General features: G+C 40.6%; 3 protein-coding genes across 7 annotated transcripts; 2 read left to right on the top strand and 1 right to left on the bottom strand.

Annotated features, from left to right (window-relative positions):
* The first annotated feature begins 3,577 nt into the window (after positions 1–3,577).
* pdzph1 (PDZ and pleckstrin homology domains 1) lies at positions 3,578–18,691 on the top strand. 2 transcript variants are annotated; one of them, XM_077243305.1, is made up of 14 exons: positions 3,580–3,694; positions 4,320–4,412; positions 5,662–7,971; positions 10,000–10,167; positions 10,563–10,724; positions 10,804–10,905; positions 12,162–12,272; positions 12,716–12,781; positions 13,077–13,255; positions 13,338–13,495; positions 14,324–14,366; positions 14,571–14,757; positions 15,487–15,622; positions 17,258–17,490. In XM_077243305.1, the coding sequence occupies exons 2-14, from the start codon at positions 4,355–4,357 to the stop codon at positions 17,355–17,357; spliced, it is 3,780 nt and encodes a 1,259-aa protein (XP_077099420.1). In that variant the 5' UTR covers positions 3,580–3,694; positions 4,320–4,354; the 3' UTR covers positions 17,358–17,490. The 2 variants fall into 2 exon arrangements, with proteins under 2 accessions (XP_077099421.1, XP_077099420.1); XM_077243306.1 differs by lacking the exon at positions 12,716–12,781 and having other exon boundaries at positions 3,578–3,694; positions 17,258–18,691.
* A 1,520-nt stretch (positions 18,692–20,211) lies between these two features.
* Positions 20,212–35,463, bottom strand: st8sia4 (ST8 alpha-N-acetyl-neuraminide alpha-2,8-sialyltransferase 4). The gene is made up of 5 exons (XM_077243326.1): positions 35,255–35,463; positions 31,924–32,052; positions 31,373–31,630; positions 29,819–30,112; positions 20,212–21,877 (listed from the first exon to the last, which is right to left on the bottom strand). The coding sequence occupies exons 1-5, from the start codon at positions 35,374–35,376 to the stop codon at positions 21,595–21,597; spliced, it is 1,086 nt and encodes a 361-aa protein (XP_077099441.1). The 5' UTR covers positions 35,377–35,463; the 3' UTR covers positions 20,212–21,594.
* Positions 35,464–49,745: 14,282 nt separating this feature from the next.
* Positions 49,746–118,048, top strand: pam (peptidylglycine alpha-amidating monooxygenase). Of its 4 annotated transcripts, none has more exons than XM_077243314.1 (26): positions 49,755–49,829; positions 70,691–71,107; positions 71,575–71,695; positions 73,527–73,584; positions 77,763–77,850; positions 80,508–80,599; positions 80,740–80,823; positions 81,168–81,216; positions 83,419–83,486; positions 83,670–83,750; positions 83,887–83,963; positions 86,213–86,316; positions 91,462–91,658; positions 91,887–91,946; positions 99,168–99,470; positions 105,332–105,461; positions 106,964–107,080; positions 107,262–107,334; positions 110,131–110,341; positions 110,566–110,769; positions 111,698–111,816; positions 113,634–113,733; positions 113,878–113,931; positions 115,943–116,227; positions 116,315–116,374; positions 117,240–118,048. In XM_077243314.1, exons 2-26 carry the CDS (start codon positions 71,016–71,018, stop codon positions 117,416–117,418), a joined length of 3,006 nt encoding a protein of 1,001 aa, XP_077099429.1. In that variant the 5' UTR covers positions 49,755–49,829; positions 70,691–71,015; the 3' UTR covers positions 117,419–118,048. The 4 variants fall into 4 exon arrangements, with proteins under 4 accessions (XP_077099431.1, XP_077099429.1, XP_077099432.1 ...); XM_077243315.1 differs by lacking the exon at positions 49,755–49,829 and adding an exon at positions 67,572–68,062; XM_077243316.1 differs by lacking the exon at positions 99,168–99,470 and having other exon boundaries at positions 49,746–49,829.
* The last annotated feature ends 26,131 nt before the right edge of the window (positions 118,049–144,179 follow it).

Here is a 144,179-nt window from a genome sequence, read left to right on the forward strand (position 1 = left end):
CTTCAATAATCCGGAGGATCCAGCGAAGAAGGTGTTCGCTGAAGGAGATTAAATCTAAAGAACTCTCATGACGGGGCGCCCAATAAATAGCTCTTGGCCACGCCCATCTTGGCGGGCTCTGACGCGCGAGGGCACGAAGCGCGCTCATTGGTCGCGCATTCAGAGTTGCCCCGTCATTGGTTCGAGCAAGTTGCCGCAGCACAGCCAATGACCAAGCTTCCTTCGTTCATTGCTGTCAGCTGTGCAGCTGCAATGCGTTTTACATAAAGACTTCAATATTCTCGAGAAAAGGAGTTTTCCCCATAGCGTAAGCTACTTACGCAATAGGAGAGTCCTCTCGAAAGGGAATCTGGGTTTGATTGTCTGGAAGGGGTGTACAAAAAAAGTGAAAGGGAAAAGCAATATATATATTTTTTTTTTTCACTTGTCAAAAAGCCAAAATAAATAAATAAATTAAGTTCTTGGTACAACCAAACAAAATGTGGAACAAACATGGTCACACTCACACTCTCACACACTCTCTCTCACGCACGCACGCACGCACGCGCACACACACACACACACACACACACACACACACACACACACACACACACACACACATACACACACACACACGTATTCACTCATCACTCCTGTTCATGTCTGCTAATAAAATAAAATAAATAAAAATTGTTGGCCACATCCAGAAAAATGAATGGATCTCCAATTACACATATGCTCTACAACTCTAATTCCTACAGGTTTTTCTCCAATTAGCAGATGGCAGGATTCTGCCCCTATAGCACCTTGATCAAACTCCAGAAACAGGTCATATATAATTGATCTTCATTAAAGTTTTTTCTTTTTTTAAAATGTAATATTTCATAAGCAACCTAATGGTGTAATTGAGCAATTTTGTTATTTTTTGCTATGTAATTAAAAAACAAATCCCCAAAAACAAACCATTAATGTATAGTCGGGAAGTATCTAATACACCATTTTATTATTAAAAATGTATATTTTTATACAATTGCTCCGTAACAGTGTGGGGTCAAAATGGCCTCAAACACCTTTAGGTTAAACAGAGTAGGAGGGCTAAATGAACAGTTTTTGGATATGCGTTACACACAGGTTGAAGCAGGGAAGGATGCAGGATCTACTTGAAGCAGCTTAACTTTATTTTCAAATAACTTAAAAGAAACCAAACACAGAACAACCTAGCATATAGCAACGACAAAAAACAAGGAACAGACTGAACAGAACAGGAAACAATCAGATCAGGGAAACGAGACACAGCTGGGGCAAATTAACTAACAAGTAATTAACAAGACAACAGGTGAAAGGGATCAAACTAACCTAGAAACACACAATCACAGAACGGGGAAATTAGATCAAAAGCAAACTCAAAACATAACATAATTCTGCAGCAGAGTGATGACATCTCAGATCATTATCTAGTCTCGGGTAAACTTTATTTAGCCAAGGCTGCAAAGCCGACTTCGTGTTACAAATATGTTAGACCTATCACTTATGCCACTAAAGATTGCTTTATTAATAACATTCCTGATCAGTTTCATCTCCTCAGCATCCCAGATAGCTTAGAACTCGATATTGCGACAGAAACTTTTGACTCTCTTTTCCAGCACTTTAGACACAGTTGCTCCTTTGTGCTTAAAGAAATGGTATCTACGAGGATTTTCAATCAGGATTTAGACCGTTCCATAGTACTGAGACAGCTCTCATTAGACTCACAAATGATTTGCTCTTATCATCCGATCGTGGTTGTATCTCTCTATTAGTGCTACTCGATCTTAGTGCTGCATTTTATACTACTGACCACAACATTATTTGAAATAGACTCGAAAATTATGTTGGCATAAGTGGAATTGCATTAGCATGGTTTAAATCATACTTATCTGACCGTTATCAGTTTGTAGCAGGAAATGAAGTGATGTATTATCTATCACAACTTCAGTATGGTGTACCACAAGGCTCAGTACTAGGACCGTTGCTGTTCTCTCTGTACATGCTACCCTTGGGAGATATCATTAGGAAGCATGGCATTAGTTTTCACTATTATGCTGATGCTCCTCAGCTCTATATTTCTTCACGCCCTGACGGAATTTACCAATTCACAAGATTAACGGAATGCATAGTTGATATAAAAAACTGGATAACTAGTAATTTCCTACTACTTAATTCAGAAAAAACAGAGATTCTTAATATTGGACAAAAAACCTCCAAACGCAATAACCTAGAATACTGTCTAACACTTAATGGCTGCTCTGTAAGGTCGTCGTCGTCGGTTAGGAACCTGGGTGTGCTCTTTGATACCAATCTTTCATTTGAAAGTCACATTTCTACCTTGGAGAACTTGGAACCCATTTCAAGGTTTGCGTTCTCGAGCATTTTCTCGAACGGTGTCGTGTTAGCGGCCCCCAAGTTAATAACTATCTTTGACTTCCCTGGACGGGAGACAGATTCCTCTCTGACAGAGTCCTCTCTGGAAATCTCCTGGACGGCGACAGGGACAGGAGTCACCTCTTGACTCTGGACTGGGACAGAGACTAGAGGGCTCTGGCGTGGCAGAGGCCATCCTGGGACGAGAGTCTGGAATGGCAGCGGCCATCCTGGGACAAGACTCTGGAACAGTGGCGGCCATCTTGGGACGAGCCTCTGGAACGGCGGCGGCCATCCTGGGACAAGACTCTGGAACGGCGGCGGCCATCCTGGGACGAGACTCTGGAACGGAGGCGGCCATCTTGGGACGAGACTCTGGAATGGTGGCAGCCATCTTGGGACGAGACTCTGGAATGGTGGCAGCCATCTTGGGGCGAGACTCTGGAATGGTGGCCATGATGGGACAGGATTTAGGAATGGCAGGCATCTTGAGACGAAGAATCAGGTGTGGCCACCATCTCGACTGGAGACTCTGACATGGCGGCCATCCTGACTGGAGACTCACTTGGTTGGCTCAGGGATCTCACTTACTGGACGTATTGTGACCACTTTTACTGCTGCTAGATCCAATGTAGGTCTGTAGGTCTGTTGTTCTGTCACACGCAGGATCTACTTGCAGCAGCTTAACTTTATTTTCAAAGAACATAATGGAAACCAAACACTCAGAGAAAATACTCTAGACAAGAAACAGAACAACGACAACAAACAAGGAACAATACACTGAACAGATCAGGGAAATGAGACACAGCTGGGGAAAATGAACTAACGAGTAATTAACAAGACAACAGGTGAAATGGATCAAATTAACCTAGAAACACACAATCACAGAAAGGGGAATCAGATCAAAAGTAAACTCAAAACAGCAAACAAACACTCAATGTGACAGTATGTCCATTCATTGGCCTATTTGATAAATAAATTATTTCAATTTTGATTGATTAATTTGTTAATTTCTTTATGAATAAAGAAATAAATGTTTCCTTGCAACAAAAAAAAGACAATAAAGAAAGAGAGAAGCTATTGGCTATCTATCTTTCTGAAGGGAGTTTCATACACTAATACAGGGTTGGGTCTGAGGAGCTTCTTGGGATTAGTTCAATTAAGCTCCTTCTGGCCTTTATGTCAAGAATAGAACAATAAGAAGTGGAGCAGTGCTCTGATACCAACTAATGCTGCTGTTTGTGCAAATACCCCATTTTCATCATTACTTCTCTAAAGACACCGCTGTGGAAACTTTCCAGACTGCCTTAAGGTAAGAATATATATTTGTTTGGATGTTTCTCTTTCGAGGTATAGTGTTTGTCACGGCAAGGTTAGGACTTTGCTGTCTCTTGCTAAATTTGGTGAGGCAGACACATAACACCTCTCATCGTATTTCCCGTCTTCCACAAAAAACTAATTCAGAACATCAATGAAATGAAATTAAAGAACCTGAATTATGAACTGTTGCATTTATGGAGTGATTTCTGTTCCAAGAGGGAAATGTTTATTGACTGAATTTAATGCATACATATTTTATGATTATATTAATTGAGAGAGCACAAAGAATATTTGGACTTAAAAAAAATAATTTGTAACCGGATCATTTAAAATAAACTACTGAATACAACAACATATTCAAAACAATTTGTTGAAATTATTTAATTTATGAAGTAATCATTTTTAAAGCATTTATTAATCTAGCATTTATTAATGTTGATTTCTACGTATAATAGTACATTTTTACAATTTTACAAATTACCATTAGTTTGGATTAATTAATTAGTTTAGTCATTAGTTTATGACTGAATAAGAATTCAAAATGAACACTAGTATAAATTTATAAATAAACAATAACATAGATGATGAAATTGCACCATGTTTTTTAAATGTTTTAGTTGAAAGGATTGTAGATGTCACATCACACAGCAGAATGAGTAGGAGGAAGAGGAGGAACAGCCGCAAGAGGAAGAGCTCCAGCAGCAGTAAACGTGAGTGTTGATCTATATGTGGCTCCTAGGCCATGTGTGGAGAATAATCCTCTAAACACTGTCTGACTCACGCTTAACCCATGCCTGCAGCACAGCCTGCAAACAGGTGCCGGATTAGGCCTGTTTATATAGCACTCAGCGTCACACAAACACGTGCTTTGGAAAAAATGCTATATACAATTATATAATTATGATAATTTCTGCTGGTTTATAAGTACTTTTAAAAGTACTATGGAAAAAATCTCTAAAATGCAAGTAAATGCACCAACTTATATTTTTACAAAAATAAATTTGAAATGCAGAATTTAGAATATAGCATTTCACAATATTGAAGGCCTGTTACAAGTATAACGGTATTGATAAAGATATAGTTCATACCACAGAGTTCAAACCACAACTATAACGATAATGGCACAGAGAAATTGTAATGTTGGAATCACTTTCAGAGCAATTTTTTTTCCAGCTGATAAATGATAAAAACAATCAGAATCCACAAGAGCTCGAGCATTTGAAGCGACAGATGATAAAACTGCAGCACGTACTTATAATAAACAGAATGATATTGTGCACTGGTGTGGACACTAATATAGTTATCATTATAGTTATCTTTATAATTATCGTTCTTGGTGTGATCGGGCCTTTGGAATGTAAGAGTTATTGGCCCGAAAAGTATTATGACACTAACCCACACATTATAAAAATCATTATACAAAGTAAATTGTAAAAAATATCAAACCTAGAGGCATTTTCAAATAAATATTGCTTGAGCTTTTCGCAATGACATCCAGATATCGAGACCGTTGTGGCTGAAGTGTCCAAATACATTTAGGGCCAGTATGCCTATAAATAATTTCTTTAATAGGTTAAAGTCGGCATGAAATTAATGTTGTGATAGTCTTTTCTTCTCTATCTTTTCTTTACTTTTTGACAACTCTAATCTGAGTGAAACGGCTTCTGGAACAAGAACAAATGTAGGGTGGGGCTTGATTTTGTCCCACCCTTGCGCCAGTAAACACATCATCAGAGAAGATGAGGGATGTGCACGGATAAATCATTTATAATAAATACTGGAATATTCCATACAAATTTAAGAATAGTCCATTTTGATTCCATAGTGATTTTAAGCTACTTTATGATTACTACTGTAAAATGAATGTGACTTTTCCTTTAAAAGGATTGTGTAACAAATAAGATATCAAGAAATGCATGCGCAATGTGATGCATCTAAACCTCTTTTATTTTTGTACAGAATGCATATCTCCATTTAACTTTCAAAAGCACACTATGGTGGACACTGAGGTTCATGGGGAGGAAGTTGCAGAGAAAGGAGAAACTGACTCTTTCTGTAAAGAGCTTATATTGTCAGAGTCTGAAGATGAGAAAGAGACCGAGACTCCAACCACGGAGAAAGAAAACAGACCAGGGAGTTGTGAAGATTTTTTCCAGGAAAAAGAGAAAAAAGACAGACAAAAGTCAAACTTGGAACCAGTGGACAAAGATCCAGGGTTAAAAATAACACATTCTGTGACCTTTGATAATTTTGGACTGACTTCTCCCAGAGTTGTGTTTGAACGATGCCATGAGGCTTCTGTAAGAGCATCAGTTAGTAGTGTGATAGCAGTCACAACCACTAAGGTCAAGGGCATGACACCAAATATGAGGCTTGAGATCAGTGAAGTAGTGACGTCAGATGATTCAAATATCAAGACAACTATTGTTCTTCAAACACGCAAAGACAAAGTGGAAGAGACTCATTTTAGAAGCCAAACTGAAAAACAACAAAATTCAAGAAATCCCACAGTCTATTCATGGAACCAACATGGAGCAGATTACAAACTAAATGTCAATGAGAATGTTATCTATAAGATTAGCATTGCAGAGCTAAATGCTGAGGAAACACATGCTTCTAATAGTCATTGCTCATGGGACGAGCCCGAAGAAGTGGATTGCCGTAAAAGCTGTTGTAAAAATAACCTTGGTTGGGGTAATGCAGGTGGCCAGAATGACACTGATTTCACACTGGTTGATGGATCTTCCTGTTGTTCATCACCCTCTGATTTCTGGCAACGTCAGAGACAGCTGCCGTTGCCTACCAGTCTCAGTAACGACGCATTATGGGATATCCCTCCCCCTGATGAATTTGTTGATACAAAGGTTAGCGCAGTGGATTTTCTTGCAGAAAATGTTGCATCGTGTCAAATCAGTTCCAAAGAACAATTCATTGACCATGACAACACTAATTTCACACAGACAGCATCTAAGGTTACCATGTGTAAAGAGTGTATATGCCAGAATACACTGGATGCGGACAACAGGTGCTGTGAACACCTATCCGACTTGAGTCCTCAGGAACATTTATTCATGAATCCCAGAGTTTCAATGAATAGATCTTCCTTCACTAAAAACTTCATTGACAATCATGAAAGGAAGACTCGTTTGCGCAATAACAGCATTGCTATCCTACAAACCCAAATGCATCCTCCAGGCTACATGGACATACCACCCAAAAGACGTAAGACTTACCCAGGAGTGGCGTATCATATGAGTCAGGCCAGAGAGAGCATTCCCTCATACAGAGAGTCATTTTCTTCTGGCACACTGTCTTCGTTTTTCATGCAGTCCCTTCCCTCTCAAGCAGAGAGGAGGGGGAGATTCTACCTCGAAGACGAAAGACTTCGTCCACTCGAGAGCCGCAAATCTTCCAGTAGCGGCAGCTATAGACCAAGCTCGAGCTCTACAACTGGTCCTGACTCATTTAATCCCAAATGTAAGGCTTACAGCACAATCAAAAACCCGTTCTATCCATTCAGGTCAGATGAGAGTCCAGAAGAAGTCTTCTTTAGAAGTGAACAGCATCATGGGACAGCACAGTTAGATGAGATGATGCAACCGGGTTCGGATGGTGCTGCTGCTGGTTTGATGTTTGTTGATCTAGACAGCACTTTAGCGGGCCAACTTGAGCTGAATGAAGTCAATGAAAGTGGCTTTGAAGACAAGATGGTGGAGCTGGATGAGTCGATTTTGCCAGTTGACACCATGGACAGCCATCAAAGGGAACTTCTTATCCATGTCATCCCACCTTCACTGAGCAACTCTGAAGAAAAAATCAATGAAGGAACACCCAATGGTGTCAATCATATCATGTGCTACAGAGATGAGGCTTACGCCCCAAAGAAACAAAGAGGTTCAGTAATGACAATAATCACTGGGGACTGTGAGCAGAGATTTCTACATGGCAAATATGGCTTCTCACTTGATAAGGACATTTCAGGGGAACATCCAGTAGATACTTTGAGTCCTGTGAGTGAGTCCCCTGCTGGGTCTCCAATAGAGGACCTGGGCAGCATCAGAGAAGCTGTGGAAGAGCTCCAGGGTTTATCCCAAGCACAAAAAACCACAACCTCTACAAACTCTGAGCTGACCTTACAGATGGACACACCCAGTCAGCAGCCTGGAGAAGTGCAAACAAATGAATCCCTGGATAAAATAAGTGCAGATGTCTGTATGACACCCAAACTTTATAAAAATGATTTGTCTGAACGGCAAAGCGCTTCAAAAAGTGAGCACTGAAATATTTTATACTTTCTTAACATTGGTTTTCATCGGGGGGTCACAACCTCATAAGGACTTTCCTCCTAATAGGGTTGTGGAAAGTAGAAAAATAATAATCATAATAATATGTAATAATAATTCTGAATGCTAGAGAGATTGAAAGCTACTGTAACTTGTTCACTCTCTCACAGATGGAGGTTTTGCAATATCATGTCCACCTACTACCACAGCCATGAGCCAGAAGCAAACGTATCCTGCTTCTAAAATAAACACTATTTTATACTTTATCCAATTATATAAATAATAAATTATTTAAAATATGTTATGTTTAACTTAACATTAAATTACTTATACTCACGGGCGCTCGTGACGTGATAGATTGCTATCAGCCAATAATTGGAGTGTTTGGTGCACGTGTTCTGGTCACACCGAAGGCATCCCCCATCATCCACTCCATGATGCCACGTCTCGTTCCCCTTCTCAGGGAACCAGGGTTACTGTCGTAACCTGAGATGTTTTTATCCTAGCTTCACTGAATTATGCAAAGTGTCCTCCTTATTGGGGTAATAGAAATGTCCACCCTAATCACAATGTTCATTAGAGCCGTTTTTAATTCATTCAAGACTTCATGAAAATCATTTCATGTCCAGCAATGAAACAAAACAACACTGCATCAGTCAGTGTCACATCAGACAGAATTAAGAATATGTGCTGTACCGACTCTTAAAGGGATAGTTCACCCAAAAATGAAAATTCTGTCAGTATTTACTCACACTCATGTTGTTCCAACCCCGTAAGACCTTCGTTCATCTTCGGAACACGAATTAAGATATTTTTGATGAAATCTGAGAGCTGGACCTCGGACCTAACCCGGCCTCGAAAAGTTATTAAAGACATTGTTAAAATAGTCCAAGTGACTAGAGTGGCTCAATCTTAAGTTTATCAAACGACGAGAACACTTTTTGTGCGCAAAAAACAAACAAAAATAACGACTTTATTTCAACTATTCATTTCCTTCTCTCTGAGCCTCGAGGCAGTTTACTAGTTTAACAGCGTATGATCTGTTGTTGTACATCACACGCATCACCCACATGACCAGCGTCGGCCAATAGTGAGCCTACGTGTGACGTAGCTCTACACAATTACACTAGTTTAACTGACTAGAGGCCCAAAGAGAAGGAAATGAATAGTTGAAATAAAGTCGTTATTTATGTTTGTTTTTGCAGACAAAAAGTATTCTCGTCGCTTGATAAACTTAATATTGAGCCACTGTAGTCACTTGGACTATTTTAACGATGTCTTTAATTACTTTTCGAGGCCGGCAAGTTTCAATCCCTCAAGAAGCCAATGGACTAGTATGGAGGAGTGATCCAGCTCTCAGATTTCATCAAAATTATCTTAATTCGTGTTCCGAAGATTAACGAAAGTCTTACGGGGTTGGAACAACAACATGAGGGTGAGTAAATACTGACAGAATTTTCATTTTTGGGTAAACTATCCCTTTAAGTATAATTAAGAGTGCATAGTTCAGATTCAATTATCTTATCAAATTGAAAGAGGAAATGCTCCCAATAATGTTAACATCAAAAGCTATGTACCCATATAAATGGCCAGGTTGATTGACACCCTCTCATCCTCAACAACCATTAATAAAACTATGCAACGTACAAAAAAGATTACCCATATTTCATAAAATGCAGGTTCAATTGCAGCAAGGACAATCATGGTTTGTGCTGACCCCAATTTGCTGAAACCAATTTTAAAGACATTTAGACACCAAAATGGTAAATGTTCTTATTAAATCTGTAATTTAAATCATGTGCATAATGTTTGGGCCTATGCAGATCATGCATATAATCATCACTATATTCACAAATATCAAATTTGCCACTGTGTTGGGTCATCACTTAATGTCCAATGCAAAATCTGGGCCTGAATATGACAACCGGATGAAAACCACAAAAACATTGTTTTGTTGGCTTTGGTTTCACACTGTTCCTGCAATGAAGCCTATTCTTTTGTTTATCAATCATAGATTCATTAGAGGTCAAAGAGCACCTCAGGCCTCCAACAGATTCCATTCATAAAGATTCAGAGGAACATTCAGACCACTGGGCAAAGAGACGTAAGCTCTTCAAGGATAGCAAACAACGCAGTTCTGCAGGAGGAAGTTCTATAACTAGCAATATCACAGACGAATCAGGTAATCACTTACATAATGCTCATTTAATTGTGAAAAGTCTGATTGATTTCTAAGGAAGTTTCTGTGCAACCTGCAATGCTCTGCAGGAAATTTAATTATATAAAATGCATTCCACACTATTTATGGTAGGACTGTCAAACTCCTTTTTGGTTGCAAGCTTTACTGGACTAAATATCTCCTTTTGGGTGTCGATTCTTTTATTTGTTAAACCTTAGTGTAACCATTGAGTTCACATTGAACTTAGCTCACAGCCAGAGTGTTTGGTTTCCATGATTTCTGGTATATATTTGGAAGTTCAGCATGTGTATTGAAAAATGTATTGTGACAATAACTATTGACTAACAAAATATTGACCAAAATGTTGATCAAAAATCTGATTTTTTTCTGTCATTAAGACACAATGAATTCTGAGGACACTCGTTCACTGGACATGTCAATGCGAGATATTGAGGACAGAGGATTTTACACAGAAACGTTTCACTCAGTATCATGGATATACCATGGAGATGATGTTAACCAGAATGACAGTCTCACCAGCCGTACCCGACCAGTAGCAAGTGGGTTCTTAGCCAGTTCTAGCCAAAATTCATCATAGAATGAAACTTACAGTGTTTAAAGATGCATTATATATTTCAGTTCGTGAGCGGACAGTCCAAATCGGTAAAGGCATGGGCGAGTATCCCTGGGGCTTCCGAATCCAGTTCTCCAAACCCATTGTTGTTACTGAGGTGGATACAAGTAAGTTATAGTTTTATAAAATATATTTTATAAAAAGGAATAGTTTGAAGGCACTGTTAATCACTGTGAATTAACGTATCAGCCAAATGCATAAGGTAAATGTACTGTAGGGATTCTAGATTTTTGGGATTACTTGGATTACTCTAGATTACTTTGCTAAAAGTATAAAAACAACTTTGTTTGTTGTTCAAATATCATGGTAAATTAGCCTTCCGGGAAGACCCCAAAAATGTCATGATGTAACTATTTCTCATTTTGGCGAATTGAAATATCATTTGTATGTTTTTGTAAGATCTGCTTCTACCCTACTGAGGGTTAGGTTTAGAGGTTGAGCTTCATTCTTGCTTTTTATACAAATTGTGTTTCATGTACAATTGAAAGATTAATTATAATATTCATATGTTTACTTTGTTGTGACGTGGATTGGCAACGGCAGGAATGCTTTGGATAATTTGAGTCATTTTAGAGTCATTTAGACTCTATTTTTACCATTAAATTTAAGTATTAAAAAGTGCTAAAATTAGGAGTGACACATGGCTAAATTTGCTTCAAAATTTTCACACTAAGAGACACTTTTAGCCTTAACCCAGCAGACAAAAATATGTTCTTAGAACTTTTTGCTAATGTTCCCATTAAGTTATGAAAATGTTATTTATGTATGTTCTCTGTATGTTCAAAAAGTCCAGTTTTTTTAAATGTTTATTATTTTTTATTATTATGCAAACATTAGAGAAAACATTAAGGGAATCTTAATTTCATCATTTTGGGAATGTAACTTTTGAATGTTCTCTGAATGCTTTGAAACGTGTAGTAAGTAATAACTACCGAAATGTTTCAGAAAAAAATCTTCCATTAATGATGAATAAATAACGTTTTTGTGCTAACGTTTTGCAAACGTCATTAAAGACCAGGCAACTTTGAACAAACATTCTATTAATGTTACTGAATGCACATTTGCTCATAACTTTGAGAGAACCTTGCCAGAACGTTAGCCTAAGTTCTGAGAACGTTCCCTGTTAGCAGGGAAGATTTTTAGTGAAAACGTCCTCAGGTTGTAACAGCTCTATTATTGTGCCTTCTGTACTCACATTACTCACACTTATGAACTAAAACCCTTATCAACCTTGAGCAGATGGACAGTGCAGGAATTCATCCAGTTTGAATCTGAGTAACAGTGTGCTGTTATGAGCTCTTTTCTTCTAAATGTTGAGACCTGGACTGAAGTAAGATGAAGATGTTGGTGTGCTCTGCTTCAGATGGAGCAGCGGAGGAGGCAGGGCTGCAGGTTGGAGACTATGTGCTGGCAGTAAACGGCACTGATGTCACTAGTGTACCACACTCAGAAGCAGCTGACCTCGCACGGCAAGGTAAGCTGGACACTCAGACAACATTATTAGAGATTGTTATTCATTTTTAAATCCTAGTGGAATATCTGGAGGCACACTCATGCACTGGTAAATAATCTGTTGTTTACAGTTCAAGACTCAGAATTACTCAGACTATTATTATTAAGGAGATATATAATCTCAAACATTAAAAACAAAAATAAACAAAAAATGAACAATATATTTGTTAAATGTATATGACGTGGCTGTAGTGTAGCAACTTAGCAACACAATGAAGCTGAAGCCACAAGCGTTGTATTTCTTCATTTAGAATCTGAGGATGTTGTCTCTTAAACTATGAATTTTATGAAACATTTTCTAAGATCATGTCATGTGAGTTTTTAGAGAAGGCTGATAAGATGCTAACATAAATGATATTTTATTGCCTTGTAAACACCCACTTGCACTCTATTGTCTATGTCTAGTGTGGCGAACTGTCCCATTCACGTTTCTATTGTTCTCACTCGACAAACCTTTCACACCTCTCCCGGGTATGAAAACTAATCTTCATTGTTCTTTTTATATCTAATTATTCTTTTGTTTGTATTCAGCCGTTATTAGCCTTAATTCTGGCATTACATGGCTTGTCCATCTACACCCCTTTGATATCTATTCAGATTTTAAAAGTTGTGTAGTGTATTCCAGCCTTTGAGTCAAATCATGCTCACATCCTTCATGATTTATATGGGAATGCATTGCTCTTGTGAGACTGGAACTCAAAATAGCAGATGCTATTGTATAACTTTATTTTGTGTCACATTTCTTTCTTGTGATTTATGTTTAAAGGCCCAGACATATTAACTCTGACCATTGGCTCGGATATCGGTCGCATGCCGAACACTCCACGGCCAACATGCAGGGGTTACTTGCATAAGCGAACTCAATCCAGTTTGCTGAAGGGCTGGAGAAAGAGGTGGTTTGTGCTCAGACACGACTGCTGCCTCTATTACTACAGAAACAAGCATGTAAGTTCAGTTTTCTGTTTTATCCAGAAGGGTTTAACCTGGAAAATCTGAATGTGCAGTGACTTTTTCTTCTCCTTGGCAGGACGAAGGGAAGAGCCGAGCTCTGTCTGTGGTGAGTCTGGAAGGGGCGCAGGTGGAGGCGGACACCAGTTTAGGGAAGCCGTTTGTGTTCAGATGCTGCCCTGTCTCTGGGAACCGAGTTTACTACTTGTATGCAACATCAAACCAAGAGATGAAAAGGTGAGGACATACATGCTTTCTGAAATTAAGAGATTGTTTTGTTGTTATTTGTTAAAGCTATTAAAGCTAAAACTTTGTAAACATTTTTGATTAATAGAACCTTATATTAATGAGAGTGTGCAAAAAATGATAATTTGCTTTAATCAAATAAGAAACTGCATTAGAAATTCAGACTTGGTATAAAAGACATACTGTAACAAATGGGTATTTTGTGTCACTGCACCAGCAGACTTTTTCACTTAATTGTTTTTAACGTTTTTTCGAATCTGCCAGTGCAGGAAGACAAAATGAACTCATATAAAGATAAAGATTAAAAAAAAAAAAATACTGTAAGTCTTAATATCTTGCGACTGTGACTGTTGCATCAAAGTAAATGTATATTTATTTATATTCTCGTTTATTTCTAAATTCAAGTCCGGTGTATTTGTATAGTGCTTTTCTCAATACTCATTTCTAATGTCGTTTCAAAGCAGCTTTACAGAAAAGCCGTATGTGTAATTTAAGTGGTGTGGTCATTGCAGTCCTACAAAGCATTATCATGGCAGTGATTCATATTAGTTAATCAATATGAGGTTATTACTTATTAGCTATTAGTTGCATGGTTTTTGTTTTTTTGTTTGTTTGTTTGTTTTGCCCTAGTTTAGGATATTTTTTTTCTTGTAATTGCAATGTTAATTCAAATTGTAAATTGAAACTAATTTAAATGCTGTGCTGTCCAATTGATTAAGACGATTAATGTAAGGCGAGTTAATAACGCACGTATGTAAAAGCCATCTGCTAAATAACAAATAACTTGAAATAAGCAGTTTGCACTTGTTTGTTTCTCAGGTGGCTGGAGGCTATGGGTCGAGCTGTTCATCCCATTACTCAGGTAACTTCCTACTCATTTATGTACATATATTTGCTGTGGCATTATTACACATAGTTTTGGTATTTCATTCTTTATGACAGCTCTGTTAATGTAAATGCACATGATCAATTAATTAATCAGTTTCTTGCTAAACAGAATACCATTGGCTGATTGAGACGGATGTTGTTATGGTAGTAATGCTAATGATGGTGATTGTTGAAGCAGAATCACGTGTGGGTGGACGTCACTCGACACAACTCGAATCTGCCCCCGCTGGCAGTCAAGACCCCAGAATGCCTTGGGTTGCTCCACCAGCTGGACAGGAACAAGGACTCATGGGTGCAGCACTACTGTGTGCTGAAAGATGGATGCCTCTATTTCTATGTGAGCCTTCGCTCAACCTGCGCCATCGGTAAGTCTGGGAACTTTCACAGTGCAACTGTTTGAACTGCCATATTGTTGTACGACTGCTAATGAGACGAAATCACAAGTGAATTATCTCTTCATAAAGGAGGGCTCCAGATCAAATAAAATGACTAGGGAGCCAATGGATCCTGAAGTTAAACATTTTACAGTTTAAAATACTGTTTTCTTTTAGTTGCCACATTAGAGAATTGTTCAAGAAGCACGTTTATCCATGCTCATATTCAGTTCTGTGGATCAGTTTTGAAGATCTATCGCAGAGGCTGAAGTTTCACATGGATATAAAAACTGCTTCTAATTTTTTACACATTCCACGTCACCTTCCTTTTGAGTTTTATTTCTCAAACAAAACTTCTCCCTTACGGTCAACTTTTTAAAAATATTCATTGCTTTAATATTCATTGCTACAAAGCTCTGTTGTGAATGTGAATTATTGCATCAATAACCAGTTTGCAATCAAGCACAAATAACACTGATTGTCATAAACATGATTGTCTTTTTTTTTCTTTTCTTTTTTTTTCTCATTTACAACTGCTTTAGTCACAGCCTGGAGACCTGTAAATGATTCTCTTTTGATTAGTATATATTAAACAAACAGTTTTATTTATTTTCATATATATATATATATAATTTCTTGTTAATAGTATGCAAATGTTTGTTATTAGTATTTTAGTAGCTAGCTATGCTATGACTAATGTCTCCATTTGTCTGATTGCAGGAGGAATCTACTTGCATGGTTACACAGTAAGGGATCAGCCGCTGGGGTCCAAAAGATCCACGATTGAACTCAGACCTCCATCTGAAGAGTTCAAAGTGTTCTACCTCTGTGCAGAGAACGCAAATGAGAACAAACGGTAATGAACTAGATTTTAAATATTGTTCGGCAATGCCAATATTTTTAGACAAAATAAATAGTTCAAAAAGATTAAAAAGACTAAAGTTTGCCATTTTCTAAACTTTTTTTAAGCATTTTTTTTCATGAAGTCCACTTTATAATGCTTGTCAATCTTTCTTGCACCAAAATTAGGCAATAATAATTTTTAACAAATAGGGATTTGAATCTAAATTCTTTTTTTAAATAAAAAATCCACAAGCCAGGCAGCACCATGTAATATTGTTTATTGCAAAAAACTAGGATGGCTGTTAGCAAAAGTGCATTCCTTTTGAACTAAAGTGCATAAAATGATCAAATCGAAAGCTTTGAGCCTAAACTCAGTCTTGGGTGTTTTCACTCAAGACAGGCCATAAGCTGCTCTCTCCCCGTTACATTGAAGTCTTTATAGGTGTAGCTCCCCTGCGCTTCCTTGGGATTTTGAGCCTGGGTGAGGAGAGTTATTGGCCAAACTGATTTATGTAATGCTATTGTTTACCTCTGTTTCCTGAGTAAGGGCAAATATGTATTCCCTTGGATGAGTAGCAATACTGAAGGATGTAGACTGTGCAGGAGAATAAGTGGTTACCCATTCTATCTATACTGAGGTGCTAAACCTCAGGGTTTTTAGCACATTGTATGCTCCCTTTGGAAGGCTGCTCAAGTAGGGTAGAGTAAGGTGAACAGAGGTATGATGGGCAATTCATATGAGCTCCTCAACTGTTGTTGGGTCTTGAAGAAGGGATGTATCCTCCCATTTGGTGAGTGCTTCTATAGATGTGGTAATACCGAAGGTTGTAGTTGGGAACCCAGACAGCAACATAGTGTCAGCCCAGATCCGGCCCACATCAAGCCCCTGTGGAAACCAGATGTGGGCCGGATCTGGGAAGACACTGTGTTGCTGTCCCTTCGGTAGGCTGCTCCCTTTGTCAAAATACTGCTAAGATATGCCTGACATAAGCTGATGTTTGTGCATATTGTTTGTGCATATTCACAGCCTAGGGAGGCAGGTCTTCCATTAGCATGGCGTAGTGGGTATTGTTTCCCCATAGTGTCAATGCCATGAGACGAGTTCCACTTCGACTCGTGAACATCTAGGTAACCCTAGTTCCCTGAGAAGAGGAACGAGACGCTGCATCTCATTGCCAAACCTCGGGCTTGCCAAAAGAGTTGATGACGTGTAACTCAGGCACCCTTTTATACTCATGCGCACTCTGCGTGTGACGTCATTGGTGGCCGTCTGCCAATGATTACCACTGTTTGTTTACACGTGCCTCAAACACCGGTCATGCTGATGGCATTCCCCATTGCGTAAATACCAAGATGCAGCGTGTCGTTCCCCTTCTCATGGTACCAGGGTTAAAGTCGTAACCTAGACGTTTTCAGCCCTACTAACCCAGAAAGCAACATAGTGTCGGCCCAGATCCGGCCCACATCTGGGCCGCGTTGAATCCACGTTGTGAAAATCCTGTTGTCCGTGGGAAACAATTGTGTTTAACCAATAATATTTTGTGAAATTTGGATGCATGTCTGTCATCATCATCAGTGATGAATTGGCAGGAATCAAAGAAATCATACTGATGAATTAACATGGTCCTTTTCTCTACGGTTTCCCTAGATGGATTAGTGCAATAAAATCTTCTATAGGAAAATGGCTGCCATTGCATCAAGCAATTCAAGACTACATGAGTCGCCCACCTGAGGAAACGAGAATGTGAACAAGACCGATCTTATCACGAGGCGTTTCGCAACAAGTTTAGCGGTGGAGGGAAGGGAACGTGATGTTGAAGATACTATTCCTTGTAAAGCCTTGCAGACGAACTGCATCACACCACACTGGCATTGAGATCCAAAACCAGAAAGATCAGTTGTAACTAATAAGATGTGATAGGATCTTTACCGTTTTGATAAACATATGTTGACGTGATCTGGAGATTGGCTTTGAAGTGCTGCATTTGTTTAACAAAAATATAGAATTTGATAATAATATTAAAAATTACAATATTAAAAATTACCTAAAAAATGAAGATGAAATTAAGTCATCTGCTGATGTCTTCTCATGATCAAATCTAAAATAAGTGTAACTCCATATATAATATTCAAGTGCTTTTATGACAACAGAGCAGCAGCGAGCGCATGAAGCTGCCATGGCAACCAGATACTGTACATTTCATGCTGCGCTGTGACGGTTGCTAGAAGCACAGAAGTAGAAGCACATACTAAAATGTACATACAGTATTAGGGCATCACCATCAGACATCGGCCATTTAATAGATTGCATACCAAAAACATGAGCTTATGTTATATAGAGCTTCAAGAATGAATTATTTGTTCCCATTAAACTGTTTTCTCTTTCACATTTATACATATTGTAATTTATCATAATCTTGTTTTAGTTCCACTTAAGAATTAATTTGTTATATGTGTCTTTGCATTCAGGTCTGCATTCCTGTAAACTTTTTTGTGTCACATAGCTACTTTCAGATCTGATGATGTTTCAGGATTTGCTAACTATGTGAAGATGCTGCCACTGCTATTGTACATAATACACATTTTCTTGGTTTTTGCTGTCTAGATCAGTTCCATAAAACATTTAGTCATTTTTATATAACCCGCAGTAAAACTTCTTACTGCTTTGTCTTAGCTCATTTGTACTATTTGTATGGCAATGTTATGAATTTTTCCAATTCTTTGTATAAATAAGGATACATTTCTGGCTTTTTGTATTAATATTTTTCACTAGTACCGGGTGTTTTCAGTTCCAGTTTACAGTTGGATAAGAATTATTACAAAATTAAGGGAGTATTTACGCCTGGTCACTTCTTGGATTATTTACCATCTCAAATGCATTAACACTTGGATAGCTGTCTGTCAGTGAAACATTTGAAGTGACCAAGTGTAAATATTCCCTGATGATTAGCTTAGAATTTGATGTAGTATGTTCGTTTAAGAGCTTGTATTGCATGTTAATATCCTATGCTACTAAGAAAGCTTGCCAAAATACAGACTTGCATTATGTTCTACCTCACATAAATTGTTCTTGTAATATAAATTTTTATGATTACAATTCTCTGGAATATTCTGACAGGTCAGTGGTGTCGTGTCATTGAGGGGTGAAATATTTTGTATGAATTATATATATATATATATATATATATATATATATATATATATATATATATATATATATATATATATATATATCTATCTAATCTGCAAAATAAGTTCAATCTCAGGGCGTTGTTTCATTGTACATTTTTAAAGTGATTTTAAAAGACTTGGAGACAGAAACATATGTTTGTAGATGCTTTGCCTGACTTATTGATTTACCTATTTTATTTTTTAAATTTGCCTGTGTGTTTTCTATGTATAGATGTATGTTATTTGTTAAACCTACATGAGTTGTGTGCTGATAATCTTGGCCAGGACGCTCTTGGAAAAGAGATTTTTTCTCAATGTGCTTTTTTTCTTGCAAAAAAGTTTATAATAATAATATCCTAATAATAATAATAATATGTAAACACTGATCAGCCACAACATTAAACCTACCTGTGTAAAATTGTGTAAGAGCTCTGATGTGTCGAGACATGGACTCTGAACACGTTCTGTGGTTTCTGGCACCTATCAGCAGCAGATCCTTTAACTCCTGCGAGGTGGATCCTCCATGGATCGGATTTATGGATTCAGAAAATCCCATAAGATACTACTCAAGCGGATTGAGATCTGAGGAGTTTGGAGGCCAAGGCAACACCTTGAACTCTTTTTCATGTTCCTCAAATCACTCCCGAACCATTTTTATATTTTTATCTTTATCCTGCTAAAAGAGGCAACAGTTATCAGGGAACACCATTGCCATGAAGGGGTGAACGTGGTAGTGGCATAGCCAGTAGGCCTATATTATTTTTGGGGGGGGGGGGGGGGGGGTCCTATCTTAAAATGAGGCGGTCACTCACATTAGGGATGTTCATTTCTTTTTTTCCCCTGACTGACAACCAATGCCGTTGACAGATCATCAACCATTAACTGACAACATTACCTTAAATTAGAATGGATGTGTCTATGACCCATTATCAATAACTAATATTTTTGTTCACTTTTACATGCGCAAATAGCAGCTTAAGCAGCAGAACATAAGGATTTATACGTTGTCACATGACGCACATGCATGCAGCGCTTCTGAATGTAGATAAACTGTATACAAATATATAAAAGGAATAATTCCCTTTCACTTAAATGCAGATTCTATTTTTAAAATAGCTGAATTTTTTTATTTTTTTATTCTTAGACTTTTTTTTTTTTTAAGATGTGCCATGCCACCACCAAAATCCTGTTAAAAAAGAAAAGAATAAGCAGAGTTCCACCTAGTCATCCAATTTCCAAACGGCTGGAGTGTATCAGTGTCTCGGGTCACAGGCAGGGAAACACCATGGATGGACAGCCACAAGTTTTTCATTATTATGACTTTTTACTGTGGTGGAAACGATTGGCATAGGTTAGATTATATTGCAATATTTCAAAATAATTATATGTATATGTGATATGTAGGCCAATTAGAAATCAAGTAATCAGAAATGTCAACAAATTCAAATCAAGTTTATTTTTTGCTTTTGTATAAAACGTATTTCCACATAGAAATTTGGAAAACTGAAATCAACATTTAAACTTTCAAAACATTACAGCAATACAAACAGTATAAAACACTTAGAAATGCATCCAGCATCTGTTTAAAAATAAATTACAACAAATAAAAGATAAAAAAACAACAACACTAAAGTACAAAACAGAACTGTCAGTTTCAAGCATGCAAACACATTATGACATACAGTACATTTAATTGAGAAAGAATGGTTTAAAATGACTTTGACAACATCCATATAATATATTCAGTCAGTTTTAGAAAGTGTTTTTTTAGGTGTAAACATAAGGTTCATGGAAGCAGAACAACGTATAAATTATAAATAATTTATAAAAGAGATAATTTGCAATTATTAGTCACTTAAAAGAAATGGCCCTTTGATTGATCTGCTTTGATTGTAATCCACAGCAAATTCATTACATGTATATTTTACACAAATCGTTTTGTTTTTTGGACATGAATCTTTGGAACTGTATATAAAACATCATTAGATGATAAAAGCTTATCATAACAAACTTGGATGTTGGCTTGAGAAAGCCTGACCAGAAAGTTTGAAGCAGTTTTAAAATTTGAGGGTTTTGAAGGCCATTGTGGCGAACAGGATGAGGCAGAGGGACGTGAGAGAACGGAGCGAGGCCGGTGGTGCGAGTGTTAATGAGCAGCACCTGTGAGCACACCGGTCTCGCATCTCTCACGGAGGAGCGGAAGCATAAAGGAGGAGCGACGACGTTGATGATCGAGAGAGGAACAGGCCTGTGTTTTGTTTGTGTTTTAATTTATTTTGGGTTGCCAGCGGTCGTTCGCGAGAGGCTGCTGGCGGATCCTTTTATGTTTATTTTCGGTAGCCAGCAGTCGTCTGCGAGGGACTGCTGGCAGTACTTCGGGTTTTTGTTTGTTTTATTTTAAATAAAGTATTTTGATAGTTCGCCAGTTCCCGCCACCTTCTTCCCTGAACATTGCTACAGCCATGTATCATACATTCAGAATCTCTAGTCTGTATAAATTAAAACATAATCATGTTTCTACATACTAAAAAAGTACAGTAGGCTATGGAGAAACAGACAACAGTCTCTCGAACAGTATGTTTGGCATCTTCTGTGTAAGACATTTTCAGATGAGATCGTAATATCTCAAAGCACTAAGCAGGGCTGTTTCGCCAGTCATTTTGAAACCAGAGTAGATTATTCACTCTCTAAAACATTGCACATTTTCAATAGTAAACCAATCTAAAGTCTCCTAAGAAAACATGTCACAGTTTCAAGTTGAAGGCACACTTCTCGTCTTCTCATCACAGTGTTCGTCCATGAGCTGCCTGCGAATCAAGAATATGTGCATTTCGACGTTGTGAGTTTCAGTGCACCCTTGTTGTGCAGACTTTTGAGCGCCCTGAACTCCAGTGGCATGCGGTGGGGACCCGCACTGGAAAAATACCGATATTTTAGTGCGTCATAGTAATGATATTTAACAGGATTTCCGTCTGTGTCTTTTGGAAAAGGCCAGAATCCATACAGGTATATTTCATCACAGAAGCGTGTAGCCATCGTGTACATCAACAATCCAGTAGAGGGTCGTTTGATATTTATCTTATTTGTAAGCCAGTACCTAAGAGATAAAAAATACATTAAGTATTAAGTGTAATAACATTTACATTATAATTATTAGGATGGTGGCTTGAAAATTTTTGGTCGAAATGAAAAACATTTAAAATGTGTAATAGATCAGTACATTCAGTTTGTATATTTGTTTCAATCTGTTAAAGTCCCCCTGTAGTCAATAATTGTATCCCTTAAAACTCATCTTTGATCACCAAAATGAAATTATTGCCTCATTTAGTATACGTGGTTCTATGAATATGCAAATGATCCCCGCCTCCACTCACTCACTCAGCTCAGAGATCCACTCGTTGACGATCACACGTTGATCTGATTGGTTACAAGGTAGTTTGTGACGTCAGAAACACCAGCGATTTCAAACCATGTTTTTGAGACTGTCTTTGGTTCACTGCAGTTTTAAGCAGAAAATACTCAGCAATGGTGTTGACTTATGAATTTGCACATGGTTTGTCTTAAAGCATATTAAAAACACCACACAGACATATCAACAATATAAAAAACTTGATTTTTACCACAGGGGGACTTTAACTAAAAATGTTTATACAGTATTGTAAAAAAGTGACATAACGTGCTGCAAAGGAACATACAGTAACAATGAAGCAGATACAGTTAACGAATCGGTTACTAACGTAACATCGGTTCCCTGAGAGGAGGGAACGAGTATTGCGTAAGTAGCTTACGCTATGGGAAAACTCCTTTTCTCGAGAATATTGAAGTCTTTATGTAAATCGCATTGCAGCTGCACAGCAGACAGCAATGAGCGAAGGAGCTGGGTCATTGGCTGTGCGGCGGCAACTTGCTCGAACCAATGACGGGGCGACTCTGAATGCGCGACCAATGAGCGCGCCTCACGCCCGCGCGCGTCAGAGCCCGCCAAGATGGCCGTGGCCAAGAGCTATATATTGGGCGCCCCGTCATGAGAGTTCTTTAGGTTAAAACGACTGAAGCGAACTAACCAAGCACAAGCACGGCAGCTTACGCAATACTCGTTCCCTCCTCTCAGGGAACCGAGGTTACGTTAGTAACCGAGTCGTTCCCTTTCGAGAGGTCTCTCGTATTGCGTAAGTAGCTTACGCTATGGGAACACCATGCAAAACGCCGTGCGTGCTGAACTTCGCCTTATGATAGGCAGAGACAGGTGCCTGAGCTAAAAAGCAAAGTTATCATCCAACTAGCCGGCAGAGGCGAGCTTTATATGTGGGAAAAAAGTAAAGAGCGGCCAGAAGGCGTTCAGTGTGACACAAGCACATACATAATCTAGATACAAACTCATAGTTCTACTAGCATCATGCTGATAGTACATTGGAATGCAATGTCGGGACCTGTTGGTTGTAAAACCTGATAAATGTGGACGGTGAGGCCCAGCCTGCCGCCGCACAAATATCCTCAATCGGTATCCCGCTCGACCACGCCCAGGAAGAAGCCACACTCCTGGTGGAGTGTGCTTTAACTCACCAGGGGCATTGAAGTCCCTTGGCTTCATAAGCCAGAGCTATAGCCTCAACTATCCAGTGAGAGATTCTCTGCTTTGAAACGGCGGAACCCTTCGTACGGCCGCCAAAGCATACAAACAGTTGTTCTGTCTGTCTGAATGGGGCAGAACCCTGCAAATACACTCTGAGAGCCCTAACGGGGCAGAGTAGGTTAGCGTCGTGTTCGTCTGCTGGAGACGATAGCGCAGTTAGGGAGATAACCTGTGCTCTGAAGGGAGTGTTGAGCACTTTAGGAATATACCCATGTTTTGGCCTAAGGACGACCCTGCAGTCGTTAGGTCCGAATTCCAAGCAGGCAGCGCTTGCCGAAAGCGCGTGCAGATCGCCCACTCTCTTGACCGAGGCGAGTGCCAGCAAGAGCGCAGTTTTGAGCGAGACCTGCTTAAGGTGCACGGTTCGGAGTGGTTCAAACGGGGGCCCTTTAAGGGCCTCTAGGACAGTAGCTAGGTCCCAGATCGGCACTGAGGGGGGGCGTGAAGGGTTCATCCTCCTAGCGCCCCTTAGGAAACGAATAATTAGGTCGTTTCTTCCCAATGGACGTTCCATCACAGGGTCGTGTGACGCTGTGATGGCCGCCACATATACTTTGAGCGTGGAGGGGGAGCGGCCCGCCTCCAGAAGCCCTTGTAGAAAAACGAGTAAGTTCGTAATCTCGCATGTTTCAGGGTTCAGCCCTCGGCGTTACACCAGTCACTGAACACTCTCCATTTCTGGGCATATAAGCGTCTCGTGGAGGGCGCCCGCGCCTCAGCGATGGTTTTTAGCGCTCCACTCGTGAGGTTCCTGGGAACCCGTTGAGGGGCTATGCATGAAGGTCCCACAGATCGGGGCGGGGATGAAATATCATCCCGCTGGCCTGACTGAGGAGGTCTGGCCTCAGTGGAATCGGCCGTGGTGCAGATTGCATTTGCATCAATTCTGGAAACCATGTTTGGTTCTTCCAGAGTGGGGCTATCCGGAGCACTGCGTTTTTCTCCTCTCTGACCCGACTGATGACCTGTGGCAGCATCGCGATCGGGGGAAAAGCATATAAGGGGCGGCTCGGCCAGCTCTGGGCGAGCGCGTCCATGCTTTTCGTGAAGAAAAGAGAGCAGTGTGCATTCTCCTTGGAGGCGAAGAGGTCGACCTCCGCCTCGCCAAAGATTTTCCATAACCACTGAATCGTCAGCGGGTTGAGAGCCCATTCTCCTGGGAGAATCTTGTCTCTGGATAGCATGTCTGCCCCTTGGTTCAGCGCGCCTAGCACATGCGCTGCTCTCAGCGAGCGCAAGTTGTGCTGGGACCATAAGATGAGTCTCCTGGCCATTGAATGCATGGAGCTCGACCTGAGTCCACCCTGGCGATTTATGTACGACACTACCGTCATGTTGTCCGTTCGGACCAGGACGTGTTAGTTTTTTAGATGTGGAAGCAGGGCTCTGGGGCCAAAGCGACCGCTTTCATCTCCAGACAGTTTATGTGTAGGCGCTTCTCCGGGTTTGACCAAAAGCCGGAGACAGGCCTGCCCTCGTAAAGGGCCCCCCAACCAATTTTGGAGGCATCTGTTGTGATCATCTTTCTCCTTGTGTTCACACCCAGACTCACGCCTGACTGGTACCAGTCGGCGGCTTTCCAGTGCGTCAGGGCTTTTATACAGCCGTGGTTCGCACTGATTAAAAGGTGGCCCGAACGCCACGCGTGAGCAGGGACGCGGCTCTTGAGCCAGTGTTGGAGAGGACGCATATGCAACAATCCTAGCTTGAGTACGGCCGATACTGAGGCCATGAGACCCAGCATCCTCTGAAAAGCGCTTGACGGGGGGGCACGCGCCCGCCCTGAATGATGTTGCAAGGCGCCGGATGGTGAGCGCGCGCTCTGATGAGAGACGAGCTGTCATTTGCATCGAGTCTAGAACTATTCCCAGGAAAGAAATCTTCTGGCTGGGAGATAGTATACTTTTTGCAAAATTGATTCTTAGACCCAGGCATTCTAGATGGCTGATAATCCAAGATCTGTGTGTTATTAACTGACTCTCTGATTGTGCTAGGACCAGCCAATCATCGAGATAATTCAGTATTCGCACTCCCCTTCGTCTCAGGTGGGAGAGTGCTGCATCCAAACATTTCGTGAATGTACGGGGAGCCAGGGACAGGCCGAACGGAAGTACTGTGTACTGGTAAGACTGTCCCTCGAAAGCGAATCTCAGAAAAGGCCTGTGATGAGGCGCTATTGGAATGTGAAAGTAAGCATCTTTCAGATCCAATGAGAGAAACCAATCTCCTGGGCGTACTTGCGCGAGGATATGTTTGGTTGTCAACATTCTGAACGAGCGAATCATTAGTGCTTTGTTCAGGTGTCTGAGATCTAGGATGGGGTGGAGACCGCCATCCTTTTTCGGGACGAGAAAATAGCGGCTGTAAAAACCTAGCCCGCTCATAGAGGGGGAAACAGTTTCCACAGCGGCCTTTTCTATTAATTTGCGTACCTCTGTGCGTAGAACATGCGAACACTCCTTTCTCACTTTCGTTTCGACCACAGTCGTAAAATGTGGTGGTCTGCGAGCGAACTGGAGCGAGTATCCGTGCTTTATTATATTCAACACCCATTTCGGCATATCTGGAATGTTTTCCCATGCCGCTGCGTGTACAGATATGGGCTGAATACAGGCTAGGGGCGGGCCGCTGTGACGTAGGGACCCGGCCAGCGAATCGCCTGAGCTCGTAGCTCTCAGAGGCGCGGGCGCGCGCTGAGCAGCTGAGTGAATGGGCGCGTGTGTGATTACAACAGCGCGCGCTATGTCTGTAAGACTCGCAGCCTGAGCTGGGGTTGTGTTTGACACTGTAGGGACAGTGTTTATAAGTGGGGGTGCATAGACAGTGGTAGGCACACACGTCACTTTTATAATGTTTCCCGCTTTTACTGGGGATGAATTCATAACTGTGTGAACAGTGCTTGTGTGTAGTGGTGCGTACATGACCGTAGGCACGTGATCTACATTCATGGGGCGTGCAGCCTGAGCTGGCAATGAATTTGGCACTGTTTTGACAGTATCTGGGAATGCACACTTTGTGGACATGTGAACCCTTAGTGACACAGGCAGAAAAAGACTCTTTTTGTGTTTTCTGTGTGTCGCCGTAAAAACGGCGCTTGTTTGCAGGTGAGCGAGCTCTGTGACTGGCCCATTGACTGCTGTATAGACATTTCCAGCCGCCTGTACGGAGACTGGGTAATGTTTGAGATTTTGCAGAGAGAGTGGTCCGGCTTTTGCGAGACACGCACTCTCTCTTCTCATTCCTGTGGCTAGGAAGGCTTTCGAGGCTCAGGGTCCGGCAACAATCTTGGGGCGAGGACCCCGTCGCTCAGGAGGCTCAGTCTGAGGCGCGGGCTGAGAGGCGGTGGGGGCTGCTCTAGCCCGCTGCGGCTGTGGCGGCCTCTGTCTGCTCTGCGATGAGCTGGAGCGTTTAGGCAGGAAATGGCGCATAGCTTGTGAAGCGTTCTGGGCCTCAGTGAAGCGTTCGACGAAACCTTTAACTGCCGGTCCAAACAGCCCACTGGTGGAGATAGGCGCGTCGAGAAACGGGGCCTTATCCGCGTCCTTCATCTCCGTCAGAGTCAGCCACAAATGGCGCTCGAGAACAGTCAAATTAGCCATGGCGCGGCCAATAGACTGGGCGGTGGCCTTCGTGGCTCGCAGGGCTATGTCAGTCGCGCTGCGTAGGTCCTTGAAGGCTCCGGGGCCAGACTCGTCCAGAGAGCGGAGAAGCTTGGCTTGGAACACTTCAAGTACCGACATTGAGTGTGAGTGCCGAAGTGGTGCGGCAGGGCTTCGAGGGGTGGGAAGCCTTGGCTTTCCATCCGGTGGTGGAGGGCGGGCAGAGATGATTGGCCACGGCCTCCTCGAGGGGCGGCGTTCCCTCGTAGCCTCTTTCCTTCGCGCCTTCCACAGAGGAGAGCGACGAAGAAAAAGAAGGCTTCAGACGCGCAGAGTGGGGGGCTTTCCATGATTTGGTGAGTTCGTCGTGAACTTCCGGGAAGAAAGGAGAAGGCCTTTGCCGAGGGGCCTGCTGGCGCCCCTGCAGAAACCACTGATCCAGTCGGCTTCGGGTTGGTTCTTCGGGAGAAGACCAATCGAGCCCGAGGTCCTCCACGGCCTTCGAGAGGATGCGGACAATCTCTGTATCCATAGAGTAGCCCCCACTCGTGCTAGTTAGCGTTGACGGGGCGGGGTCGAAAGTGGAGCCCGGCCAGTCGTCAGATGCAGCGTCGATGGACAAAGAGTCATCTACTCCCCCGTCGTCCTCGGACGCGCCGAAAGTCACAAGGCCCACCGCTCTGCTAGAGGGGTGTGGGTCCGGCTGAGTGAACTGAACCGGCGTGGGGAAGACAAGAGCGGCGGTGAAGCACGCGGAGACTGGCTCGGCGTGACGTCACTGAGCTCAGGTTCAGGAAGCCTCTGTGAGCGGCGCTTTTTCTTAACACGCGGCTCAAACAGAGGGGTGTCGGCGATGGGCTCGCTTGCGGCGAAAGCGGCGAAGCGAGCCCGCAGTGCGGAGAGACCCAGGTCGTCACATTCCGGGCATCCGCCCTTCGTCAAAGCAGCTTCTGCGTGGTCCCGGCCCAGGCAGCGAGCGCAGATGATGTGACGATCCCCGTCCGGAAGAAGGTCTCTGCACGACTCGCAGGAAGGCATTTGAAACAACGCCTCAGAAATTTGCTCTTTTACAAATGTCGCGGGGCGAACAGATGTAAATACTTGCGTGTAGCGTGTAGCGCGCCGGATGGCTCAGTAGGATGGCGTTCGAAGGCGGCTGAAGATGCCGACGTCCTCGTAGCAATCCCGCTGGTATGCTTTTCCACGGCGGCGAAGGCTTTCAATAATCCGGAGGATTCAGCGAAGAAGGTGTTCGCTGAAGGAGATTAAATCTAAAGAACTCTCATGACGGGGCGCCCAATATATAGCTCTTGCCCACGCCCATCTTGGCAGGCTCTGACGCACGCGGGCGCGAGGCGCGCTCATTGGTCGCGCATTCAGAGTCGCCCCGTCATTGGTTCGAGCAAGTTGCCGCAGCACAGCCAATGACCGAGCTCCTTCGCTCATTGCTGTCTGCTGTGCAGCTGCAATGCGTTTTACATAAAGACTTCAATATTCTCGAGAAAAGGAGTTTTCCCATAGCGTAAGCTACTTACGCAATAGGAGAGACCTCTCGAAAGGGAACTGTAAATGTGTAATGTTTATATATTCTTTTCTTTTATATGCAATTGCCCAGGCAAGTTTGAGAGGGGTCATGAAATGCGGAATCAAATTCTTCATGATATTTTGACATTTAGAGGTCATCAGGTCTTTAAAAATTACAACTACTATAGCACTATAAAACATAAATCTCCTTTATATTCACATTATATATTTACGTTAAAATTTAAAAGTAGGCTACATGCACATTATATTTGGAGTCTGCCACATGTGTTTTGCAGTATCAACTTTAATGATTCACAGATTAATTGCTTGATTATTTTGAAGACAAGTCAATAAAGGACAATTATTAATATTCCTAAAAATTTACATTCTTAGTATAAATTCAAGACAACTGCCTTATCAACCAGTGCAATATAAACAGAATAATACCCAGTGCTCATTGAGGCATCTTACGTGAATGAAAGCTAACATTTAGAAATTAGTCTGAAAAATGTTTGACCCCACTGTCATGAAAGTTCAGAATGTGACCACAACTTATATTTGAGAGCAGCGAGAGAAAGTGCATTTCACAGAATGAGTGAATGAGAGAAAGTGAAGTGAATATGAAACTGATTGTAGTGAAGTGAAGTAAAATTAATAGGGACGCACAATATATCGCCCATCATATCAGTATTGGCCGAAATACAGTACGTTCATTTTTAATGTTATCGTTATCAACCCGATAAGAAAATTAGCCTGATAACTTACAGCCGATAAATAATGTATTGTTTCCTTCAACACACACTTCAGATGCGCACTGTTCGACATGATGGTTTTGAATTTCTAGAAATATGATTGAAATCACTTTGAAAAGGAAGATACAGTAAAGTCATATAGACTACATAAAATTATAATGAAAACACTACTGTAAAAGAAAGTTGGGAATTGTTTCCCAATATATCAGCTTTAAAATATAAAGAATATTTATTTTATTAAAAATTATTTATTTACTTATTTATTTATAAACTTAAAAAATATTTTATTAAATTTAAATGAAATATATAAAATAACTACAACAACAAAGGGATTAAAACCTTCAAACATTAAGTCTTTTTACACTTTTAAAATATGTCTTGACAAATTATCCTTTTCTTGTGAAAAATCACATGGATATAAAGTTTTCTGATTTTCAATTTAGAATTACACTTCATTACATATACATTTTAATTACAGTTCTCCACTTCAATTCGAATTGAGTAATTGAGTTTGAAATGTTACAACTCACCCTCGTACAGCATGGATAAAACGGAGCGAAGGATAGGCCATGTGCACTTTCAGGTTGTGTTTGAGAACGAGCTGGTTGACAGTTTCGACGTGCCTCTCGCCACCCTTCACCACGAAGGCAGGGATCCAGAGCACGCTGCTGTTCAGCTGCTGTAAGCGCAGTATGAGCTTCCCCCGCTCCGCTTCATCCCGAAGACCACCGTACACCCGCTGGATCACTGAGGGGTTCATGGTGGTGAAGTCGGACCGCAAACCCACATCATCTGCAAAGTCCTCTAGAGGAGCGAGGTTACATCTGCGCAACAACCAGAGAAAACAGTTCTTCTCTTAGCGAAAACAGGTGGAAAATAAGAATGTAAATATTACAGTTTAAGGAACAAACTTCCAAATACATCCTCACTTTATTTTATAAACACAGATGTCATTGCTTTTTAATAATGTGGACTGAGGCGACGGAGCATCAAAAAATCCCATTCGACCATGTGAAACTTAAAGGGTTATTCATCTAAAAATGAAAATTATCCCATAATTTACTGACCCTCAAGCCATCCTATAATTTACTGACCCTCAAGCCATCCTAGGTGTATATGACTTTTTTCTGTCAGTCGAACACAATCGGAGTTATATTAAAGGGTCCAAATTTACTCCAAATTCTCTAAAGAGACATGATCCCTTTATATTTAATTTATGCTTTTATTCACATATAAACATTTGTCAACACACATATCAGTTGTGGTAAACGGAAGCTCAAGCTGGTTTATGTTTGCTGATCAATGTTTTTATGTGAATAAAAGCCCAAATTAAATCTGTTCATCATATAAAGCGATCGAGTCTCTTCAGAAAATGTGTAATAAACCGCTCGATTCATATGGATTAGTTTTACAATCTCTTTATGAACTTTTTGAAGCGTCAAATTGATAGTTGTGTAGCTGTCAATGGAGGGACAGAAATCTCTCAGATTTCATCAAAAAGATCTTTATTTGTGTTTCGAAGACGAACGAAAGTCTTACGGGTTGGGAAAGACATGAGGGTGAGGGTTTTCATTTTTGGGTGAACTAACTCTAAATGATAACCTGGCTCTTCCCAGCTTTGTAATGGAATTGGATAGTACCCAAGTTTTTGAAGCTCCCAAAAGCACATCCATCATAACAGTAATCAATACAACTCCAGGGGGTTAATAAAGCCCTTCTGAAGCGAAACCATTGGATTTTGTAAGAAAATGTACGTAGGTGAGAAATGGCGAATGTGGAAGCGCAGAGGATAGAGCAAAACAAAATGGCAGTCATGAATGTGAAGTCTAAAATGGGTAGATTTCATAAAAAATGTCAGAGGATTTCGATATAAGAGAAGAGAAGCTGTGTCAGGTCAGAGGCCATTCTTCCGCCTGTTGGAAGAATTTTGTCCCTGGTTCAGGTTTCCAAAAATGTGATTTAAGGTGAAGACAGGGTGAAAACACGGATACAGTGAGAGATAAATGACCATTTAGACCCTAATAGACTCTGCCTTGCCATACGACCGTAATGATTCAATTACTGCAAAGAAGGAAATACATTACCGTATAACAAAATCATGCTTGTCTATCTCCTTCCCACATCCGCTCTTTAGGAGACTGCCCGAGTTTCCCACCACAGCACATGTTTTGAACGACTTGTTCTTCAGAGGAGAGACTTCGGGAAGTAAACTGTATAGAGTCTGAGAAACATTGAAGGTCCTGCGCCTGTCCAGAACGTAGTGGTATGTGTCGCCCGGTTTAAAACTGCTCTTGATAACAGACACATCTTTCTCCGCATCCAAGAAGCGAAGTATGTCCTTCCTTTCCATGTTTTGAAACAGATAAAAAAGTAAAAAGATTACAGACTAATACTGACATTTCTCATTAGTTCATAACCATACCAGCTTGCAAAAGCATACACTAAAAGGTATATCTCATTAAAAGGTAAACAAACTTTATTTTTTCCTGCGCTTATCAAAAAAGTACAGACACAACACTAAGAGGGCCTCATCCCCCTCAACTCAGCCTATGATTAACGTACAGTACAAGTATCAAATTAAGCACATTTTTAGATTAACTTACAAAACCTTTTTTATATAATGCAGGTTCCTCACCTGATCATGGTCACAAGGGTGACATTAAGCCTCCAGTCCACTCCCAGGACACTCAGATCACTGACAGCACTGCCGAGAGGCGTCTCAGAGCCGTTGACTATCAGTCGAGTGCTGCTCGCCCTAGAGCTCCTGTGCAAACAGAAGCAGGGTCTGGTATAGTAACTACAGCATATGCACCAGTACTGAGACTAGCATTGGGTTCAATACTGTGCTCATGTAGTCAAACTCATTCATACAGTCTGATAGCAGAAACATGCAATGTACTAGTACCCGTCCATCAAACTATCAGCAAGTATCCAAAAAAATAAAAAGGCCAGCACTGCCAATACACACAAGACATGCTGCTACTGTACAATATATTAGGGGTTGAACAGACTAGTTGACTTTAATGATCTGGCATGACGCTTTAAGCTTGACGTCGACTAGTCGCTGATCATTCATGGCCTATAGAGGGCGCAACAGGATAAGAAATCTTTGAAGTCCCTTTTTTACGCTCCCTTTCAGTTTAAATGACAAATAAATGCATACTCAGAGAGCGCTCCACAAGATATGTTTGATTATGCCATCTGGATGCTCAACATTGATCGCATGAATGCACGTTTTACACAGCTTATTGTACAGGTAAGTTCATCGACGTTCTAAACTGCTGCTGCATTACACACACACACACACACACACACACACACACACACACACACACACACACACACACACACACACACACACACACACACACACACATACAGTAGTGCGTAAATCAGACGAAGATTGTATGCACATTCAGTAGAGCAGAAATGTATTGTAAATTCTGATCTGAGATTTATCAATAAATTAGCTTAGAAACTGAAATGTTCTAGCATATGTTGTAACTAAAACCCACAGCTTCACTATTAGAATTTAATTTAATTTAATTTATTTATTTATTTATATAGCACATTTAATGCACCAGCTGTTGACCAAAGTGCTTCACAATCACAACCCCCCCCCACAAAATTAGAGGAAGATTTTAAACATCGAGCCACTTCCTGATATCTAGGGCCAAACAAAATGACCTCAGTTTTATCATCATTCAATTTCAAAAAGTTTGCAGCCATCCAGGCTTTGATGTCCTGTAGACAGGCCAATAAATTATCGATAATGTTCATGTTCATGTATGACCGTCTCACTGGAAGAGCTGATTGTCGTCTGCATAACAGTGGAAGGATACATTGTATTTTCGGAAGATGGATCTTAAAGGCACACTGTAAAAAGTGATCAGTTCACTTACTTAAAAAAAATTTAGACAGTTTAAAACTAAACTACTGCTGCCATGGCAACTGGCTGAACTTGCTGAAAATAAATATGTCAGTTTTTCAAATAGTAAAAGTTTTTTTTATGGTTTTAGTTTCAGTTTTAGCTAACGATAAGAACCCTGCACATCGTTTCTTGTTCTCACTATCCAGTATATGTTTAAAGCTCTCAGTTTCAGTTGTCTTGTTTTCATTTGTCTATGTTTTTGTAAGATGCAGTTATATTCTTTGCATTCCCGTGTTCCTGAGTCTTGTTTTAGTTAATAAATTCAGCTTGCGCTTATATCCACACCTCTTTTTCTGCTTCATCCGTTACAGTTACACTGCAAAAAGTGATTTTCTGACTCAGTAGTTTTGAGATTTCAGTACAAATATCAAAACATTTTTGAATCAAGATACTTGAGAAGCAATGGGGTAACAATTTCGGTTGATGGTCAAATCTGCAATTTGCAAATGAGCACACTGTCTCTGCACAAATGGCAAAAAATTTGCATCTCGTGAAATCAAATCGAAACTCATCTTCAGATTCAGTTGACATTTACTGTGGATTTTTTTTCCACTTCTGTTTTTAAATCATGTGCAACAACTCTGCATGAAACAGAAGGAAACCACATCTAAAGAGCAAAAGCTGTCTGCTGTCCTCTCACTTACCTGACAACACACAACTCTCTCTCTCTCGCTCAAACACACACACACACACACACACACACACACACACACACACACACACACACACACACACACACACACACACACACACACACACACACACACACACACACACACACACACACACACACACACACGCGCGCAAACACATGCACGTCAGAGCCAAATCACAAAGTAGCCTCTATTTCGAAATGTGTATGATCTTTTGGCACTGAACTAAAAGCTATCAACTCATGATCGGTTGAGAAAAACTAAAATTGCCCCAATGCAGAGCATGTAAAGCGAAGCATATCAGCAAGTATGAACTTGACCACATTTTTTCAGTTCCTGAAACAAAACGAGAGCAAGTTCTTCAGTGAATAAGACCTTGCTTTTTAAACTTAAAACATTCAACTCAAATTAACGCATTACATAATTTCAAAAGCACCAAAAAAACTCCCTTTGACACACACTTATGTTTGGGTATCAAGATATTTGATCTACTTAAGAAAGGATTTGAAAAGACACATTAGTCAATGACAGGAAAGTGTATATAAAAACATGGTGAATTTTATTTCTAGCAACATAGGCCCTGAAAAAAAGTATGCTTTACTATATACTTTTAAAAAGAGTAGGCCTATTTTTTGCTTAAACAATATACTTTAAATGGCACTTCTTTGAATGAAGTGCAAACTTATTGTAATGTGTGAAGTTTCCACACACGTAATTGCATGTTATTTTTAATTTAATGAAACAGCATTATATTTTAAATTTATAAAAAGTAAGTCTGACCTACTTAAGTTTAAGTACATCTGTAATTTCATAATTACTTCTGTTGTCTTTGAAATAAAGTTCAAGTACTGAATGTACTGAGAATCATTTAATTATAACTATATACTTTATAAAATATACTTTAATGTAATTTCTTTTGAAACTTATGTAATGTTATTAAAACATAATGATTTAAAATGTAATTTGTGATGTGCCTACTTTTAATGTGCCATTATTACAAGTGCACTTTTTAAAACATAGTCATGAAAGTGTACTCTGTTAAGTGACTTTGTTGTATCATTGATATTACATTATCTGCAATTACAGCTATTTTTATATAGGCCTAATTTTCAGATTTGAAGTACAAAGTGCACATTCAGTACAATTAAGTGCACTTCTTTTTCACAAGGGGGTGTAAGAATAAAATGGCCTTTTCAACTCAAACAAAAGACTGTGATTCGATCTTAATTGAATTGAGGGAACAACAGTAGCTATGGCACATGAACTGAAGTTTACGATACAAATGAATAAATAGACATTAACGAATGCCTAGTTCAAAGAGACGCGTATAGACATTAATCGGACGTTCATTAGATACGTAGTAACAGCAGAAGAGCCCTTACCCTGTCAATCCAGTTTTCTGATGCACTTCATTTCTGCCAATATTTGTCGTTTTGTAGAATATCAGCAGAACGCTTATGGTGCATATCGTCCACAGTTTGCGTGTAAACCGCATTTCGCACATCAATATTTCTGAAGATGAGAAGAAAACAGACGAGTCCTCCTGTAGCGACTACACGCCCATCTCTCTCTCTCTCTCTCTCTCTCTCTCTCTCTCTCTCTCTCTCTCTCTCTCTCTCTCTCTCTCTCTGAGTGACGCGTACAGGAGCCAATAACTTCCCCAATATGCTAATAATCATATGCAAAATTCTTTATTCACAAGCAAAATCGACTTAAGTCTATTTTATGCCTTCCTCTTTTACTTAGGCTATATTTCTTATAATTAACAAACAAGTGCTATTGTTTTATGCATTATAATGAATTATTCAAAGATATGATTAAACCATATTATTAGGCTATACGTATATTATTATTTCGTATTTTGATGCAACCATGTTTTTTTTTTTTACAATATTTTTTTAAGAGAATAGAGGTTTAGAATATATAGTGCTAAGTAATCTGTATATAACCATCATCGAGTCAGTCATACATGAATTCTGAAAACAATGTGTCAGACTAAAATGAACGTTGGCATAATCAGGGTTTTTCCTGGCTCAAAATGAGGCGGAGGTGGTAAAATCGTAACACTAGGGGGGTCCGGGGGCATGCCCCCCCTGGAGAAAATTTCGCACATTTTAAAGATATAATGCATTAATCTGGTGCACTCCGCACGTCATTATGGAACGTTTTCTGGCTCAAAATTAGGAGGTAAAAAAAAAATCTAGATCATTTGTACACATGAAAGTGTACCGCGCCTTCAACTGGCTGAAAAAAACAAACACTTTTTACAAGCATGTTTTTTTTTTTAGGTATTTTAAATATCAGATAATTTTATTTAATTTACAGTTCAGAGGCTAACGTGACTCCTAATCACTCTGAGTCAGTGCCTGAGAAAAAACACTTTGTACCTGATTCAGTATCTGCTGTCAGATGAGATGTTGTCAGGCTTTGAGTGTCATTATTCTAACGTTATTTTCGTAACTTATTTCGAAATAAAGTTTCCTCACCTCAGAAAAACTAACTTTCCTTTCCTGTCAGATGTTACTGAGCTGGTAACATCTGACAAGCCCTGTATATCACTTGAATGTAAGTAAAGCGCAAAAAAACTACTATGCAACGTAAATTAGTAAGCCATGAAATTACAAAACAGTAGTAAATTACGTGCCTGCTAAGTTACTTGTGATAGCTTATTTTATAAAAACGCCAGAAAAATGTTGGACTATTGCCTAAGTCAGGCTGGCTCTATGGATATATTTTAAGTAACTAAGTGTTTTAATTTCACAACAAAGCCAAAGCTTAAGAAAAACACTATCGGTACCTGGCTGTGACAAGTGAAGGCACTTCGATCGATGCTGCGGAAGGAAGGTGCTTCTTGACTTGCGTGCATCTGTGGTGGTTGTGATGACTGACAGGAGATGTTGAAAAGGGGGAGGGGCAGCGGCTCGTGCGGTTTCACAGAAATTTACCTTGCTCCGTTCGAGACCAGCAAGTTTAAATGCTTTTTCTGATGCCGTCGAAATGCGCAGAACGGTTTGAGAATGGACACAGGCCGTGAAGCCGCAGCGGAAAAGAGGTATCTAATCATGTGATTCCCTGACTTGAGTTTTGTCGAGAGGTGGAGGCGGCCCGAAATTTGACGGAGGCGGCCGCCTCATGACTTAATTGTCTATGCAGGAAAAACCCTGCATAATGCTTAGAGAAATTTACCATACAAACCTGAAAGCATTATGAAAATTCAGGCACTTGCTGTTAAACAATGCTGTAAAGTGATGTTGTTTTAACAAATAAATCCGCAAATAGATTTATCAATTTATTAACTGAATCAAATCAGTATTTAGCATGGCCACCGTTTGCCTTTATAATAGGAGTTCTCTAACATTTTTATATCAAGAACCCTTTCTTTGATCCCAAAGCCTTTGCAGACTTTTCCATTTCTTGATGTGGTTCGATTCAGATGTTAAATATCATATATTAAGTTGGGTGTCCATCTCAGATGATCACCATATTTATAATGAAACCATCCTATTTAAAAAATATTATATTAATCATTTCATACAAAATATGATTTAATGTTACTGTAAACCTATATTCAATTATTGTGGGATCACCTTCCATACTTTCAAAATATTTACTTTTTTTAAATAATTGTGTTTATGTATTTTTAATATATAGTTATATTAACATATTTTAATGACATTATTGAACAAAAATGTCTTCTTTTATTTATCAAAATAAACAGAAAATAGTGCAAACTTTACTTAACTTATTGTTTTGAAAAAGTACTTAGACATTATTAAAAAATGATTATTTTTGCTGAAGTATTTTTATAGATACAGTCTGTCTTTTGCCCGTGCTGGTTTTACCCCGTGTGTCCGTGGAGTAAAAGACCCCCCTCGCCACCTCATACATTTATTAAACAAAATAAACCACTTTCATGATTTATTTTCACTCAAAATCTGTTGCTCCATCAGTGTTCAATACAAACATACACTGTAAAAAGGTTGCTGTAAATTTTACAGTAACTTATTGGCAGCTGGATGGCAGTAAGTTACTGTAAAAGTGTTTACAGTATCACTACTGTAATTTCATTTACAGTAATACAATCATATACTGTATTTATATTTACAGTATGAGTACTGTATTTTTCATTTACAGTACAAGTACCATATTTTAATTTACAGTAATAATACTGTATATTGTATTCATGAGTACTGTATTTTTATTTACAGTATTATAATTGATTTCCTATTACATAATTAGATTTTTTTTACGATTTAAGTTTAGCTTCATTTACTTTAAACTAAATTTATTTAATTTTAAATCTACATGTCACAGGTAAAGTTGCAATAAAGTTGATGAAACCGATCTAATCGCAGCAGTCAAAGTTTTATTTAACACAACACTCAAAATACACAGAAAACAAAACAACCAAACAAACAGACAAACCAATTAACAACAGGTGTAACTGATGATTTAAGGGTTCGTTCACCCAAAAATGAAAATTCTGTCAGTAATTACTCTCCCTCACGTTGTTCCAACCCCGTAAGACTTTCGTTCATCTTCGGAACACAAATTAAGATATTTGTGATTAAATCTGAGAGCTGGATCACTCCTCCATACTGGTCCATAGGCTTCTTCAGGGATTGAAACTTGACAGCCCCGAAAAGTCATTAAAGACATTGTTAAAATAGTCCAAGTGACTACAGTGGCTCAATCTTAAGTTTATCAAGCGACGAGAATACTTTTTGAGCGCAAAACAAACAAAAATAACGACTTTATTCAAGTATTCATTTCCACCTCTGTCGGCCTCGAGATTTCACTTAGTATAATTTCGTAACGCTTCTGGTTGAACGTCACACGCATCACACACATGACCAGCGTCGGCCAATAGTGAGCCTACCTGTGACGTACAACACAGAAGCGCTGCGCTGTTATACTAAGTGAAATCTCGAGGCCGACAGAGGTGGAAATGAATACTTGAATAAAGTCGTTATTTTTGTTTGTTTTGCGCTCAAAAAGTATTCTCGTCGCTTGATAAACTTAAGATTGAGCCACTGTAGTCACTTGGACTATTTTAACGATGTCTTTAATGACTTTTCGGGGCTGTCAAGTTTCAATCCCTTAGAAGCCTATGGACGAGTGATCCAGCTCTCAGATTTAATCAAAAATATTTAATTTGTGTTCCGAAGATGAACGAAAGTCTTATGGGGTTGGAACAACATGAGGGAGAGTAATTACTGACAGAATTTTCATTTTTGGGTGAACTATCCCTTTAACTAAAGAAAAACCACTACAGCACTGTAAACTGTTTTTTTTTACCCCCAAAAAATGCATAAACTGAAATGCATGAGTTCTCATGAACATTTGTCATTTAAATATGCCGTTTAATTGTTTAACTGTTTAATTGTTTAACATTAACTTTAAAAATTACATTTTACAAATGTGTTTGAATTCATCTTGTCAAACCGTAAAAACATGTTTTTGTATTGTTGTCGTCAGTCGTGTTTAATTTCAATAATTTTGCCAATCGAAGTCCACAAGCTCTCTGATGAACGATGCTACAAGGGGATTCAGGCTAGCGATTTTCCTCTGGACCCTTTTTCCAGATGTCCGGCTTATCTGTGATTTTGATTGGCATTTGGTGCCATCAGGGTTTATTCTCAGAATGAACCTGCAAGCACAAGAAAAAACATTTATCAAACCACTGCTTTCCCAACAGCCATAACATGGTGTTGTATGCACTTTGATGTTAATGAAAGCAATATGTATTATGTACTATATAAATAAATAATTAATAGTACAGTGTAGACAGATTATACACTGATTAGACAGATTATAATGGAATTTTGTGAGATTGCAATTAAAACGAGGGACACATTTTTAGTGATTATAAAGGGACAGCTCTTTGCTTTCTGCCAAGTCAAATCAAACATCCAGAAGCCTATGCTTGATTTTCTGTTAAAATTAACAGTGGTTTGTGAATGTAGATAATTTATCAGGAACGTTGCTGGGATGTGTTGTCTTTAGGCCACTGGTTCTCAAACATTTTAGATTGGCGTACCCCCTGAGGCTTTTAACATCCTTCATTTATAAAATAAATAATGTTTTAAATATAAAAAAAGTTCAATAGAGGAATATGCAATGATGGTTAAAAACAATGCTTTTAAATATTTTAAATTTAAATTTAAAACGCCAGTAGGTGTCGGCAAATCACTGTCTTTATGAATGAGTCATCGAGTCATTCAATCATTCAGAAACAAAGCAAGTGGTTGTAATTATGAATGAATATTAATTAATCATTAAATCATTGACTCTCATTATTTATTCAAAGCCACAGATTCAATCACAAACACTTATGTGAGCTATTTTTTGTGCTAAATCCCCACTTTTACAAAGGTACATTGTCGAGAACGGCAGTAGCCTATAGCACGATTTGCCAACTCAGTGATACCAATACTGCTACTGATGTCTTAAACTATTATTATTTTTCAATTTTAAACATTAATTATCGCCATTCAACACTACATTATAATTGAAAGCTATTAGAGATGCACCGATTGATCGGCTGGTGACCGGAATCGGGCCGATTTTCACGTGATCGGCCATGATCGGCAGCCCCTGGTCAGTCTGATATAATCCGATTTTATGCCAAATGCACTCAGGCGCCGCATGATTAACATTGAGCAAGATCAGCATCACACGTGCACATGCAACACACATGTAGGAAACCTCGTGAATTTCGGCTGTTTCACACCGCAAGCGTGAGCAGCGTTTTTTTTTTCTTCGGCCGTGCATGTTAGTCACTGAGTGCATTCACAACAGGAGCGGGAGCAGCGCGTGAGCATCGAGCAGGAGAGTCGCGTGAGCAAAAGCGCGGGTTTCGGCGCCGAGTCCATTTTTGCTGCGCTCAATTAAAGTGAAAGCACACTTTTGATGGACAAAATAAATATGATTTCACCCAAAAAGTGCTTAAAATGCACAGAATTTGTATGTCTGGTGTGTTTTAACAAGAACTGAAGTAGCTATGTCAGAAAAGAAAATTAAGACTCAAAAATATTTATAGAAAATGTACCCATTTAAACTTGTTTTTATTATTTCCCAATCATTTCTCTGCACATGCTCCACTTGTCCTGTTTAGCTTGGCTGGACATGTGTCAGATGAGAGAAGAACTGTTTGAGAATATATCTTGCCATTGATGTACAAGTGATTGCAATAGTGTGTGTGTCTGTGTTGAGAAATATCTTTATACTGCAAGGGTATATTTATTTAATTTGTTATTTATATATTATTTTATTGCCATTACCCGTTTTCATACAGAAGTTAAGTTTGCTAAATATATCAATTTTTTTTAGTTGGATATTGGATGTGAAAAGAAAGAAATGGTTCTTCCATAACACTGCACTTTAGATGTGTGTGAATTTCCCACACCAGGAGTAATTTATATAGTTCTATTTTATAGCGATTATCTGTTAAAAAATGTTCTATGCAAAATGTTCTATTAAAGAGAAGATAGAAAATAAATATTTGTGTGTGCTCTTAAGTGGTTTAAAAAAAGGAAATCGGAATCGGCTAAAATCGGTATCGGCAGGTCAAACTCAAGAAAAATCGGAAATCGGAATCGGCCTAGAAAATTGTAATCGGTGCATCTCTAAAAGCTATATATTTTTACATTTATTAGGCTCCAAAAAATATAACTATTAACAACTATTAATTTTAGTGAACTTAAACCAATCATCACATAAGGCCATAATAAATGTCCTATTAAGCGCAACAAGCCATGAAAAAGAGGCAGCTTTACCTGTACTCACTGGGAATGAAGCACGGGAATTAAATCATGCGCAACCCGCCCGCAATTCAATATCGAAAACTTACGATTTGTATGTTTAACATAAATTTATGTGCGTAATTTGTTGTTATTAGAGACATCCGAGATTGATGATACATCATGGCACCCCGGTTGGGAAACGCTGCTCTACATCATTGTTAGTCAATGTCATAATGCTTTTAAATTAATTTATGATTACCTCTGAATGAACTCCAGCGTATTCTTTGCCTCTTCCTGGTACTGTACATTGAATACGTAGTAGCAGCTAAACAAGATAGCTAATGCAGATTGAACATCTGTTAGCTCTTGTGCCCCTATGATGACTTTGGCCTCCATTGTCAGCATCCATTTTTTAGCAGTGAAAACAGAATTTCCTGTAACAGACAACATCATAGCAGCTTTTTTAGCAAGGGTGAAAAATCTATTATTAACAAATAATGATTCTTGAGGCAATTTTTTTTTCTAATTGTCTCCATAAAAAAATACACATTTAAATGCTTTAAAATTAAAAATGTCTTTCTTCCACAGTACCAGTCTGTATGGTGTGTTCAATTTAATAGTGATTGCCCTTATTTTATATATGGAACTTTTCACACAGAACATTTTTCATTTCATTTCTTTTCCATTGGTTTTGTGAGAAAACATCTGCTATAAGACATATTTGACCACTGCACTCACGTTCTTTGCAGTGTCTCACATCCATGTGTCAAATTTAATTAAATTATTTCATTTTATATTGATCAAAGGTGACAGTAAAAACAATGTTATAAAAGATTTCTATTTCAAATGCATACTGTTCTTTTGAATCTTAAAAAAAAAACATCACTTTCTCAACGCAAATAAAAAAGCAGCATAACTGTTTTCAACATTGATAATAATCAGAAATGTTTCTTGAGCAGCATGTCATCATATTACAAAGATTTCTGAAGGATCAAATGACACTGAAGACTGGAGTAATGATAACAGGAATACATTACATTTAACAATATATTTAAATAGAAAAAAAGTTAATAAGATCAAATAATTGCCTGCTGCCTATAATAATTAAAGATAATGTACCACTTTATTTACAAAATATTAATCTCCAATGTGCGATCACAAGTGCACCGATAAGCATGCATGTTGTGTTGATGCAAGAGCAGATGTTCAGTCAGCTCTCGTGTGTCCGTCTGCTGGTAGATGTTGGCCAACTTTAATCTCAGCCATAGCATCAATTAAAAAAAGCATTTTAATAGACTTACCAAGTGCAATCAGTCTTGGGGTACTGGGCAGAGAGAGGCTTCCCTCTACATCTGCTGGAGTTGCATTGACCTAAAAGTAGAGCAATTAACATAAGGTTGGGAGAAATTAATGACATAGTATATAGAGAACATACTTGTTTTAAAATACTTCTCAATGTGCTCTCCAAACAAGTTTATGCTTATATGTCACTTTGTGATATATTATGATACAACCCCTTGAACAGCACAAGTATGTCTGCCTATCTTGCAAAATAGAAGTTTGATGATAAATGATGAAGAAAATAAAATTGTACCTCAAATGTATGACATATAAATACAGAAACAGTAATAGTCTTTTAGAAATGTCTTAGAATGTTTAAGAAACTATGACATTAATTACAATCAGTATTCTCTAGAATCAGCCGTTCAAATAACATTAATACTTACATCAGCAAGAAGAAAGAAGGCATCTTCCTTCTCTCTGAAGTAAGCCATTGTGGTAATTATAGATACAACACCATAGTCGACATCTCCTTTACCAGCTTGGTCGATTTCTTTCAGGACTGTCCTGACATCCTTTTTCCACCTTGAAAGTTGGCTTTCAAAAACATGAAGCACCTTTTTTCCTTTTCTGCTAAGAGATTCTGTGAGCCTAGTGTTAACATCAATCCCAGTCAGAGTGCTGAAATGGGCAAACAGAAATCTCTTCATGAACAGGAATGGCCACTGGTCTTTGAGTTCATCAATGCTGGGTGGGGGGTTGTTATTGATGGCATGGCGCTGAGAAGCATATGTTAACTTCATCCATTCTTCCACCTGGCCATGCTCTGCTGCTTGGGGTCCCTCTTGAAAAAACAACTTAACCATTTCCTTTCTTTTTTCCTCCACTGATTCTGGAGTCTCATCTTCAGGGAGGTCAACTGGGTGCCAATTGATGCAGCCATAGCTATCAGTTTTTGCACATTTGGATGAGGCGCTCTCACTGCTGGGTATAGACGCGTTGACGTTGATACGTTTTGGTTTTCTAACTCTCACCAGTGTGTTGTCACGATTGACATGTTAAACCCTTGTTTTTATCTGATTTAGCAAAGATCCATAACCACAGCCAATCTGCTCTCCTTCCATTGTTACATCCGCAAAGCTTTTTGGATATTTTTCCATGATTCTTCTTGCAATTTCTGAACACTAGCTTCTAGTAGGGTTCAAGCATACCTTTCGAATTGATTCTACAATACTTCTCACCATAACTAAAAGCTCCTGCTTCCTGGGTCGCTTGTCTTGTGCAACACATTGTCCCAATTTTGGTGGGATCTTCTTCCACGGTACTTCATATGATAAGACCCAGTCAGATACTTGAACAGGGACATGGGTTGCTTGGCCTGAAGTTGAAGAGCCTTCTGGACAGTTGGATAGCTGGCCAGATGTATAGTCTTCATGGCCTGTGTGATGAATTAAAACATCTATATTGTATTATTGGAGGTATTGTTTGAGCCAAATTGTAAAATACATTCATGAAAAACAAGATAAAAAAACCAAAGGCTATAAACTAGAAAGGCTATTAATAATCTTTCATTGCGCAAAAGTACTATGATATGAAAGGTCAATACAGTGCGGCACAAAGCGATTCCGAGCGCAGAATGATGAACTTGAGTTGCAGCGCGTCAAGTCAGCATTGAAAAGTTCAAAGCACTAAGGAAAGACATATTGATGCATAGTGTACTATACAATATCTATCTTGCAATAGTTTATTCAGCCTTTTCTTTTAACAGTTGTGATCTAACAGACACCCGGGAGAAAGTAACATGATTAAGGTACAGCAATACAGTCCAGCAATATAAAGTTGTTTAGACCTTTATCTACAGATTAAGTATAATAATATTAACTTTGAATAATCTTGGAGTGTCATCGTGTTGACTGTCGTAACTGAACGCGACGTGACGCGCTGTTTGAATGCTGAGTGGATAATGACTGACAGCTGCTGCGGAGGGAAAAGTTTACGTGAAATTGAATTAAACGACTTAAATATTCATTTCTACCTCACATTAAACTATAGAATGGCTTCTGAAGACTTATAATATAATGCACGAAAACTTTATGGTGCTTTACAATAGAGGTCGACCGATAGTGGATTTTACCGATACCGATATTTAGGTTTGACCGTACATGCCGATAGCCGATTATTCAACCGATATTTTTTAAAATGGATACTGGATTAAAAAGAAACATAACACTCCAAGAAAAACACTGCTGAACTGAAATATGCTAAATGAAATAAATATATAAATATGAATATATTAAAATGAGAAGTTGTACAGAACGAACTCTACAGAAAATAATTTAAACATTTAAATATTACAGGTCAAATATGTGGTGTTTTTTTTTTTAGCTATAACCTAGAAACATAGCCTATGTAAATTTCATAGGTAACACTTTGCAAGTCCCATTTGTTAACAATGATGTAGCCTATTAGCTAGCTTTTTCTTAGATGTACCGATGTACCTAATACAAATTAATAAAACATCTACAGTTAACTATCAGAGCATTCATTTAGTTCGCTATTAAATAAGAGATCTAGCGCTTAAATCTGTTGTTTTTTAAATCAAGCTGAGCACTCGTTGCCACTGCGATCAGTGTCATGGATACAGTGTTCTATTGTGGCTCGCGCAGTCTTCACTCGGACAGGCGCTTCAATCTAACACTGTTGCAGATGTTGTGAACTTTTTCTTCTCAAGTGTAGAAAACATAGAGTTGCAGACCAGGAGATTGTTGAGGTATAAGTTTATTTCGTCGCTGTAGTCATCTCAATCAAGTCTAACTTCTTGAGTCAAACATTGTAATATATAAACATTATAAGAGGGAGGGATTACATTGTGATGGTGGAAACTCGTATACCAGTTTAGGAACCTGTATTAAAAGAGAGAGGGAAAAACTTATTCAAACCCTGAGACTCCAGAACAGGAGTGACAGGACTCTCTCTTGCTAAGACAAAAGCTTAGCGAGAGTCTCCAAGAGTTTCATTAACATGTTTCATTTAACTTACAATAGAAAGAAAACCCGTCTGACAGCTGTATATAGAGACACAGAATAAGACAGGACTTTCGTGCTCCACAGCTGAATGCTAAATTCAAGTTACAGAACTTTCTCAGTTTATATATGAAACTAAATTAAACATTTGACAAAGTTGTATTCCTTCACAGAACTCAATTCACTCTGGTGAAATCACAAAATAAAATGCACAGAAACGTTTCCTTGCCTGATATAACTGTAACCACTGATGAACATATTCGGTTTTGATGAGAGAGAGAAAAAACTATACGAGTGCGGATTAGAACTCGTAACTTCTCCCTGGCAAAAGATCTACCACTAGACCATTTAAGAACTCAAGCAATAGTAATGGATCGATGCATTTATTTACGGGTTGAACAGAGAGGCTGCACAGTTTGACCAGCGGGCAGCAGCCGCACACCAGGCCGCCGGATGGTGTTGCTAAGAACTTGCAATGTATAACTATTATCAGACCGTCCCTCGAAACACTACCGAACCACCGGGAAAAGTCCCGACTCTCCCGATTGCCACTCCGCCCCTGCACGCCATTACAAATTGAAAAAAAAAAAAAAAAAAAAAAATATATATATATATATATATATATATATGAATCGATTTTTGGAATTCTATGAATCGATTTTGAATCGGTAAAGCTTGAATCGTGATACAAATGTGAATCGATTTTTTTGCACACCTCTAGTAAATACATTTTTTTTTAAATATAAAATGTTTAAAGCTGGCTAGATCAAAAAAAAAATATATTAATAATGGATGATATAACTACTTGTAATAAATAAAATACACACCTTTTTTATATTTATGTTTGTTTTGTCTTGTCAAATTCAACACGTGCAATATATATATATATATAATACATAAAATACATAAATGTATTTTTTTACTATTTTTTCCAATAGGTGAATGTGATAATATCAGAAATAATAATAATAAAATATTTCAGGATCCAACCTATTGCAAACAAACTATACACAAATATTCACTAATAGACAACATGAATAATTGAACATATATCAGCAAATCAATATAGCAAACATATGAAATTAGTGTATACAAAAAGTCCAACCCATTGCAAACAAACTATGTACAAATATACTCTATATTCACAAACAGAACCACCTCTGTTTTTCATACTAAGGTATCAGATGCAAATCTTAAAGCTTCTACAAGACATGTCAGACACTGTAAGTCACTTAAGTTAACACCTTACTAAATTGACTGTAAAAGAGAGAATGTCATCTGGATGGGCCTTCTAGTCTTCAAGAGTGAAGACAGAGGAAACAACATTCAGCTTTTTTTGTAATGACAGTGGCACAATAATACATCCAAATCTGGGAGTAGCACAGACAAAACACCATCAAGATATGGTTACTAGAATACCTATCATTCAATATAGGAAACAATATCAATTAAAAATATGCAAAAAGGTATGCATAGTGGACCTTGTACATTGAGGAAATGGCATCAGCTTTTAAATGTCCTTTTTTTACCTGAATATTGATGTATATGCCAGGGTCCAACCCACTGCAAACAAACTTTGTACAAATATACCCTATTTAGGCACAAACAGAACCGCCAGGCGCGGACCTCCGTTTTTCCACACCAAGGTGTCAGAAGCAAACCTTAAAACTTCCACAAAAAAACCCCCACGCAGACTGGATGTGAGTCAGACTGAAGTTAATACAGCACTTTTAAATTGACTATAAAAGAGAGAAAAAAATAACCTTCCTGACAGATTTGACGTATTGTTAACATCAATGATTATGGACTATTAGGGAAAAAAAATCTATTGTTTCTAGTATTTAAATAGGACAACGCTCAATGTTGTCCAATATTATAAAAGTAGGAATTATGCATTGTAAACAAGGGGCACCACTAGTTTTTCTTACCTCTGTTATTGAAGTGGTGTATGAGTCTTCGGGCAGCAATGAGAGGAACAATATCTTTTATGTCTTCTAAGGTAACAAACTGGAGATCACAGCCCATCTGCACACCAATACCAGTCAAATGTGTCATGAGATTGTTAAAATCATTCTCCTGAAGCATGGGTAGCACCTTCCGGATGACGTCCTCCACCGAGTAAAAACTACATTACCCATGATGCTGTTAATAAAATTGCACCAATCAGAGAGTCAAAATAGAGCAATACTTAGCCAAAATAGCTCTTTAGCGTCGTCCACTCCCATGAAACACTGCGAATATAGTAAACGAGTCGATCTCCTTAAAGGGATAGTTCACCCAAAAATAAAAATTATCCCATGATTTACTCACCCTTAAGCCATCCTAGAAAAAATGTCCTGGCTCTTCTAAGCTGTAGTAGGCCTATAATGGGAGTGAATGGGCACTATTTATTGAAGTCCATACAAGTGCATCATATCCATCCTTGCCAAACGGCTCTGAGGGGTTAATAGAGACCTAAACAAATGCGTTGGTGTAAAAAACAAAAAAAAAAACAATTTCATATTTAAAACTTTATTGACTAAAATAACTAGCTTCCGGCAGACGGCCGTATGCAAGTCGACTTACCCACACTTGACCCGACGCGTGAACGAAGACCCAGGACATTTTTTAATATAACTCCGATTGTATTCGTCTGAAGGAAGAATGTCATATACACCTGGCTTCAGGGTGAGTAGCTAAATCATGGGCTAATTTTCATTTTTGGGTGAACTATCCCTTTAAGCTCTGAAATTGCATACAAATTTGCAATAAATTTAAAATGTATTGTTTTCATATAATCAACATTTTTTTAAATGAGTACTTTTATGCTTCATGGGATTGTAGTTCTTTCCCTCTCTAAAGCCATTAAGTACACTTGTAGCCTAGTTTTGTCCAATTTTCTAATACTTTTTTTTGATTCAAATCAAAGTTTGTAATGTTTTGATTCACCTCGCTGTTTGGCTTGGTTCATGGCACACTTTAATGAAGATTTTTTAAATAGAAATCACTATGGAAGAACTGAAGGAAAAAAATCCTTCCAGAATCAACGCCTATGAAAAAGTGCACTATTGCACTTTTTTGATTGGATGATTGGGGTTTGCCATTGGTGTATCTCATCATGTGAGTGACAGGTTTCCCCGCTAAACATCATCGGAGAAGAGAAGAGATACAAGAGGGAGAGGAAGTTATTTTGCTTAAAGATTATGAGGGCAGATTAATAATAATAATAATAATAATAATAATGTGCAAGGATAAATCATTACAGATAAATAAATACTGTACATTCCTTAAAACAACAAGAATTGTAGGCTACATTTTGATTTCATTGGGACTTTAAACTGAAATTAAATAACAGGTACTTTGGCTTGTTCATTGTATTAATTTTACAAAAGCAACACAATTTAAATGACATTCTTTTTTTGCAACTGAGCACTTGAGAGTGAATCACGAGATATCTTGACAGCACTTTATTTCACTTTTCTCTTCCTACTCTCGTCTATTTTCAAGGCATGGAGTTTGGATTCTCAAATCTTTTGACCACCACCACCACCACCATCACCAACCAAAAAAAAAACAAAAAAAAAAGATTAATATAGTTTCGCTCAGTGATCTGAAGCTTACATATTCACGCCAGTAGGTGGCGACAAAAGAGCGTGTTATAAAACTTTATTAAAATATGCACACAAATTCAATTAAATTTTTTTTAATTAATTTATTTACATTTAAACACGTCTATTTGTCAATTTAAAAAGTGCCCCCCCCCCCCATTTTTACATTTGAATTATTAAATGTATAGCTTAGTAGTCTAGTTTAATTTTAATGCCACTCTCCAAACACTATCACGTGGTTTTCTCACTCATGAACTCATGTATCGATTACACTGGTCTGACTGAACACTGAATATGACAAAACAAGAACAGAAAATGAAGGTAAATAACCGCCAAGTTTCTTTACAGAGTATGAACATCACATATTCCCCTTTAAGTCTTTCACAAGCCTGTCGTTTTATCAAATGAGTGTTTTCTTAGTTTTAAACCATTTCAGTGAAGTTCACTGAACTTCACACGACGTCATCGGTTAGCAAAGCAACCTAGCCATTTAACGTTACAACTTACTTTCGGATTTCATTCTCAAAACGGAATATGTAAGATTTAATAACTGTTACGAAATTGTACTTTAATGTGAAGACTTTACTTTTATATTAAAGCCGAGCTTTTATTAAATGAGAGCTATAGATGTGACTATAGATACGATAAATATGTTGCTATGTTTATTAAGGTTTTAATTCATTCTCTAAACTATCGTCAGGTTGTAGGCTACATCGTCCACGCTGACGTTAAAAGTGGCTGATATTTTTTCTTGCCTTTTGTCATCGATATTGGGTTATGGTATATTGTGGCATTTATTATTTTTGGATCACGATTTGTTGGATTTAAGAGGTCAGAAGTATATTATATAGCAGTATATTTAAATGTGGGGATGGAGTACTTTTTTATCCCTGTGTGACCCAAACCCAACTGGTGGGTATAAAGCTCTTTTCTGACCACAGAATCCAGTCCCGTTTGTAGTTCCAGTGTCTGACAGCTGAATATGCTGGAGTGTGTTCTTGGAGGAGTGCAGATGATTTTTCAAAAAAATATGTGGAGATATATGTGGTGCTGTTGTTTTTTTTAAATAGGATTTTTGACCCCAAGACTTTAAGAACATATATACACATCCTCTTCCAGGCAGATTCGTAACATCTTTAGTTGGAACTTTTTAGTTATTGCCCTGATGATGGAAATGGGGATTTTGTAATGCTTTAGATATCTTCTTACAGCCACTTTCTATTTTGTGAAGCTCAACTATCTTTAAAGGAGAACTCCGGTGCAAAATGAACCTGGGGTGTAATAACACATTGGTACCGAGTCGACTGTTCTCTGGGATTTGTTTTCGTGATAATCGAGTGTAAAGAGTTTTATCTCTAAAAACTGTTTAGCTTATAACGCGAGAATATGGGGCATATAATAAGTAAAAAGAGATCGCTAGTTAATACCACTAACAAGGCTCAAAATAGCCCCACACTAACACGGTAGGTTAATGAGGGTCTCTACATACAAACCGAAGCACTGAGAACTTTGTAAGTGTACAGACAGTTTAATAATAATATACTTTATAAAGACAGTACCATCGCAGAGCCATCTTTGGAAAACAGTCTCGACCAGTCGAACCACGAACGCCGTGCTACGAGCTGAACTGGGACTTGGAATCTCACAGTTCACCTCACTTAGCACGGCGTTAGTGGTTCGACTGGTCGAGGCTGTTTCCCAAAGATGGCTCTGCGATGGTACTGTCTTTATAAATATTATTATTAAACTGTCTGTTTTGCGACGGATTTCTCCTTTAATAACTTCAATAGCTGGACAATTTCATGTTCATAGTCACCCATATGTGTTAAAAAATGAAAATATGAATCCATTTTTAATACGTTGTTATGCAAACATACCTTGATGATACCAACATTGAGTTGATGGAGCTCTCACCTAATGAGTCAGGTGTGTTAAATAAGATGCAGTGCTGTGGATCCCAGGGCCAGGATTAAACACCACTGATATTGGGTGTTGCCTTTCCATTTCAGGTCTTGTAGTCTCTACTAATGAGCTGATGAGTTGTGTAAGTTTTGGAGTGTGTTAGAGTTGTGTTTTAAGCTGTCGCTGTGCCTCCAGGAACAGGGTTGGGAAACACTGCCCTAAAGTGAGAAGGGGTTATAAGCACCTTATGCCCGGTACACATTGTGTGATTTTGTGCTGTTGTCCCAGACTAAATATGACCAGTCGTGTTGATTTCTGTGATCATGGCTCCTAAACAGCAGTCCTGCATTGTGCAGTGAGAGAGGTTCAGAGACGGCTGTTGTCACAGTTGCGACCACAGATAGCCTGCGATAATTGCATTCATATTCTCCTCTTTCGCTTCCTTTTTTTTCAGTGAACATAACCACAATTGCCAAAGCACAATTCATCTTGCTTTATTTGTTCACCACTAGCTCATGCTGTTGACTGTTTAATCTTCTAAACTTACTTGTGTTGTAGCCTATGATTCAATAGGTGTCATCATCATCGTACAGTCTACATACATGCCATATCCTAGTTTATTAGAGCCATGTTCTACAGTGTGATTTGTAATGATCTTATAGGATTGCCAAAATCGCACAGGTTGTAGCTGGTGTTACACAAAAATGCCTCGCACATTTTTCTATAAATATATAGCCTCTTTGTATCTCAAATCTTCAACTTGTGTGCTTTTACTTTGTGTTCCCTTTGAAAAACAAACCAACATGAAAACAATATTGCCTGCACAGTAAAGTCATAGTAAGGGAGAGAGGTAATCTAGAAAGCGAGGTTCATTTACCGTCAAGAATACCCTGAACTCTCGGTTGATTTACTCAAAGCTTGCTCACTCGAGGTATGCAGGTCTCAAAACCTTGAACTAGTTAACCCTGGGTCATTTTTAAATCCCGGGTTAAAGGGAATCCTGGGTTATCTTTATTCACGTTTCACACTGCTCATAATTTACCCAGGATTAACAGTTAATCCTGGGTATTCATAAACTGCTGTTTCACACTGTATGTTCCTAAATCCTAGGTTTACGTCCTTATTTGCATATTTGATTTGATTTGATTTACTTTATTGATCCCCAGGGGGGAATTTATGTCACAACAGCACAAAAATACAATGAATAAATAAACAACAACATACACAACAACAACAAGTCTTGTTCTCAAATATCAATTTTTTCAAAGCATTATGATTGTATACGACCATCATCTATATCATCTTATATAACATTGATTATAAAATCTAATTGCGGTTGGGAAAAAATATTTTCTAAAACGCTCTTTGTAGCGGCATGGATGAATTAATTTTGAATTGTAGGTACTCACAAAAGCTCGAGATATTTCATTAAGAGGATGACAGTCATGATTAATCATAATATAACGTTTCCCAATCATTTTATCCTGCACTATCTCCTCTAAAGTGGGTAAACACTCCCCACGACAGAGCCTGCCTTTTTTATGAGTTTATTTAACTTATTCTTTTCCTTTTCCAACAGCCCTGCCCAGCATGTGATAGAGTACAAACTCCCAGATGAGACTAGAGTCGTAGAATGTCTTACAGGTCCTTCTCAAAAAATTAGCATATTGTGATAAAGTTCATTATTTTCCATAATGTAATGATAAAAATTAAACTTTCATATATTTTAGATTCATTGCACACCAACTGAAATATTTCAGGTGTTTTATTGTTTTAATACTGATGATTTTGGCATACAGCTCATGAAAACCCAAAATTCCTGTCTCAAAAAATTAGCATATTTCATCCGACCAATAAAAGAAGTGTTTTTAATAAAAAAAAAAAAAAGTCAACCTTCAAATAATTATGTTCAGTTATGCACACAATAGTCAATACTTGGTCGGGAATCCTTTTGCAGAAATGACTGCTTCAATGCGGCGTGGCATGGAGGCAATCAGCCTGTGGCAATGCTGAGGTGTTATGGAGGCCCAGGATGCTTCGATAGCGGCCTTAAGCTCATCCAGAGTGTTGGGTCTTGCGTCTCTCAACTTTCTCTTCACAATATCCCACAGATTCTCTATGGGGTTCAGGTCAGGAGAGTTGGCAGGCCAATTGAGCACAGTAATACCATGGTCAGTAAACCATTTACCAGTGGTTTTGGCACTGTAAGCAGGTGCCAGGTCGTGCTGAAAAATGAAATCTTCATCTCCATAAAGCTTTTCAGCAGATGGAAGCATGAAGTGCTCCAAAATCTCCTGATAGCTAGCTGCATTGACCCTGCCCTTGATAAAACACAGTGGACCAACACCAGCAGCTGACATGGCACCCCAGACCATCACTGACTGTGGGTACTTGACACTGGACTTCAGGCATTTTGGCATTTCCTTCTCCCCAGTCTTCCTCCAGACTCTGGCACCTTGATTTCCGAATGACATGCAAAACTGAGCAACAGTCCAGTGCTGCTTCTCTGTAGCCCAGGTCAGGCGCTTCTGCCGCTGTTTCTGGTTCAAAAGTGGCTTGACCTGGGGAATGCGGCACCTGTAGCCCATTTCCTGCACACGCCTGTGCATGGTGGCTCTGGATGTTTCTACTCCAGACTCAGTCCACTGCTTCCGCAGGTCCCCCAAGGTCTGGAATCGGTCCTTCTCCACAATCTTCCTCAGGGTCCGGTCACCTCTTCTCGTTGTGCAGCGTTTTTTGCCACACTTTTTCCTTCCCACAGACTTCCCACTGAGGTGCCTTGATACAGCACTCTGGGAACAGCCTATTTGTTCAGAAATTTCTTTCTGTGTCTTACCCTCTTGCTTGAGGGTGTCAATGATGGCCTTCTGGACAGCAGTCAGGTCGGCAGTCTTACCCATGATTGCGGTTTTGAGTAATGAAACAGGCTGGGAGTTTTTAAAAGCCTCAGGAATCTTTTGCAGGTGTTTATAATTAATTAGTTGATTCAGATGATTAGGTTAATAGCTTGTTTAGAGACCCTTTTCATGATATGCTAATTTTTTGAGACAGGAATTTTGGGTTTTCATGAGCTGTATGCCAAAATCATCAGTATTAAAACAATAAAAGACCTGAAATATTTCAGTTGGTGTGCAATGAATCTAAAATATATGAAAGTTTAATTTTTAGCATTACATTATGGAAAATAATTAACTTTATCACAATATGCTAATTTTTTGAGAAGGACCTGTATGTGCGATGTCAGTGTCACTGATTGGACAAATGCAGCACGTGACTTGTTTACATAAAGACTCTAGCGTTGCACGTCCTCAAATTACACATTGCTGACTGTAAAATTAAGTTTGTTCTGAGTGAAACTATCAAACTATAAAGGTAAGAGAAATACGGTCTCCTCACTCCAACTGTCACGTTTTCCATCGGCGTTTGACATTTTTCCTATTATACGCAAAAACGACCTTATAGACATTGTGCTGTTTCCTTGACTGCTCAAAGCACATGAATATAAGGCACACGATTGGTTGTTGGTTGCTAAGCATCCAGTTGTAACATTCTAACACCGCATCGTTTCACACAAGTTTGGTAACGCAATGCGGAGTTAGCACCGTAAAAGCTGCGCCTGTAACAGGGTTTCATAACCCCGGGTATAAAGAGGTGCTAATCCTGAAGCAGGATTTCATAGCCCCGGGTAAAAAGCGGTGCTAAACCTTGAGCAGGGTTTCATAACCCCGGGTAGGAATCGGTGCTAAGCCTGGAGCAGGGTTTCATTGCCCTGGGTAAAAAGCTTTGCTTACCCCACTGCTAAATTACAAGTGTAAAGCGCTCCTTTACCTGGGGTTAAAAGCGTTGTTTAGAAAGACGATAACCTGGGGTTAAGTGCAGTGGAAAGCTAAAAACATTCTCACTGAGCGCCGAATCCAGGTGTCACCATGGAAACGGAGCTAAGAACTTTCTGCCTTCTTTTTCTTTTGTTTATTGCCAATGCACATTCTTAGTGTATATCACCACCTACTGTGCAGTTGTGCAATCATTTTTTAAATCTTATCTTTTAAGTCTTTAATACATTTTTTTTATTACCGTATACAAAATATATATTTTTGGTATAATGCAAATAATTTAAAAAAAGAAAGCTTGTTTGAACTTTAAGAAAAACAGTCAGTGCTTGGAAAGATAATATGGCCTATGTTAGCCATTTTGCTTCCACGTTTCTTGTAAATATGTTATATAGAAAAACAACAACATATAACAACAAAAAACTCTGTTAAATTGCAGATCCACAATGTGTGAGATGACAATAAAGTAAATTTGAGTAAAGTAAACATTGCTTTATGTTAAAGCCTAATAGTGCTTTATAATAACTAAATATAAAGGCCTATATAATTAACCATATTCATAATCTGTCACAGCCACTGGAGTCTCATCAATAGGAAACGCATGCGCTGGAGTAAAAAAACCCTGGAACAGAAGCTGCTCCGGAGCTTCATACTGAACATACCCTGTGATTTACCTCAGTTTTTGGAACTGAAAGTTGATTTATCTGCTTACTCTGAGTAAACTTACCCAGGGAAGTCGCATAACTATAATACCCTCCTGTTCATCTTTGTGCATTAATTTACTTATTCAAACTAGCCTACATGTTATAGTGAATAAATGTTTGCGGGGATTTCCTGAATTGTGAAGCTTCACAAGGCGATCCTAAATTAAATATCCTATTAGTCATACTTAATAAATGACTTAATAAATGTCAATGAAACATATTTAATCGTATTTATAATCTGTAGTCAGTTTGTGGTAGGGATACACCGAAATGAAAATTCTTGGCCGAAGCCGAATAACTGTGCGTTCACACCGCCGCCGGCGATAGCGGCAAAATTCGCTCTCGCTGCCCTGCCAGCGACGTCGTGGAAAGATTTGTGGACGCTCTGATGCTCTGACGTAGATTGAATGCTTGGTCTTTTTTTAAACTTAATTTAAAGGGGCCACAGAGCAAACAAGCATGTCGATCGTTATTTTTGCAGAAAATTGATCGATGGAAAGAACTTAACAATTACAGTGACATGTTTGCTAACGAAATAAACCAATTAAAAGCCATGTCTGTGGTGTGACTTTTGTGTTCATGGTTAAGTTATATTCTAATTTACATTCCCGCAGAAATAAAGTATATTAGCGCGAAAATCTTGCCTATAAATAGTGTTGCGTGCCTTCTTCTTAAATTCAAATGATCAACCTCTCCTCTATTTTGCTTGGGAACTAATGTGGTCAGAACCAAAGTTTACAGACTGCGTTCTCTGGAATCCTCTCTAACGGAGCACTTCTACATTCCGATTCGTTGCCGTCGAACCGCGTCATAGCTCATTACCATAAAGTTTACCAGATTTCAACTTTCCTCGCCGCTCTCGGCCGTTCTCGCCCATAGATATAAACACTAGATGTCGCCTTGTGGTTCTAAACATGCGTCAAAACTGCCGCCATCTTGGAACAGGGGTCTTGTCATAGGAAGTCGCTAGGTAACGCTGAATTCATGGATGATGCCGGTCTTTTGTGCTGCGTATGGATGTTTACACGAACGAAATCTAAAAACCAGACAGCAAGGGATTACATTTCACAAGATTGTGAAATTTTGTAAAAAAAAAAAAAAATTCTCTGGACTCTATAATAAATACATGTCTGACCGTTGGAACGAACCAAAACAACTAGAAAATCGCATTCATGACGATTTATGGTGATTTTATTTCCGTTAGACCTTTTCCTACATTGACGCTGATGAGGGGTTCCCCTGTTTCAAGATGGCGGCTCTATTGACGCATTCGTTCCAATGAACTGCCGTAGCCAAGGCGACATCTAGTGTTTATATCTATGGCTCTCGCCACCCAAGACGCTCCGCGCCGCTCTCGCCGGCGGCGGTGTGATGAAACGCTTGGCCGAAGGCCGAATACCGAACGTGGTGTTTCACATTTTTTCCATTTATTTTGCCAATTTTTTCACCATTGCATTTAATTAAATAGTAAAAATATGCTTTTTTACTATTTTGTCTTGCTTTTCAGAGAAAAAATCAAATTGCAAAAATACAATTTCTTTTAACATTCCAGCAGATATTATTTAAACAAAGCACAATATAACTTAAAATAAATAAATTAGTAAAATAAAAATATATATTTTTATTTGGCCATCTTTGACGCCCCCCTTCTTGAATAGCCTATGTTAGGCCTATAACTGACTGCTGAAAGAATGTAACTAAAAAAGATGTGGATGAACCCACAACAAATGAATAACTGTCCTAGACATAAGTCTACTTTTGCGGTTTACATACACTTTATCGTGGGCGTTGAAAGGTTTGCATGGATTGCCTCAGATCATTTGGGTTTCAATATAGCGCGCACGCTCTCCGTGGCCATTAGCAGATAAGGAGTTGCCATGAGAACGACTGACATCTCTCTCTTTTCATACAGATTACATAAACAGAGAATATTTGTTTTCGTTTTGAATTAGATCATTTAAAAGTAGACAATTAAATGATTATAAAGATATATGCCTTTGCCTGTGTGACTAGTATTGGCTGAGTTTTGTTTTAAGTTTAGAGACGTGCTCCAGAAAAGAAGTTAACGGAGACGGAGAGGCAGTAAGCACACCCTGTTTATTTTCTTTATTTTACAAAAGCACAGCTTTGTTTCGATTGTAAGTAGACACAAGTAGACATTTAACATTTAATTTATTTTTTTATATTTCTTAAGTCTGCATTTAAGTGACCATAAATGAGGGAGTATTTAAGTCTATTTTGCTGCTTTGTGAAAAAAATCCAGCAAAACGCGGCGGCGCGTTTGTCAACTACAGAGGGTTAAAAGACGCTTTAGTGCTGCATGTAAGGGTATAGACCATTTTGCAAGATGTAAACAACACTTGTCCAGAAGCACTTCCTGTTTCAGTTTTTTAACACTACACAAACGTTGGGATAAAATACAACCAACAGAACAAATAAAACTGAATCAAAACGTTAAACAAACATCTTTAAGATGTTTTCTTAACATGTGAAATAAAGAAACCAGTTACAAACTGAAACAGTAAGTGTTTCTGGACCAGTGTTGTTTACATCTTGCAAAATGGTCTATAACGTCTGCCACAGACGCATCAGATGAGCTTCTCTTTTGTTATCTGCTCAAAGGGGGCATGTTTGCTGCATATATAAAGCGCGCGCCTCTCACTCTACGCTGGTTACTATTTGATTGCGTCATCAAAAACGTCATTGTTCAGTCAAATTTATTCGTTCTTTTTACTTATTCGGCTGAACACCGAAAGTGCTTTTTTTTCTATTTTCGGCCGAATAATTTCGGTAATCGGTGCATCCCTAGTTACATAACATCGGTGCATAATCGGGGCATCCCTAGTTTGTGGCACATCTGTTTTTGAGTGTAATGTGCCACTGAATGTTATGTAATACCAGTGCTATAATATGTTGTTCATCTCACAAACGGCCCATTCTAAAAATAAACCTCACAGAATAAATGTGATTTGATGTGGGAAAACCCGTCGGATGTTGCGCTGGACCATTTTCAGGAAGATCAAAAAATTGTTTGAATGTCAGTTTTTAGTCACAATTTCATTAAATTATTATCCTATAACATCTTGTCTATCATCTCTGAGAATATCTTGAAACCAGCTCTCATATGGTATCAAAACCTGCTATAGGTAAAAGTTCACCATGTGATGGGGTTTCCCAGATCGCATCGCAAATGTATCATTGGGCACTAACACGAATACTGCATTAACAGTGGCATCTGTAACTGGAAACCTTTATCTTTGCATGGTACTTTATGCACACCGCCGTTAGCTGTCAGTGTGAGTTAGTCCAACATTGACCAGCTCAAGATAAACTAAATTAAGACCGTTAAGAGGGTAGCAAGTGTATTTGGTTATTTGTTAGTTGGTCTACTCTGCTCTGATTGGTCAGGTGACGCAGTCTGTTGTGATTGGTCTACTCTGCTCTGATTGGTTTAGATGGCCCAGTCTGTTGTGATTGGTCTACTTTGCTCTGATTGATCAGATGATCCAGTCTGCTGTGATTGGTCTACTCTTCTCTGATTGTTCAGATGGCCCAGTTTTTTGTGATTGGTCTACTCTGTTTTGATTGCAACATTTTTATTGAAAACTGAATCGAGTTACACAAAATAGGCAACTTTTACAATTTAGATTTTAAACAATTAACGGAAAACAAGAAAGGAAAAGGACATAACCAAACTAAACCCCCACCCACCCTCCCACCCTGGCTTACTTAAAATCATAAACAAATATGATATATAACAGGACTTAAGGCCCGTTCACACCAAGCACGATAACTATAAAGATAACGATAAAGATAACTATATATGCGTCCACACCAACAACCGTTAACGGTCTTTTTATTCTAGGCACGCGCGCGCCAGCGCTGCGGTTTCAAAGTAGCGAAAATGGATGACCTGCTGCTGCTTTACGTTACAAAAACATATCAAAAGAAAAACAGGTGCTTTTGGGTACACGATATCCTTAAAAGACGAGAGGAGTTGGGAGTATCCGTCACTCTGATTAGAGAGTTGTCGTCTTTTGAAGACAAATTGTATTTATATTTTCGAATGAATCAACAACAGTTTCATTCATAAAAACTTACTACAATAGCTTTACTGATATTGACTGATGTTATAGATTACATTTTATTATAATTGTTGTTTACAACATGTCATTGAAAATGTTTTTGCTGTTCTTATTGCCTTTACACATCTTTGCCAGCAGATGTCCTCAGCCAGCATGTAATCGATCAAATCTAACTGTGAATTTAGCTGACGAAGTCAATGATGGGATAAAAATGTATGTATACAACGCCTTTTTCACTGCAACTTCAGCAATCTTGTCAAAACTAGCGCTGGATAGCCTACCTGAGGTAATTTTGTTACACTATGCTAGACTGCATAATATCTCATCGTTAATACTTCTCACCATTTATTCCCAGGATACGACCGATTGCTTTCCATATATCCATCTTTTTTAACGTATCCTTGAAAAGGGGGGTTGACTTGTCAAACAGTGGAGGATTTTTTGTACCTCGACGATTAACTTCTCTGCAATGTCATCTGCCATTTTAAATGCGCAAGACCTTTAAATTAGAATGGTTTCTGATTGGCTGTCAGTGTTTTATCGTTCGATAGCAGGAAAAAAATCGTTCTGAAAGTGATCCCAACGATATCGTTCCTCATATCTTTATCGTTATAGTTGTGGTGTGAACTCTGCTTTTCTTTAATATGGAGAACGATTTTTAGAATTATAACTTTATCGTTATCTTTATAGTTATCGTGCTTGGTGTGAACGGGCCTTTAGTCTGGTAAGACCTGCAAGTGCAAAATGTGATAGAAAGGGCTGCCAGATGTAAAAAAAAAACTTGCCAGTGTTTCCTCTCATCGCTTACTTAATTTTCTCAAGTTTTAAGAAATGCATAGCATCAGTAAGCCACTGTGAAACTGACGGAGGATTTGGAGATTTCCACTGTAAGAGAATTCGACGTCTGGCCAGTAAAGATGTGAATTTGAGAATTTCTTTCTGTGCCCAATTAAATCGATCTGATTTGTCTGGGGTGCCAAAAATGGCAATTAAGGGGCAACGTTGGAGGTGTATTCCTATTATAATTGAAATTGTGTTGAAGAAACCAGACCATAAGTTGTGTAACCGTGGACAAAGAAAAAACATGTGGCTCAAATGACAACATGGGTTAAGACATCTTTCACACTTACCCTCTACTCCTGGGAAAATTGCAGATAATCTTGCTTTGGAGAAATGGACCCTGTGTACAACCTTGAAATGAATCAGTGCACAATGAAGACGTGCACAAGATGACACAGTACTCAGTCTATCAATGACCTCTTGCCACCACTCCTCACTGAATTGTTGTCCTAGTTCTTCCTCCCAAGCAGTCTTTGTTTTTGAGTTGGTGTGGTTACAAAGATCCAGAATACAGTAGGACTGGGCGATATGGCCTAAAAAAAAAATCCCAGATTTTTTCACAAAAAATCCAATTTACGATTTAAATCGATTTTTTTCTCTCCCTGCTTAAAATCAATCTGCAGATGACAAAGAAATTGTTCAAAACAAGTTATTATTACTTTATTTTGTTTTAATATTCCCTTCTGGGATATGATCTTAATTAAAGTGCAATCAGAAACAACAAGCCAAAAAGACAAGAGGACAGGCCCTGTCTTTGAAAACAATCAAAATGTAACATAAAATAAAATGGGTGGATTGGGATTGGGGGATGTGTAAAAAAAACACAAAAAAACTTGCATTACAATAAGTGTTTTGTGATTGTTAAATTATTTGGTAACTAAACATAATTTTATTAAGTTTACTGGTATGCTACTGTTTTTATTATTGCTTAACACAAATTTCAGAATTTCAATTCAATTCTTGTGATTTGATTCTGATCTTGATTCAGTATAAATTCCTTTGGATAAATAGGTACAGTAGATAAATGAATGTGTTAATTGTTCTCAAAAAAAAAATCACCTAATGCTGTAAACATACAGAGTGCCCTGTCAGCTGGTATTATTAAAGGTTAAAACTAACTCAAATTAAATATAATGCGTTTTTTATAATAACAACGTTATACTATTTTAATGATATAGGTAAAAATATAATAAATGTGTAATATAATTATCATAGTTAGCAATGAGTTAGCAAAATACTCCTCTCTATAGCAATTATTTTAAGTCCACATGCGTGCTATGGGTCATTAAAAGGCATCCTGAGGTAAATGTAACGTTACGTGACATATGTTGTTCTCCAGCTGTTTTAACGACATCTTTCCGCGGTTGAAAAACACTGATCGATCGATTTTATTACATTTCTGTAAGTTGGTAGTTAAGAGTAACAGATGATCGGTTCACGTGCCGCTTGAACTGAGATCTGCCAGCGTTCTTTCACGTCACATTTACAAGCGCCAAAACTGTGTTTATTGTTTGAATTTCGTAATAAAATTGACATAATCTGAGAGCTGAGAATCTGTTTCATATCGATAGTAACCTGCTCTGTCTTGTCTGTCGGTGTCAGTGTCCTCTTTGCTTTGCGATTTTTCTCTGCGTGAGAAAATGGATGTGTGGCGTGAGGGAGCGTCGGCGGTATTTAAAGAGAAAACCGATTTTCATTAAAAAAAAAATCGGCGTAAACTACACATTCGAGTTAATCGATAAAATCGATTTATCGCCCAGCCCTAGAATACAGTTATAAATTTCTGAGACAATCCCTCTTTGTTGTGACTTAAAGTCAAGCAATCTATCCCATGGTTGTTGGGGTGGTAAGAAGGGAAAATTAGAAAAACTTTTTGAAACAAAGTTACTCTGCTCTGATTGGTCTGATGACCCAGTCTGTTGTGATTGGTCTACTCTGCTCTGATAGGTCAGATGACTCAGTCTGTTGTCATTGGTGTAATTTGCTCTGATTGGTCAGATGACCCAGTCTGTTGCGATTGGTGTAATTCGCTCTAATTGTTCAGATGACCCATTCTGTTGTGATTGGTGTAATTTGCTCTGATTGGCTGATAATATACTATTAGCATGAATATTACCAAAGAGTATACATACAGTCGGCAACGCGTCATAGTTGAGGGGCGTGGTCGGCGTGGGGGAAAACACCGCAAACATCATGTGTATTTGAATGACAAAATGTCTTATTGCGAAGCATCGACGCCTGCCGACCGGCAACGATATATTGCTAAATTAACTGCAATAGGGTACGATTGCCCATATTTAATTAAAAACTGGGTCAATGACCCGACCAAATGGCCGGAGGTGTCGTTTCCAGACATATTTTGCTATCTGGTTGAATCTCCAGGTAAGAGACATTGCGGTAGCTTTAGGGATGGGCATTCGATTAAATTTTCTTAGTCGATCGTCGGGAGAATTAACGATCGACTATCGATTAATCATTAATATTTTTATATTCAAATTCATTATTTATTTTTATATTATATACTTTTTATAAATTAAAAATGCAATGAAAATACAAAAATACAGCGCGTTTTTCCTCGATTGGATCTTTATTACAAGATGATCAACTTGTGGCAGTAAAACTGGACGTTCGGTTAGGCTAAACTTGAAGATATATGCGCTGCGGTGCTCGGAAGCAACGGAACCTGCAGCTGCGAGTTTGCGTTCTTAAATAGAGACCCTCGTTTGTTCCAAAATAATAAATAATAAAAAAAATCATGTTAAACAATAACTTAACCAAAAACATAATAATACTTAGATCTGACAGGTTTTGTCAAAATGTAACTCAGAACTATCCAAGAACGGAGTCGAGAAAGAGAGTGAGAAAGATTAGCCTACCTACTGTAACAATCAATTCGGCTAGGCTACTTAACAAAGCCTCATAAAAAATAACTAGTAACTCACATACAACTTCTACACCAGTCTACTGATTTTTGTTGAGAAAGATAAGCATGTTGATGACATGATCTGAGGTCAGACGCGACCGCAACCTGACCGTCAAGCCTCGTTTACACTTTCGCCTGGCTCTGCAGCGCGAGTCTCCACAGACTGCGCGCGCACCTCCCCAAACAGACGAGGCGTTTATACTCGACGCGCTCGCCTGTGAAACACCGAATACCGCAATGACGTCATTTTTGCCGCGCTCACCTTCGCGCTCGTGCGGACGCGTCGAGTGTAAACAAGGCTTCAGTCCAGCCGCTGAAAACACCCGCTCTGAGGGGGCTGACGTTGCCGGGATGCACAGGTACCTCCGCGCTAACTTGACCAGCCCGGGGAACACGTTCACTTTCCACTCACACTACGCAACGCAGCAGCATTAGTTTAATGATAATCGATAACAAATTAACGTGATCGACGAAATTCTTAATGATCAATAATCGATCGTCGATTAATCATGCCCATCCCTAACCGGTAACATTAGCCTATAACTCAATCATATGTTGCATACTATAACTCCATAAAACCTTGTCATTTACCAATTGTACATGTATGCTTCACTCCAAACTATTAATCCTTTTGTAAAACGGTGATCAGTAGTACGAAGTTGCCGAGGGACTGTGCTGACAGTGATCCCTACCTCACAGACGGCAGTCTGTATTGAGTGTAGACCGTAGCGATTGGCATATCAAGCGAGCCTTCAGCTGATAACACTAATGTGAAAGAGATATCCCTTATGAAAAACAACTATAGGAATCTTGTAGTATTTTAGGACAAAATATTATAGTAATCCTATAGGAATACTATAGTATTTTGGGACATACTATAGAAGTACTATAGAGGTATTACAGAACATCACAGAAGTATTACACTACTATTTATTGCTTGTAGCCATTTTGTCCTCCTTTCCGGTTCTGTGTGTTTATTAGGAAGGATGTAGAACTTCAATTCATAATTTGTTTGTTTATTGGCGATACAGAAAACGACACAGCACCTCTTCGGCATGATTGTCGCTTGTATTTCAATGATCATGTAATTTCAATACTTCAAATTTCACATCACGTGCCGGGGCGTTCCCGGGGGCGTTCCCAGACCAACTGACTGTATCTATAGAAGAACAAGAGGCGAAACTCAATAGAACGTTCCATTGCAACACCAGTGCCCGGAAGCAGCGCTACGCTTCCGCCATTTTGGGGTGAAAGCGACTCGGCAGTCCACTAGTGCTGATGTTTCGTTCGCGAACGAGCCGCTCTAAAAGCAGATTCTTTGAAAAGAGCCGGACTTCCCATCACTATCCACTAGCTTTTTGCTGTCGCTATGGCAATATCAGCTGCTTTGTAATTATTATTTTTTTAAGTAGCCTACATTGAAGATCAAATCCAAACTGAATGATGACAACACAGAATAACGTACAATATATTACCCATACATATATTACCCATACAGAAATGTAATATATGTCAATATAAGTAAATTACATATATAGCCTAATGTCAGTGCCCATGTCTGCTGCCTATATGAGAATATATGCAAAATTCATATAAAACACATAGATATATATGAAACAATATAGCAAAAATGGCCGTTTTCATGTAAGTGCCATATATTTTCCCGTATATGCATAAATGTTAAATATGTAGCCTAAGACGCATATATGTATTTAGTGAAAGCCTATTTTGGAGATTTGCAATTTAGTTTCTCAACTCCAGAATTCAGCACTACATAGCAATGCTTAGAGGTTGGAATAATGGCAGGATGCACCCTTTCTCCGCTGGCTTTTACCATGGCAATGGAAGTAATCATTAGGGCATCAAAATGGGTAGTAGGAGGAGAGCGCTTGGCTTCTGGGATGCGACTACCACCAATCAGAGCATACATGGATGACATGACAACCATGACTACAACGGTAGCCTGCACTAATCGGTTATTGGGAAAATGAAAACAGATAATATTGAATGGGCACGAATGCAATTTAAGCCCTCTAAATCAAGGAGCATCTCAATAATTATTGATATAGGCAAGGTAGTAGATAAAACATTCTTCATTAATGGTGAGGCAATTCCAACAGTTTCTCAGAAGCCAGTGAAGAGTCTAGGGAGGTGGTACGATGGGGATCTAAAGGACACAGTTCGAGTGGGAGAAGTTAGACGACAAGCAGTGGAAGGGTTGAAGAGCATAAACAGCTGTGCTCTACCAGGGAAACTAAAACTCTGGTGCTTTCAGTTTGGTCTACTGCCAAGGTTGCTGTGGCCACTGACTGTGTACGAGGTTTCTTTGACAACAGTGGATAAGCTGGAAGCGTTAATAAGTTCATACATCAGGATATGGTTGGGAATTCCACGCTGCCTCAGCAGAGTGGGTCTTTATAGTAAAGGAGTATTGCAGCTGCCAGTCTCTGCTTTAACCGAGGAGTTTAAGTGTGCCAAGGTCAGACTGGAAATGACTTTAGCAGAGTCACGCGACAAATGTGTAAGGGAGGCAGCCCCTGTGGTAAAGACTCGTAGAAAGTGGTCAGCAAAGAAATCTGTAGTAGAGGCAAAGGCTGACCTTCAAATTGGGGATATCGTCGGACAGGTACAGCATGGAAGAGGGGGTTTTGGGCTGAGTTTAGCTGCTCCTAAATGGCACAAGGCAGGCCCAGCTCAAAGGAGCAAGCTGGTATTCAACGAGGTGCGAAAGCAGGAGGAGAGGATGAGATGTATAAAGGCCATTTCCCAGGCCAAGCATGGAGAGTTGATGAGATGGGAGAGTGTGGAACAACACAAAATGGGCTGGCAAGACCTTTGGTCATTGGAAGAGAGTAGGATCAGTTTCCTTATTAGGTCAACATATGATTTTCTCCCATCACCGCAGAACCTAAACCTCTGGGTAGGAGAGGATCCATCTTGTCCTTTGTGTTCATCACCTGCCACATTAAGGCACATTTTGACAGGATGTAAGGTGGCTCTTAGCCAGGGTCGGTTTACTTGGCGCCATGACCAAGTATTGCAATGTTTGGCTTCAGCATTGGAAGGCAAGCGTAGTATGACCAATAAGTTGCCGCCTGTTCTAGCAAAACATTACACGCAGAAGACATTATTCCAGTTGGAATTTTCACCCCAAAATGGCGGCTGCGCTACCAAAGCGCCACCTAGTGGCTGTTTCCAAAAAAGCATCAGAGTTTCTCCTCTTGTTCTTCTATACTCTTTGAAATTACTATGATACTGTCTGTTTATTACTTATAAAGCACATATTATTGCCCCCCCCCCCCCCCCAAAAAAAAACAAGTCCCCAAATTAATTGTTTTATGACCCTTTTAAGCCATGACATTTAACATTTCATTAGTTACATGTTTCTCTTGATTTATTGGATGTTTTACAGTAAAGAAATTATAGAATATATCTGGGTTTTTAGGAGAAAATGATTCAGACACAACACACAACAAACACTGTAATATAAGACTGTAATTCTGGATTGCTCTTGAATTTAAATACATGGTTGAATGCATCTTTAAAATGAAGCTCTTGCAAATTGAATTTTATCAACACAGACCTACCTTGAGTTCTGTGATTAATGTTTAATTGCCATAAGTCAGAGTGGTTTTAACTTTATTAAAAAAAGGCAATAACTAAATTCCCAGTGAAGAACTACATTACCCATGAGTTCAGAGGTGAGCTCCAGCTGAGAAGCTGCTGTTACCATAGCATCGGATTCTGCGTCAAAGAGCTCGGCAACCGCCCACTCCTGTGAAGTATCGTCAATGATGCGATCAGAGTCACTCTCCCAACATTATGCTCTTTATATTTCGATTTTAGCAAAATAACTAATTTTTTTTTATCATGTAATCAAGTATTATTGTTTTGTTTCTCACAGTTGTTAGTCTCGCATGGGCATAGCCACTGTTTTCACGGTGTTTTGCAACGTATGAGAGCGAGCCGCTTAAACACTGATGGATCAATGTGGAGAGAGAGACTCATGGGGACGGTAACTATGGTAACTGATGGTGAATCCTGTGGGCGTGTAGCGGTTACCATGGTTACCTCCTCAGATCTTGGGTGTGATGATGAGGATGATGTCAACCAGCATGCTAGACTCTCTCTCTCTCTCTCTCTCTCTCTCTCTCTCTCTCTCTCTCTGTATGAATGAGTCAGGCTGCACTGAAGCAGATGTCCCTTTCTTTTCTCCAGTTCTCTCTCGTTTTCTGTCGTGCTTCAGATCTTATTGTGACGAGCGAGTGAGGTAGGCAGTCTGTTATGAATTTTTGTCTTCTCCTTTTCACAGACTCTATTGTTCCCTGTGTTACAGTGTGTTTAATGCAGAGAGAATGCTTCGTGACAGAGCAGCTCTATATAGTGCAGTGCTTTGAGTGGATTTATTGCGTCAGTGATAAATCACTGCGACTTCTGTGGCCGGTTGATATTTGCTGGATGATCAATGGCGTATGTTTGAGAAGGTGCAGGGGAGTATTAGATGTTTGTTTCTCAGAATGGTACTTGTCTCCTACCATCCATAATCCATCCTCATCAAAAGATTATTGGTCAGATTTCTCTTAAAGTAAAAAGCATCATGGGCTGCTGAAAAGTAGATGTTTCCCTGTATTACAGTAGCATCTTTTCAGTTATTTGAGATTGTAGGCTGCAAGTTTTGCATTTCATAACAGGAATGGATGACGTGCAGACTTGTGCGTGTGAGATGAATCATACCTAGTGAACACACAATAGATCTTGCGCTTTCTGTTTTACAGATTCTTTTTTTTTTATATTATAAAATTGAAGCTGGGGTCAGTCTGTGACGGCTTCAATGCTAATGTATTTTAATGCTCTTTTCTCATAGCACTGATATCACACAGTTACTATATCAGTAGCTTAAATAGAATAGGCTCAAATAATGTATAGTAGCTTAATGGAGAGTTTGAGTGACCATTTCCCATTTAATCTAATTGTGAAAGGATGAACAGAAGGTCCAGGGGTTGCTTTCTAAAAAGCAAACTGGTACCTTTTTCAGTTCTGTGTAATGAGAGATATTTAGATCATCAAATACCATCTGGCATAGTTCAAAGACAACTGGAATAAACACTGGAAAAACAAAGGTCTTTCTTCAGAACAAATGGGAACCATGAAATCAAAATAAGCACAGAGAGTAATTAATGAGGCTAGTGTTTCATCAAAGTCTTCAGTGAAGACGGTTTGGTGTCTGATTTTTGCTGTATGATGAGCACTCAAATGCTGCGTATTAAGTATTAAATGAAATATTAATTCGAAAACAAGACATTGCTAATATGTTTGCTTAAACCTTTTGGTGGGGAAAGCAAGCTTTTTGAGAAATTCAGGCTGCAGAAGAAAAGAAGGGTGATATTTTTTTCGTATAATCCTATAATGAACTATTCTGGGCCATAAACAGATCACATGATATGACTGTTGGTCCGAACAACATCCACAGGCAGTTTTTGAAGTATTTACCTTATACTGTTTTGAACTTCCTTTAAAGAATGTCTTGGAAAGCATTGGAAATCATTCATGTCCCAAAAGCAGGGAAAGTTCACAATGAACCATTCCGTTACTGTCCCATAGCCATCCTTGACAAAGTGTTTATGTAAAACCATGACGATAATAATAATAATAATAATGGTTAATGAACCATGTGTATGTGTATGGATGATGGTGTCCAATCATCTTATAGGCCTAAGTGATGCTCTGTGTTGATGCTCAAAGGAAATGCGATTGCTGTTTTCTTTGATTTGGAGAATGCATTTGATGCAACTTGGACGTACATTGTTTTGTTTTCACAGCTGCCTACTTTTATTGATAACTATCTGTGTTTATGCTGGGGAATTTAATGTCAAGTCAAGTCACCTTCATTTTTATAGCTTTCTTTACAATACATTTCAAAGCAGCTTTACAGTTATAACAGGAAACTAATGCAACAAAGTTAGTTTCTGCTGGACAGCAGATCCAGAGGCGTCATAGTCCAGCTGAAGTAAGTTCAGTGATGGTTCATTTTTGTTGTAAAAATGTCTTTGACATTTTAATAGGGTCTGTTCCCATGAATGAATGACTTGTACAGAGGTTTATTGTTTAAAAATGTTGACATTTTTCATAACAATTTATTTCTTGGAATCTTCAAGGGAAGGAATCTGAATTTGCTGTGTCTATTTGGCTGTGCATTAATTTTTTGTTTATCATGTGGCCCAGAAAGACCAAACAGCTCCTTGTCAATATGTTAATTTCCAACAGTGGCTGTCAAGAGGATTATTTCAGCGATTAGTTCAGCTTAGATTGAAAGACTGTAAGCCCATTTCTGAAACCCTTCCAGTTCTTTCCCGTCTGGTGGTTTTTTCTGCCGTTTGTTTATCTTTCTTTGGTTAGGCCTTTCCTCATCATCCTGAGACATCTGCCATTACAAAAAGGATATCATTCAGTCATGATTAGCATGGTAGCATCTGTTTTTGCATCCCATTGACACTGACTGAACGTGGGCATATTGTGTTGGTGCGCTCAGGATAAACACACGACGCGACACACTGAAAATGCACTCAGCTGATGCCTCTCATAATTTCCAGGAAAGTGACATCTCCAGCAGTCATTCAGTGTGCACTGCTGAGGCCCCTTCGCTCCTGACTGTGTCTCCTAGGGAGCAAACCCAGAGTATTGTTATGGGAATCCTCTGTGATTAGATTATTGTGTGCTCTCTTCTCCTCTCCCCACCCGTTCCCCCAGTCTCTCTCTTCAGAGACAGACTCTTTGTACATGTATATTTCATGAATGTTGGTAGGGCATGTAAGAATCGATTTCGCTCACTATTCTGTTTATATAGAAAGTGCTGTTTATTTATTTATCTATTCTCATTTTTTGACTGCTGTTTTTGCAGGTTGTGAGAGAAGCCTGATGTTGCATTTGTGATATGCTCTGCCCGGTGTGAGAACCAGATAGCCTGTCTCCTCCTCCTCCTCTTCTTCTTTGGTGGTCATACTGTATCCGGACAAACCTTGTTTCATTCAGAGTGGAGGCGACTGAGACGGTGGACGGTTTTATGGGAGTTCTTTGAAGAGATTGAGCAAGTGAGGAGTGAATAACCGGAGCAGTCGCAGTAGCTGAGTGTTGCCGATGCTTATGGCGGCAGAGCAGGATTGACGCGGAAAACGCATTGGCTTACTTTCAGTTCTGTTGTTGATTGTTCTTCCATCCAGTCAGAGATGGGCATGCTGGGGTGCGGCGTATTCGTGTTCGCGCTCTTCTCTCAGTGCCACAGCCACGGTATCCAAAACCCCATGTACAGGTTCAAGAGGTGAGGCAATTAATTTCCTTTAAATCAGCATGAAACGAAAGTTCAATCTGTTTTCGAAATGCATGTTATCGTGAACATTTCATCCATGCATGTTTCATTGTTCATGTTTTGACCTTGTAACGTTTCATCAAAATGTCATCTTCCGGTGAAAACGACTGACTCGTCTCTGGTGACGTGTGTAAGACTTCTCCAATGGTATAGTGCGCTTAAACCAGTGGACCGCAAGCTCACACTCACCCACATCTCAACATCCAAACAACGGATGCATGAACCAAGTCCCCGCTATACATGTTTTCTTTTCCTTTAATCTGTCACTTGGATGTATGTCACAATGCAGAAGAAATTGACGTTACTGTTGTTAGTTTCAGTAAATTGATATCTTATCTCAAATTCATCTCAGCTCAATATAGTAATAGCAACCACATAGCAATGCACATTAACGCTGTTTTTGTTGTTGTTGATGATAGGTTTCAGGAACATGCTTGGTCAGACCCCAATGACTGCTCGAGGACCAGGCAGCCCTTTGTCCTGTCCAATCCGTACAATTTTTCACTCGATATTCGCATACCAGGAGTAATTCCAACAGAGGTATGAGTTCTGTACATCTTCTTTGTTGTTTGCACATTTCTTTTAAGGTTATTTCTCTGGTTATTTCTCACCACAGTTTTTAAAAATGCTAAAAGTGGAGTGGAGGGGGGGAGACCGACAACACAGCGGCTTCTGATCAAGGCAGATATATTACTCTGTCATTGAGTTCAAGCTTCCCACAAAAAACGTTGCAGTCAATTCATCTATTGCATGAATTAAAATTAGCAAATATATTATGATTTTGTAAGCTCATTGTACAATACACAAATACACAGACATCCTGTGATAGCTGTAATTTAATGCACAAATAAATCCACAGCCATTTGCATTTGTGCCCTGTATCAAACATATATATTCACGCCGTTGCATTTTGAAGCATCTGTCATAGGAAAGCCTGAATAATTAAAAGAGGTGTCTTTTTATTAGATAAGGACACAGTCTCATGAATAATTATAAGACACCGATGAGTCATAGATGTGCAGTAGGCCCTGTTTACACCTGGTATTAAGATGTGTTTTGGTCAATCTGATCACAAGTAGATGCCTCTAATACAGGCGTAAACTGGATCTAAAACATTTTGAAGTTGTCCACTTTAGACTGCCTACTGACCTTATGTGTAAACATTATGGGAAGCTCACTAGCCAGATGGGATTTAGGCCTAAACTTTGTTGACTGAAGAACCAAATTTGGTTTGAAGATGAAAATGTATCAAGCTCAATGTTCTCTCACCATTCCTGATTTCTATCAAACACTCACAGCGCTTTGCATGATCTAACGCTTATCAGTGCAGAAACTAAAGCTGATGCTCTCCGTTTGTGTGTCCGTCGTCTCAGGTCGCGTTCATATGTGAATTGCGCAAGCTTATTTTGTTAATTAAATCAAATGTTAAGACGATCTAAGTGCCATTGGCCTAATTAATATTTTAAATCCAGAAGACCAAAATAGTGCTAAAAAGCATAAAATTAACAATTTCCCCCTAAAAAGCAGACAAGTATTGTTCCTAACGGCACATGTTGTGTTTGATCTTTCATGGCCTCCAGATGATTCATTATCTCTTGGTACTAACAGTTTTTCTGCATGGCTAGGACTGTGTCTGCTCACACTTTGTAATAAATAGAGCTGTACTCATTGCTGCAGATTTAAGCTATGTTTTTTTGTATGTCTGATGGTGCTGAGTGCACTGGATCTGGAGAAAGAGAGGATTTGTCTAAATAAAGATCATATTACAGTGTTACAAGCAAGCCTACCTCAAAATGGTTGAAAAACATTCAACATTCAACATATAAAAATTAATCTGAATATATATATATATATATATATATATATATATATATACAGTATATATATATATATATATATATATATATATATATATATATATATAATCTTTTTATATATAAAATAATGAATCCAATTAATGCATAATACTATGCATACAAACTTACAGTGTATGTATGCATTATGTAAATATAAACTTTTTTTAACATTTCTATATAATATATAGTATTATATACTATATTTGACCATTTAGTTAATAACACGTACAATGTCATGAAGTTATGTGATGTGATATCAATTATTGCATGTTGTGTAAGTATATATTTTGCAATAAGCTATATGGTTGTAAGGCCAGATGATGACTGTTCCTAAAATTTATTTGAGACACTCACTGTAGATATTGCTTAAAATTCAATGGGAAATGATTAAATGACATTTCCTTAATGATATTTACTATGACAACATCACCCAGAATGCATGTTGTATACACAGCCATGGCCAGCAATGAATATATATGGTAGAAACTGTCTAATACGTGTTTGTTTCTTAACAGTCTGACAGCTACTTCTGTATGGCTGTTCCTGTCCCCACGTCCCGGGAGGCCTACATAGGTGAGTACATGATCAACAGTTGTAGGTCCAGGCGCAAACATGAAAAAACAAGAACTAAGACTCACCACATGCACCATCTACAAATAGACCAGACTTGAGACTGAACAATGAAGTTATGAGTTCTTAAATACACAATGAATGAAACCTGCCACCATTATTTTTATGAGTGCATATGGCATGCACTGTCTTGTTTGGACAAGGAGTGGATATGAATTCACTCCAAGCATCACTCCAACCTGCATATCATAAGCTTAAATGTTATTTGTTATCTGTGATCTCGATGATGACATGAATGTTTAATCTGGTCAGGCTTTAATGATATAATCTTGTTCAGGCCAGTCTCTCCAGTTTAATGTTCAGATGAGACTCACTGAGTGTCAGTGTGCTGCAGTGTGCTTAAGCAGATCTTTACACAAGTCATCCGGGCCAGTAAAACCCATGATACTGAGTAATGGCAGACTGTTTGTGTTCATTGAATTCACCACCACAGTTCAACCGCAACCTGCCATTAAAATAAATGCATGTTGAAGACCTTTGGTCTTCTTGTACAGTTGATCATTTACTGGATGGGTGGTGATGGTTTATTCCGGTTTTAGAGACTATCTGATATTCTTTTGTATATTCTTTATCTGAATACTTTTGTAACATGTTAATAATTGTAGTAGGGGAAGCGATGTACCGATTAAACCAGTATAAATCTGTCAGCCAGTATAAGACTTTCATTATTGTTACTATCACAGTCGCCAGTCTTTCCTGCAGTTCTGAATCTCCATCGCTATGGCAAATGTAATCATATTTTACCCAAGTAAAATTAATGTGAGATTGCAGTCTGTATTGAATGTGATGAGATAACAAGACAAAGGACGTCTGTCTATAAAACCGCCCTGTCCATGCGAGCTGTAAGCTAAAATAAACACACACAGCGAAAGAGGTGTACTCTGATTGATTGAAAATGGATGATTTGAGTCGATGTTGTTGATGAATCATTCAGAAAGACTCAAAAAATCTGGAGTTACTGGTTTGAATAAGGGATGCACAATATATCGGCCACCATATCGGTATCGGCCGATATATGATCATTTTTAATATTATTGTTATCGACCCGATAAGAAGATTTGTCCAATATATTAAAGCCGATAAATAATATATTATTTCCTTCAGCCGAGACACTTCAGATGCGCACTGTTCACCATGATGGGTTTGATTTGCTTGAAATATGATTGAAATCACTTTGAAAAAGGAAAATACAGTAAAGTGCAACATGTGCAGCTCAAGTCTGTCATATAGACTGCATAAAATGATAATGTGGACATTATAATTGTGTGCTTAGGATGGTGAAACTTTTGTTTTTGTAATCAGGCTCCCAAAAATGTGGATTTAGATTTATCAGCCAACACATCAGTAATCGGCTTTCAAATGTAATGAATTATCGGTATCGGCCAAAATGTTCACATCGGTGCATCCCTAGTTTGAATAAATCAGACATTGAATCAGTCTGTGTGGTTACTGAAACAACATCTCACTTATTAAACTGTATTTTATCATTATATTCAACCATATCCATCTTGCAATGAAGCAAGTTGAGCGATCGTGAGAATTAATTAATTGTAACTGTTGACTGGTTGTGTGGAACTGACTTGTTTTGAATCTGTAACTGTCCATTAAAGGAGTAGTTCACTTTTAAAAAAACTTTTGCTGATAATTTACTCACCCCCATGTCATCCAAGATGTCCATGTCTTTCTTTCTTCAGTCGAAAAGAAATTAAGGTTTTGTAAGGTTTTTGTCCTTGCTCTGTTCTGTGATGCACGTTCGTGACTCTCCTGTTCGAACTCGTTCATCAAAATGAACAAATCTTTTTTCGAGTCATTTCGTTCGTTGAATGAACGAAATGACTCGAAAAAAGATTTGTTCAATTTGATGAACGAGTTCGAACAGGAGAGTCACGAACGTGCATCACAGAACAGAGCAAGTCGAGCATTTGTGCTTATAAAACTTAAACTTTTTTATTTATTTTTGAAATGACCGATCGTTTCGCAAGATAAGACCCTTATGCATCGTCCGGTGTCATTTAAAGCCATTTAAAGCTGCACATATCTTTGAACCTGCACTTGGACCGTTTGGTACCCAATGAAGTCCATTATATGGAGAAAAATCCTAGAATGTTTTCATCAAAAACCTTTATTTCTTTTCGACTGAAGAAAGAAAGACATGGACATCTTGGATGACATGGGGGTGAGTAAATTATCAGCAAACGTTTTTAAAAAAGTGAACTACTCCTTTAATGTGTTACATTGTGGTGGTCTTCAGGGAAAGCAGGTCCACCCAGACTTCTGAGAGATACATTATGTCTGTCTTGCTATCGCCATCAATCAAACATCCCATCTATTATTCATAACCACAATAGAGAGAGGGCTTTCCTGAAGATATCCATCACTTCTAGGACAGCATATTGATGTTCACTGTGGTTTATGCCAGCAAGCAAACGACATTCACCCTTTCAAACTCTTCACAGAGGTTTCATCAAACCTATGCTGTGTTTAGGGATGGGACCGTATGAAAATTTCATATCACGATTATAGTGACCAAAAATATCAATATTATCACGGTTTTGTTAAAATGATATGGAATGTTCAAAAAGAACTAATACACACACTGAAAACATTTAAACGTTTAAACATTTAAAAAGTTAATAATAATAAATCACTTTCTCTCTCTCTCTCTCTCTCTCTCTCTCTCTCTCTCTCTCTCTCTCTCTCTCTCTCTCTCTCTCTCTCTCTCACACACACACACACCCTTTAAATGAACAAAATATGTTGGTTGGGCCAGGGTGACTAAACAGCAACGATCAATAGCAACGTAAACACAGCGCACATCCATGTCTCGGATCACCGCGGACGCGATCTCTGGTTTCATTCTGTGTATGTCTTGCGTCTCAGTTTTGGATCGTATTGAAAATGAAATCAGAGTAATTAGTATTAATACTACTATAATATTGTTGTAGTGATCATATTGTCTTGACGATTGGTTTGTAGGCTACACTGTATCTTACATAATGAGTTTATAAACCGGTGAGATTTAAAAACATTAACGTTAATCACAATTCAATATTTCATGTCCCTGAAATTATTTCTGTGGTAAAAATAAATAAAAAATCAGTGTAATAAGTTTACTATGAATGAATACAATACATTATCCCTTAAATGTCACCCGTAATAATTTGAACATTTTCGTTCGTCTTGGCTCAAAGCCACTTGCTGTAAAACCTTTCTTCTTGGAAGCTTTGCGTTAATTACAATTTAGATAATGAAATATTTAATCTCTAATCAATATGTTTTGTCCAATTATTTGCCCAAGTAGTTTTGGTATTGAGGTAAAAGTTAACTTGCCTTGCATTCGCTAGATAACAGTGGGTGGTTGTCACTAAGATGATTTAGCAGATTTGATGTGTTTCCTTCCCCCTTTTGCAGCGACTTTCCTCTTGCAAGATCTGCAGACAGGGTACCCATCCTCGATTAAATTGCCCTCAGGACTCTTGTAACAGCCAAAATACGACCACACCTCAGATTTTGTCCTCTTGGATGGCTGAAACATCTCCCGAGCACTGTCACTGCCTTCCGCCATGTCTTCTCGTGCAAAAAACAACAACGTCGCATGCTCGCGCAGCGTCGCACCTGCGTCAGACTGATTCTGGCTGGACAGGATTTACTGCGAGTTTTCTAAATCACGATAATCAAACACGGTTTTAGTGATAATTAAATTTTAAACGATAATACTAACCGTCAGGACATTTTATCGCGGTTTATCGTGAAACCGGTAATCGTCCCATCCCTAGCTGTTTTAAAAGATAATTTGTTTTGAAGTTGTAAATAAACAAAGATTATTGGAAAATTTCACTTAAAAATGTCATGTTTAATTCACTGTGTTACTTGCCATTTATTTGTAATTATTTGTGAAATGCACCAGCGATTTCTGAGTAGACATTGTTTAAAGATTTTTCCAGTCCACAGTTCCTTGTGTTTGTTAATCCGAGTGAGATCTCTTTTAAAGAGAGCTGATTTTAAAATAGTTTGTGTGCAGAAATGCTATGAAGCTGATTTATCAAGATACATTTGATTGTCTTTCAAGATGCTCACCTTTCCATCTTCATTACTGACTTAAAAAACCTTTCTCTCCTCAGTGGACTTTGTTCCTCATGCCAGTATGGACACAGCCCACCACATGATTTTATATGGCTGCAAAACCCCTTATGCCACTCAAGGATACTGGTGAGTGACATCAGAGTGTCTCTGCTGGTTAATGAGGAAGTGTGTGTGTGATTTTATTTTTTAGCCTTGTTTTTTTCTTTGATGTTACCATACTTTATTTTGTCCCTGCTTAATTTGCAAACACAATTGTTAGTGGCACAATAATAAAATTGTCAAGCTGGTTGGGATGCTCAAACAAACACTGCATACATGCTAATCACTACCATTGAATTTGTTTGTTTTTTAAGAAATTAATACTTTTATTCAGCAAGGACACATTCAATTGATCAAAAGTGACAGTATGGACTTTTACATTGATACAGAATTTTCTATTACAAATAAATGCTGAGCTTTCTATACATCAATTAATTTAATTTAAAATATATAAAAATCTTGGCGAGCTCATGCCTATTTTAATTCTATTAAATAACGTTAACAATTGCAGAAACGGTTTCAGTTGTTTCCTGTTAAAAACACTGAACTCCTCTCACTGTTTTAAGTACATAGCCAACTGTAAATAATCCACTGACTGTTGAGTTCCTGAAGATTGTAAACAGTGTGGCCTTGTGGGACTTTCAAAAAATCGATCTCTTTGTTTGAGCGTTTGACATGTTGAGTTTGTGGGCGGGATTACAGTTCCTGTTTGTCTGGAAACAAATGTGGGAGCGTTTGGGAAACAATTCATATTCTTGGCTTTTCTGTCTGGTGATGCTAGTGGCACAAGAAACATTACCATATTAATGATTCTCTGTTCCAGCATGTATATTACAATCTCACCTCCGTGTCGAAATGTGATTTCACCGTTACCTCAAATGCAAACTTAAAAGAAGTTAATTCTTTCAGTGAACTAGTCATACGAATTTGAAAACAAGTTGAGCAAATGTAATTAAATCTCAAATCTCAGCTTTCCTCTTGCCTGTAATGTAACACTTCTGCATTATTACCAAGATTAAACTGAATTCTTTGGGTAATATGTGCAACAACAGCACCTTCCTTATAGAAAAGTGATAAAACTGCCTGTTACCGTGGCAACCGTGTGCACCTTGACGACAGCAGCATCTGAGAGATGACCTGAAGATGGGGGGATGGGGGGGCTCTCATCCTTTCTTCAGTTTCCATTGGCTGCGTGATTAGAAATCATTCATTTTAAAATGTCTCAATAAATATCACCTGATTAACAAACCTCAATACATGACAACTCAAAATAAGGGTTACTAGTGAAATTTTTTTTTTTTTTATGCATGCTTAGATAAAGCTAAAATATATTTGAAATATACCGCTTCTATGCCTCATTTTAACAACAATGGCTTGAATTCCCCTGCCATCAGTTTTCCAGTAGCTTCTCTCTTTAATGTATTGTAAAACATTCATCATGCAGATGCTGCCGGGAGCTTGATGTGAGGCTTCTGAAGCTCAGCATGAAAATAGGCTAATTGATAAGCCAAACCAGCAAATGTCTAGAAATACGTCATTTGAAGACCGCATAAGTCATGTGCAGCCTCAGTGCTGTGGGACCATGGGTCGTTGGGTCGTTTATGAGGGGGAAAATATTTGTATACAATACCATCTTCAAAACTAGTCAATAGAGGTTTTTACATGGTGTATAAATCATCAGATCTGATTAGGGCTTCAACATATTTCTGTCAGGCAGAAATGAGAAGTTTTCAGGAAAATGTGCACATCATACTCAATATCCACACGACCACACCCACTTTCAAATTACAGACTTTAAACTTCAAGCTTTCGACCACATAGAACCAATATAGTTAGTATGGTATTGTAATGTTTTTTTTTAAATAATATTTGTTTCTTTTTCAAGTAAAAACAATCCATCTCCGTATATCGCCAAGAGGATTATGGATGAAATGCATAACTTCATATGTCTGCAAATGTTAGATCTGGTCTGTGCTAACTTATAGAAATGTTTTATTTAATGCTTTTATGAAATAATTAACACACACACACACACACACACACACACGTATGTATATGCATTCTTTATTTGTTAAAGGTGTAACACCTTAAAGGGATAGTCCACCCAAATTGTTTTATTTTGTCATCATTTACTCGCCCTCAAGTTGTTCCAAACCTGTATGAGTTTCTTTCTCCTGTTGAACACAAAAGAAGATATTTTAAAGAATATGGGAAACCAAACAGACCCCACTGACTCCCATAGTATGGAAAAAAATACTAGTCAATGTTGTCCATCAACTGTTTGATTACCGACATTATTCAAAATATCTTCTTTTGTGTTCAGCATAAGAAAGAAACTCATACAGGTTTGGAACAACTTGAGGGTGTGTAAATGATGACAAAATTTAAATGTTTGGGTTCACTATCCCTTCAATTTTTGATGTAATGTATAATTTCCTATAATTTGTGCTGCTAATAAACACTATGGCTGAACACATGCATCTGTATATTTGATGATAGTTTTGTTTAAGCATATCAACCAGTCTGACATTATTGGCTCAACCAATGGCATTGGAGTTTGAGGCAGGGTTATATGCTTGCATTTTCTCACTTCATTTTCTCACATTTTTTATTTTCACTAAAATTTTTTATTAATATAACTAATTCTAACTTTACCATTGTGAATGGATGTGTTAAATGAGTAATAATGCTAAGCTGGTGGATAATTTCTGATGTTTTATTGTTGTGTTTGTTGGTTTGCTCAGGGATTGTGGGAGAGAGCTGGGGACCTGTCGGGATCAGGCCAAGATCATGTATGCCTGGGCCAGGAATGCTCCTCCAACCAAACTACCCAAAGGTGCTTACCTTCATCTTCACCATTCCTCCTCTTCTCTCTGTCTCAAAGCAGCCAGTATAACCTAGAAGTGATCATGATGAGTAAAAACACTAATCTGAAAAATAATAAAACCAACTCCGAAGTGTCATCTTATTTTGCAGATGTTGGCTTTAAAGTTGGAGGAGACACCAACATTAACTACTTTGTGCTGCAAATTCATTATGGTGATGTCAACAATTTCAGAGGTGAGCACAGCAATACAGCAGATCCAGAGATAACACAACAGTATTAAGAAATCAGTGTTTTTTTATGTTGTGTCCACGCCATCCACCACACTTGACATGCTGATCAGACAAGTTACTATAAGTCAAAAGAATAGTACTCCGACAATACATTTTTTGTCACAATTTATTTACCATTTTGACAAAATGCCTGTCAATCACTGCTAGTATTGCTGTTTAAGCAGTCCTGCCCATTGAAAATTTTGTTTGTGATGTCTGTGATGTCTATTATGTCTGTGATGGTGATGAAAAGCAGCGTTTCTGTGTCTTGACATGTGACTAATGTGTTTATCTTGTCTTGATTGTAGATCATCATAGAGACTGCTCAGGACTCACTTTAAGAATGACTTCCAAACCGTAAGTCATTGCCACTAGATTTTAACATAACTGACTTGTCATTCATAAGGCATAATTGTAGCTCCCAAACATGAACATTTTGTCATCGTTTATTCATCTTCATGTTGTTCCAACCCCGTTTTTGAATTGAGCTGCAAAATGAGATTTGAGATCTACATCAGAAAGGGAAGATTATTAGTGAATTATGAAGTCGAATGGACTACTTTTGTTAATCATTTTTGAGCTGGCGAATAAATCACCATCCATCACGATTTTTTTTGTATTCTTGTAATGTGCCAATAAATAGTTTGAGTTTAAATTTGAGCAGCTTTTGAATTCTCGATTGAAACCTTGAAACACTGAGGAAAAAGCATGTATTCAAGCTTTCAGTGAGTCTGTGAATTAGTTATAACTGTTTGGATGAGCAATTTTACAAAGAAAGATACAAAAGTATAGTAAAACATTGTTTATCTCAACTTGTACTTGCACTTTGTATAATGTTTATGAAATTATCATTTTAAGGTGTTCTATATTTGGGGGATGGATAAACCGATTATTTGATTATTACATTTTAAAAGGCTATGATTCCATAAACATTTTTTATGCATTTGCTTTGCAACGTCAAAAGTGCTGTTCTACAGGCTGGCGCAACAGTGTTTCAGACTCCATCAAAGTGGTTCACAATCAACGAATGGCGCACATTTATGCCAAGCGATTGCTTATAAACTCAGTTGATGAATTATGAAAATGTCTACTTTATGGTCTTTATATTGTAATATGTTTTAGACTGCTATAAGAATGCATATTGTATCTCCCTCGTCTGAATTTGAAGGATCAGCCTGCAAGTATAGACAATCCAAAATAAGAGTCCCTGTGTATTTCGGGCTTGTTTATAATTAAAAGTCACACAATATGTGTACTTTTTTTTTTTCTCTCTCTGGCCATTATTGGTATTTTGGTTGCATGGTAAACTGTATTTAATTTAAGTAAATTTCCATTTAAATCATATTAAGCTATTTTAGTTTCTGGCTGGGTTGCTTATTTATTATTTAATATATAGATTTTACTAGTATCAAAGGTTATTATAATTTTCTAAAACTAAAACCATTAAGTAAAATCTTCAAAAAGCATCAACTACACTATTTTGGGCCTATGGCGGTTAGAAAGACAAAGACTATTAACTTTAGCTATGGTAAACATACAAATTTTGTATGCATTTACTCAGCTGATAAAAGTATTCAAAGATATTTTAAGGAAATTAGGAAGGGAGAACAGCTCCACAGGTAACTTAGCCGACGCTAGCGTTTAGCCTGAAATGGCAATAAATAAATACAAAAGCCTTAGTTATTATGTGTCTCACTTAATTTGATGTGGAATTACAATAGCAGTCAACAATGAAATGAAACAAAGAGACAAAAAACTAAGATTCAAGCTTGTTCTCAGATGCAGTTGGTCAGTGACGCTGCTGGCATGAGTAGTGAGAGGGGTGAGGGAGAGGCAAGTTGTGTGGCACAGGAAGGTCAGGTGATCAAGTGTCCCATTCACAGAGAGAGACACTGTATGAGAAAGCAAGGACAACTCGCCCATTTAAACGGTGTAATCTCAATGCATAATATTATGTTATCAAAATTAATTTCATCAAATAAAAATATTGTTAAAAGTCACAGATTATTTGTTGTTTGTCACATGTAGTAGACCATTTTTGTGCAGTGGGTAATTGGAGGACTTTCCGCCCGGCTAAGTATATTTCAAACCTGTGGGAAGCACTGATGTCTGTCTATTATGTCGGTAACAGTTTCGTAAATCGACCTGAATCCAATAAACTTGTGAAAATAGATATGTGAACACCCACTAAGACATAATTTATGGTTGCACCTGTATCGAAATGAGCTTTGTTTTAAGTGGTGAATGATCTTCATCAGGGTAGACACTATTTTTAAAAGTCAAATGTTAAGAAAGTAGTTCTACACACAAGGGTGTTTTTAGGATAAAAACCTGTAAAATATCTTGAGATGTGGTAACTGTTGAATAAAATTGACTCCAGACAGTAGAATTACTGGAAAAACAATGTCCTTCTTTGCATTGTGGCTGACTTACCTCCTCAGGTGTACATTATTTTTCAATAATTAAGTGGTCTGTCATCAGTATTCCTTACTTAATCATATAACTTTCAAGTTAACTGAAATCCCTTGAAGTGTGATGGATGTTGTGTCCTCTATGCAGACAGCCCTTTATTGCTGGCATATATCTGATGATGTCTTTGGACACTGTCATTCCTCCAGGGAAGAAAGGTATTTCAACTTTGTGACAGTTTCAACTATTTTCCAGTTTTGCACGGATAATCTGATAGACATTTGGGTTTGTGAAAGGCTTCTGAGCTTTACCTCGAATGTTGTGATCAGTTTATCAATGCTTGTCACCTTATAAACGTATATTATGTTATTTTTGACGTCTGATGTTTTTGGTGTTCGCAGTTACCAATGCAGACATCGCTTGCACTTACACATCTTTCCCGATGTATCCGTTTGCCTTCAGGACACACACACACAGCCTTGGTGAGATATTGCATATATTTTTATATATTTTTATATATTTTTTATGCATTTATTTGTTACATCTACTAAGTTCATTGCGAATTCTCTTTTTACTTTTTATGGTAATGGAAAACATGTTGCATGTCTTGTGCTTCAGGTAAAGTGGTGAGTGGGTACAGGGTTCGAAATGGACAGTGGACTCAGATAGGGCGCCAGTCTCCACTGTTGCCACAGGTATGTTTAACAAGTCCTCTCTGCTTGGTCGAGCATGATGGGTTACTATGTGGCAACTAGAGAGGGAAGTTAATGCGTCATGTTTCACTGATAAGGGTTGTCAGTCATGTTAATGACCCATGTCATTGTGATTCATTCCGCTCCTCATATGTTTTTTTTTTTGAGTCTGCAGATTTGTTTATGCTTAAAGGTATAGCTCACCCAAAATCAATATTCTGTATTCAGACTTTCGTTTATCTTCGAAACACAAATGAAGATACAGTTGTTGTCAGAATTATTGGCACCCCTGGTAAATATGATCAAAGATGGCTGTGAAAATAAATTGACATTGTTTATCCTTTTGATCTTTAATAAAAAAAAATCACAAAAATTTAACCTTTCATTAAAGTAAAATTATTGAAAGTGGGGGGTAAATCACATTATGAAATAAATGGTTTTCTCCAAAACACATTGGCCATAATTATTGGCACCCTTTAATTAAATACTTTTTGCAACCTCGTTTTCCCAAGATAACAGCTCTGAGTCTTCTCCTATAATGCCTGATGAGTTTGGAGAACACCTGACAAGCGATCAGAGGCCGTTCCTCCTTACAGAATCTCTCCAGATCCTTCAGATTCACAAGTTCATGTGGGTGCTTCTTCTCTTCAGTTCTCTTAATTTTCTATGGGGTTCAGTTTAGGGAACTGGGACGGTCATGGCAGAAGCTTCATTTTGTGCTCAATGACATATTTTTGTGTTGAATTTAATGTTTGTTTGGATCATTGTCCTGATGGAAGGTCAAACCTCGTGCCATTATAAGATATTATATATATATCATAAGATTCTTAGCAGAAGCCGTCAGGTGTTTTATTTTTTTTATCTGTTGGTATTTGCTAGAATCCATGATACCATGCATCTAAACAAGATGTCCAGGACCTCCAGCAAAAAAATAGCCCACAACAAATGGGATCCAGCAGTATATTTAACCATAGAGATGGGGTATTTTTTTTATCCCTGTTTGCACCAAACACATCTGGTGTGTTTGCTGCCAAAAAGCCCTTTTTTGTGTCATCTGACCATAGAATCCGATCGCATTTGAAGTTAAAGTCGTGTCTGACAACTGAATATGCTGGAGTTTGTTTTTGAAGGAGCGAGGAGGATTTTTCTTGAAATCCTCTCAAACAGCATGTGGTGATGTAGGGGTTGTTTGAATAATTTTTTTTTTTTTTAGGCTTTCTGACCCCAAGACTCAGGTAATCTCTGCAATTCTCCATCTGTGATCCTTGGAGAGTCTTTGGCCACTCAAACTCTCCTCCTCACCATGATATAGACACACGTCCTCTTCCAGGAAGATTTGTAACGTCTTTAGTTGATGGAACTTCTTAATTATTGCCCTGATGGTTGAAATGGGAATTTTCAATGCTTTAGCTATTATTTTGCAACAATCTTAGCAACAATCTTTTGCTGCACATCAGAACTTTATTCTTTGGTTTTACTCATTGTGATGGATGATTCAGGGAATTTGGCCTTTGTGTTTCCTCATATTTATACTTCTGTGAAACAAGAAGTCATAGCTGGACAATTTCATGTTCCTGTTCACCCCGGTGTGTTAGAAAATGAACGTAAAAAAAAAAAAAACTAATATTAATAAACTTCAGAGATATTTACGTTTTTCTAGGGGTCCCAGTAATTGTGGCCAAAGTATTATGGAGAAAAACATTTATTTCATAATGTGACCCCCCCCCCCCCTCATTTTATTCTTTTACTTCAATGAAAGGTTAGATTTTTATGAACTTTTTGAATGAATGATTGAAAGGCTAAACAATGCAGATTTATTTTCACAGCAATCTTTGATCATTTACCAGGGGTGCCTATAATTCTGACCACAGCTGTATTTCTCGTCAAGCAAGCACATTTGAGCTTCCGTTTACCATATAATGTGTGTTGACCAATGTTTATTTGAGAATAAAAGCCTAAATTAATAAGTCTCTTAAGAAGTGTATCTTAAAGGGATAGTTCCTTAAGGGAAAGGGGTGAACTATCCCTTTAAGAAGCCTTGGATTATGTTTACAGTTTATTTTAGAACTTTTTAAGGCTTTTTTTGTTGTGAATGACTTTCATTTGAAGGGACAGAAATCTCTCAGGTTTCATTAAAAAACATCTTGTGGGTTTTTTGAACAAAGTGAGGGTGAATAAATGATGACAGGATTTTAATTTTTGGCTGAACTAACTTTTTCATTTTATTTCTCCTCCCTGAACTTAAACTTCAGGCTTTTTATCCAGCCACCAATACTATTGACGTTAAAAATGGAGACATACTAGCAGCCCGATGTATGTTCACAGGAGAAGGAAGAACCACTAATACCGAAATCGGGTAAGTTCTTGCCGACTAATTTTTATTGTTGTTTTATTTAGTCTCTCACTGCTTTATAAAACTTAATCACATTGTTTAAAATATATAATTGACGTCAGCTTTTCTGTAAGAGATTTTACCTTTTATTTTTCATTCCTATGTAGAGTTACAGTGGCAGTAAGTGTGCTAGATGAGTGATGATGGTGTGCATGCTGGTGACATTTCCACCGTTTTCCTTTCACTCTGCATGGTGTTGATTCCTGTCGCTGTGTCTCTGATCAGCTGTCTTACTACTGTATGTCTATCTGACAGTGACACATAGTACGACAGGTGGTGGCTGTGTGTGTGTGTGTGTGTGTGTGTGTGTGTGTGTGTGTGTGTGTGTGTGTGTGTGTGTGTGTGTGTGTGTGTGTGTGTGTGTGTGTGTGTGTGTGTGTGTGTGTGTGTGTGTGTGTGTGTGAGTGAGTGATGAAACACACTGCATAGATCAGCTCGTCGAAGTGTGTGTGTTTCATCATATCCCGATTGAGCGTGACTCCTCGGACGTGTGTTTGCCTGTGCCTTGCCATTCCTGTTACCATGGTGACAGAGCGAGCACACAATAGTGCATTGACGCATCTCCCGGGAAGCCCACACACCCGACTGAAGGCCACACGATAAGATGATTGTTGACTTAAAGTCTGGTCTTTGTCAACTGCCCGCTGAAGCCAGAAACATGTGCACACACGCACACAGACATGAATACATTACAGGCCTCATTATACATACAATTTTGTGAAAAAGTATGTGCACCCCATGAGAAGTGTAATTAGGAGACCAAGCACCAAAAATCTTATTGAACCTTTTAAATTATATAACCTTGTTATGGTAGGAATAATAAGGTGTGTCTTGTTTAATCTAGTATTATAATATTCAACAAAATATCAGATTTCACTGAACTTGATGTAATTCTGAGGTGCAGTGTAAAATTTGGTGTAGATGTGACAGTCGGTGGTGCGATAATTGTGGGAAACATCAGAAATGCATTAGTCTTAGTCTTGAAGTTGGCTTTAAATGGAAGTTGTGACCTTTACTTCTGTATATGGAAGAATGAAAGAGTATATATGGAAGTGTGAAATGTCTTATCGAACAGGCAAAAGAAATAGGGCAGGCCTTAATTGTATCCATTGGTTCTTGACAGGGTTGTGAAAAATAAGAGTTGTATACTGAAACAGAAGCAGAATGTGAATGTCTGAACTGCATGATGACATGATGACATTTTGATTAAAGATTAAGAAATAACATATAAAAAGGTCAAAAGTTTGTAAACTCTTATTTTTAATGTTTTTGATAGAAATATCTTCTGCTCAAGGCTGCATTTATTTGATCAAAAATACAGAAAATATAATAATATTGTGAAATATTATAGTGCAGCAGATTAAAGGCATATTTCAAGAGAATCGTTCAAATTGGTATAGAAGCATGAAAAATGGCACAGATACTTTCTAAGGGTCACTTTTTGGGAAAAAGGCTTTGGCCACCCAAAAATTCAACATGGCGGCCATTTTTTCAAGATGACCGCTATTTCTGTCAAATGCTCATTATGTCAGTCGTTCAAACAGTGATGTAGGCATAACATTTTATGAAAATACTCTCTTCAGAATGTTTTTTTGGAAAACGGTGCTTGTCCCTCAAAAATTCAAGATGGCAACCATTTTTCAAGTTGGTCGCCATTTTTCTTAAATGCTTACATCTTTTTTTTAAAATGGTGATGCTATCATGAAATTTGGTACAAATATTCTTCAAGGAACATTATCATGGAAAAAGGTGTGTGCCACTCAAAAATTCAAGATGGCAACCATTTTCAAGATGGCCACTATTTCTGTCAGAGCTCAATTTAATGTGTTAAGGAAGGTTTTGTTTAATAGAGCGAACGTCATTATACAACCACGGTACACTGGTAACTTCACTGCTGTGGAACGCAGCATGGGGTGGCCCTTCCTCTCTGTGAACTGCACCTTGCCGTGGTGGAGAGGCTTGTGTACTCCAATGAACCCGAGAGCTATACCGGCGGGAATTTTATATCCCTGGCAAGTTTAACTAAGCCGGACAGGTCAAAGGAGAGGAGGCAAGATGGCAACCATCTTGAAAATGGTTGCCATCTTGAGCAGACATTATGACTATTTGACAGAAACGGTGGCCATCTTGAAAATGGTCGCCATCCTGAATTTTTGAGTGGCACATACCTTTTTCCAAAAGAGTGTTCCTTGAAGAGTATTTCTGCCTACTTTTATGCTTGCATCACCATTGGAACAATTGAAATAATTCATATTCGACAGGAACGGTGGCCATCTTTAAAAATGGCGACCATCTTGAATTTTTGATGGACAAGTATCTTTTTCCATTAACATGTTCTTTAGAGAGTATTTGTATCAAATTTTATGCTTGGATCACTGTTTGAATAATTGATATAATAAGCATTGATTAGCAATGGCGGTCATCTTGAAAATTGGCCGCCATATAGAATTTGAGTGGCCAACGCCTTTTTCCAAAATAGTGGCCCTTAGAGAGTATCTGTGCCAAATTTCATGCTTCTATACCAAAGTGAACGATTTTTTTACTAATCTGCTGCACTATTATTACAATTTAAAATAATGGTTTTCTATTTTAATATACTTTAAAATGTAATTTATTTCTGTGATCAAAGCAGAATTTTCAGCATCATTACTCCAGTCTTCAGTGTCACATGATCCTTCAGAAATCATTCTAATATGATGATTTTTCTTATCTGTGCTGCTTAATATTTTTTAGAACTTGTGATACTTTTGTCAAGATTCATTGATAAACAAAAAGTTAAAAAGAACAGCATTTATTCAAAAATAATTTTCATCTTGTCTATATAAAAGTATTGATTTCTTTTTAAAAAAAAGAAAAAGAAAAAAACTTACTGACCCCAAACTTTTGAACTGTAGTGTATATAGTTACAAAAGATTTCTATTTGAAATAAATGCTGTTAAAAAAAAAAAAACGTTTTATTACGTATTTTTTTCTTTAAATATCACAGGTTATAAAAAAAAATTTAAGCAGCACAACTGTTTCCTATATATATATATATATATATATATATATATATATATATATATATATATATATATATATACACACACACACTAAAATGGCCGTAACAGTTAACTTTTTTTCTGTATTTAGGAGTGCAGCTGAAAACAAAAGCTAAAATATAGTCATCAAATTATTAGCGTAACTGAAATAATATTTGCAAAACACCTGATTGTGTCTGAAACTGCTCTTGAGATGCTGCCGCAGTGTTGTAGCGCCTGATGTGATGTCAGGGAAAGGGGCGTGGCTTAGGGCTGTGTTGAGCCTGCCCATGATGAGAGGCCAAGTTCAGTGATGAGTGATCTAAGTCTCCGTCTTGACGGTAACCGTTCAAACAGGTGGTGACCAGGGTGAGTGGAGTCTGTGATGATTTTACCTGCTCTCTTCCTCACTCTGGAAGAGTACAGGTCCTGGAGGGATGGCAGGGGGGCACCAATGATCCTCTCCGCAGTCCGGACTGTCCGTTTTAGTCTCCTGATGTCTGATTTGGTAGCTGAACCAAACCAGACAGTGATGGATGTACATAAGACAGACTCGATGACGGCTGAGTAGAACTGAATCACCAGCTCCTGTGGCAAGTTGAACTTCCTCAGCTGGCGAAGGAAGTACAGTCTCTGCTGGGCTTTTTTTACAGTGGAGTCAATGTGATTGTCCCACTTCAGATCCTGAGAGATGGAAGTGCCCAGGAACCTGAATGACTCCACTGCGTCCACAGTGCTGTTCATGATGGTGAGTGGGGGAGTGCTGAGCTGTTCCTCCTGAAATCCACGATCATCTCCACTGTTTTGAGCGTGTTCAGCTCAAGGTTGTTGTAACTGCACCAGACAGCCAGGTGTTCAACTTCCAGTCTGTAAGCAGACTCGTCACCGTTTTGGATGAGACCGATGACAGTGGTGTCGTCGGCAAATTTCAGGAGCTTGACAGAGGGGTCTTAAGAAGTGCAGTCATTAGTGTACAGGGAGAAGAGCAGTGGGGAGAGAACGCACCCTTGAGGGGCGCCAGTGCTGGTGGTTAGAGTCCTGGATGTGTGTTTCCCCAGTCTCACTCGCTGCTGCCGGTCCGTCAGGAAGCTGGAGATCCACTGACAGATCGAGGATGGTATGGAGAGCTGGGTCAGTTTGGCTGTGAGAAGATCAGGCATGATGGTATTGAAGGCTGAACTGAAGTCCACAAAGAGGATCCTTGCATAAGTCCCAGGTCTGTCGAGATGTTGCAGGATATAATGCAGTCCCATGTTGACTGCATCATCCACAGACCTGTTTGCTCTGTAAGCAAACTGAAAGGGATCCAGCAGGGGTCCAGTGATGTCCTTCAGGTGGGCCAACACCAGTCTTTCAAACGACTTCATGACCACAGACGTGAGAGCGACAGGTCTGTAGTCATTAAGTCCAGTGATTTTGGGTTTTTTGGGGACCGGAATGATAGTGGAGCGTTTGAAGCAGCAGGGAACTTCACACTGCTCCAATGATCTATTGAAGATCTGTGTGAAGACCGGGGCCAGTTGGTCAGCACAGGCTTTTAAACAAGCAGATGAGATGCCGTCTGGGCCTGAGGCTTTCCTAGTCTTCTGTTTTTTGAAGACTCGGCTCACGTCCTCCACACAGATCTTAAGCTCAGGTTGGATGGCAGGAGGTGATGGTGAATGTGTGAAGTGCAGGTTAGAGCCGGTGTGTGGTGTGAATGAGGGCTTTTCAAACCTGCAATAAAATGAATTTAAATCGTCAGCCAGGTGTTGATTGTCCACAGATCGGAGGGATGGTGACTTGTAGTTGGTGATGTTCCTCAGGCCATTCCAGACTGATAATGGGTCGTTGGATGAAAACTGGTTTTTCAGTTTTTCAGAGTAGCTTCTATTATCCTATTAAGTCGTAAAACAAAACAAAAACCTAACAGCTTTTTTGAGAAATATCTTGCCATTTTACAGTATGTAGAGGGTTAGTGGACTGTGGGTGTCATTTGAGGCAAAGGCTACTGTAGTTCTTTTGGATACTTTCATACTTGAAGCTCTGGAGCTGTATTTGTATTTTGTGCTGTTAGTTTGTTCATGTCCCGTTGTTGTTTTCCTCACAGAGGCACCTCCAATGATGAGATGTGTAACTTCTACATCATGTACTACATGGAAAACATCCATGCTGTGCCTTACATGAACTGTGGAGATGACGGCAGCAGTGAGCTTTTCCGAAACATCCCTTCTGAGGCCAATACTCCCATCCCGGTCAGGCCAGACCATATGATGTCCATGAGGCACGAGGCAGCTCCTCATAAAGGTATCGTCCAAACACACACATTTCAAGATTTTGCACACGCAATGATGAGAGTAGGCAGTACGACCAAACTCTTGTATCATGGTATGATTGCATTATATATATTATATTATATAACGTTTTTTTTTTTTTTTACATTAATCCAGAATATTTTGCAAATGAAATGTATTTGATTTGATTTGTTCTCTTCTATATATTCTCATTTTCTCATTTCTTTTTTGATTTGCACAGATGCTGTGGAGTCTTTGGAGCTGCAGCAGCCCAAGAGAGAAGATGAAGTTCAGGATCAGGGTAAGATGTTTCAAAATTATTTAAAATTACAGACTTAGTAAAAACTAAGAGAGACTGTCCTGAAACACAGTGAGTGCTTGAATACCATTACAAATCTAATTTGGGACGCTGAATGGTGCTCTTTTACCGTAAAAAAACACAATGGATTTTTAGTACAACTCCTCAATAGAGGCTCCGAGACTGGAAATGAGTGTCAGATAGGATAATCACCCAAACAGAGCAAGGTTGGAAAGTGAATAAAAACTGTTCCACATCTGTATAACTGTCTTTTTTCAGTGGTACATTAAAGTTGTTGTTTTGTTGCTTTTTTCCATACAGTGAAAGATGTAAAAAAAAAAGGATGAACCATGAACGTTTCACTGTGTCTGCAGTGAAGTTTACAAAAATGACAACATAATTTGCGAATAAAAAATGTAATATAAAAAAATTAAAATAAACATAATAATATATATATTTTTTAAAAGTAATACAATAAACAAATGCTAAAAGCCTTCAGCTCACAGCTCTCAAACTCATTTTCAAATTTTATTTATTTGTCACTACTTTTTCGGTGCTCATTTCTTGGCCTGTTTATAGCTTAATAACATCCATTTCATTTTCTTTCTTTGTATGGAAAATTACTTTCTGCAAGATTTTTCCTTTTGTGTTCCATAAAAGAAATGGCATATGGCTTGATAAACTGTTAAACGCATCATTCGATTCATTGGTGACATGAACATCCACTGTTGATGCGAATAGGCTGGAGGCTGTGCAAATGTAAGCTGTGTGCTTTGGCATGTTTATGTTCTGGTTTATCAGAGATTAGTTTTAAAGGCGTCATGACATGAATGAAATTTTCTTTCATTTTCTTAATTGCTCAATTTTTTGATGATGAATGCACCAATGCATGACTGCCTTCAAAGGAAATTTTTTTGAGATTCTTTTTGCGTTCATATTTTAAAAGGATTCAAATCAATCAATCAATCAAATCAAATCCTTTTATTGTCACACAACCATATACACAAGTGCAACAGTGGGTGAAATTCTTAGGTGCAGTTCCGAGCAACATAGCAGTATGACACGATGTGACGAAAACAATTACAGCAAACATCAGATTTACAGTACCATATACACTAACAGAACAATAATAATATACAATGTACAATATACAACAGTTTACAATATACAACAATATACAATATACAACAATTTACATATACAACAGTATACAAAAATACAAAAAGAGGTAATTATACATAGAGTAGATACTCGTAAGGTGCAAATATATATATATATATATATATATATTATGTAAATGCAGTAGGTTATGTTGTGCTGTGTTGACAGTTAGAATGTTTATGGTTATTGATCATGAGGGATCAAGAGTTTAGAAATCTAATTGCTTGTGGGAAGAAGCTGTCATGGAGTCGTCTGGTGTGTGTCCTGATGCTGCGGTACCGCCGGCCTGAGGGTAGCAGTGAGAGCAGCCCATGGCTCGGGTGGCTAGAGTCTCTGATGATCCTCCGAGCTTTCTTCACACACCGCCTGGCATAAATATCCTGGAGGGAGGGAAGCTCACCTCCGATGATACGGCTGGCAGTGCGCACCACCCTTCGCAAGGCTTTGCGGTTACGGCTGGTAGTATTGCCATACCAGGCAGTGATGCAGCCAGTCAGGATGCTCTCGACGGTGCTGGTGTAGAACTGTGTGAGGATGTGGCGGTTCATTCCAAACTCACTCACCAAAAAGCTGAGAGCTTACATCTCATTTCTGCTGTTTTATGATGGCAAAATTGAATTGAATCCCAAAACTCCTTATATTTAACTTCATAGCAGTTAAGAAAATTGATAACATTAAGTCCGGGTCCACGTCCGGGTCCCTGGTTCCCTGAGGCGGGTATGAGGGTGGACCAAGGTGGGTGTCCACGGCCGGAGCTCTGGTTCTCCGAGTCGGGTGGAGGGTGGACCTGGGTGGGGGTCCCTGCCCGGAGCTCTGGTTCTCCGAGTCGGGCGGAGGGTGGACCTATGTGTGAGGTCCACGCCTGGAGCTCTGGTTCTCCGAGTCGGGCGGAGGGTGGACCTAGGTGGGGGTCCCTGCCCGGATCTCTGGTTCTCCGAGTCGGGCAGAGGGTGTGGCGTTGTGGGGGTCCCAGGCCAAGTCCCTGGTACCCTGAGGGTGGACCGTGGTGTAAGTTTGAACCGGTGTATCTTTATCTGAAGCCGAGTTGGGGCTTCATACTCTGGGCACAGGGGGGTCTCCTCGAGCACCCCCCCACGCCCAGAGTATGGAGCCCCAACTCGGCTTATATTTTTATTCATTTTCGGGCACCACACTGGTTCAGATTTCCAACTTCAGGCTGGCGTATATATATATATATATATATATATATATATGGAACCGAGCCGAGTTGGGGCTTCAAACTCTGGGCACACGGGGGTCTCCTAGTGGTCCCCCCAAGCCCAGAGTCTGGAGCCCCAACTCGGCTTTTTTTTTTTGTCACACCGGGTCATATTTGCAACTTCAAGCTGGTGTACATCTCTGGAACCAAGCCAAGTCAGGCCTCCGAACTCTGGGGACGCGGGTCGCCCCCCCACGCCCAGAGTCTGGAGCCCCAAATCGACCGGTTCCCAGAGCCGGGTAAACGGTGGGAGTAACTGGGACTCTCTTAAGGGTTGACCAGAGTGCATTTGTAAGTTTGAACCGGTGTATCTCAGTGCTGAAGCCGAGTTGGGGCTCCATACTCTGAGCACAGGGGGGTCTCTTAGTGGTCCCCCCACGCCCGGAGTATGGAGCCCCAACTCGGCTTACTTTTCGAGTTAGGTCCGGTCAAAGTTCCAAATTTGAGGTGGCATATCTCTGGAACCAAGCCGAGTTGGGGCTCCATACTCTGGGCACAGGGGGGTCTCTCAGTGGTCCCCCCACGCCCCGCGTATGGAGCCCCAACTCGGCTTACTTTTATAGTTACGTCCGGTCAAATTTCCAAATTTGAGGTGGCATATCTCTGGAACCAAGCCGAGTTGGGGCTCCAAACTCTGGGCACGTGGGGGTCTCCTCGAGCACCCCCCACACCCAGAGTTTGGAGTCCCAACTCGGCTTACTTTTCGAGATACGCCAGGTCAAATCTGGACAGGAAGTGACTGTATCTCGGGAACCGAGCTGAGTCCGGGCTCCGTACGCCCGGTGTGGGGGGGGTCTCATCGTACGCCCCCCTACCCCAGAGTCTGGAGCCCAAACTCGGCCTCCTCTCCGAGTTACGCCCGGTCGAATCCGGACAGGAAGTTGCCGTATCCCAGGACCGGAAGGTCCCCGGGGTTCGGGACGGCGGGAGAAGTAGAGTCCCATGGGGTCCCCTCACCACCCACCGTCCCCAGCCTCTGGGACCCTCCGGTCCCGAGATAGGCCCGGTTACGCTCGAGGGACTTTATGAAAAAGCGGCCCGCGTTTCGGGAAGGGGAGGTCCCAGAGGCTCGCCCTTTCGGGCGTCGGGGGGTCCCTCCGGGCCCCCCCTGACCCCGCCTCCTCGGGCCCCTGGGACCTTTCCTTCCGAGGCGCGCGCCGTCCTGTCAGGCCCCTTTTCTCTGGGACCGGGGGGCCCCGGAGCTTGGGGGCGGGCTCGTCGGAAGGGGCCCACCGAGACCCCTACTTTGACCCGAGTTTGGTGTCTCTAGGCGGCCGTTAGATGCTTAGATAAATAGAATAAATGCATAAACTAACAATGAGTAATATAATTTTACAGCATTGTTAACAATTTTTAATGTTAGTTAATAAAAAAATGTTCATGTTAGCCCACAGTGCATTAATTAATTTTAACAGAACTTGATCTTAATGTATTAGTAAATGTTGAGATTAATATTAACTAAGATTAAAAAAAGGCTGTAGAAGTATTGTTCATTCTAAGATAACTAATGTTAAAAAATTAAGCCTCATTGTAAAAATGACTTAAAAAAATAAAAGAATTATTTTGCATATCATGGTATTTTAATTGCTTTTTACAGAATACATTTATTAATGTTATGTATTAGCATCTCCACGTGGAGCTTGTAACGCTTTGACCAGGATAGTTCTGACAAAGTCAATAGAAGAAAGAGTTTAGAGGCAGGTAACACAGGCAACGCGATCCTCTCACACATGAGAGATTACTCTTTCAGCGTCACAAAATAAAACTAGTGAAACAAAAGTATATATAGATGTAGAGCACGCTTAGCATCTACGGTGGATCACACTCAACTCAACAGCGTCATCACGCATAGCGCACTTCATGAATGACGTGATCAGTCTCTTAAAAGGGCACACCACACAATAATGTGATGCATGTAAATACACAGTTTCGTTCGTTACAAGCTCATTTGCATAATCTAACGCTCACAGTTAGAACCGTGACTGAATTATACCTGTGTTACTTGCTTCCCAAACCACCTCTGAAATTTTGGCAATGTTCTGAATGCATTGATCCAAACATAATTGAAAAAGTTGCAACTGTCTTGTATGCTTTCATTTAGACTAACTGTTATTAAGAATAGTTGTTGTAAAGTACTTATTTCTCTGAATTAGTATGAATTTAATGCTTTTCACACCCTTTTCACACGCATCTGCTTTGTTCCAGCCACTGTTGTGGTGTGACCAGTCAATTGTCTGGCTGCATCTGGAGGTTTATTTATGGCCACCCTCTTGTGAACCTTGGGATGAGAGTCAAGATGGGTAAAAGGCAGTTAGTTCATAAGAAACTGCATGTGGACCAATGATAAGCCATAAGAGATGTCTAGCAGTTGTTTTAGCAGCCTTATCTGATGCCACTGGGTATTTGTTTGTGTTAGTCCAAGATCCAATGCAAATCTATGAAATATTTCACTACCGTGATGGTCAGAGGAACGCTATTAAACAGGGTCCTGGATTGGTAGGTAGTAGAGGGTTGGGATGGGAGGGTCAGAAATTGGAGTAAACCACATGGATCCATCCTGCCTTGTTTCAGCGGTTCATGCTGTTGGTGGTGTAAGAGTGTGTGGGATATTTTCTTGGCACACTTTGGGCTCCTTAGTACCAATTGAGCATCATTTAAAAACCACAGCGCCTGAGTATTGTTGTTGACCGTGTCCATCCCTTTATGACCACAGTGGACCAACTTCTGATTGCCTCTTCCAGCAGGATAATAACACACATGTGACAAAGCTCAAATCTTCTCAAACTGGTTTCTTGAACATGACAGTGAGTTCACTAAACTCAAGTGATCCTAATCATCCCCATATAAATACTGATTGGCTTCATCACTGTCTCCTCCACCAATGAGCCGGTGTGTGTTCTGGCACAATATGTCTGTCGTCGCATCATCATCCAGGGGGTGCTGCACATTGGTGGTGGTTGAGGAGATTCCCCTCTTCTATGTAAAGCACTCTGAGTGCAGAGAAAAGCGCTATATAAATGTGGCAAATTATTATTAATTAGGACTGTCAAGGTTAATGTGTAAATACATGTGATTAATTCAAAATCCTTGGCATGTTAAATTAATTTAATGCAATTAATGTAGTTTACGTCATGCAGTTAGATGATCTTAGAGGTCCAGGCTGATTACATCAGAGATGGCAGAGAGAACAGTGGCTCACGGCCAGTTTTCAGTGAATTATTCATTCCAGTGTCTACTAAGCTTTAAAACACACGCTTTGTCATATTCTGAGATTGTTTCTGAGGAGCGTGAGCCCTCATGCATCATGCTGTGTGAAATACAGTGTGAACGCAACGTCAAAACATCCCACCGCTGTATGGCCAGATAAAGCAAACCAGTATTCTCGGCTGGATAAAGCAAACCAGTAAAGTTTTGGATTCCAATTGAGGTAAAGACGATTGAAGTGACATATAGGAGTCCTACAGTAAGCACACGCGAGTCCGTTATATTGAGGCACAAACAAACCATGATGTATCGATGCACTGATCGCACATTGCATTTGTGCACAGACACATTTCAGTACATTCACATTGTTTCCACACACATTCAGGATCATGTTTTTTATTTGTCATGTGTATGTTGCTGTGTTTAGTAATTCTTAATGGATCCGTGTATTGTAGTAGGTATATGCAGTCAGGTCAAGGAGGTTGATGTTTTGTTTAGTTTTTTTGGCATGTTCATGTGGTCCTGTTCGGTATCACAACTTGACTTGTCTAAAATGTTTGGGGTCACTTAGAAATGTCACCTTTTTCATGAAAACATCAAATATTCAAGTAATCTAAACGCATTTCATCTCATGCTTCCTGAAGCATCTCCCAAAAGCATTAGCTAATAGAAGCTATTAGCAAACTTAGTTTAGCAAACTTTCAAGACCTTGAAATTTACATGTTTTTTTAACACTTAAAATTGATTACTAGAATAGACAGTGCTATTCTATTACTCAATAAGTAAAGTCTAATAATTTCACTAATACCATTCAAAATTAAGCACAATTGTAGTCATTTTATCATAAATTCGATGTAGGGACAGGCATGCTATCTAAATAAATGACTACCAGTTTGTTTTAATGCAAGAATAATAGTTTTATAATACAATAATAGTGTGTGCAGTATAGGAAAGTATGGTGCCCTCTTTCTCAGTTTGAGCCACTGACCCTCAAAATGTCTGTGCATGGACATGCATCATAACATTTAATCTTGACAAATAGTCATAGAAAGGTGTAAATTCACTAGCTTCCTTATTTGACCACTGTTACAGTAAAATATTATAGTGATGATAGTGCTTGGCTCACACTGATACATACACTGTGTCTTATGCACTTCACTGGACCGAGGATGCGCACACTGGCAGTGTGAAACAGGCTTTGGATAAAATAGTTTATTCAGATATCTCTGTTGTGCAAGGCGATTTTGTTCACATAGTATCCAACGGAATAGTTTTAATTTGAAATACATGCATGAACATAATACATTTTGTAATGCAGCATTCTGACCATTTTCATTTTGGGTCAGAACACAACACCAAACCGTCGTTATCAGAATAGATGTACTGTATGTGGTACAGTCTGATATATAAGACAGTTGATGTTGCGCAGTCTGCCTGTTACCCAAGTGGAGGGCGTCATTCAATCTGATAAGCAACCGCCGTAAAGGACACGCAAAAATAGCACATGTATAATCGGCCGTTGAGTATATCCAGTACACCACCAGCACAACCTCCCTTCCTCCACTGCAGGACTTTCTCACTTTTCACACCACCATTCCTTTTTTGTCTTTCCGCTTTTCCTCCTCTTTCTTCCTGTGCAGGTGACCTCTATTCCCTTCTTTCTAAACTGCTGGGGGAGAGAGATGATGTTGTCCACGTGCATAAGTACAACCCTGCAGATGCGGCCCGAGCCCAGACACATCTGATGGCAGAGATTGATAGCATAATGCAAAAAAAAGACAGAGGCTGGCCACATTTAGGCTACAAAACAAAAGAGGATGCGATTCTGGTGAGGGACAGAGTGCACAAGTTTCACCAGTTAGAGTCCACTGTCAGCCCCTCAAGGAGCAGGACTGTACCCGCCAGACAGCCGACCACAGGGGAGGCTCAAAGGGACCAACAAGGTGGGTTTCGGCCTTGTTTTTTACCCCAACAAAGAGCAAATGTATCAAGTGTTGTGTGGACAGTAAGCTTTCAACCCATGGGCCACAGTGTCAACTGAGACGAGCGTTTGTCTCCCACATATCCATTTGTTTTCCTTTTGATGCCTGTCTTCACCCATCTCACTGCTATCATTTATACGTTGGGTTGCGCAGATTGTTGGCTGAATGTGTAATGCTATAGTGTGTGGTATTAATAATTCTCTAATGAATGATCTGGAACTTGAGAATTGCTATAGAATAGATTTCAAGATGCACTGCTTTCATCTCGTTGGTCAAAATACCAGGCCTGTGAGCAATATGAGACATCAATATATTTTGTCAGTTTTACTTGAAGTTGATTTCACTGAAAGATTGTCAGGAGTACACAAGCATACATGAGTGCATTAACCATTCAGGTATTAGGTTCACGAGACAGAGACGAGACAATATTTTAACACTATTTTAAAGAAATTATGACAAAACATGACTGGAAAAAAATATTTTATTCAACAGAAAGTTACAAAATGCAAAACAATGTTGTAATAAAAATAACCTAAGTGAAAAATAGCCTTTAAAACGATTTAAATACATATACAATAACAATGAGGCAATAATAATAATTGATTCAAATAAAGTATCAAAAGCAAGTAATTATATGGTTTTACGGAACACCACAGTTAAAATACATGAACAGTATATAAACAATATACTATAAACAGTAATCAACTTCTGTACATCACATATTATAACAAATGCCTGCAGAGGGCCAACGGCCTGTGATTGTTTTTGTTACACTTTATAGCATGATCAATTCTGGCCAAATTCTGGCCAACAATTTCATTTAAATATATCTTTAATATTTGGATACTTATTTATGATAGAAATGCTACTGCCACTCTAATTTCTTGAACAACAATATGTGGACATCAAAACATCAGAGCAAGGATTTAACCCTATGGGGTCGATGGACATGCCGGTACGGAAGCAGCGGAAACAACTTAAAATACTCCATAATTTTTCTTATACAGAAACGAGTAATACATCATTAAAAACTGTAGGGTACCTTTATTTGCTTGTGAACTACTTTTTAAAACGCGTGACAAATATGAAACAAAACTCAGCAAGTACTTGCCACACAGACTTTTATTTTGAAATTGGCTCAAATTGAACAACAATTTGAATATTTAGAAACATATTGATGTTTTCTCCTGTGTTGGCGTGTTTAATTATCGTTACGTTACATGGCACACGTTGCATTGCCAGATGAACATATAATCAAACTCACAGCAGATTGTTAACCGAGCTACTGAGACATGCTCCACGCATGTAAATGATAACAATACAACAGCGCATATATGTTTAATTGAATCGCAGTGTTCGTGATTTCACAATAGTACTATGCTTTTTTGTGACTTTTAAATGGTCTTAATATATCATGCAGCCTCAGAAAACGGTCTGATGGTGTATTCTCGTTTGTGGAATGTGCCACTTCGGGTATTTTGCATGGTCGTGACAAAATATTCTGGCACTTTAGTTCTACTTTGAGAATGAATTATCATAAGCTATAAAAGACACAAACTCAACTCCTTCATGCTGGTATATATATATATATATATATATATATATATATATATAATATTTATATATATATAAGATAGCTTTTCATCTTGGCGAGAAATATCATCACGTTTTAATATTTTTGTTATGATGCAGCCCTAAAATGCTTATTTTGCGATAACTTTGCTCATTTAAAAAAAAAAAAAAAAACACGCAACATGCTTTGCACTCCTGGATTTGGATTTTCTGCCATTTTTCTGAGCAGATACTCTCAAGCTCTGTCAGGTTGGTTGGTGACCATCCTTAGGCAGCCAAGTCTCTAAAGAGGCGTTAAATTGGGTTCAAATCCAGGCTCTGGCTGGGAGTTATCCCTATAGACACTTTTGTATTGCTTTGACTGTGTGCTTAGGGTCTCTTTGTCCTGTTGGAGGGTCAACCTTCTATATAGTTTCTCACAGGCAGAGATGAGAAGCTTTCAGCTGGCTATTCTTCAGTAAAGCTCAGATCAGAGGAGTATTGCAGTGATGGTTGTCCGTCTGCAAGTTTCTTCCATCTCCACTCGTGATCTCTGGAGCTCAACCAGAGTGACCATCAGGTTCTTGGTCACCTCTTTCACCAAGGCCCTTCTCACCCTCAGTTTCATTGTTCAGCCAGCTCTAGGAAGAGTCCTGGTTGTGTAAATGGACTTCTTCCATTTCAGAATTATGGCATATGCAAAAAGAGTAAATAAATGTGGTTTTATGTTTCTTAGTACAGATACTAGGCAAATACTTTTTGCCTTAATTTTTGACCATATATAAACCGTTGTTTAGTTTTAACTCGAACAAACATTCTATACATTTTTTTACATAATGACACTTGGTTTGATATTTTGTTAAATAGAATGAAGACATTCATCCATTTTAAGTGTCTTATGTACAATTTCTTCTGGGGACACTGTAAATACAGAATAATAGATATCTTTGGGTGTTTATCAGGTTTATCATTTTTTACAGAGAACAAGTTATTGATATCTTGCAGTTTTGTGGTCAGATGTTAAGCTTGTGAGTTTGTTCAATGAGGGATTCTTAAGACTGATTTACACCCAGTCCATCTGTTTGAGGACAACTTTGAGAAAGACATGTTTTCTTGACATTATTTACATGCAGTTTGTTGTCACATTGAAGCGCTGCTGCTGAAAATTGACAGTTGGCAGTCTAAGCACACTAAACACCTTGCTTGCTTGTGCTCTATTCTATGCTGGTTTTAGTATAAGTAGTGTGATCACACTGATATTCTAAAAAGAAGAACTGAAAAAACAAAGTGTTGGACACTTCATTGCACTCAGCTGTCACAGCTTTTCTTACGCAACAGAGGGAAAAATAACCTTTAATAACCAAAATAACAAAATAAAGTTCAAAAGTACAATAGACGGTTCTGTACAAAGTGCACGGGTCTGCAATCCAGGCATGCTGAGGGATAATCACAGGAGTGCGCACCTCAGGTCACACGAATGGTTTGTCAGATCTGTGCGCTAGCGCAGGCTATAATCTCACAGTTTAATAATATTTATAGCTCCTTACTTAAAATGTGCATCCGTATGCAAGGTTGAGGGACTTTATTTAAATTAAATTCAAACACCTCTTGAGCTATTGTTACGTGTCAGTGATTATTCCTCCGCGTAGTTTCCAACCCTTGACATAGTGCATAGTATAAGTGCATGGGGCATAGTATAAGTGCATAATGTATAATATAAGTGCATAGTATAAGTGCATGGTGCATAGTATAAGTGCATAGTGTATAGTATAAGTGCATAGTGCATTGTAAAAGTGCATAGTATACAGTATAGTATAAGTGCATAGTGTATAGTATAAGTGCATGGGGCATAGTATAAGTGCATGGGGCATAGTATAAGTGCATAGTGTATAGTATAAGTGCATGGGGCATAGTATAAGTGCATGGGGCATAGTATAAGTGCATAGTGTATAGTATAAGTGCATGGGGCATAGTAAAAGTGCATAGTATACAGTATAGTATAAGTACATAGTGCATAGTACTGTATAAGTGCATAGTGTATAATATAAGTATATAGTATAAGTGTATAGTGCATATTTGATAGTATAAGTGAGTGAATAGTATAAGTGCATAGTGTATAGTTTTTAGTGCCCTGCAATCAATCCACATTAATTCCTCATTTCCCACTAGTTCAGGTCATAAAGGTGTTCAGATACAGAAGTCGAGTACAGGTTGACTTATGATATTTCACATGCAGAATGTCTCTATTGTGTCGCATCTAGCGGTGTAAAAGTCAAGTCAAGAAGCCTTTATTTATATAGCGCTTTATACAATGCTGATTGTTTCAAAGCAGCTTTACAGAGATACCAGGAAAATTATGCATTTTCGGCTGTTGTTCAGCTGAAGCCAGTTCATTGCTGATTCAGTTCCGTTGTAAAGATCATCAATGGCTAAATTAATGCATTTCAACTATAAAGCAGCTAAGGATGCATGATATGTCGACCACCATATCGGTATTGGCTGATATATGTCCATTTTTTTTGTTATAATTATCGGGCCAACATATTAAATGGGAACTTGGCAACTATTTCAACTTAATAAAACCATTTAGAAATCATTTGGATGGTTAAATAACCTGTTCCAGTGAAAATGGTGACTTCCGCACTCACCCCAACATTCCCAGGCGGAAAACCAACCTTGCAACATGGGGACTAACGCCCCTGTAAGATGGAAAGAGGAAGTCTCGTGAGAAGTGAGAACGAGCGAGAAACACAAACTGCTTTACGGCAATTTGAAATAAACACACACACACCCGCCTCAATGTGTATGATGGATTACCCACCTCGGTAGACATACTCCACACGATAAAGTTGGCCGGCTCCGATAATAACAAATGCACATGAGCAGCGGTGGAAAGGGGGAGGAGGGTGCCGCAAGTACGTTTTTTTTTTTACGACAGTGTTGTGAAATACCTTACAGCTGTAGGGGGAGCTCGTTGAGAAAACATGCAACAACAAAAGTGAAAATCAGTGAAGAAATGGCTAGAGTTGCCAAGTTCCCCTTTAAATCCAATAAATAATGTATTATTTCCTTTAGCTGAGACACTTCAGATGCACACTGTTCAACATGATGGGTTTGATTTGCTTGAAATATGATTGAAATCACTGAGAAAAAAGAAAATACAGTTAAGTCCAACATGTGCTATCATATAGACTACATAAAATTATAATGATATATAATAATTGTGTGGTTGGGACATGGCTTTTTGGTGAGACTTTTGTTTTTGTAATCAGGCTCTCAAAAAATAATACAAAAATTTGGATTTAGATTTATCGGCCAATATATTGGTTATCGTCTTTCAAATATAAAGATTTATCGGTATCAGCCAAAATTGTCACATCGGTGCATCCCTAAAAGCAGCTCTGCAGGGAAACCGTGATGTCATCGTCCAGCTCAGTTCAGTTCTCATACAATGGTGTCAGTGCTGGCAGATCAATAATATTGCTGAATATTAATATTAAGTGTCCCCACTAAGCAAGCCAGAGTCGACAGTGACAAGAACCCAAACTTAATCAGGGATAGAAATGGAGAATAAAAAACCTTGGGAGAACCCAGGCTCAGTCGAGGGGCAGTTCTGTGTGATTATGATGCACTGATGCATTAATCTGATGTGGTCATTATTCCGCTTTTCATGACAAACTTATTCAGGGGCTGTTTTCAATAGTTTGCCAACAGGTTATTATTTATTCAATGTGGATCAATAATAAATGTATTATTATTCTTTACAGTCTTTTTCTTTTTAGACCCATGGGCCATGAGCCAGTTCTCTTGTGAATCAATGGTGCTCAAAACTATTAAAACCTTTGATAGATGTCTGTGTTGTTTCAAGCTAGGACCCTCAGATTTTATATGTTTTTTCTTTCTCATTCCTCATTCATTCCATGTTCATCTCCAAACCTAAATTCAGTTTATGTATGTGTGTGTGTGTGTGTGTGTGTGTGTGTGTGTTTGTGTGTGTGTGTGTGTGTGTGTGTGTGTGTGTGTGTGTGTGTGTGTGTGTGTGTGTGTGTGTGTGTGTGTGTGTGTGTGTGTGTGTGTGTGTGTGTGTGTGTGTGTGTTTGTGTGTGTGTGTGTGTGTGTGTGTGTGTGTGTGTGTGTGTGTGTGTGTGTGTGTGTGTTTGTGTGTGTGTGTGTGTGTGTGTCTGTCTGTGTGTGTCTGTGTGTGTCTGTGTGTTGGTGTGTGTGTGTGTGTGTGTGTGTGTGTGTGTGTGTGTGTGTGTGTGTGTGTGTAGGTGCCAATCTGGTGGAGGTGTCAGACTGGCCTGAGGTGGAGCTGCAGTTTGGACAGGTGTCTGGTCTGGCTCTCAACTCTAATGGTGACCTGATCATCTTCCACAGAGGAGATCACATATGGGGAAGGGAGTACGTTCTGGAATATTAACCCACTCCATACATTTAAGCATTCTCCACCCAAAGGCTCTTAAGAACATATATTTTTAAGAGTTAATTAAGAGAATTTGTGTATATTAAGCAATTAAACATTGCTGATGTAGAATTGAGCTCTATCTAGACATGTAATGAACACTGACCTTTTGCTCATGAAGTTGTCATTAACTGCATAATGTTACGGTCTGATGAAAGGTTATATAAAGGAAATGCTACCATTGCATTGTTTTGCTTAAAGTGAATTCACCCAAAAATGTCATCATTTACTCACCCTCATGTCCTTCCAAATCCTTAAAGACCCCCTGCAGTCAATAATTTTATCCCTTAAAACTCATCTTTGATCACCAAAATGAAATTTAAAAAAAAAATACTGTAAAAAATTTCTACTTGAATGTAACTCGACACCCTTGCCTCATTTAGTATATGCGGTTCAATGAATATGCAAATGAGCCTCGTCTCCACTCACTCACACAGCTCAGAGATCCACTCGTTGACGATCACATGTTGATCTGATTGGTTACAAGGTAGTTTGTGACGTCAGAAACACCAGCGATTTCAAACCGTGTTTTTGAGACTGTCTTTGGTTCACTGCAGTTCTAAGGAGAAAATACTCTGCAATGGTGTTGACTTATGAATTTGCACATGGTTTGTGTTAAAGCATATTAACAACACCACATAGACATATAAACAACATTAAAAGCTTGATTTTCAACACAGGGACTTTAAGCCTTTTGTTCAGAACACAAATGAATATATTTTTTTCCATTGAATGTCCACACAAACAAAATATTTAAGCTTCAAAAAGTTTGCGAAGAGATTGTAAAATAAATCCATTTGTATCATCGAAAGTCTTCAGAAGGGGGTTGGAATGACATGAGGGGGCATAAATGATGACAGAATTTTTTAATGTCCGTTGCAATTTGTGCATATTTGAATAATGATTATTGCAGTTCACCCAATAAAAAAATATCTGTCATCATTTACTCAACCAAGTCCCTATCTCTGACTTTATCCTTTCTGAGAAGTACATTTTCAGCAGAATGTCCACGTTTCTGTTCTCCATGCAATAGAAATGCTGTTGAGTTCCAAATATAACACAAAAGTAACGTAGAAGTGGTTCATATGATATGTGTGCTATATTTCAGGTCTGAGATCATTCGACAGCTAAACTTCAGCCTTTTTTTCTCACACAAAGCTTTCATTTGATTTCGGAGGACTTGGAATAAAATTAATGATAAGTTGGCAGTGCTTTTTTGCCATATTTGAAGCTAGCGAGCACCCATCTGCATTTATGGTAATTTCATGAAAGGACAGGCATTCTTTCAGTTTCTTTTTGTTCCAGAGTAGAAAGAAGGGAACAACATTAATGTAAATCATGACAGGTTTTTTATTTTTAGGTGAACTATTCCTGTAAAGGTGTAAATACTGCTGATAAACAATATGCTGTCATAGTATAATGAAGTATTTTTCTGCTGCAGCTCCTTTAATATGAATGGCATGTACCAGCAGAAGGACCTGGGCCCCATCCAGCAGCCCTCGATCATGGTTGTGGATCCAGTCAAAGGACGAGTGCTCAGAGCTTCAGGGAGAAATATGTAAGTCCATGAGATGCTGTTATTGCACCGTGTCTACAGTTCAGGCAATGCAGCACAGTGCAATTTGACAGACTAGAATTCTCCCGTTTATAATTAGTGAAGTTGTGTAAATGCTGTACTGCTATTGTTTTCTATCTTTGAGTCATTGTGCTTGTTGATAATGAGATGTTTGTTTGAACAGGTTTTATTTGCCGCATGGAATAACTACCGACAAGAATGACAATTACTGGGTGACCGATGTTGCACTTCATCAGGTAAAGAAACTCCAATGAACTTAAGTAACCCCACTACTAGATATCTTAATAAACAAATGAAAACGGGAGAAAAAAAAAACTTAAAAGAAACCAGGTTTAGTCGGGTGGGGTGGATTAGCTAAGTTTGGTACAGGTCATATATTATATTGGGAAACTCTTAGTTTTTATTGGCACTAAGCATCAGTTAGCTTTGTGTTTGTATCTACACAATTCATACTTTGCAGTCACGTGACTACCATGGATACCTGGCAGGCAACAAACACTGACAAAATGGCGAAATTAGCAGCTTGCAAATTTCCAATACTACAATCAATTATATAGTGAGGCTATTTTGTTTCCATAGCACATTAACAAAACGTTTAATGACAATAATAACACTAAAAACAATACAATTACTAATTATTAATAATATCACAAAAATGACGAAACGATCCCGAGCTCTATCATTTTAGTGATATTATTAATATTTAGTAATTGTATTATTTTTAGTGTTTAATTAGTGTCATTAAACGTTTTGTTAATGTGCTATGGAAACAAAATAGCAGTCTTTAGTTCACGAACAGCACAACTCTGCCATCTGTGAAAATCAAAAGCAGCTTCAAAAACTTGTTTAAAAAGAAATATTCTTCTAATTTTTTACTGTCATTAATGTAGGTCCACAAGAGAAATATTAAGCCAGTAAATTAAGATAGGTGCTATACCGTTATATCAATCGTCGTCTCTGAGAGAATGCGGCGTTAATGCAGCGACAGATGCTAATAGTGCATCCAATCGCACAACAACTATCTGGCATGTCGTTTACACCTCAAAACACAACTTTTGTATATTAAAACTGGCGACGTCCTGGCAAGATCCTTGATTAGTTTACTGGGTTTCGTTGCTAGAAAACGCGTTCATACCCGCCAGCCAGTACTTGTTACGTCATGTGCAAAGTATGAACAGAAGTTGTGGCACTTTTAATATTTACCAATAGAGTGGTACAGGGATGACATCAGAACTCGGAAGTCTATTTTGCCGCTGGTTCCTTCGAGATTTTCCTATGGGGTTTTATAGTGAGTTTTTTAAAATTTCTGACTAAAATAAATCCTGTGGTAAACATAACTTGGCGATACTTAGACGTTGTGTTCTACAGTGTAAACTGAACACACTCACATCCCAAGCTTTCTTATCTAATTACTAATTGGATGCTTTTTTATTGAAAAAGAAACTGCTTCAGAATTCACATTTTCAATATGGGCCTGTTCAGTCAAGATACAATGGTTGAGTATCGTTTTTATTTTAACGATTTCGATTCTGCTTATCGATTCAGATTCTTATCGATTCTTAATTTCGGAATTTTTGGAATAATAAGGTTAAAAAACAAACTTGATATCATTCGCATTTTGTCTTATTGCAAAACATTTAATTGTAGCTGAATATCATGAACAAAAATGAAAGGGATAGTTCACCCAAAAATGAAAATTCTGTCAGTATTTATTCACCCTCATGTTGTTCCAGCCCCGTAAGACCTTCGTTCATCTTCGGAACACGAATTAAGATATTTTTGATGAAATCTGAGAGCTGGATCACTCCTCCATACTAGTCCATAGGCTTCTTCAGGGATTGAAACTTGCCAGCCCCGAAAAGTCATTAAAGACATTGTTAAAATAGTCCAAGTGACTACAGTGGCTCAATCTTAAGTTTATCAAACAACGAGAATACTTTTTGTGCACAAAAACAAACAAAAATAAAGACTTTATTTCAACTATTCATTTCCTTCTCTGTTGGCCTCTAGTCAGTTAATGTAGTGTGATTGCGTAGAGCTACGTCACACGTAGGCTCACTATTGGCCGACGCTGGTCATGTGGGTGATGCTTGTGACGTATAATAACAGAAGCTTACGCTTTTACACTAGTGAACTGACTCGAGGCCCAGAGAGAAGGAAATGAATAGTTGAAATAAAGCCGTTATTTTTGTTTGTTTTTTGCGCACAAAAAGTATTCTCATTGTTTGATAAACTTAAGATTGAGCCACTGTAGTCACTTGGACTATTTTAACAATGTCTTTAATGACTTTTCGGGGCTGGCAAGTTTCAATCCCTGAAGAAGCCTATGGACTAGTATGGAGGAGTGATCCTCCTCTCAGATTTCAACAAAAATATCTTAATTCGTGTTTCGAAGATGAACGAAGGTCTTACGGGGTTGGAACAACATGAGGGTGAGTAAATACTGACAGAATTTTGGGTGAACTATCCCTTTAACAGACTAAAAGAACACTTACACAAGGAACGTTTGTCTGTGGTTTCAAAATACCATGTAAAAACAACTAGTCTAACTAATATAAATTTCAAGCATTATTAAAGACAAGTAAACACTCAGTTATTAACAAAAAGAACAAATAAAAAATTAGAAATTGCAACAAATACAACTGAACAAATATACGATTGAAATAAATCAAGATTAAGATTTTAAGATTTTCAAGTATTCAGGTACAGAGAGTAATCAAATGTAAAATAACACAGAACTTTTAAATAAAATATACAATACATATATATATATATAGCTATATTGTTAAAATTTTGTTTCAAACTTAGACTCCTCTTACGATGATTTTAATGAGAGGTCCACAAACATAAGACAGAAATGTCAGTGGAAGTAAAAAGGTTAATCAGAATGGCATGACAAAGGAAATTTATTGATTGTGTGAGAAACAAATATATAATAAAAAAACATCATAATGGTCAAGCAAAATAATGTATATGACTTCTTAAACTGTAATAAAGTTGGTGCGATTGAAGCATTCTTTCTCCATATCTAGGTATTCAAGCTGAGCAGTAGTGGCACAGATCAGCAGCTTCTGGTCTTGGGAGAAGCTTTTGAACCAGGAAGTGACAAGAATCATTTCTGCCAACCTACAGATGTGGCCGTAGACCCTGTTACTGGAAACATCTTCGTCTCAGATGGATACTGCAATTCCAGGATCGTCAAATTCTCACCAGAGGGCAAATATATCTCACACTGGGGAGCAGGTACACGTTGCACAATATTTTATCAGACATGATATTACAGTGATACAAAACTTTTAAAATTAACAATACTCTGATATTGCTGCAGCAATCAGGTATCATGTATGATACAGCTTAATTAGAATTGAATCAGTAAGGCATCCAACACCTGGTTGATATCTCAGAACACTGTTTGGATAGTTTAGCTTTAAGAATTCATTAATAATCCTTTTTTGCTGATGGCATAGGGTCCTTGGACAGAAAGCGACGTTTCCCGTTCAGGATCCCTCACAGCCTGGCGTTCCTGCCGGATAAACGGGAGCTGTGTGTGGCCGATCGGGACAATGGACGGATTCAGTGCTTCATGGCAGAGACTGGCGAGTTTGTGAAGGAGATCAAAAAAGACGCGTTTGGAGGAGAAGTATTTGCCATCGCATACTCGCCTGTCCAAGGTATGCATGCACATAGCATGATAAATCTGACTTTTTAATTATTCAATTGTCATATAAATCTCAAGTTGTCATAGTTTGTCATAATGTACTCATGTCACACCTGTATAACTTTCTTTAGTAGAACACAAAAGGAGAAATTTAGGAAACTGGGTCTTTTTCCAAAAGCACAAAGACTTGTTGGAGTCTTGAGTCAAATTTCGAACTGTCTAGCTCTACCAAAATGGTAAAGTTGCATTAGTGTTTCTGCCGGTCTAGAAACATAATTTTTTCTACTGATTCCTTGGCTGATGCTGAATTGAATATACCTCCGTTCACCAAATCTGTGTCAGATTATTTTAAAAGAATGCCTGAAAAGCTACAGGATTTTGATTAACCAAACGATATTGATAATTCCACTCAGGAAGTGCTTTGTCAAACTGACACACAACTTTATGTGGGTAAATGTCACAATGCCCTGACAATTTCTTATTAATTGGATGACCATGACACCTACTGGTTCTTACAGTTATTAGCAGTTGTGTTATGTTATGATTCTACATTAGGATTTTCATGGCTTTTCCTAAAATGATCACCAGGGATGGCATGTCTGGTTAAATGTTTGTGTAACTTATCTGCTACTGTCATGCTTGGCCACGTATTCCCGCTTGCAGCTATACCGTTTGTATCCCTTTGCGTTCAGCAGAAGAAAGACTTTGGTATGACTTATGAGTAAATAAAGAATGAATGAACATTTGGATTTAATGTCATTAATTTCATAAAGCTCAATAGTTCACGGAGCATCTCAATCCTAACCATGTGAATTCCCATGGTCTTTGATCTATAATGTGAATACATGTTCAAAAACAAACAAATCCTTAGACGACTGATGCTAAACCCAACTCGGTAGTTATGTAGACTCTGCAGTCATGTTGCTCATGTGTTGTTTCAGGCGGTCTCATCTACGCGGTGAATGGAGAAGCTCCGTATGGGCAGGCTGCTCCTCTTCAAGGGTTTGTTATCAGTTATTCAACCAAGGAAATCCTGGATTCGTTCAGTCCAGACATACAGGTGCTGATTAAGAAATATTGACACAATCCTGCTGAGCACAACACAACATTCCTCAAAACATTCATGAAGCGTTATTCATGATGGGAGCAGTTATATTGCTGAGAGTTGTGTGTTAGTTGTTAACAGCACATGTATAGGAAAAACTCTTTCTGATCAAGGTTTCCCCATACAGAGTTCAGTGGTAGCAGTATTGCACAGGTATCTAACTTTGTTTCAAACCATTTCAACTCAATGGCCTTACTAAGTGCAGCCATTGATTACATGGATATTTGCATTAGATTACATGGGTGTCCCTCGCTTAGAGACTGATCGTGTATGTGTATGTGCAACTGCTACCTGCAACTCTTTTCATGTGGAGGTCAAAACGGTGCGTGACAGACAGTAGAGGCTTTAGCACAAGTTCAGATTAGATGCTGAAGACACGTTATGTCTGCAAATAAGAGGATAAATTCATATAGTTTATTGGTAGGGGGAAAAAACGGTAGGCAGAACAGATAGACATACTTGATAGACAGAAGTAAAGCATGAGTCTAAATATATATGAGCGAAACCATTATATATCTAACTGTTGTGCCGTTTATCGCTCTGATCTTGTGCTTTAAGAGATTTGTTTAAATATCCTAAATCTCTTGAAACACCTGTATGAGATTTGTTTTCTGAACTGCTAATACTATCATCCTCTTGCCTTCTCATTCTCATCAGACAGCGCTGTGGCTTCACGTCTGATTTTAAGTTGCAGTAAGCGATTTGAGCCAGTTCTCATCCTTTGGCGGCATATGTGACGCCATATGACAAAACGGCGAAATACTACGCACCTGGCACCCTTTAGCGTGAATATAACGCGCGAACCCAAGGCGTCATAAAGTTGACTGGCATCCTTTAGCGTGAATATGAGACGCAGACCCTACCCCACACCTAAACCTACCCATCGCAGTGCGTGTTATATTGACGATAAAGGGTGCCATGTGCGTAGTATTTCGCCCTTTGTCATATGGCGTCACATATGACGCCAAAGGATGAGAATGCGTTAGCGATTTCTGAGAAACACTGTTGAAAGAGGATCGAACCGAGCAGCACAACACACTTTTAGCCAATCAACATTAGGGGGTGTGTCCACTCATTAGGGGTCATGTCCACACATTGGGCGGAGGTGCCTATGTTGCATTTCGTGTTTATGAATATGGGGGCGGAGCTATAAAGATAGCTTTTGGGTAGGGAGTGTGTTTTGGTGATTTCAAATATCAACGGCTTTTCTCAGAAATCGCTTACTGCGCCTTTAAAGCTTGTGTTTTTTGGTGATTTAAAGAAGAGTGATAATGATGTGTAATAAAGTATAATGAAGTAGTGCTCACATCTATCTTTAGGATTTATTTTCATGCCAATAAGCAAATATCTTTAGAGTTATCAGTTTCTCTACTCTTTATGTCTTACATTCACATTTATTCGTTTAGTACAGGGGTAGGCAAGTTCGGTCCTAGAGAGCCGCTGTCCTGCAGAATTTAGTTCCAACCCTAATCAAACACACCTGAACAAGCTAATCAATGTCTTCAGGATTACTAAGGCTAATAGGCAGGTGAGGTTTTTTTCAGTGTTGGAGCCAAACTCTGCAGGACAGCGGCTCTCTAGGACCGAACTTGCCTACCCCTGGTTTAGTAGATGCTTTTGGCCACACCGATTTACCCAATGAGGAAAAACAAGCAATATTAGCAATATTCCGTATTGCTGCAACAAACTATAATGTCTTGTTATGGATCTATTTACCCATTCGCATATTTTGTTCTGACATCTGAAGTTTTTTCCTTCTCTTTTTCCTTCAGGAATTTAAATTACCACATGACATTGTTGTTACAGCAGATGGGAGCGTCTTTGTTGGAGACGCAGCATCAGATTCTGTAATGAAGTTTGTTCAGTCTTCAAGTAAGTTATAATATATATAATTATACTAATATGTGAACATATCAGTATAACATTTCAAATAAAAATATGTACATGAGAAAATCTATGCTTTTTGTCTGTTCTGACAACAAAAAATTAAGCTTGAAGACTTTTTTCTCATTTCAGAAGCAGAACATCGCTCCGTTAAAAAAGGTGGAATCGAGGTCCAAGAAATTGAAGGTAATGTCACGTCAGGTTATGTGATTTTGACTACTAAATTATTGTCATGTCATGGACATGAAACATCTCAGACTACCCGTTGCTTCTCGACCAATCATCGCTAGCCGTCTTTAACAATGTACGTGATGTCATAGAGAAGTTGGAACTAGCAATTGACTTCCCGAAACAAGAGCATATACAAACAGTGGTTGTACTAGCCTAATGCTAATTCCAGTTCGCAGAGCAGAGAATTTCTGTGAATAATGTGTTAATTACTAAAGGTTCGATCGATGTTACATTTAAGGGGTTTATATTGACCTATGGGTAAATATATGGGCTTCTAAATTAAACACTCATTTTGGTGCTGCCTTTCCTTTGAAACCTTGAGAGAAAACACTGTTTGTGATTGGCCAAGACAGACGGGAAACATATACACTGGACTATGAGGTTCAGTGTACTTGCCCTATCACTGATGGTTAAAGTATGTGTTTGACAAGGCTCAGAGGCACAATATGCTCTTTGTGCTTAAGGTTTCATTGCTGCTCTTGAAATAATGATCTTAGTATGTCATCAATGAAGCAATTAAACCTTCACAAAGGGCATATCTGTAACCATCAATGATGGGGCAAGTACACTGAACCTCATTTAACAGCACATAACCTTTCCAGTCCGTTTTCTGTCTTTCGTCCGTTACACAGTACTGAAACGGCCCTGGTTAAGGCTCTTTATGATCTCCAACTAGCTTCTGATTCTGGTACTCTCCTTCTGCTGGACCTCAGCTCAGCTTTTGACACTGTTAGTCATGAGATACTCCTGTCACGGCTTTCAGCAATTGGAATTACTGACACAGCCTTTGACTGGTTTTCCTCAGGGAGGCAACAACTGGTATGCCTGTCATACCAGTTGTTGCCTCCCTGCCCTATCACTCTGGGTTTGACAGGGCGGCAATAATTTGTTATATACCAGAAGCACAAATCATCCACAAAATCCATCAGTTCTCGTGTCCCTCAAGGTTCTGTCTTGGGCCCTCTTCTTTTCTCTATTTATATGTTAGACAAATTAGTTTAACTTCTAGTGTTATGCTGATGGCATTCCGAATTATATTAGCACACCTCCCACCTCAGTGTTTCCTTTGCCTACATTAACAGCTTGCATCAAGGAACTCAAGCTTTTGCTTGAGGCTAATTACCTTAAATTATCCGGTCAACTGATAGATTTGGATGGTGACTTGATAATGCCCTGCACTCTTTCATTTAATGATCACATTGGTAAAGTGCTAGACAGCTTTTTTCCACCGACGTAATATCTCTCATATTCGATCTTCTCTTAGTCAGCAGGATGCATAAACCGCCTTGTCACAGCTCAACTAGATTACTGTAACTCACTTCTTTATCTGTATCAAACGATTACAATATGTTCAAAACTCTGCAGCCCGCTTGATCTCTCACACAAGAAAAAATGAGCACTTAACTCCAGTCCTCGATCACCTTCATTGGCTTACGGTTTCCTTGCATATAAACTTTAAGATACTAATTCTCACTTACAAAGCTCTCCATAACCTTGGTCCTACTTACTTATCAAGCATCTACCCTTCTCTCCTTCAAAATCCTGTCTTTTCTCTGAATATTACTCTTCATCTCTCATTCTGTAAATTGTACCTTGCTATGGATATGATATTTGTTTGAATCCCTCTTTGTTTGTATCTTTAACGTAAATTTGTAAGCGACTTCTGTATATTACTTTCTGCCCGTGGTATGTGTATTTTGCTTTGATGTTTATTTGGTTCTGTTCCTTAACCTATCTTCGTAAAGCGACCTTGGGTGTTGGAAAGGCGCTATATTAAATATGGTATATTATTATAAAATAAAAATTATTATTATTATTATTATTATTATTAGGAAAATTCTACGATTGACTTCATGGGTGAAACTACCAAAAGCAGTCAAGAAAATGTCAGTCATATTTCACCTGTTTTCATAACAGTTAAGCATTCGGTAATCAATATTCTATTGGTTTTTATCTTGTGTTTTAGAAACAGAGACGTTTGTGCAGGCCAATCTGAAGCCATTGCCCAAGCTTCCAGCCCTGTCTCCGGTGGCCGATGTGCAGAAGATGGAGGAGCCGGTGCAGAAACAGCATCAGCTGCCGCTGGCAGCTCCTGAGGAGAATAAGGAGAAGGAGAAACTCCCAAACGTGGCCAATCAGAGCGCTCAGGGCGTGTCACCTGCTGTCATCACCACTCTACTGCTCATCCCATTGGTGGTTGTGATCGCCATCGGGGTCTTCATACGCTGGAGGAAGGGCAGGATGTACAGTGGTAATTGTGGAATTTGACCATGACAGTCTTGTTCATGCCTTGTGTTGTAAGTCAGATAATTTTTGATCGATTTCTACTTTTAAAAAGATTGTCAAGTGAAGATGGAGCCATCAGGATCTACAGGTGGAATCTTGGGTAAAATCAGAGGTAAGCGAGATAGAGGGATTATTGATGTCATGGTCATCTTGCTTCTTAAACAAAAAATGTGTTCATGTCGTAATCCTTTCTTGTGGCTGGTCTCTGGACCTGGTTCAGGGAGGGACAAAACCATCCTGCTGAAGTCAAATCTGATTTTGAGTTATTTTATTTTAATTAATTAAAATTAAGTTTAAGGTTTTAGTTAATGACAATAACTCTCCAACACTGGTTTAGATAACTATACATTTTACCGTATTCTTCTCCAAGTTCACCGCTATCAGTAAAGTATTCAGTTATATTACCAAAAGTATCTTACTGTATTCATACTACTTTTACTACTTATTTATACAGACACTATTGGAAGAATTATACAATATGTGAAAGTCAGAACATATTAATTTTTCTTATATTACAGCCTTATGCTAAAATCCCTTTTTCAGTCTACACTCATAATGACAGAACAAAACACAGATTTTTGATAACTTTACAAAATTAAAGGGATAATTCCACTAAGACAATTCTGTTATGTCGTTCCAAACCCGTAAGACTTTCATTCATCTTCGAAACACAAATCAAAATCATTCACACAAATCTCTGACTCTTTAATACATTCATAAAGAGAACGTAAAAGAATTCCATATGAATCGAGTGGTTTAATCCAAGTCTTCTGAAGAGACATGATCACTGTAAATGATGAATTTAGGCTTTTTTTCCCATATAAAGAGTGATCACTGCACATACACAGAGCACATACATGGTAAATGGAAGTTCAAACCGATGAGGTCCGCTAGTTCTTATTCAGCAGTTTAGTTTGTATGTTTAGATGATGCAGGGGTTTTGAGTAACCCTCTTTCTCTGTCTTTCTCATCCACAGGCAAAGCTGCGGGAGGCCTGAACTTGGGGAATTTCTTCGCCTCCCACAAAGGCTACACCCGGCACGGCTTCGACCGTCTCAGCACAGAAGGCAGCGACCTGGAGAAGGACGAGGAGGACGGGACCGACTCTGAGAATGAAGAGTACTCCGCTCCGCCACCCCCAGTGTCCTCATCCTAAAGCGTGTCTTCTGCTAGCGCTGCCAGGACCTACTTTAAGCATCCCTGTAATCGTTTGTATCGGCTGCTGAAACATTTTATCTTCTGTGTGAAAACTTTCTCTTTGAGAACTACGACTGCCACTTTAATTTATGATTTTAAGGGACCACGTGGAGATACAAAGCACTGGTCATTTAGAGGATAAAGACATTTGATTATAATTTTTTAACAGGAGGGTAAACGTAGATTATTTATTTAGTTTTAATGATGAACAGCTAGTCAATCTCTTCCAATAATGTATCAATCGGATAGCAGTGCAATTAATATATAATTGATCCAGGCATTTTGTGTCATAATATTTCTGTATGTTTGTGCCTTTTACGTGTTTCGCCTTCCGCAGCACCTATATATTACTACAAATGTGCCACATATTTAAGAGCTGCTACTGTCACCTGTGATTTGAGTTCAGTTTTTTTGCATCTTATAAAAGAATAAGAAAAAAAGATGACTACATATTCAAGGCTGTATTTACTACATTTTCAAAGCTAATGTGAGATGTGTCTGATATTTGTTGTGATAACGAGGTTTTATTGCAAGAAAACTATTTTCAGTAACAATGTTATTTGTGTAATAAAGTGTCTGCAAAGCATCACTTCTTTCTACCAGTTGTATAAAGTTTCCTAAATGTATATTGAGAATCAATTTGAGAAAATTCACACTGCACTGCACTACACTATAGTCCTGATGATTTGAATTAACCTATTAAAAACAGTCTGCATTTATATCTGCAACATAACAGGAACAGGATGATGATGGTGCATCATTCAATATATTGTTACAGGAAATAAATGCAAACATTTGCTAATTTACTTTGAAAAAAAGATTTTTGTAAAATACAGAATCAGATATTCTATGTATATTTTGATACTTTAAAAAATTGAATAACAGTGTCAAAAGAGATACATTCTGCTCATTTTAATAGCCTATTATGAAGACTAAAGAAAATGTTTGAAATTAGTAAAAGAATAAAAAAAATAATAGCTCCCTCAATTGTAATAAATATGGTAACACTTTATTTTGATCGTCCACTTTAGACATTATATTGACTATAAGTAACATTCTAACTATATGTGAACTAACTCTCATTAGAGTATTAGTAGACCGTATGCTAACACTTTATTGTGATGCTCCTCAACAGAAATTCTGACTGTAAGTAACTTTTCAACTACATGTCAACTTAATCTACTAACCCAACCCCTAACAGTTCTAACTAATACTGAGAGTTAGTAGACATGTATGTGCAACATTTCCTACAGGTAACAGAATCGTTCTGAGTGTGTCATCTTACCGCCAAGGATCTAACTCCAAATTTTCACACCAAAACAAACATCTTAAAATCTCCCTGCAAATCCTTATTGAAGACCTGTTTCAATTCTGACTGTTGCTACAGTCTAAATCAGGGGAGCCACAGTCCTGCAGAGTTTAGTCATGGACCTGCTCCAACACAAACACACACACACCTGCAGTTCTTAAATAATGCTGAAGGACTGGATGAGATGATACAGACTGTTCCAAAGCAGCTTCACAGTGATAACAGGAAAATAATGATCAACAATGCAAACAAATCTCAGTTCAGCTGTGAAACCGCTCAAAAAAGACAAAAGTGGCATTGTTCAATTCAGTGTCATCAATTATGAAATTAGTTAATTTAATCTATAAAACAGCTCAGTTCAGTTCTCATCCAACAGCATCAGTACATTCAGATCAATAATACTGTTAAATATTAAGTGTCCCTTAACTAAACAAGCCAGAGGTGACAGTGGCAAGAACCCAAACTCAATCAGTGACAGAATTAAGGAAAAAACCTTGGGAGAAACCAGGCTCAGTTTGGAGCCAGTTCTCTGGTCAAATTAACAAACAGGATGTGATTTATTCCTGGCCACATCACAAGTCAGATTGTGGATTTATATCATTCAGTATGTCATCCAGACCCTTCTGCTTGAAGATTGAGATACATCGCATCGGCATTAAGGGGTAAAACTCCCCCAGGTGCCTAATATTGATGTGCCACCTCAGCCTGGACCCTGTCCCGGCTCCTGAAGCTCAGTGCTCGGTGCTCAGTGTCTGTTCTGACCACGACATGCCTGAAGACTTGCTCTAAAACAACACCAGTCTGTAGAAATGCAAGATCTGGCTAGGATCAGACTAAGACCAGATTTCTGTCGTGGTGCCATGACCATCTCAGGACTGGAGTCTGAAGGCAATGCTGAAGCAGTGTTGTGTGCTTCACAACCCCTGTGGACTCACATATGCCATATGAAACTGGACCGCCATTGCTCCCCTGATGGAGTCCGGCAGCACAACACTGACTGAGTGCACTCTGAAGTAAGACCATCAGTGACACTAACTCCACACCGAGGGTCTAACTCCACACCGAGAAACGGCTCTTGTCCTTTTGAACACAGACCTGGTTTCACTAGCGGGCCAATTTCAGCCAGTCATCCAGATGCCCTTCAGTTTTCGGATGCCCTTTCCCTGTAGTGGGACAAGGACAGCCTCTGTGCATTTCGTGTAAGATGCCCAGTGATGGGGAAAACCAGAAGGGGCGTACCTTATACTAATATGCTCGCCTCTCCAATCTCAGTAAAAGTCTGTGAGGAAAGAGGATTGAGACATGAAAGTATGCGTCCTTCAGGTCTATTGCCACGAAACAATCTTTTTGCTTTTTGCCACTACCCCTATTTTTGATCATTTCCACATTTCCATATAATTTTTCATCAATTCTTGAAGTTTCATAAACAAAGCAACATTTTTATCAAAAAAAATCGAGTTTGTTTTTGGATCTGGAGATTCTGTTCACTTTCAGAAGATGCGTAATAGCGCCCCCTACTGACAAGAAAGCGATGTGTCAAAGAACAAATCTGAATGTGAGATTTTAGTTTATACTGTGTTTATACTCCTGTCCGGCCATTTAATTCAAGAACTCAAAAAAAACTTCTCTGTGATTGGCTACAATGTTCAAGACTAATTGTAACTCAATGTAAACACATTGTACATAGAAACTTGAGTGAAATTTCAAATATAATTGAAGAGCATTACCATTTAAAACTTTGGACATTTTTTTAAAATAAAATTGGAGTGTTTTTACAAGGGGAAAAACACATACGCAATTCAGTATAAAAGGAATAATAAATGAGTAGGACTGCCACCCTTCCATCCATCCACCCATTCATCCATTCAACCATCCATCCATCCATCTATCCACCCATTCATCCATCCATCCACCCATCCATCCATCTATCCATCCACCCATCCATCCATCCATCCATCCACTCATTCATACCTCCATCCACCCATCCATCATCCACCCATTCATACATCCATCCATCCACCATCCACCCATTCATACATCCATCATCCACCCATTCATACATCCATCATCCACCCATTCATACATCCATCATCCACCCATCCACCCATTCATACATCCATCATCCACCCATCCACCCATTCATACATCCATCATCCACCCATCCACCCATTCATACATCCATCATCCACCCATTCATACATCCATCCATCTACCATCCACCCATTAATACATCCATCCACCCATCCATCCACCCATTCATACATCCATCCACCCATCCATCATCCACCCATTCATACATCCATCCATCCATCCACCCATTCATCCATCCATCCATCCATCATCCACCCATTCATACATCCACCCATCCATCCATCCATCCACCCATTCATGCATCCATCCACCCATTCATCCATCCATCCATCATCCACCCATTCATACATCCATCCACCTACCATCATCCACCCATTCATACATCCATTCATACATACATCCATCCACCCATTCATCCATCCATCCATCATCCACCCATTATACATCCATCATCCACCCATTCATACATCCATCATCCACCCATTCATACATCCATCATCCACCCATCCACCCATTCATACATCCATCATCCACCCATTCATACATCCATCATCCACCCATCCACCCATTCATACATCCATCATCCAACCATCCACCCATTCATACATCCATCATCCACCCATTCATACATCCATCCATCTACCATCCACCCATTAATACATCCATCCACCCATCCATCCACCCATTCATACATCCATCCACCCATCCATCATCCACCCATTCATACATCCATACATCCATCCACCCATTCATCCATCCATCCATCCATCCATCCATCATCCACCCATTCATACATCCACCCATCCATCCATCCATCCATCCACCCATACATACATACATACATACATACATCCTGTAATTAGAGATGTGATATAGAATTAATCCTTACATAGCATTATCATTTTTAATCACTGTTAACAGAATAAAACCAATATAAAGGATAGAGATCGTGTTGTCAATAATTTTAACTCAGATAATAAATTTGAGATGAAGGAACTAACTTCTATAGCTCCATAACTATGAGAAGCAGGTTTGTGTTTAAGGTTTTGAGAAAGTCAGTAATGGTTTCAAGAAATGTGTTTTAGCAATTCAGAAAAACTGTAACTCCTCATATAGACAGTAAGATATATGTGTGTGTTTGTGTGTTTTTCAAACCACATTCAGAGAACCTCTGACTCTTCAAACAATCAAAAAATTGCCTCAAAACCATTTTATCTGTGCTCAAAATAAAACAATGCTTTCAGATCATGTAAACTTCAATCAATAAATAAACACTACAGATCATTCATTAGACACTACATCAAGAAACGGAGAACACAGAATCCAAAGCATGCAGTTACAGAAAAAAAGTATATTGAAACAAAGTAAACAAATTTTGCAATTAGTAATGACAAATTACAGCCGCACAACAACTGCCAGTCCAGAACCTCCTGGTCTATGAAGACCTCCAACGCGCCATCTTGCAGCGGGTCAGCCGGACCCCGGAGCAGAGCAGACATCGGTTCCGGTCACTGGAGCTCGGGGAATCTGGCTGACCCTTCGTCTTTGCTCAGCAGCTTTGGGACGCGTGCCGCAAGTGGTTGATGGCCGACGGACGCGACGTCGAGGGAGTCATAGATCACGTGGTACTGGAGCAGTTCGTGGCGCGGCTTCCCCGGAAGACCGGGTCAGGGTCTCTGACAAACCGCAGGCTGCCCCCGATAAAGCTGGGTTGTACAAAATACCAGTGAGTATAAAAGGGGGTACCTATCAGGCTTTGGTGGATTCAGGATGTAACCAAACCTCCATCCATCAAATTCTGATTCAGCCGGAGGCATTGGATAAGAGCCGCATGGTTAAGGTTCAGTGTGTGCACGGGGAGGTGGTGGATTACCCTTTAATGCCAGTCATTATCCAATTTCGGGGCCAAAAGCATAGTGTGGAGGTGGCCATTAGCCAGCACCTCCGGCACCCGTTAATTTTGGGGACCAAAATTATTTGGGGACCTGGAGGCTGCAGGCCGGATGGCTCCCCGGCCTGAGTCGGGCGGTGGGGGTATGTGGCGAGGGGGGCGTGGTTCAGCGAAATCTGTAGTGGGAGAGCGAGGAAGGAACCGAGCGGTGAGTAAGTAGGTCAAGTGCAAAATGACGAACACCTGTCTCTGATTGAAGTAATTGGCGTGGGGAGACCGCATAAAAGCCGGCTGGTGTGAGAGAGCGGAGAGAGAGAAGGACTGGGAACTCGTGCACGACACGCGAGCTGAGCGCTGACAAATGGAATGAGCGTTATTTGATATAATGGAAAGAGTGTTCTCTCAACGTGAGTAGAGTTTATGTTAAAGCATACACAGTGCATTTTTCTGTTCTGTTTTTGACCAAATAAAAGTGTACGAGTCCCAGTCACACCGACCCCTGTCTTCTTCCATCACATCTACATTGAACCTTCACCAGATCCAGCCTTGACAACATTCTCCACACCTTGCCCTTTCTCGTCCTTATCCTCCTTTTTCACCACCTCTTATACACAAACATTAAGTGCAACATTTTGAGTCCGTATTGGCACTCTGAACTGACTTGAGTTGGTATGGTCATGTTCTGTAATGCGAACTATGTGTAAGCGGACTGTTGTAGTACGGATATTTAATTGGGGACACGGGTATGATGTCAGTTTCTGAGTGAAGAGTTATTCTTGTGAATATAGATAACACAACAGAACATCATTAGAAATAAGTGTGAACAATTTTGAGTGTTTAACTTTTGCCAGCCTGTGTTTAGCGTTTTGAAACATAAATGCATCACAGTGTGAAATGTGTTTTAATGAGTGAGAATGTGTTTAAGGTTTTGCAAAAAGAGTGTAGGAGATTTGCAAACAGTGTTTTAGCTAGGCTACCTGAACTTGTTTACTGTTTTACAGGAAGAGTGATTTATTCTACAAATTTGTTTAGGCTATTGAGAATTTGGTTCTGAGTGTTTAGTGTTTTAGCAATTCAGATAAACTGTAATAAACAAATTTATTCTGTGTTATTTCAGTGGGGAAAGTTCAGCTGTATTAATGTAATGAAGAGAAAATAAGTAAATAAGAGACTGTAACATCTCACTGTTACTGATTTATCATGCAGCTCAAAGTATTATGGGTAAAATCTATTCTGATTCATCAACACAGTTTCACTGATCCAACACAAACCCAAAACCCCGGACAGAGCGGCTGAGTGAATGTAGTCTGGACCGGGTGGATGAGGCTCAAAGTGTCAGAGACGCTGTAGAAGGACAGAGTTCCTGCACTGTAATCCACATACACTCCTTTTCTACAACAGCTGATGGACTTTACAGGGAGTTCAGTCTCTATGTTATTATTCCAGAATGAGTAACTGGAGGAAGAGCAAAACAAACTCCAGGACTGATCATTACGTCCAAACAAACACTCTTCACCCCGTCCATTCCTGCTGATGCTCTTATATGACACTGATATATACACATCCAACCCACTGCACTCAATCTCCCAGTAACAGCGTCCACACAAACACACTCTCTCTACACAACACCTGATACCACTGATCAAATCTGTCAGGATGATCAGGTTACGGCTGAGCTGTGTGAGTGTAAGTAATCAATTTGTTCCTCTCAGACAGACTGAGGTGTTTATTCACCGTGTTCAGATCCAGAGTGTGCTGATGGCAATCTGACGGAGATAAAACACATCAGAAACAGGAATTATGAACTAGCTGAACTCTTCATGGCTCATCATTCCTGTAGCGTATCTGGAGAGTCTCACATGACTGAACCATTCTGAGTCTCAGAAAAGCTTGTCAAATTGTTGCTTCGTTTGATAACTCACCAGCTTAAGCGCCAGAAAGCCTGGGGTAGATGGCCTTTTTGACACCTTTTATGGACCCTGAGAGCATCACCAGAACACCCCACATTCCCCAGCTCTGAGCCCAAGCTTCAAAGAGATCCTAATCTCTTTGGAACAAGGCCTCGCCATGTCACACACACAAACACATACATGGACCTTTTCAGTAACTTCCTCATATAAAGACATTACTAAGATATATTCGATATGTTTTTATGCTGCCCTGTGTGCCCACGTCATATTGGGATAACTATGATTTTATCATAATATTAAATGAACTATAAGTGCTTGTAATCATGCATTTAGATATATCTTGGTATTCCTATTATGTGTGTCTGCCTTATTTGGTACCGTTGTGATCCTCTCGACCGAACTGAGTTGGTCACGTACAGGAGATTACAGTAAAATGTATGATTCTCTGTGCACGGCTTTCTGGAGTAGAAATTACATTGTCTTACAATGTCATAAACTATGCAAATGAGCCTCTAACAGAGACAAAGAGATTCTTTCCCGCTCACAGAATGTCCTGGTTGCGTATGCAACGTCTCGAACGGAGACGTAGGTCGTGACCGACCAATAGGAATCTCGTTAGAGAGGCAATCTACTTCGAGTGAAACTAAAACAAACCAATACACATTGGCATGCAATCATTGCATCAGCTGTGCGCCATCTTTAGCGCGGGTATAAACGAGCAGCTGGTGGATTGCACTTCAGTTTTCGCTGAGGAGCCAACTTGACAAGCTGGCCGTCCCGGCGGGAGACAGCAGATGTGGCGACGGGACCTACGTCTCCGTTGCCTCCTTCAGGGAACGTCTACGGTTACGTATGTAACCCTCGTTCCCTGAGTAGGGAACGGAGACGTTACGTCGGATGACGACGAATGGGGTTTCGCTTAGAAAGCCTATCAACTTCGAGTATTACAAAACGAGCCAATGGCAAAGAAATGCCATGGGTCTGCGGAATTTGCATGGCGTAACTCCGCCCCACCTCGTGGGTATAAAAGGAGGAAGCCGGCAGCAAGCAGATATGTTTCTTCGCTGAGGAGCCAAGACTGAGCTCAGGCGATCCCCGCGGTACAGCGGAAAGTGGCAGGCAGACGTAACGTCTCCGTTCCCTACTCAGGGAACGAGGGTTACATACGTAACCGTAGACGTTCCCTTTCGTTGTCACTCCGAGTTACGTCGGATGACGACGAATGGGGTTACCAGTCACGCCACCTTCTCAGCTGTCTTCCAGTGCCCTGCGTAAATCGAGATCCCTGTCAGCCTGGACAAAGGACTCCATATAACACAGGAATACCAAGGTACACTGGGAAGCATATCCCAAGCTTAGGGGAAGTATGCAATTAATGCCAGCCCGGAGGGGGGGGGGGGGGGGGGACTTAGAGAATACACATATGACCCGAAGGAAGCATATGGAAAACACTGGGGTGTCCAGCCGCAGGTGGAATATTTCAACCCCAGGGGTGGCAAGGTGGCTTGCCAAGGGAAAGACACACGCTCAGAGAGGCTTACAGTGGAAATACACATGTGGGGGTCGCTCAGAGGAGGGACCATGCACACGGGAGGCACCTAGCCGACGCACAGGCAATAGACACTGGCGCCGACGTCAGGAGTGCTGGAGGAGCTCAGGGCTTTCGGAGAAGCTCACCTGAGGAAAGTATCGCACGTATCCAGTCCGTGGAGTGGAATGGCGAGCAAGCGAAGACACCTGAGCGGGTCCGGTACTAGCTGGTTGAAGCGAGTACACGAGAGGACACAGGCTCCACTCGGAGATTATAGAATCTGGCGAATGTGTTAGGTGTCGCCCAGCCTGCAGCTCTGCAGATGTCTGTTAGCGAGGCGCCATGCGCTAGAGCCCAAGAGGACGCCACACTCCGGGTGGAGTGGGCAGTCACACCAAGGGGGCACGGTCGACCTTGCTGCTGGTAAGCCAAAGCAATGGTGTCCACTATCCAGTGAGACAACCTTTGCTTGGAGAGAGCCTTTCCCTTCAGCTTCCCACCATAACAGACAAAGAGCTGGTCTGAGGTCCTGAAACACTGCGTTCTGTCTACATAGGCGCGGAGAGCGCGTACTGGACAGAGCAGTGCCAAGGCTGGGTCTGCCTCCTCCGAGGGCAGCGCTTGCAGGTTCACCACCTGGTCCCGAAAGGGAGTGGTAGGAACCTTGGGCACATATCCAGGCCGGGGTCTCAGGATCACGTGAGAGGAAGCCGGCCCAAATTCCAGGCACGCTTCGTCAACGGAGAATGCGTGCAGGTCCCCAACCCTCTTGATGGAGGCCAGTGCAACCAGGAGCGCTGTCTTCATAGACAGGAACTTAAGCTCGACTGATTGCAGGGGCTCAAAGGGAGCACTCTTCAGGGCAGTTAGAACCACTGAGAGGTCCCAAGAGGGAACGAGAGGAGGACGAGGAGGATTTAGTCTCCTCGCTCCTCTCAGGAACCTGATGATCAGGTCGTGCTTCCCCACCGACTTACCTTCGATGAGGTCATGATGTGCGGCAATGGCGGCAACATAGACCTTCAGGGTGGAGGGAGACAGCCTTCGCTCCAGCCCCTGTTGAAGGAAGGAAAGCAAAACACTGATCGAGCATCTCCGGGGGTCTTCTCGGTGAGAAGAGCACCAGTTGACGAAGAGGTTCCACTTCAACGCATAGACGTGTCTCGTGGACGACGCTCTAGCGGAAGTGATGGTAGCCACCACCGCTGGTGGTAGGGTACTCAACCTGCCTCGTCCCATCCAGGAGCCACACGTGGAGGTTCCAAAGATCGGGACGAGGGTGCCATAGGGTGCCCCGTCCCTGAGAAAGAAGGTTCTTCCTCAGAGGGATCGGCCAGGGAGGTGCTGTCGCGAGGAGTACTAGTTCGGGGAACCAGGTCCGGTTGGGCCAGTAAGGGGCAACCAGAATGACCTGCTCCTCGTCCTCCCTGACCTTGCGCAAAGTGTGCGCAAGAAGGCTCACTGGGGGAAACGCATACTTGCGGCCCTGCGGCCAGCCGTGCGCCAGAGCATCCGTGCCGAGCGTGCCCTCGGTCAGGGAATAGAACTGGGCGCAATGGGTCGAGTCGTGAGAGGCAAACAGATCTAGCTGCGCGTCCCCGAACTGGTCCCAAATCAGCTGAACCGACTGGGGATGGAGTCGCCATTCTCCAGGGAGGGGCTGAAGCCGTGAGAGCTCGTCGGCTGCACAGTTCAGCGCTCCGGGAATGAAGATGGCTCGAAGCGACCTCAGATGCTTCTGACTCCATAGGAGGAGGTGGCGAGCGAGTTGTGACATACGGCGGGAGCGTAGATCACCTTGATGGTTGATGTACGCTACAGTGGCGGTATTGTCTGAGCGGACTAGTACGTGTTGACCCCTGAGCAACGCCCGGAAGCGGTGCAGGGCAAGGCGTACTGCCAACAACTCGAGGCAATTGACATGCCACAGCCGCTGGGGTCCTGTCCAGGAGCCCGCAGCAGCATGTCCATTGCACATGGCGCCCCAGCCCGTGGTGGAGGCATCTGTTGAGACAACAACATGCCGGGAAGCTCGTGCCAGGGGGACACCGGCCCTGAGAAAATCGAGGTTCGTCCACGGCGTGAAGAACTGACGGCAGGTCGGAGTAACTGGTACTCGGAACGTGCCGTGTTGCCATGCCCACCTCGGGACTCGGTCGCGAAGCCAAAGCTGAAGCGGTCTCATATGAAGCAATCCGAGCGGCGTGACCGCGGCTGCAGATGCCATATGCCCCAGGAGCCTCTGAAAAAGTTTCAGTGGAACCGCACTCTTGCCCTCGAATAGTCTTAGGCAAGTCAGCAGTGACTGCGCGCGCTCGCTCGTAAGCTGCGCGGGCATGGCGACCGAGTCGATGTCCATACCGAGAAAAGAGATCCTCTGCACGGGGCAAAGTTTGCTCTTCTCCCAGTTGACCCGAAGGCCCAGACGGGCCAGGTGCCGAAGCACTAGGTCCCTGTGTTCGCAAACCTGATCTCGAGAGTGAGCTAGGATCAGCCAGTCGTCGATATAACTCAGGATGCGAACCCCTTGTTCTCGAAGGGGAACAAGGGCCGCCTCGACAACCTTCGTGAAGATTCGAGGAGACAGGCCTAGCCCGAAAGGGAGAACCGCGTACTGGTATGCCTGCCCCTCGAAAGCAAACCGGAGGAACGGTCTGTGTCGAGGAAGAATGGAGACATGAAAGTAGGCGTCCTTCAGGTCGATCGCTGCAAACCAATCCTGGGGCCGTATGCATTCGAAAACGCGTTTGGCGGTGAGCATCTTGAACGGCATCCGGTGAAGGGAGCGGTTCAGCACGCGCAAGTCCAGGATTGGCCGTAACCCACCGGTCTTCTTGGGGACAATGAAGTAGGGGCTGTAGAAGCCGGACCTCATCTCGGCTGGAGGGACAGTCTCGATTGCACCCTTCGCCAGCAGGGTGGCAATCTCTGCTCTCATGATAGCGGCATTGCCACCGACCAAAGTGGAGCGGACTCCCCTGAAGCGGGGAGGAGACCGTGCGAACTGAATCGCATAGCCGAGCCTGACGGTACGCACGATCCAGTAGGACAGACGGGGAAGCTCTAGCCAGGCTCCCAGGAACTGAACCAACGGGATCATGCGAGCCACAGGCGTCCCCCCGGAGGGGCAGCGAAGCGGAGTAACTGGCCCAGATGTGGACGGCATAGCGGCCCAGAGAGGGGGCACAGTTAGCAACCGCGCCCTGGCAGAGGGGGCCAGGGGAGGACCAGGCTGGTCGTCCCGCGGGGGCCTGCTCTGCCAGGGGTCTGGCGACAGAGGGGGACAGCGGCGAAGCGGTCCGTGGACGGCACGCCATGTCAACCACCTCTGGGACAGAGGGGGACGAGGAGAGCACGGCTTGTGGGCGGCGCTCTGTGACGTCCGAGAACTCTGTGCTCAGAGACGGGAGAATCAGCTCTTTGGAGAATAAGGATTCTTCCCCGGCCCTCCCCGGGGAAAGGAGTGGTCCTGCTACCAACTCCTGGAAAGAACTGAGTCCCATCTCTGAGGAGCCCAACTCAAGAGCGCCGCTTAACCCGGCGTGTAGCGGGGTGCGGGGCTGGAGAGGACTGTGGCGTCCGACCGCGGCCTCCAGAGCCGACCCGGGTGAACGGGCGGGGTGGGAGCCGCGGGGGGGCGCCCTCGGCAGTGGGCAGACCGAGGGATCTGAGCGGACGGCGGGGCCGTCGGGACAGAATCAACCTCAGTCTGCTCCATCGCCGAGGTGCCCGTCTCACGAGCGCCGCTTAACCCGGCGTGTAGCGGGGGGCGGGGCTGGAGAGGGCTGTGGCGTCCGCCCGCGGCCCCCAGAGCCGGCCCGTGAACGGGCGGGGTGGGAGCCGCGGGAGGGCGCCTTCGGCGGTGGGCAGACGAGGGATCTGAGCGGACGGCGGGGCCGTCGGGACAGAATCAACCTCACTCTGCTCATGGGCGGCTGAGAGCTGTTGGGCAAGCCCTCAACCGCACCGCCGAAGAGGCCGACCTGGGATATGGGAATGTCGGACAGACGGGTCCGCGCGACATCCAGCACATCAGACAGGTTCAGCCACAGACTGGTGAGCATCACCTGACCCAGGGAGCGTACGGCCACTTTCGTCGCTCAGAGAGCAAGGTCAGTGGCGGCGCGCAGCTCAGTGAAGAGCCCTGGGTCAGTCCCGCCCTCGTGCAGGTCCATGAGCATCTGGGTCAGGTGGACCAGCAGAATGACCATGGCATGCAGTGAGGCGGCTGCCAGTCCCGTGGCGCTATAGGATCTCGCCACAAGCGTAGACGAAAAACTACAGGCCACGGGCGGGTGCTTAGGATTGCGCCGAGAAGAAGCACTCTGAGGACACATAGCATCGCAACAGAGCGTTCAGCCGGGGGAACCCCAGTGTACCCATGGGCAGCGGCCCCATCGAGGGGAGGAAAGGCGGATGAGATCAGCGAGCGGTCCCCAGAAGACAAGGGGGTCTTCTTGGACTTCGAGATCTCATCATGCACGTCCGGGAAGAGAGGTATTGGGGTTTGCCGTGGACGAGGGTCGGCGGCCTTACCCAAAACCCATCGTCCCAGGAAAGCATGGTCGTCATCTCCGGATCAGACTCAGGCACAGCCGTATGCACACCGGAAGGTGGCAGCTGTGACGAGCCCTCACTTCCAGAAGACTCAAACCCACCTAGTGATGCTGCAACAGACATGGCATCTTCCTCTGTAGCTTCAACTGAAACACGCGGGCCACCAGAGGGTAGACTCGCGGGAATCAGCAGTTCACTAGCGGGCACCGTCATTGAAGAGGGGGGCTGGGGTCACGGACACATAGTCGGCGCCTAGATCCAGACCGTAACCCTCAGGTCACCCTGGCCACCAGCCGAAGATCGGGGGGTGGATGAGGGGACTCTCACTCTTGCGAGTTCACCGAGTCTCGACCTATATATGACGCGATGATCACGTTCCCAGCGAGAACATGAGTCACCCACGAGCGCTGTTCAAGCATGATCAAAGCCCAAACACACTAGACAGCGCTCGTGCCCATCAGAGTCCGATACCAGTCCGCTGCAACCAGAAATGCACGGGCGAGCCGTCTTTAAAAAGACGTGCCACGTGTAAGCTCTTTTAGTGAGAGAAAACTCAAGTGTTGAAGCACCCGGGGAGAAACGCACCGACTGGCAGACCACTGCAACAGATCAGCAGGAAGCACGCTCTCGCCGTAGATCGCCGTCACACCAACACTCGAGGTACTCGTTTGTAAAGCTGACAATTCAGAGATGGCTTGTGGAGAGAAGAATACACTTGGCTCCGAAGCGAAAACATATCTGCTTGCTGCCGGCTTCCTCCTTTTATACCCACGAGGTGGGGCGGAGTTACGCCATGCAAATTCCGCAGACCCATGGCATTTCTTTGCCATTGGCTCGTTTTGTAATACTCGAAGTTGATAGGCTTTCTAAGCGAAACCCCATTCGTCGTCATCCGACGTAACTCGGAGTGACAACGAAAGGGAACTAGGGTTACCATATGTAACCGAGACGTTCCCTATCAGTCGGTCACTACAACGTAGGTCGTGAGCAGTGTTGGGCAGTAACGCGTTACTAGTAACGCATTACTGTAACGCAGTTACTTTTGACAGTAACTCATACTGTAACGCATTACTTTTTAAATAAAGTAACTCCGTTACCGTTACCATATGGTGCGTTGTCCGTTACTTTTTAAATTAATTAATTTTGGCTGAACTGTAGCCTACAGCCTAACCTGTTTGCAGCAACGACGCACTGTAGGATTGGTGGTAGGGTTGCTTGCCACCCATCCCTTAAAATACGGAATTGTCCCGTATTTACAAGTAAAATGATGCGTCCCGTATCAAATCAATAAGGGAGGCGATATGTCCCGTATTTTACATAAGGCCCACACATAGCCTAGTTGGATAAAAACATAAGGATTTACTATACTAATAGCAAATAGCCTATAAAGAAATCAATTTCACAATAATGTTACATTATGTTTAGAATCAAATTAATTTTTTTCAAAGCTTAGAAAATGCACATTTATACGGGCTGAATTTTCTAGGCCTAAAATATTGTTTAGTAATTCTGTGAATTATACTGCGCAAACCAAAGTAATATTACCCACCGGATGAAGAAGGGTTGGCTCTCAGTCTCCACAGAACAAAATATTTATTTTATTTTATTTTTAGTGTTCGCATTTATGAGGCAGAAACAATGTTACGGACGTGACAGTTCTCCGTATGTGAGCGCTCTGAAAGCGGCACTAAAAGATGCTTTAAAACTTTCACAGAGACATCAAACAGAAAGCACAAAACCTTTCCTCAAAGTGAATTTCGTTTTGTATTAATTGTATCATAATTTTAATCAATGTTTCATCAACCAATTGCCTGGATTTAATAAATAAGAAGTAAATATAGCAGACGATAGATAATCACGAAACGGAGGCGCCAGCGCGTGAACTGGAGCTCGTCTCATAAATGAACCGAAACTCGGCGTATAAGGTAACCTACTTGCTTCACAGACATGTCTACTTTTAAACAGAACAATTCAAAACGAAAGAAAACAGACTACAGACTGCTCTCTGCTTATGTAATCCGTATGAAATGTGCATTTCTCTCTGGCGCGTCTACTGCGAAGATCACGAGTCAGCATAGCGAGTCACCTCAGAAATCCTTGTGATAAATTCAGTTTGTGCTGGTCTGACTTAAATAAAATAGTGTTTAAAAATTACTTTCTGTTTAAGTCAGTTTTGTGTTTGTGTAGACCATACACAATAAAAGAACATTAATGGGAACATTAAAGAATGTTTTTTTAAGTAACTAAATAGTTAAATTACTTTTAACAGTAATGCATTACTTTTTGGTGTAAGTAATCAACAAAGTAATTGAGATACTTTTTGAATGAAGTAACTAGTAACTGTAACTAGTTACTAGTTACTATATCTTAGTAACTAGCACAACACTGGTCGTGAGCGACCAATAGGAATCCCTACCAAAGCGCCACAGCTGCTGAACCCCATTCAGCGCCCTGATTAAGCCTTCTACCCCTTCTTGCCTGGAAGGACGATAGGAGGAGGCCTACACAGAGTGTAACGGACACTGTTTTTCCGTGATAACCGATACAGTGAGACATTGGATAACACTGGGAAAGCGTGCCCTCTCCGTTAGGAAGGAGAATGCTGCGGAAGCCACGTCTTCAAAGAGTTATGTGGAAAATACGTATGGACTAACCCAAGGTTGTACTGCATACGAAATAATGGGTGACTTAGCCCAAGGGAAAGACACGTTTTTTTGGTAAAAAAAAAAAAATTCTTTTTTTGCAAGAACCCTTGCACAATTATTTAAAATATATTAAGAAAGCCACCACTACTGGTCACATCTATGGTTAGATTGATTTGTTTAGATCCAGTGAAGTTGTGGCCCATCAGGTTTTTAAACATTAAGGCACGGATGTAGTCTATCTAATAAATAAAACATCTCCAGTTAACTAGCAGAGCATTCATTTAGTTTGCTATTAAATAATAGATCTAGTGCTAAAATGTGTAGTTTTTTAACTCAGGCTGAGCGCTCGTTGCTGCTGCTATCAGTTGCATGGATACAGTGTTGTGCCTCGCGCAGTCTTCAATCGGACGCGCTCTTCAATCTATCGCCGTTGTGGAGACATTCATTCCGGTGAAATCACGAAATAAAATGCACACAAAATGTGTCTCTGCTTGATATAGACTGTAACCACTGATGAACATATTCAGTTATGATGAGAGAAAAAAAAACCCTATACAAATGCGGATTAGAACCCGTAACCTCTGACGTGCTTGGCAAAAGATCTACCACTAGACCATCTAAGAAATCAAACAAAACGAGCGGAACGATGGATTTATTTACGGGTTGAGAGAGGCTGCACAGTTAAGCGGCCAGCGGCCGCACATTAGGCCGCCGGATGATGTTGCTAAGAACTTGCAATGTATAACTATTATCAGACCGGCCCTCGCGACCTCGAAACACTACTGGCCCACCGGGAAAAGTCCCGACTCTCCCAATTGCCACTCCTCCCCTGGAGCAAAGTCAAGGCTGGGTCTGCCTCCTCCAAAGGCAGCGCTTGCAATTTCCTGGTCCCTGAAGGGAGTGGTAGGAACCTTGGGCACATAACCAGGCCGGGGTCTTAATACTACATGGCTGTCACTCTAGGCACGATTCGTCGATTGAAAATGCGTGCAGGTCTCCTACCCTCTTGATAGAGGCCAGTGCAACCAGTAGCAAAGTCTCCATGGAAAGAAGCTTTAAGTCTACTGATTGCAGAGGCTCAAAGGGAGCATCCTGAAATGCTCGAAGCACCAGGGAAAGGTCCCAAGAGGGTATGGCGGGGGGTGGAGGAGGATTTAATCGTCTCGCCCCCGTAAGAAACCTGAAGACAAGGTCGTGCTTCCCAACTGTTCTGCCATCTATGTGGTCATGATATGCTGAAATAGCTGCAGCATGAACTTTAAGGGTGGAGGGAGACAGCCTTCGCTCCAACCCTTGCTGCAAGAAGGAAAGCACGGACCCTATCAAACATCTTTGGGGGTCTTCTCTGCAAGAAGAACACCAATCGATGAACAGGTTTCACTTCAGGGCGTAAACACGTCTCGTGGACGGCGCCCGTGCTGAAGTGATGGTGTTAAGTACCTCTGGGGGTAAATCACCTAGAACCTCCGCGTCCCGTCCAGGGACCAGACATGGAGTTTCCAGAGGTCTGGACGCGGGTGCCATAGGGTGCCCCGTCTCTGAGTCAGAAGATCCTTCCTCAGAGGAAGAGGCCAGGGAGGGACTGTCACAAGGAGCATGAGTTCTGGGAACCATGTTCGGGTGGGCCAGTAAGGCGCCACCAGAAGGACCTGCTCCTCGTCCTCCCTGACTTTGCACCGTGTCTGCGCAAGTAGCCTCACTGGGGGAAACGCATATTTGCGGAGGCCCCGGGGCCAGCTGTTTGTCAGTGCATCCATGCCGAGTGTTCCCTCGGTCAGGGAGTAAAACAGATGGCAGTGGGAGGTCTCTGAGGAGGCCTACCTGAGCCTCCCCGAACTCTCTCCAGATCAGCTGAACCGCCTGGGGGTGGAGTCGCCATTCTCCCGGAAGCACAGCTCGTGATAGCTCGTCGGCCACACTGTTGAGCTCGCCGGGGACATACATGGCTCGAAGCGACCTCAGATGCTTCTGACTCCAGAGGAGGAGATGGCGGGCGAGTTGCGACATGCGACGGGAGCGTAGACCACCTTGTCGGTTGATGTACACAACAGTCGCAGTGTCATCCGTACGGACCAGCACTTCCCTGCCCTGTAGCTGTCTTTTCAAGCGGGTCAGGGCGAGATGTACTGCTAGCAACTCGAGGCAGTTGATGTGCAAATGCAGTTGAGGGTCCGTCCACACCCCTGACACTGCATGCCCGTTGTACGTGGCACCCCAGCCGGTGGCAGAGGCATCTGTGCATGCCTAGACACCTGTTCTAAGGGGACTCCTGCCCGCAGGAACGAGGGGTCTGACCACGGGCTGAAGGTCTGGCGGCACGCCGGTGTGATTGCCACCCAGTGAGTGCCATGATGCCACGCCCATCTCGGGACTCGGCCGTGAAGCCAGTGCTGAAGCGGTCTCATATAAAGCAGGCCTAGCGGGGTTACCGCTGCTGCCATATGCCCCAGGAGCCTCTAAAAGAATTTCAGTGGGACCGCCGTCCTGCCTTTGAACGTGTTCAAGCAGTTCAGCACTGACTGAGCACGCTGCTCTGTGAGGCGCGCTGTCTGTGCGACTGAATCCAACTCCATACCGAGAAAAGAGATCGTCTGCACAGGGGAGAGTTTGCTCTTTTCCCAGTTGACCTGAAGAACCAGCTGGCTGAGGTGCCTGAGCACAAGGTCCCTGTGTTCGCAAAGCTGATCTCGAGAGTGTGCTAGTATGAGCCAGTCGTCAAGATAGTTGAGGATGTGAACGCCCTGTTCTCTCATGGGAACAAGGGCCCCCTCCGTGACTTTCGTGAAGACACGGGGGGACAGGGACAGCCCGAAGAGTAAGACCTTGTACTGATATGCTCGACCCTCGAACGCAAAGTGCAGGAACGGCCTGTGTCGAGGAAGAATCGAGACATGAAAGTATGCGTCCTTCAGGTCAATCGCTGCAAACCAATCTTGGGGACGGATGCATTCGAAAATGCGTTTCTGCGTGAGCATTTTGACCGGTAGCTTGTGAAGGCTCCGATTGAAAACTCACAAGTCCAAGATCGTTCGTAACCCACTACTTTTCTTGGGTACAATGAAGTAGGGACTGTAATGCCCTGACCTCATATCGGCTGGAGGGACCGGCTCTATCGCGTCCTTCGCCAGTAGGACTGTGATCTCCGCACGCAAGACATGGGCATCGGCTGCTCTCACTGTAGTGGAGTTGATGGCCCGAAACTTGGGGGGACGCCGGGCGAACTGAATCGCATAGCCGAGCCTGATGGTCCGAATGAGCCACTGAGACGGCCTGGGGAGCGCTAACCAGGCTCTCAGAGATCGTACAAGCGGGACCAAAGGGAGCGTAGGCGTACCCGGAGTGGGGCAGCGAGGTGGAACACAGGAACACGGCACGGGCGGCTCTCTCTGAGAGGCTCTCTCGTTATAAGGTGCACCTTACCAGCTATTAAAACAGCTTTTTTATTGCTCTGAGAGAGAAGCTGTTCACGCTGAAGCGCCGTCACACCCGCACCAAAAGAGAAGCAGTCAGGAAAGAAGGCTTGTAGTAGCAGCATCGAAGTGTTGGCTCAGAAGCGAAAAACTGAAGTGCAATCCACCAGCTGCTCGTTTATACCCACGCTAACGAGGGCGCACAGCTGATGCAAATGATTGCACGCCAATGTGTATTTCCTTGTTTTAGTTTCACTAGAAATAGATTGCCTCTCTAACGAGATTCCTATTGGTCGGTCACGACCTACGTTGTAGTGACTGACTGATAGGGAACCCACCGTTCCCTGAACTAGGGAATGGAGGACGTAGTCGACGTCGACTGAATGGGGATTGCGTCAGAGAGCCTATCATCTTCGAGTACTATTGAACGAGCCAATGTAATTGGCGTGCGTGATTCGCATCACACACTTTGCCCCCGCGGCGCGGGTATAAATACAGAAGTGGATGCACGCACTAGTTGCTTTTTCGCTGAGGAGCCGAGCGTAACCCGGAGTCAGTGGTGGTCCAGCGGTAGTGGCAAGAGGACTACGTCCTCTGTTCCCTCCTTCAGGGAAAGGTGGGTTGTATACGCAACCAGGATGTTCACTTTCAGTCAATAACGTCGGACGTAGTCGACGTCGACTGAATGGGGATAACCTTTGAAAACGCCTTATCGTGGAAGAATACACATATGGGGTCGCCATAGGGACCGCAACATATGGACTCAGCCTAACACAGGTTCCACACTGCTTACAAGTAGTAGGCCTAACACCAGATGTTCCGCACGTCCGACATTGGAGAGGTGTGGAGGAACTCAACAGGGTTCAGATTTAAGGAAACTCAACTGGAGTAGAAAGGCGCACGTATCCAGTCCATAGGAGGGGAATGGCGCAGCAAGCCGACACTTGAACCGCGCTCACAGTAAAACTGGCTTCATGAGAAGGGAGCCCACGGGAAGCAGCGGTTCAACTAGGTGTCGTCCAGCCCCCAACTCTAGAATCTGTTTAGAAAAGCATATCGTCAACGCCCAGGCGGAGCACTTTACACTCATCATAGAGGGGCTCAACACCTAAGTGGACATGTTGCATCTCGGAATTTTTTACCGAAAGGAAAGTAAGCACTAAGTGGCTAACTTTGCTTGGAAACAGCCTTCCCTCTCTGCTGAATTCCTAACAATTAAGAGCTGGACTGAGGTCTATGGCTTGCGTTCTGTACACATCTAACCGCTGTAAGCGAACGGACAGAGAAAGCCAGGGCTGGATCTGCCTCCTCCAGGGCAGCGCTTGCAGCCTCACCACCTGCTCCTATTACGGGAGAGGTAGGAACCTTGGGCACAATCCAAGCCGGGGTTCTCAGCTTGTGAGAGTTAGCCGGCCCGAACTCCAGGCACAATACATTGACCTAAAGCGAGCAAGTCCCTACCCTCTAGTAGAGACCATGCGGGCCGGAGAACTGATATAACAGAATTTTTAACTCACTGCCTGCAGTGGCTCAGGGGCGGTCTCTGCAGTGCAGTTACACCAGAGATAAGGCCCAAGAGGATAAAGAGGGACATAAGGATCTACATTACCTTGCTCCTCAGGAACCTGACGATCAGGACGTGCTTCTCCATACTTCTGCATCACGATGAGCGTCGTTTAAACACGATGCAACATTATTTTGAGGGTGGAGAAAAAAGCCTACTCCTAACCCATCTTGCAGGAAAGAGAGCACTGAAATGATCGCACGCTACCCATTTCTAGGGGGTGCTCGCAGAAGTGATGGTAGCTATCACATGTCCCTATGATAGCCACCTGAACCTCCACGTTCAGATGTAAGACCGCCCGGAATCTCTAGGGGTAGAACACGGGTGCCATCGTGCCCCGTCCCTGAAAAAGTGTCCATGGGAAGTCAGGAAGGCTGTCGATGGGAACCAGGTTTTGGTTGGGCCAATAAGGGGCAACTATGAAGACCTGCTCCGTAGGTGCAAGCGACTGGCGCAAAGACAGGAGCATTGCTCAACACGACATGTGAAGATCACTGAGCTTCAGGAGCATTTTCTGCTCAGCACTTGAGTGTGATAAACTCACTGAGCTACAGGAGCATTTCTGCTCAACACTTGAGTGCGAAGAACTTCACTGAGCAACAGGAGCATTTCTGCTCAACACTGAGTGTGAAAGGATTCACTGAGCTTCAGGAGCATTTTCTGCTCAGCACATGAGTGTGATAAACTCACTGAGCTACAGGAGCATTTCTGCTCAACACTTGAGTGCGAAGAACTTCACTGAGCAACAGGAGCATTTCTGCTCAACACTGAGTGTGAAAGGATTCACTGAGCTTCAGGAGCATTTTCTGCTCAGCACTTGAGTGTGATAACCTCACTGAGCTACAGGAGCATTTCTGCTCAACACTTGAGTGCGAAGAACTTCACTGAGCAACAGTAGCATTTCTGCTCAACACTGATTGTGAAAGGATTCACTGAGCTTCAGGAGCATTTCTGCTCAACACCTGAGTGTGATGAATTCACTGAGCTAACCCCATCTCCAAAACTGAAAAAGAGATACTCAACCCGTGGGCGAGATTACTATCCCCCAGTTGACCTGAAGACCCAACGGGCTCTGAAGCACTTGAAGGGAAGGACTCTGTACTGATACTTCAACCCTCACACGCAACACACAGGATGGCCTGCAGCGCGGAAGGTAGAGATCTGAAGCACTTCTTTCAGGTCGGAGCTGCAAACCAATCTTGGGCCAAGATGGTCACGACCCACCACCTAGTAGCATGAAGAACGAGTTTACAACTAGCCTTCATACCGGCTGGAGGAGGGCTATATCAAATCCTTCGCCAGCAGGAAAAGATAAGCACGCTTAAGTGAGGAGCCCTGCTCAACATTAGGTGTGATGAATATCACTGGATTTTCAGGAGCACGTCTGCTCAACACCTAATGTGATGATTATCACTGACTTGAGCGGTGTAGCCTAGCCTGAGGTGGGGCAGCAAAGTGGAGAGTGTGGTGTTAGTGTGCTGTGCAACATTTACCTGTCTCCACTAGCAGCAGGGGGCGCGTAAGAAGGCGGTTGACCAGGTCCTCAAACGCACCAAGCTCCCTGCTGGCGACCAAAGGGGGGCTGAGGGGTGTAAGGCTATACAGGGTCACACCCGCCAAACTGGCCCTCTTGGGACCCAGGGACAGATGAAATTGCTCTTTTTTTTAAATGTGGGTACCGCTTGCTTTTTCTTTTTTTCTTTTTTTTTAGGGAGTCAGCAGCGGAAAAGACACACACACACACACACAACAAAGTCTCCACCCGGCCCTCACCAGGGGGGAGGGAGTGATTGTTTTTGCCAACTCCAAAAGCATCCTCATCCATCCATGGGCGGCCCGTTCCGGAATGCTTTCGCTGTCGCTTGCCACCTGGCTTGGCAGCGCCTGGAGCAGGCTGTGCGTCTCTCCTACGGCTGGCACCCTGCTGAGGCCTGGGTGGAGGCTGCTGCGGAGGCCCAGTGGGAGCGGCGGCCAGGGAACACCCTTGGCGACGAGCAGGCAGAGGAAATGCCACCGGCGGCGCGGTGGAGGCTGCAGCGGGACGCCGGGGCAGGATGTGCCGGATTACCTCCGTCTACTTTTGGGCGGCAGAGAACTGCTTCCAACAGTCGCCGACCAGCCCAACCTAGGAAATTGATGAGACAAGGAACCGAACTTGTCCGCATCCGCCATATCAACCAGGCTGAGCTAACAATGGCGCTACCGGACAACTAAGTTGGACATCGCCAGACCGATCGCACACGCCACGACACTCGTGCCCCGGAGGGTGAGGTCAGGAGCGGTGCGGTGCTCACCTATGAGCGCACGATCTGGGCAACCCTTGTGCATGCCATGGGTACCCTGGCCTGACAGACCAGTAGCAGCACCATGGCACGCAAAAGGAAGCGGCTTGCTCAGAGGCTTTGTAAACTCTGCCCGTCGGAACGGACGAGAATTCACAGGCCTTAGGGGGGGACGAGGATCCCCCCAAAAGGCAGCGGCCGCCAGACACAGGTGCACCTGTGTAATGACAGACCGCCCCAATGGAGGGACAACTCGCTACCCTTCACCGTTCCTCCATCAAGGGTAGTGAGGGGGAAAAGCTATTCAGGCAGTTTCTGGCAGAGAAAGATGCCGTTCACCACCTGATAAGCTCTTCATGCATTTCGGAAAAGAAAAGCACTGGGGCGGTGAGCTGAGAACCAGCGTCGGCCCGCCCCGAGATACTAATCCCTCACTCGAGCCCCGTTCAGCATAGCTGACATTTCTGGATCTGGCTCAGGAGAAACAGTCTTTCCAGAAAGTCTATAAAGAGGATAACTCCTTCTGAGATTTGATAAAAGATTGTCCTGTCAGTTTGCTGGACAAACTGATTATTCCATAACAAATTAATTCCATTAAGAGTTATCCTGAGAATAGATCTATTCTAGACAATTGATATATTAATATTTAATTATAACACGTTGTGATTGAGTATTGATATAAAAATGTATCTAATTTTGCCTTCATGTATGGATAATTGATTATAATTCGTTGTATTGAATTGTCCATACAGATACGTTGGCAAAATATTCCCATCTAAGGGTAATAATATAAATTGTAGGCGATTTACTGATCATATCCATGATCAGTTAGTAAATTTACATTCCCTTTATTTGAGCTAAGAATCGCTACATTCCGCATGACCATCAGTTATAAAACTCTTGTCATGATTTCTTTCACCTTCTACAGGAATAACATGTTAAGAACTGTTAACAAGCAGAATCACTGAAGGAAAAAGAAACAACAAGAACTACTACTGACTTCAGCGACAGCCTTAGATGAAATCAGATGAAGATCTCAAGATCTCAACTGAGGAGGATTAAACAACTCCATAAACAGCATTACCAGCTTCACTTCAGAAGTTCTTATTGAGAATTAACAGAGGTTTAGATGTTTATGATTGTTTGATCAAGCATGTTTGGTCATCATTATGGTGGTCATTGTTTGTTTTAGTTAGGCAGTTTGACTCCTGGCTTTTTATGTGAGTTTGTGGTCTTTGTAACAGTGTACAAACATAATTTGTTGCAAAGGAAGCAAGACACAAAGTTAATCTGGTGATATTTTTAAAGGGCAGTTATTTCATGGATCCAGAATAGTCATCCTCGTTTATATAACGCCTTTAACAATGTAGATTGCCTCAAAGCAGCTCTACAGAGACAAACATATAATTTAAGGTAACAGAGATTGGTTTGGTTTTATAGTGGTTCTTGAAAAATGTTTTTTCCAGCTAAAGTTAGTTTTGATTGATTCACTTCCGTCTAAATGATCATTTGTTATTAAATTAGGGGCCGCTAAGACGACACCGTTCTCTCTAAACAGACTTTAAACGTGAACCTGTGATAGACGCAGATGGCGTTCACATGCGCATTAAGAAATGATTCCATAGTTAAGTGCTTTGGATATATGTGCGCAGGTTTGTAATTCCTTACAAATCATGCCTAAAACAAACTACTTGTCTTGTCTATACTTGTTCCCTTGGCCTTTGGAATTAAAATAGCCCCATATCATCACATACCCTTCACCATACCTAGAGATCGGCATGGTTTTATTTCAGTTAGCCAAATAGCTGGTTTGATTTGCATTGAGAGATGATCTTATGGAAAGTACCCCACGCCAATCTCTAGGTATGGTGAAGTGTATGTGATGATGTGGGGTTATTTTAATTTCAAAGGACAAGGTAACTTTATCAGAATGCATAGTACCATGGATCCATGAAGTAACCGGTCTTTAAAAATATTACCAGATTAACTTTGTATCTTGCTTCCTTTGCAACAAATTATGTTTGTACACCGATTCTGAATCCACACAATCTCCATGCCGGTATTTCCACCCCGCCAACAATAGCGGCCGCAAAAAAACAGTTTCGCTTCTTCTCCAGCTCTCACAAACTTCATGCACTCAGCCCCACTCCCCAGGCAAGAACCAAACTCACAAACACATTCCTCCACACTTCCCTCTGCTTCTCCAGTTGAAGTTCTCTGTAATCTTCTTTATAATAACCCTTGTGCCAGGTCACCCTCACACACAGTTACATTTCTCTCACCCCCAAACCAATCTACTCAAAGAGCGGATCTTAGCGCGAGGTTGCCTTTGCTAGCCAACCCCCCTCCACCCCCTCCTCTTTCCTTCCATTCCAATTCACCTCATTCCTTTCTTCCCCCTTCTATCTTCCAATTGTCTCCTAATATTCTTCCCAGTTCAAATCCTAGTGTGAGGTTGCCTCCGCAAAGGATTTCTACACCTTTTTTTCCCACAAACCCTTCAGCCCATGCCAGCCATCTTGGACACCAGTCAGTAATGGGACCCTCCGATCAACATTTATCTACTTTTCTCAACATTAACCCTTGCTCTTCAGGTACAATCCGCTCGCCAGCCCATTCACTCTCCACAGCAGTCCATCTTCCAGCTCCTCCCAACGCAGTCACCATGGAACCACCTCCAGTCTCAGCCCATCTCCGTTCCCTAATTATATCAGAAATTCAGAACATTGGCTCCGGAAGCAGACTCCGATCCAACTCAGTTCCACCTTATTCAGAACTCATATTCCTCTGGACCATCCCCTCAGACATCTCCATACCCTATCCACGAATACCATCTAACAAGCCGTTTCTCCCAGAACACTCCAAACCTACTGGACAGCTTGGGGTTCCTTCAAAAACTTCCACAGAGCTCACAACAGGGTTTTTCCTGAGTTTTCCCTCCTCTCAATATCCTCCTTCGTCACATACCTCAATCACACCAGTTCAATTAAACCAGGATCAATCAAAGTCTCCCTCAGCGGAATTCTTTTCTTTTTTAAGCTCCTCCAGGGCCAATAGTGCCCCAACATTTCAAATCCTCAGATATCCCTCCTTATCAAAGGTTTACAAAAAAAAAATCCCCCTCGTCCAGACTCTAGAGACAACCTTTAACCATCGACATTCTTAGCATCTGCCTAACCACTCTCCGCTCAGGTCTTTTTTCTCCCAACAAAACAAGAACCCTAGATGCAGGATTGCCAACTCTCACGCATTTGGCGTTACACTCACGCATTCAGCCTCAATCTCACGGTCTCACGCTCAACAAAGAAATCTCACGCTATATTAGACATTCTTCTGTGCTGTATTTTTTTTCACTCATGTGCACTAATTTCCAAATTACTATAAGCAAGTTTAGGCTCTTAACTACTGATTGGACCACTGCATTTTCTCACGCAGAGAAAAATCGCGGACAAAGAGGACACTGACACCGACAGGGGTCTCCAACACGTCGCTCGCGAGCTACCAGTGGCTCGTGGCCTGATTGGAGGTAG

The sequence above is a fragment of the Siphateles boraxobius genome, unplaced genomic scaffold (assembly GCF_051911475.1).
Source record: "Siphateles boraxobius isolate OS27281-9 unplaced genomic scaffold, OSU_SipBor_1 25, whole genome shotgun sequence".
In the NCBI taxonomy this organism is placed as follows: Eukaryota; Metazoa; Chordata; class Actinopteri; order Cypriniformes; family Leuciscidae; genus Siphateles; species Siphateles boraxobius.

Coding starts and splice junctions, on each gene's coding strand:
- pam (XM_077243314.1), top strand. CDS start 71,016: ATGGGCATGCTGGGGTGCGGCGTATTCGTGTTCGCGCTCTTCTCTCAG. Junction 80,824..81,167: donor TGATGTCAACAATTTCAGAG/GTGAGCACAGCA, acceptor TCTTGATTGTAG/ATCATCATAGAGACTGCTCA. Junction 83,964..86,212: donor AGTCTCCACTGTTGCCACAG/GTATGTTTAACA, acceptor CTTAAACTTCAG/GCTTTTTATCCAGCCACCAA.
- pdzph1 (XM_077243305.1), top strand. CDS start 4,355: ATGAGTAGGAGGAAGAGGAGGAACAGCCGCAAGAGGAAGAGCTCCAGC. Junction 4,413..5,661: donor GAGCTCCAGCAGCAGTAAAC/GTGAGTGTTGAT, acceptor ATTTTTGTACAG/AATGCATATCTCCATTTAAC. Junction 15,623..17,257: donor AACGCAAATGAGAACAAACG/GTAATGAACTAG, acceptor CGGTTTCCCTAG/ATGGATTAGTGCAATAAAAT.
- st8sia4 (XM_077243326.1), bottom strand. CDS start 35,376: ATGTGCGAAATGCGGTTTACACGCAAACTGTGGACGATATGCACCATA. Junction 31,631..31,923: donor ACCCTTGTGACCATGATCAG/GTGAGGAACCTG, acceptor AAACATGGAAAG/GAAGGACATACTTCGCTTCT. Junction 21,878..29,818: donor TTTATCCATGCTGTACGAGG/GTGAGTTGTAAC, acceptor TTTATCTCTTAG/GTACTGGCTTACAAATAAGA.